At 36.0% G+C, this 113,395-nt stretch overlaps 1 protein-coding gene and 1 long non-coding RNA gene across 3 annotated transcripts; one reads left to right on the forward strand and one right to left on the reverse strand.

Moving 5' to 3' along the window:
* Positions 1 to 4,470: 4,470 nt before the first annotated feature.
* FAM20A (FAM20A golgi associated secretory pathway pseudokinase) lies at positions 4,471 to 75,611 on the reverse strand. Its single transcript, XM_074260606.1, has 11 exons — positions 74,548 to 75,611; positions 21,554 to 21,738; positions 20,645 to 20,695; positions 19,941 to 20,019; positions 14,929 to 15,021; positions 13,445 to 13,560; positions 11,108 to 11,288; positions 10,319 to 10,428; positions 8,357 to 8,438; positions 7,024 to 7,083; positions 4,471 to 5,268 (listed from the first exon to the last, which is right to left on the reverse strand). The coding sequence occupies exons 1-11, from the start codon at positions 74,976 to 74,978 to the stop codon at positions 5,004 to 5,006; spliced, it is 1,653 nt and encodes a 550-aa protein (XP_074116707.1). The 5' UTR covers positions 74,979 to 75,611; the 3' UTR covers positions 4,471 to 5,003.
* Positions 74,990 to 113,104, forward strand: LOC141538793 (uncharacterized). Of its 2 annotated transcripts, none has more exons than XR_012481129.1 (5): positions 74,990 to 75,073; positions 87,581 to 87,656; positions 89,157 to 89,229; positions 108,329 to 108,433; positions 112,749 to 113,104. It is a non-coding gene; the product is annotated as an uncharacterized LOC141538793 (long non-coding RNA). The 2 variants fall into 2 exon arrangements; XR_012481130.1 differs by lacking the exon at positions 74,990 to 75,073 and adding an exon at positions 85,114 to 85,238.
* The last annotated feature ends 291 nt before the right edge of the window (positions 113,105 to 113,395 follow it).

Genomic DNA, 113,395 nt, shown 5'->3' on the forward strand with positions numbered 1-113,395 from the left:
CCTAAAGTTCTAGGACAATTTTTACTTTAAGTAAAATGTCTCTGAATCTTTAATATATTTCAATATTTACTGGCTTTGTGTTATATTATTCTAAGTATGTCAGTGATTCTATTTTTTTTTTAAACAAAATTTCAGTTTCATAATGTAAACAATTTTGTTAGGTTTCATTTTCATTGTAATCTTATAGAGGAAAATTATACCTGGGAGTGAAAGACAAGCATTTTTGTGTTTGTTATGTAACAGACTTAATAATGCTTTCTGTTTTTTCCTGGGTATTTACATTGGTCATGGTGTATTTTATTCTGAGATTTAAATGGTTTTCAAATCCTAAGGCATGAATGCCTTGGGAAGGTTAAAAAAAAAAAAATCACCGTGTATAAATATTTGTTTTTGGAAAGAATATGTTGAGTGAAGTTTCTTGTACTTACTTTCATATATAAGTATCTTTTTTTTCCAATTTAAAAAATTATTTTTTTTTATCTAAGTCTATCTTCTTACATTAGTTACTGTAAAAACTGATCCTTATTAATGTCAGAAATGTACTTAAACGAGTTTAGAATGCCACAGAAATGCATACTTCCAGTATATATTTATATAGATCTATATACATGTAGCTATACCTATTTAGATAAATATAATAATGCTTGCATTCTAATTAAATTTCCTTGCTGAGTCTTTTAACTAGCGGTTTTTACTCCCTTTTGTAGCTTTACCTAAAAGATTTTAAGATAAGCTAAGTCTAGGTTAAACATTAATCAGTGCTAGCTTTACCATTGTATGAAGTTTAAAATATATGTGAGAAACCACAATTGGCATAGTTGCTGTAACTAACATACAGGACTTTAGAACTCATTTTTTCAAAAGCTCCATTTAGTTACATCCCTAGAAAATAACCAGTAGATGACCAGCGGACCATTTTTATATTGTTATCAGGCTGTATACTGTATATCCTAATATATTCTATTGCTTTTGTTAAAGATTGCCCTAATAGTAGATAAAGCAAATAAAAAATGATTTAAACCCCTTCAATAATAATCTATCTCAGCAAACAGAAATGATTATAATTAGGAATTAATTAGTGCAGAACTATGTTAATATACTAAAAAGACTTCCAGGAAGACCCATTTCAGTCTTTACCAACCAAAGAATGGATCAGAAATATATTTTGATGATAAATTTGCTGCAGGAGAGTACTGTGTCTGTCAGTCTTGGCAGACTACATTAATCATAGCATCTTAAAGCTGGAAGAGACCTCCAGAGCAAAAACTTTTTTTTTTCTACTCTGAAGACAGAAAGTTAATACCTTTGAGCTTTTTTCCTAGACTTTATAGAAGAACAAGAAAACCAAAACAGTAGTTTCTGAGTCAGCTTATTAATTTGGTATAAAGCTTGACATATTGCTTAGCTTTATATTTAATTCCACATTAGCTTTGCTTCCAGTTGGTCAGTCCTCAAGATGTTTGACCATAGGCAGAAAGAAGACTTCTAGCTTGTTAATACATACAGCAGTTTAGTTCATGTGAATATATTTATCCTCACATGTAATGAAACTTAAGTCTAGTATATTCAGATGTTGTCAAAAAACTTCCCCCCCCCCCATTTATGTTGCTTTCCAAGGCAAACAGCTTATACATGTTCAGTATTGTTTTGGGGGCCATGGACAAAATAGATACAGCCAAAAGAGAATCCAACTCAACAGCAGTTCCTTTGGGTGGATCCTTAGTTATTTGTGCCCTTTGCCAAAGCAGAGCACTAAAATAAATGATAGCTCAAATTGGAGGTTGTCTTCTCCAGGGCAGAGTCTGTGTCTTACTCCTTTTTGTATCCCCCATGGTGCCTTGCATATAATAAGAGCTCAGTAAATATTTATTGAATTTTCACCAATATCATGTTGCTACAATTTTTCTTGACATGACTTTGTGATTTTAAAATGAATTTTAAAAATACAACATTTTTACCCCAAAATGTAAATTCATAGCTAAAAGTGCTGTTTTCTTCCATTTATTCCCAGTATTGTGTCATATATAGAGTAACCTCAGAGTCTGAAAGGCCTGGATATGTCCCACCTCTGATAAATATTGCCTATGTGCCCCTCAGTAAGTCTCTAAGACTATAAATTATAGTGCAATTGCTTATTTGCATTGAGTTCCTTAATGAAATCACAGGTCTGGACCAAAATTTTTTTCCCCAGTATATTTCTAAATGAATAAAAGTGACATTGAGGAATGCATGTTTAGGTAGTTCTTTATTATGCCTCCCCAAACTCCCAAAACAAGTCATAAAAACTTGGAGTCTGTAGGCCTTGAGGGTAAGAAAGGTGACTTGGGCTTTTTTCCCCCTCCTAGTTCATGGGATATTTTCCATGATAGCTAGCTCTGATATGCATGCATTCTAATGTTGTTTTCTTGACTTCAGTTCTGTGACCTCATCCTCAGCCAACCCTAAAATTCAACCAAATGCAGCTCTGTTCATTTTATAAAACAGTTCCTGCCTGTGCAATTTTAATAGAAAGTATAAAACAGCTTTCAGAGTTAAGAAAGAAACAAAAAACTACCACTAGATGGAGAACCTTATTTTTGTTACTATTTTTGTTTCTAAAGCTCATTTGAACTTGTTTTATCCTTCAACCTGACATTTAGAGAAAGCTTCAACTAATTCTCATTCTCTCCCTCTACACAGTTCTATTTGGTATTCGGTTTTTTGGCAGTAAGACCATTATTTAGAGAAGTTTTGTTAATTCACTCAAAATGAGCATGTTGGCAGTTCTAAGAATAGCAGTTTGGGTTTTCTGGTATTTTTGATGAATGAAAACAAAGCCCACCTCTCCCTTTGAATTTTGGTCAGAAAGAATGAATATTGGAATACCAGGTTGAAGAAAAAGTGGTTTGGTATCCTGCACAGCCAAATTTAAATTCTTAGCTCAACTTATCATTTCTTGGACTAAGTTAGTAGTCAAATGTTTCCAGTTGAATTTTGTGAGTCAAAAAGGAGAAAGGGGGAAATTCAGGATAGGGGAAAAGAAGAATTTAAAAATGTTAGCTATTAAGATTATTGTCCTGCCTCAGTTCTGCCCCATTTCTCACCTTGTAGAGGCAACAAGCTTCCTTCTGGTGCTTCAAAACTAGCCAAATTTGTTTGTGACTGTTTGTGTATTTGTAGCAGTTAAGTGACTCATTTTAAGACTGGAATTGGGCTGTGCTAGTCTGAAGTTCTACCACTGTGACCCCTTCGTTGATTAATAGCTTTTGTCCTTTGAACCTGAACCTTTCCTAAGCCTACTTTGTAGCACTCTTTCTGATCGTCCCATTTCCTACAGGATATAGATGAGATAAATAGGAATAATGGCTAATGAACTAGGAAAGCTTGTGCAGAATAATAGTATCTCAAATTCTCAGAATCATGTTATTTTGTAATTAATGTGGCTAAAAAGCTAAAAGAAAGTTTGACAAATAGCGTGAAGCAGTATTGATTGACTTGTGACAGACTCCTAAGTTGTATGTGTAGGAGAAATACCCCCCCCACACACACACACACCTTATTTTGGCAATTGAAGTTAATGGTTCACCCTAGGAAAATTGTGACACTCCTCAAAAAGAATTCATCTTTAGAGTTTTCCCTCAGCTCCACTTCAGGACTCACATGGAAAAAACCCTTTGTGCTTCTGGAATCATCTCTATCCCACTTTCTTAATAGGCTGTCAAAACAGGAAAAGAATTTGTTAGTCTCATTTGTCAACTGATGAGGCTTTTAGGATAGATATCAATGTGGCATTTCAATTAAGCAATTGCATTTTAAGTCTTTATTTCTGGAATTAACTAACCTGTGTTAAAGAATTTCACTCTTCAGCAAGTGGGAAGAGAGGTATTTAGAAAATGACCCTATGCCTATTTGTGTAGTAGACTCTGAATATAAACCCAATTTAAACTATTAGGGTATGGGGCGGGGGAAGATTAGTCTCTCTGAGAAGGATTTTAGGGACTAACCCAGCCATGGTTAATGAAAGTCATCTGGGAGCTGCTAGGGGCATAGGAACACATCCATTGTTGTCTTCTAGCAGACTTAACCTTTCCTTGTTTGTTCCCAGGTTAGCTTTCTTCCTTTTCTGTCCCAAGGCCCTCATATATACATATTTTGTCTTATGGAATATTTGACATTAAATACTAGCTAAAAATAATGTGTTTTTCCCTTTTCTGATGTCCAGGAAGACTTAATGTATTTTAAACCTACCTCACAGGGTTGTTGTGAGGTTAAATGTATGTAATGCTATTTGCAAACTTTAAAGCTCTCTATAACTGTTGTTATCTCTGCCTCTGCTAACAAAGCTTCTGATAAAGTGTGTCTTTGGAATGCATTGAGAGGTATCACTGTATTTCAATTGAGTTCTAAAGGTGGGAAGGGGGGGGTAAGGTGGGGTTCAGTGGGGGTGGGGATGGTGATGGTAAAGAACCTCACTTATTACAGTTGGATGACTCCATTTTCCCAACTTTTTATTTTAGCCTGCATTAGGTATCCTAGGAATTATTAAAGTTGGGCAAAACATTTTTCATCATTCACAGAATCAAAACTAGAATCAGGGAGTAATTGTACACTTAATTTGTTGTCTTTTTATTCAAAGCCTCTTGTTTGCATTAATTCCTTTAACTAGGAGTCAAGTGTCAAAACTTGAAACCTCCATATGAGGATAACTAATTTAGACCCATTTCTCTACCGGGGTTCATGCTGGATGCCCAGGGATAATATTGTGAGCTTTGTGGAGTTTCCTGTTTTCTAGGGAAAATATGGCAGCAACTGCTATAAAAATATTGCTTCAAAGAATGAAGTTCAAGATCAGGAGATTTTTGTTGCTTATTGGAATCAATTGAGCTCCTGACATCTTTTCTGAGATTATGATATCTCAGCATAGACCAGCAATAGACACAATAGGTGAAATTGATGCTTCAGTCCACTGCCTATCTCCTGGGACCTTTTCTTAAATTTGATATTTCCACTTTAATCTCCAGATCCTAGCTTGCCAAATCTACTTGGTTAGAGTTTGGGTCTAAAAATTCTGATGATTCAGTGGCTACAACATTCTGTTCTCCATGAATCCCTATGCATCCTTCCACTGTCTTTAGGATGACTTGTAGCCTCCTGTCCAAGGCCAGAAGGTGGGGTTCTGTGAGGACAGGCGTTAGTTGGTCTTCTTGAAGTGATTCCCTCATCACATCACTCAATTTGTAGTCTGGATGGGCCAGCAGCCTCAGGTGCAGCAGTGTTTTCTTTTTTATCCTGAAATGACAAGGAATTATGGTGGGGGAGAGAGGGGTAAAGGGAGGGAAACAAACAAAAAAAACATTTTTAAACTATCTTCATTAGCTCATTTGCTTGGTAAATGTTCTCAGAGATACATTATGATGAAAACTAAACAAAAAACTAAGCAATTTAATAGGGACAAATGTAAAGGACCTTTGCCTGATTTGTCCTTGATCTAAAAGAACCTTTTGATCTTTTATATTGAATATTATAGATAAAAATACCAGCCAGGAGTTCTTAACTTTTTTGTTAATGTCATGGGCCTGCAGTCTGGTGAATCACACACTTATTTACTGTTTCTCAGAAAAAAGATTTTTAAATACACAAAATTAAAAAAAAAAAACAATTATATATGTGCATAAACAAATTATCAAAGCATTAAAAAAAATATGGATTTCCAAGTTAAGAATCTCAAGTGTATTTGCATGTGATAACTGCTTTATGTTAGTGACTACTAAACTCAAACCAAATTCAAAGTGGGTTTTGGTCCCCATGAACATTCCAGGATAGTTTAGTACTGACTTGGGAAGAGATGTAGAGAGGTAAAATATTGAATCCAGCTTTTACAACATTTTAATATATTATGATTGGCTCTCCCCACTTCACCAAGGCTAGGAATGTAAGGGCTGTTCACACTAACCACTAGTAGATATAGGAGCTCTGATGTCCATTTCCATTAAGGACTGCTTTGCCCTTCTTTAGTTGATAGCCCTCCATTTCTGGGGCTTCATAATATTAATAACCACCCACTGAACACAAGATACCAAATCAGCATGGTCCACCTGCTGTTTAGAACTCACAAGCTTAAGAGATATACCAGCTTCATTCATTATTCCCAGTATTTGGGATTACAGGTATGTAATCCCAATTTAAATTATTACTATTCCTATTCACAGGGTACTGAGCAGAGAGGGATCTGGGAATGGCATAGATTACTTGGTGTTCCTGGGCTTGCTTGTATTCCAGCTATCTGGCCCTGAGTTTCTCTCTTCCCTCTTGATTCACAAACAGGAACTGCTTATACTGATAAGATAGAGAGTAAAGTGAGGGTAGATGTAGTGGTATGAAGATGAAGATTGAATTTAGCAAGAAAACTTGATCAAGGATTTTGATTATTTTAAAAGTCTCAGCTGGAAATAAGGCAGTTTTGCTAGGTATATGAATAACTTAACTGAAAGGAGCTGAAGTAGCTGCATGCAGGAAGAACAATTTTATATGTGTAGTTCAAACAGAGGAAGTGTCATAGATGCAAAATAGATGTTACCTAGAGAGAAACTGGCCAGGCAAAATATGTAAAAATTTTTCTTTAATCTCACTTCAATCTTTTTGAAGAACTGAATTTAAGGGTGCTGTTTAGGACTAAAAGAAACCACACTTAGCACCTAATTTCCAAAGCTGGGAAAAGCAGTGGGCTTGTTGACATTACAAGTTTTCTTAGTGTCCTTAAACTAGGTGATTGAATTATTAAAGAGCTGCTAATAGTAAAAACAACCAAAAAAGAAACCCCACTTTATATAGTGCTCACTATGTGCCAGGCATTATACTAAGCACTATGTAAAAAGTGATGTTTCTGATCAATCACAGAAGGGAAGGGCAGGAAGGAACACTAAGTCCATTTGCTATATGCCCTGTCCAAATCTATAAGATTTGGAGGATTTCAGGTCATTTCACAATCTCATCTGGTCACCTGTTAATCGTGCTTAATTTCTTAGAGGATGAAAGAAAACTTACATGCAGCACTGGTTGAGAGGTGAAAGGATGGAGAGCTCATCATGGGAATGTCGCCCAAATCTAAGAGAAGATATTGATATGTGGGTGAATTCTGGTTTCCTTGAGAACATGATACTATGATTAAAAGTCTTTTCTCCCTCTTCCCCCACCTCCCTTCTCCATCAGCTTTTCTCCTTCCTTCCCTCTTTCCTGCCTTCCCTCTTCTCACCCTCCCCTGTTCTCTCTTCTCTTCTCCCTCTCCTTTCCTTTCTTCTTTCCCTTCCTTCTTTCCCTTCTCTTTTCTCCTTTCTCCTTTCCTTTCTCTTCCCCTTTCCTTTCTTTCTTCCCTCCCTCCATTTCTGCCTTTTCCCCTCCTTCCCTTTTCACTTCCTCCCCATTTCCTTCCCCTTCTCCTTCCCTCCCTCTCTTCTTTTGCAATCAGAGTTAAGTGAGTTGCCCAGTTTCACATAGCTAATAAGTATCTGAGGACAGATCACTTGAACTCAGATCCTAACTCAGGGCATTTTATTCACATTGCCAACTTTTCCCCAGATTTTCTAAATTGACAAGGGTAGAGGGTGAAGGGGAGCGACTAAGACATGTGACTTCTTGGTCCTTGTTTGTATTACTAATGAAAGATTGAAACATGGCTCAGGATATCCAAATGGTCAAACTGATAAGGAGACTAATCTTGAAAAGAAAGTCCCCACTGAAATTAAAAGGCAAATTTCTATTTGATTATTTATTAAAAACAACAAACCCAAGAGAATGAGAAATACAGAAATCTATGAGAGTTAAACTATAGATTTTTACAATTAAAATAGTAATTAGAAAACCATACCTATCTTTTGGGAAAATTAGATTTCATAGATTGGAGGGACAACTTGGTTCCTTTTCCAAAGAATTTGGAAGGAAAGAAGGGAATGAGGAAAGGGATAATGGGAGGAACAAGAGTTCTTTCTGAACCTGAGCTTAGGGATAGTCAAGAAACTGCCATACAGGAACTGAAATTGGATTCTAAAGTATTCTTATAAATACAATATTTTTAATATGTTTATGAGAGCATGGAATTGGTGCGAAGCTACAAAACCTTTAGTGAAGAGTAAGTAATCCTCAGGCCTTGGGCTTAGACTGCTAGGCTGCTGACTTGCAGAGGATTTTGAACAAGTCACCCAGAGGGTTGGGGTTGGAGGAAAAGCACACAAATGCTTTGTCCTTTCTTTGGTGGGACTTAACGGAATTCTCAGAATTGTTTGAAGATATACTTTGGTGTAGAAAAGGATTTTTTTTTTTTTTTTTTTTTTTTTTTTTTTTTTTTGGTGTGGGTAAGGAAGAAAACCTAGATGTCTCCTACCCTCTGGCATTATCCAGGTGAATGAGGAACCCATCATCCCCAAATTTGGTGAACATTTCATAATGATGACGGTCCATGTTTCCTATATAGAAAAGGAAAGAAATAGACCATAAGTCATTATGTCAGTTTCCTGACCTTTTATTCCTCTCATTAATGAAGAGGGGTAAATAACAGCTACAAGAACACATGGTTACAGAACTGAATCCAGCGCAATGAAATGAGACATCCTGAGACTGTTCATAAGGGCAGCAGTAGTGGCCACCCAGCTAGAATTGATCCAGAATGTAGACTATTTTTATTAAAAGCTCGAAACCTTTAGGTGCCATATAACTGACTCAATTGGACCATCTCTAGTCATCTTTATCTGTCTGGCCACTGGGCCCAGATGGCTCTGGAGGAGAAAGTGAGGCAGGTGACCTTGCCCAACCCTCTCTCACTTAAATCCAATTCACTTTCATGTCGTGGTATCACCTCCCTGATGTCATGGTCCTCTTAGAGAACAAAGAACAAACATCAACAAGGATATCCCTTCACTTGACTGAGTCATTCTATCTTTCCTAGTTTCTTCAGATAAATGAATACCAGAGTCTGCGTCAACTGACTCAAAAATCCTTGGAAAGTCAGTCTGTGGTATAGAATAAAATAAGATTCAGGTTTGTCTTATTTTTTGGCTCCTTGCCTGATGATTCTAGATCCCATGAAGGTTAACGGTATGTTTATCTTTACCATCATATACCTCTCATGTTCTTCCTTTGGAAAATGAAGGGGTCAAGCAGGCTGATGTTTATTAGCTTCAGATTTAATAATCCTACCCACTAATGTCTCCTATTTCCTCCTCTAACCCTTGAGCTTTGTGAAGAAATGGAGAAGCAACAGTAGGGAAGAAGCTTAATTTCTTTTGCTTGTAAACTTGGTTTTAAGCTACAGTTTTTAATATTTCCTATGGCTGTTGCCCTTTTTGCTTTTCAAAGTACCTTCACATTCTGTATCTCATGTTACCCTTTGAGGGTGTGGACTAAACATAATCCTGTCTCTTTCTCTCTCTAATGTATGACCCTGGACAAGTCATTTTATCCTTCTCAGCCTCAATTTCTTTCTTTCTTTTTTTATAATACTATTTTATTTTTCCAAATACATGCAAAGATAGTTTTTGACATTTACCTTTGCAAAATCTTGTGTTCTAAATTCTCCCTCTCTTCCCCACCTCTGCTCTCCAAGATAGCAAGCAATCAGGTTAAACATGTGCAATTCTTCTAAACCTATTTCTGTATTCATCATGCTGAGCAAGAAAAATCAGATCAAAAGTGAAAAAAAAACATGGGAAAGAAAAACAAAACAAAACAAAACAAAAAACAACAACAAAAGTGAAAATACAATGCTTTGATCCACATTCACTCTCCATAGTTTTCTCTCTACATGCAGGTGACTCTTTCCACCCCTAGTCTACTGGAATTGCCTTGAATCACCTCACTGTTGAAAAGAGCCAAGTCCATTACAGTTGATCACATATTCTTGCTGTTACTATGTGCAATGTTCTCTTGTTTCTGCTCACTTCATTCAGCATAAGTTAATATAAGTCTTTCCAGGCTTTTCTGAAATCAGCTTGCTCATCATTTCTTATAGAACACAAATATTCCATTAGCTTCATATAACATAACTCATTCAGTCATTCTCCAACTGATGGGCATCCACTTAATTACCAGTTCCTTGATACTACAAAAAAGTCAGCCTCAGTTGTTTTTTTTTTGAAAAAAGGGAATGATAATACCTGCCCTATCTACTTCATAGGGTTGTTGGGAACAGGTAGGACAATATTTTTAATACACTTTTAATTTGTAAACTATTATCTATACAAAACACTTTACATATTCACACATGTATATGCATATATATGCATAGAAGTGTTTCTATACTGTAAGATGCATGTTATTTGTGTTTGTATAATTGATCATTTTTTGTTACCTATTAAGAAGTCAAAGATGGCCATGTCGATGATGTTGAGGAGTCGGTTACTGCTATTATATGGATAAGTTTGCTTCACTGAGTCACAATACAGTGGATTCACCTCCCACCTAAGGAAAAGAAGAAGATCCAGGAGGCTAGGAACACAGAAATGATCCCAGAGTCCCTTCTATTTCCCCCACTTTCCATTAGATCCATTCATCCCCCTCTGAGTTTATGGGATTTCTCAGTGAAGCACAGGCTACTCAGACATAGCCAGAGTCAATCCCTAAAGACTTAGGATAAATTATTTAGGTCATTATGGATCTATTTCCTGAGAATGGATCTTGGTCTAAGATTAGAATACAGACCACATCAGTCAGAGCTAGGCTGTTAATGCAGAGACAGTAAATATGGGAGAGTGATACAAATTAAATGACCTCCTTTAGAAATAGCTGATATGGGAGGATTACAAATTGGGGAGGGAGAAGAAAGAGTCTGTAAGCACACAGATTGGCAGTAGGGATAGACACTTAACCAGGACAGGTGACTAACCAGTCTGGTCTTGAAGAATTGTCACAGTGCCTGGGACATAGTAGATATTTATTGATTGATTTGTTAAGGAGAGAAGGATGGCTCTTAGGGGTAGCTTTTGAAAGTAAGATACAATTCTAGTTATGATTCCTCCATTTGGTATCTATATATGATAAACAGGACATGGATTGTAGGATTATATGACAAGTATGTATTGAGGCCAATAGGCTAACTCTCTCCATCTACTCCAAATTCCCAACTCCTATAGCGACTTACTCCTCTTTTCTTGCCAGTGAATAAGATCGGATCCATGGGCTGGGCACAGATAGTCTTGGGGCCAGGTTGAGAGATGGCAGGAATGCTGAGAGGGAGCCCTCCAATAGGTGAGGGTTGCCACAGACAGCATATTCCGTCTTGCACATATATGGACACTTAGCAAAGAAGCACACATTGCTGGCTAGATGATGGGGGAGGAGAAAAGCAGGAACAAAAGGATGGATTTAATAGGACACTGTCCTTTTAGCTGAAAATCATTCAGTAAAGATACATATGTAGACCATTCTTGCTCTATGTAAATTTGCATTCAAAACTTTATGCAAAGAATTCTGAAAGAAATCCATATTCCAAAAAACTACCTATGTAATTTTACTGTCAGTATTGTGTGCTTTCTTTTTCTCCCTCCCTTCCCTCTTCCTCTCTCTCTCTCTTTCTCCCCCCCCCCCCCCAAGCTCTTGCTCCATTGTTTCCTCCCCAGCACTCCACCCTCCAAAAAATACCTTAAAAAACCCTTTATGTGAAAGCAGAATGCTGGATGGGAGCAAGGCTTGAAACCTTCAACACTGAGAGAGGAGACTTTTTGCATCACTCTGCCAATCTGTCTATGTGTCTGGCCCCTCTACATGTTTGTGTGTGTTCTCCCCCTGCAACTTTGTGTATGTTCTTCCTCTCAATCCTGGATAAGCCTCCCACATGTTCCTCCTCTTGCTCTCGATTCTTTGTCCCTGGCCCTCATGTGTCCATGCATCCCCTCTTTCTACAGGCCTATGGTCCCCTTCTTCCTTTTCTTCTCCATGTCTGTAGGCAAATTAGCAGAATATAAAAATTACTTTAGTAGAAGTCTGCAGAGAATCCACATATGTAAAGGGAAAACTATCTATTGTCAAATGAGATAACATGTAAAGTATTTAGCAAACTTTTCATAAAAATGCTAGCTCATATATAAACTATTAGAAAAGGGGAGAGCAGTTGGAAAAAATAATTCCATTCTCTAACTTGGGAAGATGTGCTATGTAAACAAATATTTTTTGTTGTTAAACAAATAAAAGAGAATACTTCAAATAACTTCAAAAAGTACTTCAAAAAACCCTGATTTGACTGTGGTGAGTACTTCTATCACCACGTAAATGTCTACCTCTTGTACCTTAGTACAACACGTAATCATAAATTTAGCACTGGAATGACTTTAGAGGTCATTTAGCACAAACTCTTTATTTTTCAGAGAAAGAAACAGATCTAGAGAAGTGAAGTGACTGACTTGTTCTAGGTCATATAGGTAGTTAAATGTTAGAGCTTAAATATGAATTCAGGTCATCTGACTTTTAATCAGTCCACTTTCTACTGTTTCATGAGTTCCTGTGGATCCCTCTTCCTCCCCCTGCAAAAAATTTTCAATCTTTTGGTGGTGAGCTTTTCTACTCAGTCTACAAGGAGTTAGCATGCTCTAACTAGATGGAATCTTTATGGCTGTATTGGTTGACACACCCCATTAAACAAAAATGGGATCTACATTCTCTTCAACCAATGGTGTATCTTTTCCATGGTAGGCAGAACTGTACTAAAGAGGGTTTCTTGTTGGGAGCTCCATATTGCAAAGAAATGGTTCTGCTTAAAGCATTTTTTTTCTATTGGCGCATTTGTTTATTTTTTTGGTGGGGGGAGGTCACATTTATACAGGAGATGAAGTAAGCATGGTATAGTAGGTAGAATACTATACTATCTGTCAGAGAGACCTGGGTTCAAATCCAGATTCAAAACTGAGACATGTCTGGCTAGTAGAGAAACCATGGACCAGTTACTTACTTGTTCTAATCCTTAGTTTCCTCATCAGTGAAAAGGAAGGGGTTGGACTAAATGATTTCTAAAGTCTCTTCCAACTTAAATCTAGTATCCTGTGAGCTTTTTCCTAACCAAAATAGTTTAAGATTTCTAGAATTACATCATTTATTTCTCACAACTTGTAATCAAACAGGAATTTGGGTGCTATTTCTGACAACAACTTCCACTAGGAAAAAAGACCCACTGATCTCAGTCTCATCTTTTGGTTTGATAATTGACAGCAGGACACAAATGTGCTTAAGGTGGTAGTTTCAATACCTATTCAAACCAGTTAATATCACATACCCAGAACAATTCTCTCTCCTAGCCACAGATGGCACCTATCAATCCCCAGTCAGTAGATGAAGGAGTAGGAGGATTGAATCTAAATCCTCCCCTTCACCCCTGGAAAAACAACTCAAAGTACCTGCACTAAAGACAGTGGGATGATAACTCCATTTCCACATTTATTCACTCTATAATTAGTCCCTAAAAAGTGTTGGTGCTGGTGTTCTATACCTGGGGAGACAAAGAAAACACTTTGCAGGATTTCGTTCTTGGTGACCTCCAAAATTTCCTTGGTGACATTCAACAGCCTCCCCACAGTTGGGGGGACACGACGGAAATCCAGAATCCTGAAAAAGAGAGTAGGGCATTAGTTCTAATCTCTGTATCCTTTACAAATCCCTTCCCCTTCCCCAACCTTTCTTATGGAATTTACCACTTTCTGCTTCCTCTAACAGTTGTTAGATAGAAGTCTTTCTGCCTTCGATATTTATTAGCAGTATGCTCAAAGGCAAGTCACTTAGCCCTGTGAGTCTCAATACCCAGTCCCATCTTTATATTGTGAGGATAAAATGAGGATATATATATAAGACTATAAAAAAGTCAGTCATTATTGTTGTTATTGTTATTGTTTTTATTAGCACTGATCTATTATTTCATTGGTACGTGGGACTCCAAATCAGAAGATTCCTCCTATATTATTATTGTTACTATGTCCATTACTGCTACTTCTTGAATACAACTGTGTCTATCTTTGTGTCCCCAGAGCCTAGAAAAATGGTTTTAGTCATAATTTGTGCTCAAGAAATGGCTGTTGAATCTCTTTTGTTATAATAGAGAAGGACCCTTTCCTCACAGTACTACTCCTCAGCTCTACTCCTTAGACACACACCATAGAGGCAGAGCTCATTTCACAGGCCAGTGCCAAATTTCATTGTCCCCTGGATGCCTGTTCAGGATTCTGAATAAGTTTAGCCAAGAGAAGTAAATGAGTAACCATGGGGTAAGAACTGATAGTATCCTCCATGGAATCTTCAATTTTAAGTTAAGTGGGGCAGTGGTCCTACTTCATCACTTCCCCGTAGCCATACCAGTCATCTTCTTGGCTGAGCCTTAAACTATTTATTCATCTCCAAAAGGAGCTAGGAAACTTGGGAAAGTGCTTTCAATTTACTGTATTTGGTTTCCCAAAAATCTAAGTAGCTTAGGGCAGAAATCATTCTCCCCAATTCTAAGATAGGAGATCTGTGCTGCAGAGAAGTTAAATTTTAAAAATTACCAATAATTACTAAACACTTATGTATCACCTTAAATTTTTCAAAGTACTTTATATACATTCAATTATTTGGTCCTCATAACTGTGAAATGAATGCTTTTATCCCCTCTTTACTAGAAATAGAACTAATAGGTATTTAAAGTTGGGTTTGAATCCAACTCTTCCTGATTCCAATTTGAGCATTTTATTTACTCCTACACACTGCCTCTGGAAGTAAGTTAATAGTAGCATGAAGATTCCTAGCCACTAACTGTAGTGTCATAATACTTCTATCTATAAGTAGTGAGATGGGGAGAGGAATCCAAAAGAAATAGATCAGTAGGAAGAAATGTCAGATAGTCAGATTGAGCCAGAAAGGCTGCCCAGATCCAGTCTCAGGAAGGTCATACCCCAGCCTCCCTCTCAATACCATCTACTTGGTCTTCAGGCTAATAGTACCCACCGGTCCAGATGGAAAGCTGCGATCTCAGCATTATGTCTTTGAAAGTCAATGAAGTAGAAGTAGTCTTCAGGTGTCTCTTCCTCCCGTTGCTGTCTGGAAAGAAGCAAGGAGTCATGATTTGATGATCTGAGCATATATACTGGCAATTTTTTTTTTCATTCCTTTTTTAAGCTACACAAGAATGATATGGCCAAAGTTAAAAAACAAACAAAAAAAAAAAAACCCTTTTTTTTTTTTTTCTTGATCTGGATGGTAGTCCAGAAAATCTCTCTAATTTCTAGGCTCAGTTTTTCATTTGATAAGCTAGCTTTGCTTTATGTGGTCCCTTTACCTCCTTATATTCTTCCCATGAATATATGAAATCATATTTGTTATAAACTTCTAGCTTCATTGGGAGGTAGGAGAGGAGAGGTTATTTCCCTATGACATCACATCCTATGACATAGGAAGTGTCCCTATGATACTTCTGAAGTGGGAAGCCAATCTAAGGCACTGACCCTTCTGGTAAAATGCTTAACAATGCTAAATATTATAAATGTAAAAATGCTACATTTATGGCCTTCCTTGATACCTGAAATGACAATGAGATCCATAAGATCCTACTCTTCAGACTGGGAGAAGGGATAAGAGTTTGGTGTAACCATGCTGCAAATCCAGGGAAAGGTTTCTCACAGTACCCTCATGAATTTCATCTTCCTTCTGCCATGGTCTAAAGGCTAAAAATATGCTAAATAAAGGCCCATTAATTTCAGCATTGAAGTTCTTATCTAATTTTTCTGGAAAGTCCTTTATAATTCCACTAAATCATGAATCAGTGTGTAGAGTATATGAGAGTAATAATAGATGTCTGTCTTTATAACAGCCAAGATACTGGGATCCTGCAGTATCAGAGCTGGAACTGACCTCAGCAATCCTGACTCCCCTTCCAATTCTACTTCCATTTTACAAATGGGAAACTAGGTCCCAGAGAGAGGTTCAGGTTTTTTCATCTGTAGGACCCTCCATAGTCTGATGCTAGACTATTTTTCTGGTTTTATCTCCTCCATGTTCTCCATACTTCAACCAGGGTTATTTGCTGTCGCCTTTATACAGCCTACACTTTCGGTCACTGTGCTTTTGCTTACTCTTTCCTGTGCAAGAAATAACCTCACAAACTCCTTTTCCTGTTGAATTCCAGCACATCCCTTCAAATCCTAACTCTTCTAAATATCCTTCTACATACTAACCTTAGTAATAATAATCTTTTCTTTCAAACAATGCTTTTTGGAGTATCTCTCTAATGCACGCATCCTAAAATGTTGTATATTATGATTTGATGGGTATGTACCTTATACCATATCCTAGACCAGTGTAGTCAAATTCAGAGAAATGGGAGCCACCAAATCATATTATTAATATTATCATTGTTCTGTTATATTTTTAGTTATCTCGATAAATATTTTCTAATTATATATTTTTTTCTGTTTCAAGCCAGTGTTTGTTGTAGGTCACAATGAAGCTGGCAGGGCATATGTTTGACACCTCTGTTCTTAAAATATAAACTCCACACAAAAGACTTTCCTCATTTTTTTCCACTGGTACTTCATACAACATTCTGCATACATTGATTGGTGCTTTATAAATGCTAGTTGAATTGAAAGGTCAGGTTCAACTCCTACACTGAATAGATAAAGGAACAATAGGAGTGTTATGATTTGGTCACAGAAGTAGTGAAACAGCAGAGATATATTCTGGAAAAAAGCAAGGAGTCATGATTTGATGATCTGAGCATATATACTGGCTACTTCATGTCCTTTTTTTTTTTTTTTTTTTTTTTTTTTTTAAATTTCCTTTTTAAACCACAGGAGAGCATAGTTATCTGTTTCAAGCCAGTGTTTGTTGTAGAATTACAACATTGTTTGTTGTAAAATTACAATTAGACCGAATTAGAACTCAGGTTCCTTCTTCTCCAGCACCAGGAAGTTGGCTACAGAGCCAGAACTGGAACCCAAGTTCAAGTTCAGTGTTTTTGTCCAGGATAATATTTAGAAGAATTAAATTTCATCATTAAGAGCTCTTGGATAGACAGAATCTGAATTAGTTGGAAGAATTAAACAACCCTCAATGGTTTTGAGAAATAGACTTCAGAGAATTGGTGGGAGCTCTGTTTAAGCAGAAGAGAACAAAGAAACAGAATGAGATTAATTCAGCAGAAAAAGACTTCCTTACTTTGATGAAAACTTAGCATGTCCCTGTTCCTAGTGCTATCCAAGTCTTAAAAGAAACTGATTATTTTGAAAGGAGTTATGTGGATTAGGGAAGGTTCATAGGACTATGAATTCAGAGTTGAGTTCTTCTGGTTCAAACTCTTCATTTTGTAGATGAAAGAAATGAGGCTCAGAAGTTAAGTGAACTTTAAAGTCGAACACCAAATTCAAAATTTTTTCCACTATATCAAGCAGTCCTTTGGAGAAGAGGAAGGAAATGTGAGCACCTATTCCTTTTTAAAATCTTTTCAGGGTTCTTCCTAGAATACAATCTTTCTATGAAAGAATCCTTTAAGGAGGCTGCAGGTCAGTCAACAATTTTTTATTAATATCTAGAAAGCACTCTGCCAAGTGCTAAGGATACAAAGAAAGGTGAAAACATGATTTCTGACCTCAAAGAGCTTACCTTCTAATGGGAGACACAACATGCAAACACCTGTGTTCCAACAGGACTTCTATTATTGGAATATGAAAATGATCATTAACAGATAAAGAAGATAATTAAATGTGGATATTAGTCTTAGTGTTCACTTTGCCAGAAACATGAAAGATAATGCCCTTGTAATAATTTCGTAAGCTAAGGAGGGGTACTTTTGTAGGGCTACAAAATATTTTAAATGTAAATAAATAGTACAAAAATTTAAACAATAATTTGCAAGCTGCAAATGAAAAGAAAAAAAAAAAAAGGAAAACAAAACAAAATCTCTCCTAACTTGCTATGCAGCCACACCAGATCCATATCAATACACAAAAGCAGGATCACTCATTTTTAAAAAATTATTGCACATTTTATTTCAACATTGATTCTCATTTTTTCCAATTTATAAGCATTCATTCTTTCCTTCCCCTTCCCCCATTGAATCAAAAAAGAAAAAAAAAGAAAGACAATTTCACAAGTATATAGACGCATAACATGAATTTCCACATTGACCATGAATAAAAATATTAATTTTATTTGCATTTTTGGTCCATATCAAGCCATATGTTTTGTCTCTGGTCCTTTGGAATACTGATTTTAACATTTAACATTGATCAGAGTTCTTTCAAAGTCTTTGAAAATTATTTTTTTCTTTATAATGCTGTCACTATATAAATTGTTCTGCTACTGCTTCACTCTAAATTAGTCAGGCTTCCCTATTTTAAAAGGGAAGGATGCCTATAGTCCCAATTCAGTAAACAGCCTTTGAGAACCATCATTCCCCAAATTCTCCATAGAATATAAGAACTGAAAAGGGCCTTAGAGATCATCTAGTCCATTTCTCTCCAATTTTACAGGTGAAAATTAAGTCTAGATTCCAAATCACTATTGATCAGAGAAATGCAAATTAAGACAACTCTGAGGTATCATTACACACCTGTCAGATTGGCTAAGATGACAGGAACAAATAACGATGAATGTTGGAGGGGCTGTGGGAAAACTGGGACACTGATGCATTGTTGGTGGAGTTGTGAAAGAATCCAACCATTCTGGAGAGCAATCTGGAATTATGCCCAAAAAGTTATCAAACTGTGCATACCCTTTGACCCAGCCATACTACTAATGGGCTTATACCCCAAGGAACTACTAAAGAAGGGAAAGGGACCTGTATGTGCCAAAATGTTTGTGGCAGCCCTTTTTGTAATGGCTAGAAATTGGAAAATGAATGGATGTCCATCAATTGGAGAATGGTTGGGTAAACTATGGTATATGAATGTTATGGAATATTATTGTTCTATAAGAAATGACCAACAGGAGAAATACAGAGAGGCTTGGAGAGACTTACATCAACTGATGCTGAGTGAAACGAGCAGAACCAGAAAATCATTATACACTTCAACAATGATACTGTACGAGGATGTATGCTGATGGAAGTGGATTTCTTCAACATAGAGAAGAGCTAATCCAATTCCAATTGATTAATGATGGATAGAATCAGTTACATCCAGAAAAGGAACACTGGGAAATGAATGTAAACTGTTATTTTTACCTTCTGAATCCAATTCTTCCTGTGCAACAAAAAATTCGGTTCTACACACATATATTGTATCTAGAATATACTGTAATATATTTAACATATATAAGACTGCTTGCCATCTGGGGGAGGGGGTTGGGGGAGGAAGGGAAAAAATCTGAATAGAAGTAAGTGCAAGGGATAATGTTGTAAAAAATTACCCATGCATATGTACTGTCAAAAAATGTTATAATTATAAAATAAAATAAAATTTAAAAAAAAGAAAAAAAAATAATTGATAATAAACATCAGATGAGACATTTAAAAAAAAAAAAAAAGAAAATTAAGTCTAGAAAACTTAAGTGATGTGTCCAAGATCACATAGTTGGCCAGTTGTAGATTGAGATCTTTTGATTCCTAGTCTTTGTCCCTGTACAACACTGTTTTTCTACTTTTCCTCTAAGTAAATATAGGTAAATACTAGGGATTCAGCTAAATCAGCATCTTTGGATTTTCTCAGAAGAAAGTACATTCTGAGTTGTAAAAAAAAGAAAGGACAAGTTGCATTTCCTCCAGGTCTCTCTAAGTGGGACATTAAAGTTTTCTTTGTCTTCCATCCCACAGACAGGAAGGATTGTGTTCATTTGTAGTAAAACATCTACTTCTTTTGATTAATAGATATTTGCTTAGGGGATATTACATGAAAGTTGCCAAACTCTAAATGACTGGCTTGGAATGTTTTTGCTGCTTTTCTCGAATATGAGGAGAAATTGTTGAGGAAAACACCCAATGGAGCATAAGATAGACAGTAGAAGTGGGGAAGGCTGGTGCTTACCTCATGGGCTTGAACATTGCCTTCCCGAAGTCTTGGAACCTCAGGACCAGTTTCAAGTGGACTCCACTGGGCTTCACAACTGGGACAATGGCATTGGATAGAAGGATGAGTTTAGAAGTTTCCTGGTTCTAAGATTCAGATCCTAATCTTGTTCATTGACCAGGTCTGGTTTATAGCTTGACTCCCTCCCAATGTTAGGATCTTAGCTTAAAACAATTCATTTCAGCAACCATTAATTAAGCTCCTGTTATATTCGAGGCACTGTAATGAGCAGATAGTTAAAATGTCTCTATTGGAAAGGATGCCTTTTATATTGCCCATAGGGAAAATCTCCAGGATACTGGTGGCTTCAAGGAATGTTTGTCTTTCCCCTACTGGCAAAGGAAACAACATAGCTGTCTCCATACTGTTCTGAAAAATCTATGGGACTTTCTTCTAAGAGTTGTAGGCAGAACCCCAGTATCCTTAGTATGCAATCTCTTTGATTTTATTCTTCCACTTCTGAGAGTGTTCAGTTTAGCTTTTATTGTTATTATTGAAACAGTCAAGCTTTTATATTTTTCATGTATTATGTGCCAGAACTCTTCCTGGTGCTTAATACGTCTGAATGGATGGCCAAGCCTTTCGGTGCTTCTATATAGATAGTAGGGTCCGTGACAAGACACTTAACAGGGGCCAGACAGAGGTGGGAGTGTGTCACTTACTCTGGGTGCAGTCACATACCCCCAGCAAAGCCTTCTCATCCTGACTGTAATCTGAAAAGGAGAGGAAACAGAGTGAAACCAATCTTGCCTACACAACAGACATTCCTACATAACACATTATGATCTGTCCCCTCTAATTCTCTAATTTCCTGTCTTGCTCCTAGTCTCAAGACTGTAATTCAGTGGAATATGTGACAGCATGAAAGCACTGAAGAAAACGTGAATTATTATCCCATCTTTGCTGATTTCTTGCTATGTGAACTCTGATAAGTTCCTTTATCTAGGGAAATACGGTGGCCAGATTGGGACATGTCAAAAGATCTGAATTTTAATCTTTTGTCTACCACATACTAGCTATATGCTCCTATGCAAGTAGTTTCTGAGCTGTGGTTTCCTCATTTATAAAACCAGGTGACTAGACTAGAAGGTCTTTCAGGTACCTCATGATTCTGACACTTTCTAAACTTGTGTCTTAGTGTCTTCATTTCCTTTTTTTCTAAAATGGAAAAAACTAAAACTCTTCCTTATACCTAGGAGGCAGTAGCTTGTCGTAGAAAGAACACTGGACTGAATTCCAGCTGTGTGATCAACCAGCTGTATGATAATGAGCTAAACACTTCCCTATTCTGGGATCCAGTTTCTTCAACAGCAAAATGAGTGGGTTTGAAAAGATGATCTCTAATCTCTTCCAGCTCTAACTCTGTGTATTCTATTTCATCAAATGGCTGTGGAAATATAAAATTTTAAAATGTGATAGCTCTTTTATAAGCTTAAAAACATTTTAATAATGTAATAGCTCACTGTTATTTTATAAAGTGTCTCAAATCATTCCCCTTCAGTGGTCAGGCTGTTGCTGGGCCCTATGGTGAAAAACTGATTAAAAACCTGGTAAATTCCAGGAAACCTCACCAGCACTGATGGTAGGGAAGTGCCTCATGTCATGAAGGAGTTTGTTGATGGTGGGACTTGATCTGGAGTACAATCCATGGCGATTGATACCAAGTTGGAACTGGACCCAGCTGGCGTCATGTTGGAACTGTAGTGGGGCCTCTGAGGAGGTCTGATTGAGTTTCTCTTTATATGCCTTGTGTCGTCTGAAAGAAGATACTAAGACTTTTCATTGAATGATGGAGAATCCAAATTCAAATACTTTATATTCTAAAGCTGGAATGAATCATAGCTGTGATATGGGACCTGGAAAGATCATATAAGAACCACAAGAAGACTATTGAAGAAAGCAGACCTAGATTAATCACTAAGAGTCAAGAACTATGTGGTCATCATTGTCTTGGACACTGTTGCAGAAGAGAAGGCAAAGGAGGGGAAGGAAAGGATGAGAGAGGAATGGAGGAAGGGAAGGGAGGAAAGGAGGATTTATATAGTTCTTCCTGTTCCAGGCACTGTGCTTGGAAGCCCTTGCAATATTATCTCATTTGATCTTCACAACAATACTGGAAGGTAAGTGTTATTATTTGTTCCTGTTTTACAGGCAAGGAAATTGAGCCTGAAAGAGATTAAGAGATTTGTTCAAGGTTACATAGCTAAGGATCTGAGGTTAGAGTCTGAATTTAGGTCTTCCTGACTAGGCCTAGCATTCCATCCACTGGGGCATCTGGATGCCCTCAATAAGGCTTCCAGTCAGGAGTGGGCTGAAGTCAGCTTGACAGCTCTAGAATCTGTCAAATTTTCAATGTGAACATTTATAACTTGGAAATCACCATAGGCTACAAAGCAGGATTTGATTTGTTGTTTTGTAAATTGTCTTTAAGTCAGTGATAAGAAATCGTTAATAATGTAGATTAAATATAGAAGTGTGTCCACAAGTAAATTTTTCTTTTCTTTTTGAAGAGCTAGTTGTTAAACATGTCCCAACACACGCCTGCTTATAATAATTTGAGGAGACAGGAAGTTACATACATGAAATAGAGAAAAATACAATATTATTTAAAATCAATTATAGCTTATGGTTCAGGCTGGGGCAAAGGAACACATATGGCACAGTAGAATGTGGACCTTGAGGTCCTCTGATATTTCCTAATTGTCGTGACCTTGGGCAAATTTTTAACCTTGTTTACCTTAGTTCCTCATCTGTAAAATGAGTTGGAAATGGCAAACTACTCTAGTTTCTTTGATAAGACAACCTAAAATGGGTCATAAAAAATTAGACACAATTGAAAACAATTAAACACCCCCACACCTAAACCCAAGGTAGTAAAGGATCACTATGGGCAGGCTTTATAATAGAAATCAGCTGATTTCTAAAGTATTGAACTTTTATTAGTAGAGAGATAAAATGAGAGAAGATATAGACACAGAATGTTTGAGAAATTCATACTGGTTTGAGTTGAGAACAAGTGGGAGATAATAGTTGAATACATGTAGAAAAATCTGTATTGATTAGCAGTGACACTTTGGGAAAGTTATTTTCCTTATTTGCTTTTTTTTTATTTTATTTTTTTTTAATTTTTTTTTTTTCACTGAGGCTGGGGTTAAGTGACTTGCCCAGGGTCACACAGTTAGGAAGTGTTAAGTGTCTGAGACTAGATTTGAACTCGGGTCCTCCTGAATTCAAGGCTGGCGCTCTATCCACTGCGCCACCTAGCTGCCCCCTATTTTCCTTATTTGCAAAATTAAAATTTCCTTATTTATAAAATGTTAAGGACAATTAAGGAGTTCTCTGAACTTGTCCTTTTGAATTGCTACATTTCCCAATAATATTGGACTCAGCATGCAAAAGGCCCTAATGTGCCAAGGACAAAGTTCTCCTACCCTGTGCAGCCAGGAGTCATAAATAAACAGACCATCCTATCTTCATAGTCTATCAGTTCTTAAGGGAAAGAAATATGGCTTTAATCATCACCTTATTTCTCCCTTTGAGAGGGATTTTGTCTTTTTCCTATCTTGTTTCTCTCTTTCCATTTCCCACTCCTTTAGGTGGAGATTTGATTTCCTCTTCCCTCTTTTGTCCTGTTGTCATAAATATGTAAACTTTTGTATGGATTGTGAACTCTTTGGTTTCCACATGCATGCTCACTTCTCTAACAATAAACCTAGGTTTCACATTTTTCATGAAATTGTGATTGTTGACAAAAATCATGGGATTTGATGAACTCTAAGATCCCTTTAACACAGGCGATATGACTTCCATCCATAGCTAAGTCAGGACTTTTCATATTTTTTTGGTCTTAGAACCTTTTATGCCCTTAAAAATTACTGAAGAACCTAAAGAACTTCAGCTTATTTGGATTATATCTACCAATATGCACCATAATAAAATAAAAACTGATACAATTTAAAAATATTTGTCAATTTAAAATAACAATGAAAAAGTATATATTAAAATGAAAAATAACTATACTTTCCAAATAAAATAAATTAATGAGAGTGACTTTTTTGTTTGTTTTGTTTTAGATATTATTGCAAATCTTTTCAATGTTCAATGGGTCATTTAATTTTTGGTGATATGTTGTTTTGGTCAAAGTATGTAAAGAAAATCTATTTTCATACAGATATATAATTGAAAAGGGTAAAAAAAATTTTTACAGTGAAATATTATTTTGGTATTATTATAAAAATACTTTTGATCTCAGAGATCACTTGAAATAGCCTCAGGATCCTCATGGATCACACTCTGAAAATTGTTGGCTAGACAAATTACTATAATGTTAGGCCACAGGCTGGAAGTATGAATAGATGGGTAGGATTTCTATTGCAGCAGGTAGAATATTTGATTACTCTCCTTACCTTCATGAGCTATATGACAACCAGATTTGAGTGCCTTCTGAGGTGATAATCATCTTTATAATTTCATAATTTTGTATTTTTGTATTTTTCAGATGTTACTCCAGCTGAACAGGCTTGGAGTAAGGGAACGTTAGATGGGCTTGGCAATAGCTTTTGTGACTCTAAAACTATACTCACAGAATTTGTGTGAGATTCTTTTCTGCTTGCCAGGGCTTATCCCTTTTTCTGCTAATGTTCATTCTTTTCTGAAGCTAAGAAAGCATAAGTAGTAAATAAATATAATCATTTTCTCTATTTTTACCCCATCTGTGGAGAAAACTATAGTGCTTAGCTGTCCAAAATATGACTGACATATGCTTGGGAGAGCAGTAGCTATGTTAACAGCAAGAAAGTAGGGCAAAGTTCACCAGTTTCACCTAATCTTTTTCAATCCAACTCCCAAAATGAGATTTTCATGGGTCAAAATGGGCATTGATGAGTGGAGAGGAGCTGAGAGGCATTTACCAACCCTAAATCAGATAGTAGCCAACCTGTTCTTACAGTGTTAGGCAGAAATAAAGGAATTTTAAAATGTCAATGTCTGAGGCCTTCTCTGAAAAGAAGTCAACTGATATTTTATTAGACACTTATTATGTACCACGTCCTGTGCTAAGCACAGGGGATATAAAGAAACACAATAGACAGTTTCCTACCCTCAAGTTGCTCACAATTTAATGGGAGAAACAACATGCAAATAGCTAGGTACAAACAAGCTAAATACAGGGCAAATTGGAAATAGTCTATAGAGGGAAGCACTATAATTTAAAAGGATCAGGTTTACCTCTCGGACCTGTGGAGGAGGAAGGAATTTGTGACCAAAGAAGAACTAGAGATCATTATTGATCACAAAATAGAAAATTTCGATTAAGTTAAAAAGGTTTTATACAAATAAAACTAATGCGGACAGAATTAGAAGGGAAGCAATAAACTGGGAAAACATTTTTACAGCTAAAGGTTATGTCTGATAAAGGCCTCATCTCCAAAATATATAGAGAATTGACTTAATTTATAAGAAATCAAGCCATTCTCCAATTGATAAATGGTCAAAGGATATGAACAATTTTCGGATGAAGAAATCGAAATTATTTCTAGTCATATGGAAAAGTGTTCCAAATCATTGTTGATCAGAGAAATGCAAATTAAGACCACTCTGAGATACCACTATACACCTTTCAGATTGGCTAAAATGACAGGAACAAATAATGATGAATGTTGGAGGGGATGTGGGGAAACTGGGACATTGATGCATTATTGGTGGAACTGTGAACAGATCCAACCATTCTGGAGAGCAGTTTGGAACTATACTCAAAAAATTATCAAACTGGGCATACCCTTTGATCCAGCAGTGCTACTACTGGGCTTATATGCCAAAGAAATACTAAAGAAGGGAAAGGGCAGCCCTTTTTGTAGTGGCCACAAGCTAGAAATTGGAGAATGACTGAATAAATTGTGGTATATGAATGTTATGGAATATTATTGTTCTGTAAGAAATGACAAGGATGAATTCAGAAAGGCCTGGAGAGAATTATATGAACTGATGCTGAATGAAATGAGCAGAACCAGGAGATCATTATACACTTCAACAACAATACTATATGATGATCAATTCTGATCATCTGCATCAATTCTGACGTGGCTCTCTTCAACAATGAGAGGATCCAAATCAGTTCCAATTGATCTGTGATAAACAGAACCAGCTACACCCAGAGAAAGAACACTGGGAAATGAGTATGAACCACAACATAACATTTCCACCCTGTTACTATTTGCTTGCATTTTTTTTTCTCCTCAGGTTATTTTTAATCTTTCTAAATCTCATCTTTCTTGTGCAACAAGATAATTATATAAATATATATACATATATTGTATTTAACATATACTTTAACATATTTAACAATGTATTGGTCTACCTGCCATCTAGAGGAGGGAGTGGAGGGAAGGAGGGGAAAAGTTGAAACAAGTTTTTGTAAGGGTCAATGTTGAAAAATTATATACAAAAAAAGCTGTAATAATTTTTTTTTAATTTAGAAGGATCAGGAAAGGCTTCTTGTAGAATGTATGATTTTAGCTGGAAGGAGGCTAGGAGGTAGAGATTAGGAAGGAGAGCTTTCCATGAGTGGAGGATCATCAGTGAAAATGATTAGTCTTGTTGGGGAACATCCAGTTTCTCAATTTAGTGACTGTGAGTGGGAGCAGTATAAGCTGTAAAAAGATTAGAAGGGTATGGAAGTGTATTAAGTAGGAGAGCCATATGGTCAAACCTGTGCTTTTTAGGAAGATCAAATTGACAACTGAATAGAGGATATTTTGGAGTTGGGAGAAAACTGAGACAGCTAGATCAACAATAGCACTGGTCCAGGTGTGAGGTGATGGTTTATACCAGGTGGCAGTGTTACAGAGAAAGAGAAATATGCAAGAAATATCATGAAGGTAAAAATGTATATATAGGCCTTCATAACAGATTGGGTGTAGAGGATGAGACAGTAAGGAGAGGATGACACTTAAGTTGTGAAAGTGGGGAGCCATATGTAGAGGGGCTGGAGTTGAAGAAGCACACAGAGTGGAGAGGGAGAGGGAAGAAAAAAAGGGAAAAAATGTTATATGATAACTTTATTATATATTAACTTGTACATAATATATTTGCAGTTTCACCTACAATTATCTTCTCCTTCCATTTATTATATTATGGAAATGCTTGTTTTACTTTTTAAGTTCAGAACAAATTTTTTTAAAAAGGAAATGGGTGACTAAGAGGATGAGTCTTAATTACAAAGAAAATTGAGAGTCCCTGGGGCTATGATAAAAAACAAAACAAAACAAAACCAAAAAACCCCAAAACACTATACTTTCCTCTGTAAAGAAGAGGCCAGTCAGAGGCAACCCTAACAGCAGGAAACAAGAGAGGATCTGCAGAATTCAGCTCTATTGTAGACTAGCATAGGATAGCTTGCATTTATATAGCACTTTCAGGTTTATAAAGCACTTTATGAATATTATTTCCTTGGCTCCTCTCAACAACCCTGAGAAGAAGGTGATATTATTATCCATTTTACAGTTGAGGAAATTGAAAGACATAGGTTAAGTGAATTGCTTAAGATAACACAAGTCTGGAGCTAGATTGGAATTTAGACTTTTCTGATTCATGGTCCAGTATGAAGGAGTTCTATATTAGCAAGTCATTAAAGGCATAAAATGTTTCCATCCTGGACACAGAGCCTTAGGAGTTCGAATATATCTGATAGTGATATATATATTTTTAAATTTCCCCCCCCATGTTTTCTGGGCATGTAAATAATTCCCTTTCCCACCAGTGATGTGGAAATATCTAAATGTACCTCTGTATATGACTAGGGAGGGAGAGTGCAGCTTATGCACTATCTTTTGCTTTAAAGTAATAACACTTTGTTAGTGTAGTAACATTGGTGGATGCTTAGGAGTAGTGGTATTGAAGTGGTATTGTATACTTTGAGATTGGGAAACCTTGAGAGTTGGGGGTGCACTGGTCATATCAATTTGCATAAATTTAGGGTTTGAGAAACTGATTAAGTTTCTCTTTCTAGAAAATCACAGTTGGATTTTCTGTCAGCAAACTATTCCTAAGAGTTTTCATAGAAACAGAAGTAAAATAGAAGCATAATTAAAAATGGAAAAGGAGGAAGCTAGATGGCTGAGTGGATAAGAGGTCAAAAAGACCTCAGGTCAAATTTAGTCTCAGACATTTTACTAGTTGTGACATCCTGGGCAAGTCATTTTAATACTATTTGCCTCAATTTCTCACTGGTTAAATGAGCGGAGGAAGAAATGGCAACATTTCAGTATCTTTGCCAAGAAAACTCCAAAAGGGGTCACAGAGTCAGACATGACTAAAGAGGACTGAACAACAAAAATGGAAAAACAACACAACACTCTGGACTTGGGGTCAGAAGAGGTAATTAGAATCCTGATTCAAATGCTGACTAGCTGTGAGTCAACTTCTCTGAGGTTAAGTGAAGTTGTGAAAGTTGGTTTGGCTATTCTAAACTTTGTTACTCCTCAACCCTCCCACATCTTCCTCTCTGAGTCCCTCCCACCCCCCCCACCCCCAGCTGAGTATCTTTGCTCATACTTTACTGAAAAATCAAGGCCATCTGCCATGAACATTTTTTCTTCTCTTCTAAACATCTCAGGATCACTGACACTGTTTCCCATGTTTTTCCTCTTTAGTTAAGACCAACCCCTTAATATTTATCCTTCAAATCTTCTCCAGAAGATTGTTCCTATAACCATGACCTCTTTCTTCTAGTCATTCATGCAGCACCTTCCTAGCTCTGCCCCTCATTAATATTCATGTGAACTATGGTTTCCTAATCTCCTTGACTCAAGTTTCTCCGAAGCTTAATCTGTCTTCCACGTGCCAAAGTGACATTCCTAAAACATAAGTTAGATAATTTTTTCTTTAACCCCTCTTAAAAAAAAAAAATCCCCATTACTTCTAGGACAGGGAGTTTTGTTCTTTTTTGTCATGTACCTCTTCTGCAGGTACATGGAAAATCCTTTCTTGGAATAATGTTTTTAAGAACATAAAACAAAATATATAAAATTACAAAGGAAACCAATATACTGAAAGGCAGTTATCAAATCTTCAAAAAAAGAAAAGAAAAAAGAATAGTTCATGGACTCCAGATTAAGTAGCACTGATCTAGAACCAAATATAAATTCCTTTGACATTTAAAGCTCTTCACACACTGGCTTCATCCTCTTATCACACATTACTCCCACTATGGTCCAGTCAAATTAGACTTCTTACCATTCCTCACACATGGCACTTCATCCCTTCTCCCTCTTAGAATCCATAGTTCTCTTCAAGACTTAACTCAAATGACACTTTCTACATGAAGTTTTTCCTAAATTCCCCCTCCCCCAACAAACTCTGGTGTCTTCCTCTCTATTTTTGTATTTCTTTGAATTTAGAATACACACACATATGGGATGTAGAGGGTGCTCACTAGGACTAGCATCTCTGTGTGAAAACTTGCTGAGTCCTTTTCAGGGCTATTTATTCACTTTTGGTGTTCACATGCATCCACCTGTCACCTGTGGCTCCAAAAAGCTGTAATATGCAAAGTGGCCACATCTGGTAAACCTTCTCAACAGATGGGTTAAACCAAGTTGAGGCTAACTGTTGAGGATGTGTTTATTCCAAGCATATGGGAAGATTACTCCCCGCTAATGGGTGGATGAGAACAATTTGTTCCAGTGGTTTGGAAGGCAGTTGTAGCAGGTGTTGTGGAGTGCTTAGAGCTTGGGCAGCCATTGAAGACACCAAAGTTCTCCACTGCATCACCAATCCTCTTGGAATTTTGTCTACTATTGCACTTCAATGACAACTTTGTGCAACTCTGCCTCTCTTAAATCCAATTTATTTGCATGTCAAAACATTAACCATGATATCATTGGTCCTCTTTGAAACTGAAGGATGAACAGCAACATTTCTTTGTATTTTTTCACTTCATATTTATTCCACTTCATTTATGGGGAAGGAGTTTCATTCTGGATATACTTTATACTTAGAGCCTAGCATAGTGTGCAGATTAGGTACTTAAAAAATAATTGTACAAATACTATATGATGATCAATTCTGATGGATGTGGCCCTCTTCAACAATGAGATGAACCAAATCAGTTCCAATTGAGCAGTAATGAACTGAACCATCTACACTCAGTGAAAGAACTCTGGGAGATGACTATGAACCACTACATAGAATTCCCAATCCCTCTATTTTTGTCCAGCTGCATTTTTTATTTCCTTCACAGGCTAATTATACATTATTTCAAAGTCTGATTCTTTTTGTACAGCAAAATAACTGTTTGGACATGTATATATATATATTGTATTTAACTTATATTTTAACATATTTAACATGTATTGGTCATACATGTCATCTGGGGGAAGGGGTGAGGGGAAGGAGAAAAGTTGGAACAAAAGGTTTGGCAATTGTCAATGTTGTAAAATTACCCATGCATATATCTGGTAAATAAAAACTATTAAAAATAAATAAAAATAAAAATGTTTATATCTTTAAAAAATTGTTCATTGAATTGAAATAACATGGGAAGGGTCTCTTTTTGGTGACAGTGAATTTCACTATCCTTAAAATCTAATATTTTAAAGAATGAGGTAACTGTGGTATAGAATTTGAACATTTTAGATCACACTGAATAGAGCAAGAACCAATTAGGAGTGGTTGTCATGGAGACTACAGACCAAGAAGCTGATGACATCTCAAAAAAGACTGCTTTTCTGAGTAATAACAAAGTACTGTGCTTTTAGGGAAAAGCCTTTAGAGCATCCTATATTTGAAAGTAACATTTTTGTGGGCCATATTTTAAACCATTAAATATGGTCATTAGTGCCTCATGAAGCAAACAAAGGACCTTAGCATCCAAAAGACCTTGCAATCTGACTTCTGACTACATTACCCACCTGAAACTACTGTCTCCAAAGTTACTAATGATTGTCTTAATTGCCAAGTCCAGTGACCTTTCCTCAGTCCTCATCATTTCTAATTTTTCAGTAGCTTGAAAATTTTGACCCTCCTCTCTTCTGGGAGAGCAATGATGATCTTCATTTCTGCCTGTTGAAAGACCACTTTTCCTTTAAGAGTCAATTCAAATGCCATTGCCTCTGAGACTTGTCCCAATCTTCTCACTTTCTACCCCCTACAAAAATGCTACCTTGTATATTTTTCATATCTACTAAGATGTGTACATGCTCATTTTCCCTGATAGAATGTAAACTCCGTCTGGGCAGGGATTATTTAATTTTTTTCTTTGTATTTTCAGTACCTAACACAGTAACAAACATAGTAGTAAGCAATAATTGCTATTTGATTAATTAGGATCTAGCTGAACCTTCCCTGAGTTCACTTAGGACAGACAATAAAGCAGTAGCCAAATTAACGAGGTTCTTTAGACCTGTTTAGACAGGACTAAGCATGGCAGGAGAGTGAATGTGAGGGTGGGGTAGAAGTAGAAGTTTTGGGCAATTTGGCAACTATATGCTCCTCCTTTTCTCTTTAGATGTGGGAAAATGAGAACATCTGGAAGGTGCTAAAAGAAATATTTTTTTTTCTTCTTGAATGAGGGGAAGTCAGAAACAGTTTGGGAGTAGGTAGTGTTAATTAGCCAGGTGCTGGGAGTGCTTCAAGAAGAGAAGGTGAACAGAGTGATTCAGAGGATTGAAAGAAGATTAGGAAACAGAGGGATTTAAAGAATCCTCCTGGTCCTCTTTTTCATTTACCACATCATTTTCTACAAGGACCTGAAAAATATCATTTTGCTCAGCTATAAAGTTGGAACAACAGGATTAATATATATTCAAAGACAGGAATAAAGAGAAAGGACACTGTAAAGTGGAAAAAAAAATGTATTGAAATGCCAAATTTATTTCTAGGCCAGTATCTCTAGGGCACAGAAATCCTTTTTAAATTTTTTTTCTATTGGTTAATCCATATTAAATGCTATTTATACAATATTGTAAAGAAATTATGTGTAAAGAATGAATTATTTTGCTTTTTTGGAAAAAAATCAATGTTTTAATATTCAGTAACTTTAAGATAAATATGAGCCTAGGCAAAAGATATAGATTGAGAAATGAGAGAGGCCAAAGGTTTGTAGACTATTTAGAATACATACTCATATGTGAGTGTGTATTTCTTTTTTTACCAACTTCCAATCATAGAACCATTCCTTTTGGTAAAAACACGGACAAAAAAGTTAATGAAAAACAGATTGATAGACTATGTCTAATGGCATAGGCAACATTTTGTACCTATAATGTTTTATGTCTCCTTTGAAAGAAGGAAAATCTTAAAATCAAGATTGGCCACTAAATTAACCACATTTCTTATGTCTTTTAGGGCTGCTTTCCTTTAAATTACTATGGGTATTGTGTGAATAACATGAAGAAAGGCCAATGAGGACCCAGTCCTTAAAGGATGAACAATATGATCAACCTGCCACAATATTTATGTGAAGGTTTTGTAAGCTTGATTCCAGAAATGCACAATGAAGGGGACTTTTCCTTCCCCACTTAATATTCTCTCTCTCTGTCTCTCTCTGTATCTCTCTCTCTCTGTCTCTGTCTCTCTGTCTCTGTCTCTCTCTCTCTCTGTCTCTCTCTCTCTCTGTCTCTCTCTCTCTCTCTCTGTCTCTCTTTCTCTCTCTCTCTCTCTCTCTCTCTCTCTCTCTCTCTCTCTCTCTCTCTCTCAATCTCTCTCTTTTTGTCTGATTACTGCATGGTGAAGAAAAGCTGCTAAATTGGAACAGGGTACGTTTAAGAAATCTAGAATGGATGAATTCTCTCTTCCTTGGTCATGATCAAAGGAAAAATTATTGTAACAGAAAAATGGTAACAGCAATAGTGTTAGTTTTATCTCTCCAACTTGGTAGCCATGTGGCTATGAACACATGTACTGTCATTTCAATGTATCTTTGTTCTTTCTTGATCTTAGATGCATGAGTATTTGAGATGGAGCAAATCAGGTTATGAATTTTGAAAAATCAGAAGAATTACCAGAAGCTTAATACCTGGAGATCACAGTGGAGTCTGTTAGTACCTAAAACATCCAAGTTTACTGAGAATCCAACCCTGCGGAACAACATGCTGGATTTAGCCAAGAAGTAAACTTGGTGAGAGCAAATGTTTGTAGCAATTACTTTGAGTTCACTTTCTTCATTTGGTTGCCTTAAATGGATCTGATTTTGATAGGATTGAGGAAGTAGCCCAAATTTCTATGATACATATATGTTGTACTCTTAGTTACAGTTTTTTTTGTCTGAATCAGTTTATTAAAGTATTTGTAATTTTTCTGACTTCCTCAAATTATTTTTTTAAACTAGCAAAACAATATTTTGCTATATTTATATAGGAGTTTAGCTATTCCCCAGTTTTTGCTTAACTACTTTAGTTCTATTTTTTTGCTATCCCCCAAAATACTGCTATTAATATTTTGGTCTATTTGGGACTTTTCCTTTGTCATTTGGTTCCTTGGAGATATAGACTTAACAGAGAAACCACCAAGTCAAAGAACTTAAAAATTTATCTTTCTTTTTTTTATTATTAAAGTTTTTTTATTTTCAAAATATATGCATGGATAATTTTTCAATAATGATCCTTGCATAGTCTTGTGTTCCAAATTTTTCCCTCCATCTCCCCATCCCTTTTCCTAGATAGTAAGTAATCCATTAAGAACATAAATAATTTAACTCCTTTTTTAAAGTTGTGTTTTTCTATAATAGTGGAACCAATTCACAATTTCATCTGCAATGTATTAGTGTGTCTACTTTTCCATATCTCTTTCAACAAGTACTGTTTAGATCTATTATCATCTTTGACAATTTGGTGGATGTAAGGTTAAACCTTAGAATTCTTTAATTTTGCATTTCTCATTGGAATATTATTCATAGAGTTTTTGATAGTTTGCATTTATTCTTTTGAAAACTGTTCATATCTTCTGATTGCTTATCTCTTGGATAAGGCAATTATTCTTCTGGAAGAATTCTATTATAACACTATTATTGCAATGGAAAGAACACTAACTTGTCATGATTGTGAGTAAATCACTATACTTCCCTGCGTCTTAGTTTCCTGCCCTGTAAAATGAGGGGTTGATCTGTAAGTTCTTTCCTATTCTAGTCTAAAGTTCTAAAATTATTTGCATTAAAATTTTTTTTAAATGTTACTTGACAGGCTTCACAATTAGTGAATGTGAAAACATCTGAAGGACAAATAGAGAAACAGTTAAATCTTGAGTTAGATCATTGAGTTTGATCTTTATAGACTTTGCTACAAAATTTTGTAGCTGCTAAGTCATTGGTATTAGTGAGAAAGAAAACTTTAGATATTCGACTCCCTATACTTCAAGACACATGTGGTAGAGTTTCAAGCCTGAACTTGCTTCAACTACTTGAGTCTAACAGGAAAAAACTAACAAATGTCAAATATCTTTATAAAGAGGAAATAATAAGAGAATCCTAGAAGGTTGTCATAGAATATGTATAGTATAAAGGGCAATGGAGAGCCATTTTCCTTGAATTTGGGTTGTGAGTAAAATTTAATAGTGACCAAGACGTGGCCTAGATATATAGGCATTTCCAACTACTTCCTTGGGGAATCTAGAGTCAAAGTGAGATGAAATTCTAGGATTTCAGACATTGATGATAATCTAATCTAATGATTTCATGTTGTTGTTTTTTCAGTCATTTTTCAGTAGTGGTTGACTCTTCTTGACCTTATTTGGGGTTTTCTTGGCAGAGACATGGAGTGGTTTGTCATTTCCTTGTCTAATTCATTTTTCATATGAGGAAACTGCGGCAACGAAAGTTAAGTGACTTGTGCAGTGACTTATGCAGCTAGTCACCTAGCTAGTAAGTATCTGAGGTCAGATTTAAACTCATAAACTTGAGTCTTCCTAACTCCAGACCCAGTGCTTTATTCCCTATGCCACCCTTTATAAAATCATAGAATCAGAAGTGAAATACCTCATAAGTCAGATAGTCCAACCTATCATGGAGTACAAATACTCTATAATAATTATGGCAATCCTTGTAAACCACATATTGACTTATAAAAATTACAAACTAACATTTACCTATGTTCATTGTATTTTTATTTATTTTGTTAAACATTTCTCAATTTTTAAAGGAGCATTTCTATTCTACAATCACTTGAGTTTTCTTCCAACTTCCACTTAACTTTGAGCAATGGGCAGCCTACTACCTCCCAATAAAGTTCATTACATATTTGGGCAGTTTTAATATAGACATATTCAAGGAGACATACTCAAGAGGAAATATAGGAAAGAGATTGAGAAAGCACAGTGAAAAATACTTTGATTATAATCACTTGAGATAGAAACAAAAACAATGTCATTGAAGCATACTCTAGACAACTTAGATTGAAAGAGGAAAAAAAAGGAAGAGTTCCTGGAAAATATCTTAGGCTTGAAATAATGATATGCAAATGATGGGAAGTTTCAATTATATGGACATTTGAAATGGAATCTTTGCCAAAGGATCAATCAAAGAAAGCACAAGACCACTTCTCAGGATTAACAGGATAATAAACAATGAAAAGAAGGCTTGGTAGTTAATGATTATTTTGCTTCTGTTTTCTCTTCCAGGATGATCATTGGACTGGAAAGGACATAACACAAATGACTAATAAGAGCTTGATGCTCAAGATAATTAGGAAGATATTGAGAGAACACTTATATATTACTGATGAGTTTAATTACCAGGCCCAGAGGAATACATCCTGGGGTACTGGGGATAAAAATGGTTATGATTGAATGACTGGCAGTTTTCTTTGAATGTTAGAAAACAGAAGAGATGCCATAGGACTAGAGAAAGATAAAAATTCCCATGTTCAAAAATAGAATGGCCTATTCAAATTCAAAGGTCAATGACCTTGGCTTCAATTCCTTGCAACTTTCTTAAATATATTATTAAAAGGATAGTTAGTGAACATCAAGAACAGGTGAACTCCTGAACTGATATAAAGGGAAGTGAATAGTACCTGAAGAACTTTGTGCACAATAACAGCAATGTTGTATGATGAACTGCTGTGAATGACTTAGCTATTCTCTGAAATCCAATGATCCAAGGCAATTCCAAAGAACTCATGATGAAAAATGCTATCTACCTCTAGAGAAAGAACTAATGTTATCTGAACATAGACTGAAGCATATTCCCTCCCTTCCTCCCTCCCCCCTGCCTTCCTCTTTCCTCTCTCTTTCTCTTTCTTCTTCCTTCCCTCCCTTTCTTTTTTCTTGCACAAAATAACTAATATGGAAATGTTTTATGTGATTGCACATGTATAAGTTAGATTGTTTACCATCTCGAGGAGAGGGGGAATTTGAGAGAGGGTGGGATAAAATTTGGAACTCAAACCTTAAACACAACCAATGATAAAAATTATTTTTACATATAATTGGGGGAAATAAAATATTTTAAAAAGAATGTTAAAAAATAAAGAACAGGTCATGACAAAGTAACCTGTTTTCTTTTTTGTTACAGATAGATCTACTAGATTCAATTAGACTGATAGATGGGGGAAATAATATGGATACAGTTTTTCTAGATTTTAGTGTAGTTCATGTAATCACAGAAAATAAGGGGCATATAACAAAGGTATTATTCTAATAAGGCACAGAGAAGTGTCTTACTACTGTCATTCTTTTTTAACAAGTGAAACATTTCTTTGATTAGGTTAAAGGCAGATGGCTATTGGTTACAAAAAAGTCAGCCATACCCCACTAGAGATCCTTTAAAAAGCTAAAGCTACTAGGTACTAAGGACAATTTGAATTTGTCAGAGAGTTTAAGGTGCTCAAGACTGGGGAATACTCTGTGGAATGTAATCTCCATACCTTTACCAAAGGGCAGGAAGTGAAATAGAGGGGAGGGGATTTTCTCTTCTCTCATAGCCCATTGAGGTTTGTTTTTTTTTAAATTAATTTTATAATTATAACATTTTTTGACAGTACATATGCATAGGTAATTTTTTACAATATTATCCCTCATACTCCCTTCTGTTCCGAATTTTCCCCTCCTTCCCTCTAACCCTCCCCTAGATGGAAGGCATTCCCATACATATTAAATATGTTATAGTATATCCTAGGTACAATATATGTGTGCAGAACCAAATTTTGTTGTTGTTACTGCAAAGGAAGAATAGCCCATTGAGTTTTGCTCAAGCTTCTTGCCCACATATAGCAGAGAAACTTTTGCAGAATTGAATAGATTCAATTGTCAAATAATCCAGACAATTTAAGATGTCCATGGGAAGGAATATAGTGACAATATTCAAGATAAGAAGCATCTTAAAGGAATTTGACAATAAAAGGCAGAGAATGGAGACAATGTGGATTCATAAGGGAAATATCTTAACAGTTGAGAGCTAATATGCAAGGAACTAGACCCAGGCAGCCCAAGTGAATGGCCTCAGCAGAGATGCTTGTGTCCATAGGGAGAAGCATGGTGAAGATTCCATGAAAAGAAGGAGGAATTGGGGGTCCTATAATATTAGAGGGTGAGTTGCCTTAGCCAAATGTGGTCACTATGCCTGTTCGTTGTTCCTAGCATACTATAAAACTGTAACTGATACTGCGTGTTTCAATGAGAAAGCATGCCTTAACTTTATAATGGAAAAGGATAACTTTACCTCAGTAAAGTCTTTTCTTTGAACTAATTATAACTATTGAATAACTATTATGGTCAAACTTCAATTATGTAAGCTCATGAGCTATAGGATGAGTAGTATAGATTCAGAGAATACATTGACCCTGGGCTTCTTACCCTTCCTGGAAATTCAAAATACAATTCTGAGCACTGAGTTGGGAAGGTAAACTAGCAGGGGCATTATATTAGTGAAGTATTTGACAAATTCTTTAATATTATTTTCTTGGAAAAGATAGAAGGATGTGGAATAATCTGCTAGATGGATTCAGAACTAGTTAAATAGCCAGATCCAGACTAAAATTATAAATGATTTGATATCGCCTTGGAGAATGATTTCTAGTGGATTCTGTAGGCATCTGCACTTAGTCTCATCCAGTTTCACATTTTTATCTATGACTTAGATAAAGAGATGAAAGATAAATTTATCACATTTTAAAACAACATATATCTGTTAGTAAACGTACTGAATGGGATGCAATGAGATCTTGACGGGTTGAATTAAAATGAAATTTAAATAGAGATAAAAGTCATACACATGAGTTTGAAAAATGAAATCCACAAATACAGGATGGTAGAAGTATGTCTAGATAGGAGTTCATCTGAAAAAAATTTGAAGATTTTAGTGGAATGCAAGCTCAATAGAGACTGGCATTTTAATATAGTAATATTTAATTACATTTTACCTCTGAATTGAGAGAGGCATAACATTCAGAATTAGTGAGGTAATAGTCCTGCCATACTTAGATCTGGTCATGAAACATCTGGAGTACTATGTACAATTCTAGGCATCTAATTTAGGAGGGGCATTGATAAATTAAGATCCAGAACATCTGGAAAAGATAGCAAAGGACTTTTAAGACTATTTCACATGAGAAAAGTTCAGTGAAACTGGGTATATGTAGCCTGGAGAAGAGATATAGTTGAATATGAGAGCTGTCTTTCAATATCCGAATAACTGTCTTGTGGAAGATGGATTAAGTATATTATTCTTAGTCTCGGAAGGCAGAAACAAGTGAAATGGATTGAAGTCATGAATAAGTATATTTAGGTCCAATTTTTTTTAAAGTAGAAATGGTTACTTCAGGACATAGTGGGTTCCTCCTCACTGGTGGTCTTCAGGAAGAAGCTTAATGATCTCTAATTGTGTGAGTTGTAGAGGGAATTCTTGTTCAGATACCAGTTGGCTTATAAAGTTTCAGTAGCCCTTTCTAACACTAATATTTTTGTTTGTCTATAACTGTTAGGAAAATTTTCCTTCATTAAGCATACATTTACTAGTCTTTCTGATGTCTTTCCAATCCTATATTCTGGGAACAGCAGCACAAATTTCCTTCTTCAACATGAGATTCCTTTACATTTCAAGATAAGCATCATATCTTATGTAAAGCTTTTCTTTTCTAGGTTTAAAATTTCTATTTGCTTCTAATCATCCTTATAACATGTAGTCTGATGGCTGGGTATAGAAATTTTTTCCTAAAGAATTGTGACCAGAACTAAAGAGAAAACTCTAGGAATGCTCTGGCCATAGTAGGGCACAATGGGACCAATATCTGTCTTATTCTTATGAGCATGCTTTTCATATACATAGCTTATAATCATAATGTTTTCAGCTTTTATATCACACACATTATTAACTCATGCTATATCCACACTCACTAAAATCCTTAGAACTTCTAATCACACTTCTCCCAATTATGTACTTGCAAAATTATTTTTCATTAAGCATACCAATTTTATATTTAATAAAACATAAAGATTTTCTTTACATATAGATTCATGCCTTATTGGAATTTAAGCAAACTCTGAAAACAGAAAACAAATTTCAGCTTTCTGCCTGAGGAGTAGGCAGTGGAGACAAAACATTGCACTGTACATGAAATGATAAGTCAGTAGAGTATTTTGCTGACTGTTCAGTGCTTTCCACTTTGCATACTAAGGGGTCCTTTATGTAAAATATTGCATACTCTCAGACATCAGTTGATGTCTTCAGCAGTTTTGCTGACCTGCTTTCTTCCCCTTCCTCTACCCCCCTTCTTCTCTCCTGCCTTTTTTTAATCTTTGTCAAATGGGATGGCTCACTGAGTAAGGGAAGGAAAAAGAGATATATTTGGAAATGAATATGATATTAAAATGAAAGGTATTTTAAAAAAGAATACAAGACACACACGCATATACACATTTCCCTCCCTTCACTGCAGAGGTGGAGGACTATAGGTGTGAAAGGCTGCATATACTGTCAGATATATTCAATGTGTTTATTGGTCTTGATGATACTATTTTTTTCTCTCTTTCTTTTAAAGTCTTTGTTATAAGGTTTGACTCACTGCATAAAGGAGTGAGAAGGAATATATTTGGAACAAGATGATATTTTTAAGAAGGTAGCACTAAAAAAATGAGAAGAGACTGCAAACTCTGAATTTTTTTTTCTTGTGTTTAACCTATACTTTAATATTTCAAGAAACTGTAATTTCATAGGTAGGGCCACTCCCTTTACCAATGCAAATGTATGTGTGGTGTCAGGGAACTTGACTAATCTTGTATAGTGTCTGGTTCAGCCCAAACTTATTATTATCATCTACAAGACTGAGTTAAAAACACTGTATCCCTTGCAGATATACCTTCAAGTGAAGGATGGAGTCAGCTTGTAAAAAATATTATTAGATGCAGTCATAAACAGGGATTTGGGCTATGGAGTAAATTTAAGGAAAGTTAGTCATGACATTCAGTGTTCACTCCTGATGGGGGAACCCCGAAACTGTCCTCTGAATTTTGGGGGAGAAACTCTTTGAACTCTTGAGAAACTCTCCTCTGGCAGAGGCCCGCCTCAGGGAATCATGGTGGGACTAGCTGCACCCTCTATTGAGTTGAGTCCAGGACCATTCCTACTTAGCTTAAGTGGTCTCATTCAATTGTAAATCTAGGCCTGGAGGCAGTGACAACATTGAAGGACTTTCATTCAATTGATCTCTTATAAAAAAAGGCAATTTTAAACTCATAATTTGCAGAGGTCCAAAGTAGCACAACTGCCTACCAGAATCCCTGCCCTATGTGAAGAGACACCCTCTTCTCAGTGTTTATTTCTCTGCCAGAATTCCTCTGCTAGGACCTTTCTCTCTCACTTTGAGGACTGACTTCTCAGAGTCAATAAAGCTTCTTTTTGCCAGTCAAACTTTTCAGGTTCGTGAATTCTTTCATGTTGAACTTGTGCAGACCAGAAGGGGATTCTCACACCTCAACTTCTTGTACTGCTACTAACTGCATCATTTTGGTTCCCTGACTGGGAATTGAATCATTTCCGTTCCCTGCCTGTATCATTTGGTTCCCTGACTGACCAGGAACCAAGAAAACTTGGATGAGGTAAAGTTTTTTCTTGTTGTTTTATTCTGTAGCTAGACACTCAAATATCTGGGAAGGTTTGAGTCTTCAGAGCCCCAGGCTCAAGCAGAATTCTCTCAGGGACGCCTGGTATAAGAACACCTGCATTCTCTGACAAAAAGGCCCCCTTACTCAGGGAGCATTTTGTCATCTCTCCATCTCTAGAAACATCTAGAGATGGATGAGGGGCTATAGAGTCCGGGAAACTAAGGCTTTTTGGCAACAATGGGACAAAATATCTGTTTCTAAAAATCCTTCCTTAGGTAAAAACAAATTCGGCTTGAAAGATCTCAAACCTAAAAAACTTAAATTAAAACAGCATTGTAGGGTGCTGCTTAAATTTGGTGGAAGGAAATCAAACTCCCTCCTTCCAGCCCCTTTAAGGACTCAGGAACTCTCTGCATCCCTATGCAGTTATAAATCCCTTTCAGAATAGGACCGTATGTCTGGCAATATTTCGTTAACTATGTCTCTCTCACCTGAACTAAATCCTGGGACCCCCAGCACATTTTCTTCTCAGGGCAACTTCTGCCTCCTGGGGAAAAACAGTCAGAGCAGAGGTACTTCTTTCAGTGTCAAATCTCTCCCAGACTCCCAGAGAAACCTGGGCATTGCTCTGGGGACCACATCCATCCTTTTGAGGGGTCCAAGGCTAATGCCCTCCTTGATCTGTCCTGGGCAGATGTTAATGAATCTGCCCCAGATATACAGAGGAAGCTGCAGAAGTCAGATTTGGTCTCTCAAAATTGTCCCTTAAAAACAACTGTTGAAGTATTTAATGATAGGAATAAGGTTAGCTGAGGAGAGAGGCTACGGAATTAAAGCAAAATTTGGAGAAATGTCCTTACTTTTGGCTGCTATTTCCAGGAACCCCAAAGATTCATGCTCTAGGTATCATGGAAACTGTCTAAGGAGACTCCTCAGTCCTTGTCCTGAGTTCAAGCAATAGGAGCACTGGAGGGACTACCTACAGGGGTTGAGCTGCTCCCCCCAATGCCCTGCCCTCTGGCAGGAATTTGGGGCTTGGTTAACTTCCCCCTCACTCCACCACAACAGTCCAACACCTGGCAGCCAGTAAGATGGGAGGGTCTTCTTGACTCTCTGGCCCTCTGGTCTCTCCTATCCCTCCCCTATAAAATGGGGATAACAGGGGGGCTCAGGACCTAGCTTGAGCCCTCTCCTCTGCCTCGACAGCTTGGTGATTTAATGGTTAGATTGGGGACCCAATTTTCTCTTTTCAGACCTCCTGAGAAAATTTTCACACACAAACTTTTAGTTAGAAAGTTAGGAGATTTTGAGAAGCTTATTATGGCTGTCATATCTTGATTTGCAGTCTTGACAGGCAGGGATACGCCCATCCCAGACAGGTTGTTTATCTCTTAAAACTGGACTCGGTTTCCCTGGGATGCCCATCCTGTCTCAGAGCAGTGGCTGCCAGGGCCCTTTTAATTGAAGAGGCCTCAAAACTAACTTTGGAACAGCCATTAGAGGTTTTAACCCCCAGGGTCCAGAGCATTTTAGAAGCCAAAGGACACGAGAAAGGAGATTTGTTTCAGGCCAAGGGAAACAGGCTTGCAGATTCAGCTGCTAAAGCTGTTGCCCATTTATCCATTATGCTAGACTATGGCACCTTTAATCCCTCAACTTCCTGATTCTTATACCCCTTTCATTCAATTGATTTCTTATAAAAGAGGCAACTTTAAAGTCATAATTTGCAGAGGCCCAAAGCAGGACCATGCCTTGTCAAGGAACCTCTCTCCTTGGCATAGCTGCTTGTCAGGATCTTTGCCCACTGTGAAGATATTCTCTTCTCAGTGTTAACACCTCTGTTTACTTCTCTTCTAGGACCTTGCCACTGAGGAAGTCAGTCTCCTAGCAAAGCTGACTTCTGCAGTGCCAATAAAACTCCCTTTTGCCAGTCAGACCAGAAGGGGATTCTCACACCTCAACTCTCTGAACTGTCACTAACTGCATCATTTTGGTTCCCTGACCCTTTCACTCCTATTAGTAGATTAGAGAAGTCAGTCATGGGAACTGAAAAGGGTTGAGGAATTAAAAGGTCAAGATATATGAAAGAGGCAGGGATTCATGCCTCTGGAGTAAATTTAGGGAAGGCTGGTCATGATATTCAATGTTCACTCCTATTAGTAGATTAATCGATATGGGAATAGAATAGGGTTGAGAGCTAGAAGGCCAGGTTGTATGAAAGAGGCAGGGATTAGGGTGAAAAAGACTAATGCTGAATTTATTAAAGAGAAAGGAAGTCCAGGGATAACAAAAGTAAAGAACTGTAAGAACTGAAGTAAACTTTAGAAAAGGAGAGGTGGTTGTGGAGGAATGGCAGAAAAAAGATCAAAGTGGTAACAGGAGGCAAAGAGGATATAATTGTCAGTGTCTTCTGTAGCACTAGTGTGAGATAAATGGCAGCCATCTTTGGAGAGTATACCAAGATATGTGGTGTTTTTAGGAGAAAGCTAGGTTTGATGAACATCAGAAAGTAAAAGAAATATGAAAGGAAGAGTTCTAGGATGTAGGGAAAAATTTGTCAACAATAGAGAACACTACAAAAGGAACGATGGAAAAATTTGGGGAAGTGGAAGAGGGGAATGAATGAAGTCTAGGGCTTAATTTTCTATGGTGGAGGGATGGTAAAAGCACAATTCTTTCTCTCTTGATCAACCTGGGTATACAAGTGCCAGTCTAAGCAGTACATTTTGCTGTCCACTGAAGTAGGGCAGGTAGGTGGTGCAATGAAATATAGCTGTTTGTTCTTCAATTTCCAAAGATGACCAATATAGCAGAGGAAGATATCAAAAGGGTGATGTCTTGACTTAAAAGTAAATTGGATTAAAGTGAACCATTGCTGTGTAAAATCATTAGTCTTACTCTCTCCTCCAGTCATAGGAGTCTAGTCGTAAGACACAGGTCAAGATGACTGGCAGTGGCCCTTGATATAGCAGTACACCTTGGCTGTAGGTGACTTAAGCTAAGGCCTTTCCCAGGTTTCAGTGTGTCTGAGGCAACACTTATTCAGTGATTAAAGAATATTTAACAAGTGAGGGAAAAGATGGCCTACTTTGCCTTCAGAAAAGATTCCAGTACGATGTATAGAGTGCTGGGCCTGGAGTAAGGAAAACCTGAGTTCAAATCCAGCCTTAAACACTTACTACCTGTGTGCCCGTGGGCAAATCATTTACCCCTGTTTACCTCAGTTTCCTCATTTCCAAAATGAGATGGAGAAGGAAATGGCAAATCCAGTGTCCTTGCCATGAAAACTGCAGAAGGAAACATGAAAAGTTGGACAAGACTGAAAAATGACTCAATAACAATAAGAGCAACAACAAGAAGGGACCATGTTTGGGAGCTTGGGAAGGTAGGGCTGGGCAGTACTAGGAGGGGGAGAGGGGTTGGGGAAGAAGAGGAAGCAAGCCTTTTTCCAACCTTCTAAACTTGTTTGCTGTGCTAGTTCTGGCTTTAATTACATGAAAGTGATATAAGAGAGTGCATATGTGTTTATAGGAAATGGTTGACATCCAATCTATAATTGGCTAGACTGAGAGGCAGAGATCAAAGGAAGTGATGATGTGTATGTATACTTTGTAAACTTTAAAGCAGCATTCAGGAGTTCCTAACTTTAGTGTGTATATGTGTCACAGATTCAGAATAATATTTTTAAAAAATGAATGAAAGAAAATATATAGAGGAAATCAATTACACTGAAATAATTATCCTACTTCTAAAAAACAACTTCATAGACCCAAGGTTAAGAATTCCTGAAATATATAAATGTGAGCACTCTTACTATCGTCATGTTCTGTATTGACACAAACCCTGACAAATGTGCTCTCTAGTGAGAGAGATTGAACCAGAATGACAAATTGCACAACAAACTGTACCTTCAGCAGATAGGGACAAACCTATGTGAAATTTGCCAGTGTCATCACAACTAGGAGGTCACAGAATGCTGACAAGGCACCTCCCTGTCTGCTTCTACCCAAGGACCTTAACAACACATTTCTAATTTCAGTTATTTCAATCCCTCCTACCATTTGGCCTTTTCTCTTTGTGTCCTTGAGAACTGAGGCTCAAATGACCATAGGAGAAAAGGGAATCATCTTCCTGGGTTTAGCGCGTGATTCTGCTCTCATGGTGATTGAGCTGCCCTCTTACCTGGATTTCCTTGTTTATTGTCAAGGCTGAGAGGCAACATGGTCTAATAGTGACTTAGACAGCTTTCTTAAAAGTGGGAAGACCTAAAGTCAAGTCCTGCCTGACACATACTGAATGTAGGATCCCGGGCAACCCCCTTCAACTCTCAATGCCCCCAGGTAATTCTCTTCAGTCATATCGAACTGTGACCCCAGTTAGGGTTTTCTTGGCAAGGATACTTGAGTAATGTGCCATTTCCTTCTCCAACTCATTTTTATACTTGAGGAAACGGAGGCAAACAGGGTTAAACTATTTACCAGGATCAGAGACCTAGTAAGTGTCTGAGGTCAGATTTGAATTCAGCAAGAGGAGTCACACTGTCCACTGCACCAGGTATTCTCTTAGGTAGTTACCCTCCAGTGCTAGAGCAAGATTCTCAGATAAATCACCCTAAAGTCTCACCCACTCTCAGTGGAATACTTCATCCTTTCCATTTTGCCCTTCGACTCAGAAGATTATTTGGATTAGTAGTTTAAAAATCCATTCTACCTCTTTAGGTGATAAACTGTAAGTTTATTGAATAGATGAGACCTTAGGTAGAATTAGATAGGATATAAGTCCTAGAAGGAAATTTAAAGGTTATTTAATAAGCCTGAACCCCAGAGACAACAAATGACTATCCAAAGTCAAACAGATAATTACTAATAAATCTCTTAATTTTCAGATATAATGTCCTTTTTCCAATCTCTTCATTCTTCCTGGGCTTTTGACTTTACCTTCATTTCCTAGATATATTCTCTTCTCTCAGGGTTTTTGTGACACTGCTGTCTTTTGGGTTTCCTCCTACCTATCTCAGCATTTTTTTTTCTCCCTCCTTTGCTGTTTCATTATCCATATATTACCCATGACTGAGGGTATTCTTCCTTCTCCTCCTATTTTCTCTATTTCACATAACTATCAGTTCCCATGAGTTCCATGCAAATGACTCCCAGACTTATATATCCAGCTGTACACAGGCTTTCTTCTGAGTTCTAATCTCATCTCATATATTGGCTATTGGACATCTACATCTCAAGCTCAACAAAACAAAGACATAACTCATTTTCTTTCCCTCTCAAATTTATATTTTTTCTTCAAACATCCCTATTTCTGTTAAGAACACCACTACTGGTCAGTTACCCATGTTAACAATCTCCATGGCAACCTCAGCTCCTCGTTCTTAGATATCCAATCACGAGATCTCATCATTTATATATCTACAGTGTCTACATTATCTCAAACCCATCTTTCTCTCTACTAACACACCTACTATTCTAGTTTAGAACCTTATCACCTCCCATCAGAATAATGGATATCCTAATTCTATTCAAGTCTCTCTTTATTCCAAAGCATGCTCCACAAAGCTGCCAAAGTGATGTTCCTACAGTGTAGGACTATCTCAACCCCTTAATTTGGCAAATTTCAGAACTCCACATTATTTTTTGGATCAAAATAAATTTCTTTGAGTTTTAAAATTCTTTACAATTTGGCCTCATTCTACCTTTCCGATTTCATTTTATATATATATAAAACTCCTCATCCCACACAATGTATACTTGTTGACCAATGGATTCTATGATACAAGCATACTAGTCTTTTTGCTCTTCTTAACATAGCATTCAATCTCCCATCTCAGTGCCTTTGTACTACTATTCCCCTGCCCCTCATCTCTGGAATGCTCTATTTCCAACCTTCCAATTTATATGTTGTCTCCCCTATTAGAATGTATGTTTCTTGAGGGGAAGGACTGTTTCACTTTTTTCTAGTATTAGGATACTATTTCTAGTATTTAGGACAATGCTTGGCACTTGGTAGGTACCAATAAATGCTTGTCATTTCACTGATAATGATTTAGGCAGAACTGGAACCAAGGTATTCTGTCTACAATCCAGTATTTTTTGTGTTTTTACTGGTGAGCTAGTATGTCTCCTAAATTGACTTCAATAAAATACATTATTAGGATGAGAAGATCCTTTTTTTTTTTTTCTACTATATCATCTAGTATAACCCCCTCAATTTACAAATGAGTAAATTGAGGTTAAGAGGAAGAGATTAAAAAAAAAGTCCTAATGATTATCGGCATTAGATAATCAAGGGTTACCTCTCTATATATTTTAAAAACCTAAGAAATATGAATTCCTGTTAGGATTCTTACAAGGTGCTAAGTTGGTTGTTTAATTTAGCGTGGTACTTAACAGTTCTCTAGTTCAGAGTTCACACCTTTCACACCTTTAAAAGAGTATATAAAAGGACAAGCCCACTGGATTCAGAGTCAAGATTCTTTTCCACTTCCACCTTTGTGCTGGCTGGAGACATTGGGAAGATGAGAGGCTGAATCTGGGAAAGACAAAGGACGAGCAGCAAAAGCTCTCAGGAACCAAGGAGAGAGGAAGGCTTCCAGAAAACTAGCCTAGCCCCAAGTGAAGGAGATAAGATTTTGGAAGAGCCAAAAGGACTTTAACTCCTGGCTGCATTTGAGGTGATTATTGAAACTGAACTGAAACTAAGGCTGCCGCCAGAAGCTCCCCAAGAAATCTGTTCCCAGAGATTGATTATAATTTAGAGAAGAGAACGTTAAAAATTCTTTTCATAATTAAAAGCTAATTTAGTAGTCAATACTATTTAAAAGCAGTTAGTTTGCCACTTTAAGAGAAGGATAGTATTCAAAGTAAGGGAGGTGATCATCTCAGTGGACTTTATCCTAGTCAGACTATACCTGGAATATTGTGTTCCCTGAGACAGTAAGCAATCTGATTTAGATTATTTTGTAATACATAGGAAACATTTTCTAACAATTATAGCAGTCCAGCTTGGCTCTTGTCAACAATAATGTAATTCAGAACAATTCCAATAAATTTGTGGTGGAAAGAGCCATTTCCATCCAGAAAGAGTACTATGGAGATTAAATGTATATCAAAGTATCTTCACCTTTTTGTTGTTGTTGTTGGTTTGATTTTTTTTTCCTTTCTTATGTATTTTCCCCCTTTGAATTTGATTTTTCTTGCTCATGATGAACATGGAAACATATTTAGAAGAATTGCACATGTTTAACCTATCTTGTATTGCTTGCTCTGTAGAAGTGGAGCAGGAAGAGAGAGAGATTTGGAACACAAAGTTTTGCAAAGGTGAATTTTGAAAACTATGTTACATATATTTGGAAAAATAAAATACTACTTAAAATTATAGAATGCAAAGTAGTGGATTCCTCATCAATGGAGGTATTCTAGCTGAAACTGGATGACTACTTGCCAAATATATTGTAGAGGGGATTCCTACAAACATCTATATAACTTCTGAAGCTACTTTCACTGAATTCTTATAAATATATATCTATATATGCACATATATCTTGCCTAAATTCACACAATCAGAAAATGTCAGACAATAAAAAATTACAGAAATCAATAGTACGATATCTAGAATATGCAGAAAATTGCCTTAAATTATAAGAATAAGAGCCATTCCCTAATAAATAATGATGGTCAAAATATATAGATAACAGTTTTCTGAGGAATAGATCCAAGTTATTAAGAGCCATATGAAAAAAATGCTTGAAATCTCTAATATTTAAATAAGTGCAAATTAAAACAACTCTGAGGTACCATGATTGAATAAGATAACAAAAAAGGAAAATGACCATTGCTGGAGGGACTGTGGGAAAACAAGTCATACTTTAATATGAAGTTGGTGAAACTGTGAACTAGTCCAAACATTTTGGAAAGTAATTTGGAAGTATGTCCTAAGAGCTACTAAATTGTACAATCCAGCAATACTGCTATTAGGTCTGTATCACAAAAAGATCAAAGAAAGAGGAAAAGAACCCATATGTATAAAAATATAGTAACTCTTATTGTGTTAGCAAAGACTCAGAAACTGAAAATGCTCATCAATTGGGGAATGACTTAACAAGTTATGATATGTGAATTGAAACTATTTTTCTGTAAGAGTGATGCAGGGGATAATTTCACAAAAACCTGTAAAGATGTATATAAACTGATGTAAAGTGAAGTAACTTTATATTAACAATAATATAAAGATAATTAACTTTGAAAGGCAATATATCTGATTAACACAAGGAGCAACCGTGATTCCAAAGGACTTATGAGGGACTATGCTCTTCACCTCCAAATAGAAAACTGATGGATTCAAAGTTTAGACTGAAGGATCCTTTCTTTTTTTGTCTTTCTTTTATTTTCTTCCTTCCTTTTCCCTTTTTTTTTGAAGACATGGCAGAATTTTATTTTGTAAGACTATATATACATTTGTAATAATTTTGTTTTTCTTGCCTTTTTAATAGAGAGGAAGGGAAAGAAGGAGAGAATTTGGAAATAAAAATAAAATGAAATATGACTAAAATATTAAATAGTGGAACTGGAAAGGCCAAGTCTCATAGAATTTGACTCTTTAACCAGAAAATGATAATTTATTAATTGTCTGGTTAAGTTGCCTAAAATTCCTCCCTCACTTTTTTTTTTGCCACACCATATCAGATTTTAATGACTGTACTAGGTAGGTAGGTGTTCTAAGTAAAGTTCTGGGATCTTGAGAGATATGGCTATATCTGCAAATAAAAGTGCTTACTGCTGACTGATTATGAAGATAATAAAAACACCCATAATTATTTCTTAATTCAGATTAGTTGAATATTTGTAGTAAATATCATGGAAGTCTCTTTGGATAGGCAAATAGTTGGTACAGTAAATAACCACTAAGTCTTTTGGGGTCAAATTTGAACTCAATTCTCCATGACTCCAAATTCAGCACTTTATACCCTCACTTAGCCTCTGTTTCTTTATCTTTAAAGTAAAGATGATGATAATTGCTATCTTTAAATGTTGTTGTGGAAGTTCATTCAAATAAAATATGTAAAATGCTTTGCAAAGACTAAAATGCTATATCATCATCATCATTATATTTATAGCTTCTTTCTAGATCTTCTGCACAGTAAACAAAACTGTGATCTAGTAATTTTTGAAGAAGACAAATTTGGCTTGATTGATTGTTAGATTTATACCACCCTAGTAGATATATGATGACAAAACCCAACAAAGGTTTGATTTGACAAAACACACACACACACACACACACACACACACACACACACACACACACAAACACACACAAATCAGTCTTGATTTGCAAATATAACAATATTTACATATTAATCTAATGTCCTTGTTTGGATTCTCTTCACTAGCAAACTTACTGTATAAAGCCAGAACACAGCAAATATATGAAGAGTAGCCTTATAAAGTATTTTTTTTTACCCTGGAGCAGGTAGAATAAAAATATCTGATAATTTTAAAAAGTAAAATAAAAGTACCATTTAAAAAAATTGCAGCAGGGAAAAAAAAAAGAGTAGTTATAAGTCTGAGCTTCCTCTTAGCTTTTGTTAGTAAAGTTAATACCAGAAAGGTTTGATTATCCTATGACCTTTGTCCCACCCTACAAATCAATGAGTTCCTAAATTTTCCCCATCTTATCATTCTTATCTTTTCCATTCACATTATCACCATTCTAATTCAAATCCACATTACTTCTGGTCTGGATAATTGTAATAATCTCTTAACTGGCAGTATTTATTCAGCACTTACTGAATCTAAAGCTGTGTGCTGAAAACTGGGAGAGCTACAAAGTGACAGGTCCTGTCTTTGAGAAGCTGACAGTAAAACAGGGAAGATAAAACTTGTATAAATGAATATAACAAAATTGGAATGTGACAAGCATACATGAGGAATATAAAGACTATAAAATTAGAAGAGATGTTAAGAAATAGCAGTTCTTCTTTAATTCACAATTGGATAATCTGCCCCTTACTTACCTATCTCCCTTCCTCTTAATCCTAATTTAACTCTCCTCAATTTTTCTGTTTTTATTGGTAATATTACTGCCCCCATTCTTTAAATCACTCAACCCTAAAATCACTGACCCACCTTTGACTCTTCCTTACCACCTCTCTTCCCAAGACATCTAATCAGTTTCCTAGCTCTACTGATTTTATTTTTATAGTCTGTCTCTTTCTGTCCCCACCTCCAGTTTATAATTTTATTACTGGTTTTCCCCACCTCCAGTTTAGGCTGTCATTAATAATCTCATAAATGATTTTTCTTTTTCTAGTCTTTCTTCCCCACCAATCCTTTCTGTATATAGCTTCCAAATCATCTTTCTAATGCACACATTTGATCATGTTATTTCCCTGCTAATAAATCTTCAATGGCTCTCCTTTGCACATAGGATAAATAATAAATCAATTATGTGATCTCTTTAGTTCGATGTAGGATCCTCTGCTGTTTGGTTCCAACCTTCCTTTAAGGTTTGATTTCCTATTTTTTTTTCCCTTTTAAATCCTAGCTGGTGAGGTATACCAGTTCCATAATGCACACCATTATGGATAGTTTGGACAGAGACACTGGGGAAGGCTGTATAAAGGAGACTGGGATTGAGCTGGGGGAGGAATGTCAAAAGGAGGAAGCCATAACCCAGATTGAAGGGTAGAGCTGTCTTAATTTTAAGGCTAGGTGTAGACTTTGCAGGATCAAACACTTAACATGAAATTCTTGCTTCTTTGCTCCCCTAAGAGTCTGAGAAAAATAGATGTTCTGATAATAGTGGCTCAGACTAAGGGAGGTAAGTGTAGAGCTTAAAGTCAATCAGTTTGTGGCTTAGTCAATACATATTCATTAAGTCCCCATTATTTTTCAGGCACTATTCTAAGCACTGGGAGTACAAAAAAAGGCAAAAGACAGGGTCTGCTCTCTGTGCTTACAAACTCATGGAGAAGACAAAGTACAAACAATTATGTATAAAAAGTTATATAGAAAAAAAATTAGAAATAACTATCAGAGGAAGGCACTAGAATTATGGGTATGGACAAACTTCCTGCAGAATATGATAGTTCTAGCTTCGATGTGAAAGAATCCAGGAAGTAGAAATGAGATGGCATTGAAGACTAACTAAAAATGACTGGGCTCAGGAAATGAATTATTTGGATTGAAATCCAGTGTTACTAGATTTCAGAGTATGGTGGGGATGGGGGAAGAGAAAAGAGAGGCATTAAATTTAAGAAGATTGGAAAGGTGGGGGAAGGCTTTGAACACCAAAAAGGATTTTGTATTTGGTCCTGAAAGTGATTGGGAGGCATTAAAGTTTGAGGTGGTGGTGGTGGGGCATAGTCCATCTTGAAATTTTAGGAAAATCAGTGATAGCTAGTATGTGATATATGGGAGTGGAGAGAGATTTATGAGAGGCAAATCAGAATGGTGGAAGTGTCATTGAAGTGGATATATATATATATGAGATATTATGAAGGTAAACTCCACAAGCTTAGAAGACTAAGGTGGGTGACATGCCCTTTAGGACATGAGTATGAGCAGGGAAAGAGGTAGCTATCTTACTTAACTCACTCCTTTAGAGTTTGTTCTTTATTTCTTCCCTGAGAGATAGCACAGGTAGCCTGGTTACTGAGGTTGTGCAATGTATATCATCATCACAATTCTACTTTTCACCTGTCATTTCTATCCGTTTCTTTTTTGCTATTGAATTATACCACTGCTAAGAATCTGGAAACTGAGGGGATGCCCATCAGTTGGAGAATGGCTGAATAAGTTATGGTATGTGAATGCCATGGAATATTGTTGTTTTATAAGAAACTATCAGCAGGATGATTTCAGAAAGGCCTGGGTACACTTATATGAACTGATGCTGAGTGAAATGAGCAGAACCAGGAGATCATTGTATATGATAATATTATATAATGATCAATTATGATGTACATGGCTCTATTCAACAATGAGATGATTCAGACCAGTTCCAATGATCTTGTGATCAAAAGAGCCATCTATACCTAACGAGAATTGGGAACCTATTGGGATATTGAACCTATGGGAATTGAACCTATGGGAATTGAGTGTGGTTCACAACATAGCATTCTCACTCTTTTTGTTGCCCTTTGCTTGCATTTTATTTTCTTCATCATTTTCTTTTCTGGTTTGATTTGATTTTCCTTGTATAGCAAGATAATTTTATAAATATGTATGTGTATGTTGGATTTAACATATATTTCTACCATGTTTAACATATATTGGATTACTTACCATCTAGAAGAGGAGGGTGGGAGAAGGGAGGGAAAACCGGAACACAAGGTTTTGCAAGGGCTAATGTTGCAGAATTATCTATGGATATGTTTTGAAAAACGTAAAGCTTTAATAAAAAAAAAAGAATTATATCACTGCTAGATAAAAGAAAACTGAGGATGTATTAATTTGTATTTACCTTGTTATTTGGGAGTGATGAGGAAGAGGAAGATTTACTAGAGTCCTGAATATAAAAAACAAACCTGTTGACTTATCCAGCAGCTGATGTTAGGCTGGAAAATAGGAAGATGTTCTTCAAATGAGTCTGGTCCTGGATGATACCAGTGTCCCACAGTGTTGATCCCCAACACATAAACCTCAAGACATTCCAAAGTAAAAAAGAGAAATAAGAACACTCCAGTGTGCACATGCACACACACATGTAATCTTCTTTAAGGAACCCAAAAGGAGGATGAAAAGATTGTATTATGTGAACTCTTTGTCATTTCTCTACCATTGACCATTGATCCTGGGCTATAAGTGGGGACTTCATCTACTTTATTGGAAATTTTTGCAAAAACTTATACCAGTAATTTAATAAATTATACCTTTATAAATGTGAAATTTCAAACTAAATTGAGCTAGAGAGATAATAGGTCATGGGATTTAGAACCAGAAGGGAACTTATATACCTTCTAATTCAATTGTAATATTTGTTATTCCCTAACATGGTCCTTCCTATCCTGTTTCTGTGCATTTGTATAGGCTATTTCTCATGTGTTGTGTAAACTTCCTTTACATCCATGTTGCTATGGTTGTTTAGTTGTGTCCAACTCTTCATGACCCATTTGGCGTTTTCTTGGCAAAGGAAACTGGAGTGATTTGCCATTTCATTTTCTAACTCATTTGATAGATGAGAAAACTAAAACAAACAGGATCACACCATTAGTAAGTGTCCAAGGCCAGGTTCTCCTGACTCTGAAACCTGTACTCCTCACTGTATCACCTAGCTACCCACACTTAAGTCTGGTGAAATTCTTCCTTTCCTTCAAGTTCTCACTCAATGTTATCTCTTCCCTAAAACCTTCTCTTCTTCCTCAAGTTTCTAGTAATATTTTGTCTGGATTTTTCCATCATTTCTACAACATACTTGGTAGAAGACTTATAGGGCTCCATATTGAGAGACTATCCAAGATCTTTCTCAATAATTAGAAACCTTTTCTTATTTCTTCTTTAGGGCTAAGCTTTCATTATAATCAGACAACATTCAGGTTTTGCTTTATTTCCTTTTAGTTTACATTTTGGAAGTCACATGTACAATGTTTTCTTGGTCCTACTTAGAGCTGGGAGGGCTTTTAGAGATTATCTGCTCCAAACTACTCATTTTACAGATGAAAAAACTTAAGTCCAGTAACTTGTCCAAGATCATACCACAACTAGTTAGTAGCAGAAATTGGACTCAAACCCTGAATTTCTGATTGAAAGTTTGGGGCTCTTTCTACTACTCCACATAACTCTGTTTATTCTTCTGGCAATATCACATTTGCCTAACATCTATATATTTATATCTAATCCACATTAATATCTAATATATCTATTCACACCTATATATACATATGTGTACATGTACATATATATAATTCCCTTTATTTTTATTGTAATAGGGTTATAGAGCATGTTCAAATTTCTTCTTCCTGGTTATATAAATTAAGAGCAGATGCTCTCTGTCTTTTCCTATATGACCTTGCAGATGTTTGATGAAATCTAATATTTGGTAAGTACTGTACAACTCAACACTCAGGGGCTTACAAAAGAAATGTTGAAAAGCTCTTATTTGGTTGCTAAGCCAAAATTCAATGGATATTCCAAAGATGTGACCCATTGGTATGCCTCTCACATTTCCTTTTGAAATGTAAGGACTGCTTTGAGCTACCTTCTGAGAGCCAATGGAGGAGGGAAGGGAGTGGAACCTGTTTCTCTACCTGGCCTCCATGTGGTTATCAATCCATGTCCTGACCAGGTGTAACTGGGTCTAAGTTTGGGCTCCCTCTTTTGTTTTTTTTCTTTATGAGTAGAAGATCAACTACCAACTTAAGATGAAAGTGTCTAGGTACTTTATGAGTTTTCAGAAAGAAAGCATGAAGGCAGCAACAGTACCCACTGGCATAAGAGAAACAGATATTCACTTGTGTGGGACTGATTGATAGCAAGGAAAGCTGTCACTGAATAATCTGGCCCATTTTACCAGCAGACAAGTGCTAAGAGTTATTGAATGGCCTGCCTAGTGCTGAGGTGAAATGTAAAATGACTAATTAGCAGCCTTTCAAATAATTTAACTATTGATGAGACTTAACTACTAGCATCACAACAAATATTAACTATGACTAAATTATGGAATTATTTAAACTGTTCTGTTATTGCACACAAAGATTCTTCTAAAGTTCATATAATTTTTTATTTAAGAATAAATGGCCTATTTGTTAGTGAACCAAGGAAGCCTATTTCCCCTAAGTTAAGGAGTTAAGAAGATAAAAGACGGTAATATCTCATAATTACATGCGTTTGCAAAGTATGCATTAGCTTACTTTGTCAAAAATTACACAAGACATTACATGAGATTCCTCAAGAAGTTTCCAATAGCCTAGGGAAGGACAAAGATCACTGCAAATAGAGCAATTTCATCAGTTAATTAATCAACAAATATTTAAGCACTTACCCTACCCTGTGCTAGGTGCTAGTAATAAAAAATCAATGGTGAAATAGTGTTTGCCATCAAGGAACTTACAATCAGATTTATTCAAAGCTCTAAGTTTTCATTCTGAGGAAGGAGTAATTCTTAAATGGGCAGGCTAACAGGTTGATCAAATTTTCTGAATGTTTATGTTTATATATATATAAAAATACACACACATATATATATACACACACACACACATATATAAATGTTAAAATGACTGAGCAGAGAGCAATAAATATTTTCCATCTTCTCAAAGATTAGACATAGATAAATCAAACAAGGCAAATGAATAATCCGGGGAGCCATGACTTTCTTCTAGCAATAAATAATAAAGACAACAAAATGCAGAGATGGCAAATATTCTTTCAGCAGCATGAGCTCAAATAGAAAGCATAAATGAATGAAGCTGGATATTAATGGATTAGCAAATAGCAACTCCTGTCTTCCAGGTATAACACATAAAAGAATAATGGATTTGTGGTGGCAACCACTCACCCTTAGTGTTATGTCTATGCTAAGGATTGCATGAAAGGCATGGGTCTATGGGGGCCATCCCTTAGAGCATGCACTGATTTACCCTGGCCATTTCTGGATGCTCACCTGTTAAGAATTTAGGACTTATGTAGCAAACCCAAGCTGCTCCTTGGATCCCCACATTGTGATGGCCAAAAGCAAAAGGTGGGGAGAAGAAACATTAAGCTAGGAAGTGTGGGCCTATTTAATAAGTGATTTTTTTTCCCCTGTAGCCTCTCTTCCTTTTATTTTCCTGGTGGAATTATGTAATTCTAATAATTTCCATGAGGGTAGAGGGTAGGTTTTCCCCCTCCCTCTCCACTCCAGCAGCAAGGTGACATGGTGACCACTTCTATAAAATAATTATAGTGGGACTCAGGTGAACTTGAATTGGGCCTCTGTTTCCCTCTTTTATTTTGTGTTTTGTTTTTTGCCTGATCGCAAGTAAATGAGCAGCAATCTTGAGATGATAACCCTTGGAACATATTTCATGAGTTTTATAAATACATAAATCTTGAGTCATTAGTATGAGAAGTACACACTCTATATCTTCTGTAACACTTTCTGATGAATAAGACAACAATGAATAAAAGTTGAGCCCAGACCTTGGTTTGGCTTTCCAGAAGCATAGACTTGGAAGAGTCGTTTGGATGGTGGTAAGCCAAGATGAAATGTAAAATGTCTAATCAGCAGTCCTGAAAATGCATCTTAAAAGATCAATCTTCAGAGAGAATGTAACAATAGTTATGTTACCTGTTTCTAGTTTTGAATCTTTCAGTCAAATTTTATTTATGAGTTTTTTGTATTTAACATTTCTTTTGTATATGCATGTAAAGAGTTATTCTACACCTCATTTCCGTTATATTCTGAGTAGCTTCTTATTTTCCTCATCTCTCTTTAGGGACATCTTAGAGCCACACTGAAGCTTTGAATAATTTCCCCTGCATCAGAGATAATAAAAAACCAGTCTGACCCTTTTCTTAAGATGTCAGGCCTCCCTTTCCTCCAAAGATAAGAGGGATTCTTTAGAGAAAAGGGAGAGGATGAATCAACTTAGATAGACCTGGCCCTAACAGAATGTATTATTACCCTGGGAATGATAATTCTCTTTTCAACCTCCTAAGTATATTTGCTCAGCAAATGCTCTGATTTTCTAAGAGCTAATGGTTCCAGCACCTGTTGTCCAGATGACTAGAAGTGTAAATAATCATGTCCTTTTCTTTTTCCACAGAGATATTTTGGTGCAGGTGCTCTCTCTTTGGGATCCCATGCTTCCCATGAAAAGCAGTTTACCAGGATAGAACAAAAAACTTTTTGCTTCTCTAACTTTTAAAATAGCCATATTATTTAGGGACTAAGTTGAGTGAGCAACCGAAACAAATTGTTCATCATTTGGTATGAGCGATACCAGTTTTGAGAAAATTGCTTTATGTTTTTGTTCAGGGAAAACTCTGGGCCTACTATTTTTTCTCATAGTAAATACTGAAATAAGATCTATTCCTGAATTCTCTCTAGTTATTTGTAAATCTTTGTCTTTAGGAACAATTTTGTCAAATTCTCCATTTCAGTTCTGATTCAATAGACATTGATTATATTCTAATAAGGTGTTATTCTTGATATGGGGGCTACCAAAAATCCCCCAAAAAACAGAACAATAATTTCCCTCAAATTTATATTCAACTGGAAGCATACATATGATTCCTTATGTAAAAAGAAATTTAGTTTAGTAAATATAAGGTAATTTGAAAAAAGAGAGCATTAGCAACTTTGGTGATTTAAGGAAGTCAATATCTGAAATATGCAAAGGGTTCCTTTACTTAGAAGGGAACCCTAAGAACATCTAGTTCAACCTATAGTTGAACAATAATTCTTCTACAATGACAGAAGTCATTGAGCCTTTCTTTGCAAACCTCCAGGAGGAGGATCTTGTTTCTTCTATAAGTAGTCTATTTCATGGATGGGTAGATGAAATAACTTAAGGAAGTTTTTCTGTATTGGAATCTTAATCTACCTGTTTTCAACTTCCATTTCTTTTGTCTTATTCTATACCCTAAGGCAGAAGTGTCAAATATCCTACAGCATTGCTGGCCACCAAATTAAAATATAACTGGAAAATATTTAACAAAATTAGTAAAGAAAGTGTTTGCTTCTTTCCTTCCTCTTAGTAAAAATATGATCACAGTACACAACATGTCATTCCTTGCATTCTTATTATTTATTTACATTTAATATTTCTTTTTGTGGAATTTAAAGTTTCCTGAGATCAAGGAGTTATAAATAATTGATTCTATTATTCCTTGTATCCCATTGCCAAATGTATGCCTTCAAATCTAGCTTTGTGAAAATCAGAGAATCAATAAATGTTAAATGAATACATGAAAAAGTCTCTGTTAGATTATTGACTAATAATTCTTGGGTTTATATTGGATAAAGTTACTAACATTAACACTAGCAACTTAGATTGGTTGAATGCCCTTTGTTGGCATTAAACTGGTCTCACTCATGATGAACAATTTGCTTTGGGTTGCTCAGTCAATTTAATCACTAGATAATATGGCTAGTTTGAAAGTCAGAGAAGCAAAAGGTTCTCTGTTCTGATCAGGTAAAGTGCTACCACTGTACTGCTTTAACCATTTCAAGCATTTAATAACATTTATAATAGATTTGGGATAATCATGAAGGATAAAAACAGCACTCTGGAAACTCACACATGAATTATAGAACTTGCATAGACCTGATATAAGGGGAGAAATAAATCCCACCATGTAATTTCATTTATGTTATTACATCATTTTCAGTCATATTTAACTCTTTGTGATCCTAGTTGGGATTTTTATTTATTTATTGCAAAATACTGGAATGGTTTGCCATTTCTTTCCCTAGCTCATTTTACAGATGAGGAAATTAAAACAAAATGAAGTGACTTGTCTAGGATCATACAGCTAGTATCTGAGGTCAGATCTGAACTCAGAAAGATAAGTCTTCCTGACTCCAGCTCCTGTACCCTATGCACTTTCACTAGTTAATAATAAAGAACATTCAGCCATTTAAAAAGAACAAAATGTAAAGATGACTTGTCAAAAGCTGTAACTAATGAATAGTTCTTGATTGTTAAGAGACTAATTGGATAGTATCTGATAGAGCAGAATGAGAGTAGACATATTAGGACAGCAGGAGCCATCCCATACTCCCAATGTTTTTCTCTCCCTAATTGGGAGCCATTCTGACCAGACAGTCATAGGGAGTCAGGAAGTGTGCTAGTATTACTGACAGATTTTGGTCTTACCAGTGGGAATAGCACAGATCCTGCTAAGAGACTGTGTGCTTAGTGAATAATAACAAAGGGGCCTTAAAAGTAGGAAGATTTCCGTTCAGTCCTGCCTGAGGTATGTATTATCTGACTTTGGTGAAATCAATTATCTTCTTTGTGACTCAGTTACTTTTTCCAAAACACGATGGGGTTGGACTCAATAGCTTCTAAGGTTCATTCCATCTTTTGGTTCTATGTTCCTGGAAATGTTTGAAAGTTCTTTCACTTTAGGTAAATTCTTGCTTGTCAACCTAGAAAGTGTTAAGTGATTAGAATACAGCAGGAATACTGATTGAAAATGTGCTAAGCTCTGACATACTGTCAAAGTGTTGCACTTGACATTATTAATCAGAGAAATGCAAATTAAGACAACTCTGAGATACTACTACACACCTGTCAGATTGGCTAGAATGACAGGGAAAGATAATGCAGAATGTTGGAGGGGATGTGGGAAAATTGGGACATTAATACATTGTTGGTGGAACTGTGAATACATCCAGCCATTCTGGAGAGCAATACGGAACTATGCTCAAAGAGTTATCAAACTGTGCATATCCTTTGGCCCAGCAGTGTTACTACTGAACTTATATCCCAAAGAGATTTTAAAGAAGGGAAAGGGGCCTGGGTGTGCAAGAATATTTGTGGCAGCCCTCTTTGTAGTGGCCAGAAACTGGAAACTAATTGGATGCCCATCAGTTGGAGATTGGCTGAATAAATTGTGGTATATGAATGTTATGGAATATTATTGTTCTATAAGAAATGACCAACAAGATGATTTCAGAAAGGCCTGGAGAGACTTACATGACCTGATGCTGAGTGAAATGAGCAGGACCAGAAGATCATTATATACTTCAACAACAATACTATATGATGATCAATTCTGATGGACGTGGCCCTCTTCAACAATGAGATGAACCAAATCAGTTCCAATAGAGCAGTAATGAATTGAACCAGCTACACCCAGTGAAAGAACTCTGGGAGATGACTATGAACCACTACATAGAATTCCCAATCCCTCTATTTTTGACTGCCTACATTTTTTATTTCCTTCACAGGCTAATTGTACACTATTTCAAAGTCAGATTCTTTTTGTACAGCAAAATTACTGTTTGAACATGTATACGTATATTGTATTTAACTTATACTTTCACATATTTAACATGTATTGGTCAACCTGCCATCTGGGGGAAGAGGTGAGGGGAAGGAGGAGAAAAGTTGAAACAAAAGGTTTTGCAATTGTCAATGCTGGAAAATTACCTATGCATAAAATTTTTGTAAAAATAAAAATTAAATTAAATTAAAAAAGAAAAAGTGTTGCACTTGGAGTCAAGAGAGGTCTGAGTTCAAATCTTGCTAAGAAATCTGGAGAAAGTCATTTACTAACCACTCAGCCAATTTCCTTTTTTATCAATTGGGGATAGAAAAGAATACCCATAGTTCCTACTTTCCAGGGTTGGAAGATTAAATTCATTTTAATTCAATGGGCATTTATTAAGGGTTTATAATTATGTAAATAATCTTCCAGACCATAAAGTGTTATGTAAATGTCAACTATTGTTACTGAATTTCAAAGAAGCTTTGAAGATGACTGGAAGTTACGCCAGGGCTTATCAGACAGGTGGATGCCTACATATAGAATTTTGTTTTCTCTGTGAAGGATTGTTTAAAAAAAAAAAAAAAAGAGTTCTTTATAACATCTCTTTTTCATTAAAAGCTTATTAAACATATTGCTTAAAAAGTCATGCTTTGTAAAAATAGCTTGTCCAATTATGGAAATGTTATCACTGTGAAGACTTTGTAGCTTGTTACAGTGTAAAGAGTGCTAGTTTTAGTATCAGAGAACTTAAGTTTAAAATCCAGGCTCTGACACTTACTATCTTTGTGACTTGTCACTTAACCTCCTAATTCCTCATCTGTAAAATGAGGGATTTGGACTTACTGACCTTTCAGGTTTCTTCCGGCTCTAAATTTATGATTTTATGATACTACTTTAATAACTGGTATTTCATGGAACATGCACAGATGTTCTTTGTTGCATTTTAGCAAATTTTGTAGGAACTTTGAAGCTGCTTCTGGCCTAATGGTGACCCATTGCTAAAAAGACTTGGTGTTTAAATATGATACCACAGATTTTGCGTAGCCCCTTAGTGTGCAATGTTCTTGGAATTTACTATCCTTTTGACTGTGATTTCCAGGTGGCAAGATATGACCATAGTGAGCCGGGGAAAGAAAAGAGCTTTTCTTTAACTTGGTGTCATGGTACTCAAGTGATCTCTAGTATCAGGGTACCACAAGTAAGCCATCTTATTCTTAGATTCTTGGTAGCAGCTTTGCCTTTTTATTTTCCCTTTCCTTGAATTGATGAACCTTGTTTGTGGGAAAACTGTGGAGATCTTCAATTATGGGGAGTAGGCAGAGTCCAATGGAGCAGTTAGATGCAATTGTTGCATTGGCAGAAGGGAAGTTTCTGTAGTGGTAGAATTAACTATCGATAAAATGTTTGGCCAATCCTGGTCATTTTGCCAGCAGATAAACCCTGGGAATAGTTAAGACAATACCAGAAAGAAGTAGTTTATAAGATGTCTAATTAGTGGTATTGCAAAATTGTGTTCTTATAAGACATACCAACCTTATAGTTACTGAATTCTGTTTTATGCATCCTGATTCTATACTTTTTTCTTTACTCTTCTATTCATGATGTATAGTGGTTCCTTTTTTTATACTTTCCCTTTTTGGTGAAGCTCTAGGTGTAAGTCACAAATAAAGCTGTCTAGGTATAGATAGGGTAGGGGATGTTAATAAGTCAATCTGTATAAAAAGCCTAGTCTCTCCTAATTAGGAGTGAACTTCTTTAGTCTTAGCCTCTGTGGACCCATCTGAGTTTTCTCATTGCTAGACTACCATTTTCTTATAATGATAGTTTTCCTTAGGGAGCCATCTTGTTATGTAAAGAGAGCATTTGAAGAATATAGAAAGTAGATTATAGTAACTTTTCATGTAGGATTTGTGATATATTAATTCAATGACTGTAGAACATGAAAATAAGAAGCACGTTAAAAGTGACTGCCAGTTATCCCATCCAGTTAACTGAGAAATTAAGGCCCAGTAGCCATATAAGGCTGTACCTCATAAGTACTGACCAATTATCAACCAAGAAAAGACAGATATTCCTTCTTTCAGTGATTCCATCTTCAGTAGCATTACCTCCAGTATCATTAAAAAGCAATTACTAAGCATCCAGTTCCAAATGATACAATGTAGTTCAGCGTTCAATAATCAGCACCAGCATCCTTCCTTTTTGTGACAAGCCTACGTCCTGCTCTTCTACAGGAAAAAGCCAGGAGGAAAAGCTTTGGGGAAGGCTATCAGGGAGTTTGATCTTATAGAAAGATCATGTTAGAGTATAGATCCAGAATGGGGATTTGGATATGATTCAAGAGGCACTTTACTGGGCAAGATAATAATCAAATTGAGAAAGGTCATCTAAAAAGATTATTGTAATGGAAAAGAGCACTGAATATGGAGCCAGAAGACATAGGCTTGAATCTTAGTTTCTATAATATCTTGGTGGGCAAATAACTTCTTTTGCCAAAACCATGAGGGATTAGAACTAGATGACTTCTAAATTCTCATCCATCTCTAAATCCTATGAATTATAACAAAAGGACTATTTGCATGCTGGCAAACTCATCTTCTCTTCCTGTCATTCAGTTCCTGAATAACACCATTTATTACCCATTTCCTCATTGGTTATATATTGCAGTCTGCTCACATTTACCACTTGCCTTTTCATTGCCTTCTGTGATACTTATTTTTAATTCTTCAAAGGAAGTTATAATCCATGTCTTCCTGCAGTAGGATATATCATCAGTAGGATAATATTAAAAAGAAGATGGGAAGCTAGGGGTCAATAAAGGAGCTTTACAACTTTCCAAAGACTATGCATACCACGTCCCTCCTATTAAACTCTGGATTCATTTTGTTGTCTACCATATTGTCAGTCCCAGTTAGAGGTACTGATAAACAATCTCCATAAAGTATTATTCTGATGTCTCATTGTTCATCTAGTGATGAATTCATTTGGTCATAAAATTATCCATAAAACAAAGGAAAATTTAAAAGTGGCTTTATCTTCTTCTACAGTGACAACAGCAGAGTAGCAGAAAAAAAGGGAAAGACTGCTCAAAACTCACATAATTTTTAAACCACCTATTAGCTTGAATTTGACCATTGGTGTTTTAATGCAAGATTCTTGTCTAATATCCAGCAAATGGAAATCTTAGAAGAGAAGGTGAATAGTAACAGCCTTGACATTCTTGCTATAAATAAATACAGAAGAAAGAAGGTCAGCTAATGGAAGAATTAGCTCATTGAACAAAAAAGGAGTTGTTAGAGCAAGTATTATGATAAGCAACAAAAAACATTTGGGGAGATATTTGATTATCATGTATTATAGTACTGATGATAAACTTGTGTACTCCAAGATACTACTAATGATGATAAACATTTGTGAAAATAATTTCAGGTTATCCACCAGCATTACTTGCTGAAGATGAAGTGGTAGAGAAATTCTATGGAGAATTTTATAAGATCCTCCAAATTAAATCAACATATATTCATATACTTGGTGACTTTGATGAAAAGGTTGAAAAAAGTGATGAAGGGGAGAAGTATATGGGAAAGCATAGCTCAGGAACAAAACATGAGAGAAGCCAAAGACTTGATCATTACACAGAAGCCGAATGCTTTGATATCATGAATAATTTGTGGGAAAAAAAATAGTGAGGTACAGAACATAGCAAACATCAAAGAGAACTATAAAGAAAGAGATTATATTTTGAACAGATGGAAGAAACTTTTTATTAATATGGGAGCTATCCCTGAATCAGTGATTGGTGTCCATTGATCATTAAATTCAAGCTGAGATAATCAAGGCAGTAAAGCTAAGATCAAAAAAAGTAAAAACTAAGAATATCAATGAGAAAAAAAGACACATCAGTACTGGAACAACATTTAACTATTTGAACTGAAAAAATTCAAAAATGTTAGGATACGATGACAGAAATGACATCAATACCAACTATAACTTCATCTAGAAATGTAACTGAAGAAAATTATTTTCTATATAAAGATCAAAAGTATCCAGAAAGTCGTCAGCAGATATCTGACTTACTTGCCAAATGGGTAGAGTTGGCTGCCAAAAGCAGCACTGAAGTAGAATATGAATAGATATCTAGGCAACTAGATAGAACATTTATTAAGCACTTATCACATGCACTAAACTAAGTGCTTAGGGATACTAATATCAAACAAACAAAGTAGCTCCTAGCATCTAATGGGGAAAGACAATACAATGTGTAGCTGAAAGATGGTAAGGAGGAGATAGGGGAAAGTTTCTGTTGAAAGAAGTCTAGGGAGTAAAGTATGACACACTGGGGCCTGTCATGAAATAGTCTACCAAAGCCCTTTCTGTAGAAGGGGGTCCCACAGGATGTACAGTTTGCCTTTCTTATCCTCTAACTTGGTAAGTGACTCATGTATGTTTCCTCCCCAGAACTCCACAAATTATTAGGGTCTTCCCACTGTGTTTGTTCTCATCCTCTCCTTCATTGCTTTTCCAGTGGCTGAGAAGTATTCCTCTGGTTTGGAAGAAGGCTAACTGGAAGGAATAGTCATATCTTTCAAATGACTTTGATTTGCTTTTTCCGATTCTTACCTCTAGAATTCCCAATGTTACTTTTGAATTACCCCTCTCTCACAAAAGATAAATGTAAATATATTTCAACTGAATCATTTAAAAAAAAGTTTTAAGAATTTACCCAATTAGTAGAGCAGGCCTCAGAGCAGAGGTATTTTCATGGTGGTAAGGCTACTGGTGAAGATCTGGAGAAGTCCAGAGAATGAGTCAAATTGGGAGTGAATACAAACTCATTTGTTAAATCTTATGAAGAAGGATGGCCTATGAACATAACTCATGAAGGAGCAAGAAACAATGCACACAAAAAAATCAGCTTTTTGTGGCAGGAAATTCAACTAATCAAAATTATCCATCAAAGTGAATAAGGAATAAAAAGGAAAAATAAGGGGAAATTTGCATGAATCCTTGTAACAAACTGTTTACTACATCAAAGACAATGAAATCATCACATTTGAGACCTAATACCACAGTCCTACATGTGTTCATAAAGGAAATAGAAATAACACTAAAGAGAATAAAGATAGGTAATGCATGATATGGTCTTTCAGATGCTATTTATGTATGAAATTGTGCTAATTGCATCAACTGCCAGTACATTGATGAGCCTCCAGGGGGGCTATAATGACCCAAAGACATTTGACTTGTCCATCTACACAGGTAGCACTAAGTAGATGAAGAATGTTTATTGTTTCAACATGCATTGAGAAGGTTTAGATTTTAAAATTTAATCATGAGCTAATTTCAAATTGTAATTATAGGACATATAGGCAGCTAGGTGGCGCAGTGGATAGAGCACCAGCCCTGAATTCAGGAGGACCCGAGTTCAAATCTGGTCTCAGACACTTAACACTTCCTAGCTGTGTGACCCTGGGCAAGTCACTTAACCCCAGCCTCAAAGGAAAAAAAAAATTATAGGACATACAGCAAGCTTCAGGCCATTTTAAAAAAAAGAGCTTTTGGAAATTCTGAAACCTTCTATACTATGGCTTGTTTTTGGAGTGTGTGGAAATTTCTTAATATGGACTTAATCATGGACTTCTGGTCATTATAAGTTTTTGTAGCTTAGAAAAAGGCTAAACTATTAAATATATGGTCTGTAGAAGGGAGTTCACAAATTTTAAAAAATGGTACATAAAAGGGCATTAAGAGTAGTGACAGATGCCAAAGCAGTGATGGAGGATGCTACAGTGAGAAACATGATCTAGAGTCACCTAGGAACTAACTACAAGGAGAGATTCTCTGCTTGATGTTCTGCATATGGAAGAATACATTTGGGAAGTGACTGTGTGTACCCCAAGATACTAATAAGACCCTGTGATTTTCTTCACTGTTTTCTCCTTTGCTTGATTAATACATATATTCCCAAGAGTTTCCTATTATTTAAAGTTGCTTTCTTACTTGTGAGATGGTATTTTAATATTTGTTTGCTTTAGATAAAAACTAAGATACTATTTTAATTGTATTTTGAGAGAGTGGATAGAGAAGAAACTAGTAAACTATTTGAATATATAGAATACTTCTAGTTTAGGGATTCCAAGCTTTTATGATCCATAAAATGGGAATAAGTACACATGTACATATCACACAAGGTTGTTGTAAGGTTCAAATGAGATCATATCCACACACCATAGGTATCCTATAATGTATACCAAATGCTCTGTGAGTTTTAAAATCTCTGAAGTCCTTGACTTTTGGGGTAAGCCCTGAAACTCTCCTGACAGGGACCCACCTTTCGGGACAGTTAAGTGGTTTCATTAAGATGGGCTCAGGACCACTCCCCACTTAGCTTAAACTTAAAACATTTAGCTGGAGATCTGGACCTGATATTTCTATTGAGTAGCTGGCTGCACACTCTGTTGAGCTGAAAATTAGTCTAGGACCACTCCTACTTAGCCTCAACTTAAGTGATCTTATTCGATTGGCCTAGGGACAGTGACAACATTGAAGTAATTTCATTCAATTGAAACTTCAGTTTCAGATTTCCTATTAAAGGGCAATTTTGGGCTCATTTCTTTGCAGAATGTCCAAAGCAGGATTGTCTTGTCAAGCAACCCCCCCCCCCCCATCTCCCTCTCCTTGGCATAGCTACCTGTCAGGACTTCTCTGTGAAGACTTTTTCTTCTTAGTGTTAACACCTCTGTTTATCTCTCTGCCAGGATTTCTCTGCTAGGACCTTTATTTCTCTGCCAGGACTTTTGTCACTCAGAAGTCAGTCTTCCTAGCAAAAGCTGGCTTCTGTAGTGCCAGCAATAAACTTCCTTTTTTGCCAGACTAATATTTCAGGTTTGTGAATTCTTTGGACCTATGCCGACCAAAGAGGGATTCCCACAACTGACTGCATCATTTGGTTCCCTAACCGCATCATATACATACATTGAGGATAATGGACTATGTCACGCCTGTATTTCTTTTGGTAAAAGGAACTATTAACTGATAACATCCTTTTATCCTCTATATATATGTGTATATATATCCTCTCTATATATGTGTATATATATATATATATATAGATATAGATATAGATATAGATATAGATATGTTAGCTGTGACATTTACATATATATCTTTGACTGAAAAGGCAGAACTTCTCTCAAAAACACCTAGAGATTTATTTTCTGATAAACTTTTCCCTTTTTCTTTTTGTCCCCCTTCATGTTTCAGCTCCCCTGAAAGCCTCTATCTTTTCTTACCCTGTACCTGAAGCTTCTCAAAGAATGACTCCCCTCAAGAAAAAAACAACAACTTTAACCAATTTGCCTCTCATTTTATCTTTAAATAACTGTAACTTTTGAATATCTTCTAATATGGTTTTCTGAAATTGTCATAGCAGGATTCAGGACCAGGCTTTTTTTTTTTTTTTCTTTTTTCTGTGACAGCAAAGATGTGGAAAGATTGAAAAAGACATCTTCTGACTGTGTAATGCAAATATAATACTATAAACATACATAGAAGCTATAGTATGTACTTAGAAATCTGAAAAATAGGGAAATCTTGAGTTATAGGAAAACACTATCTACAGATATACATGTATATATTCAGATATAATGTTTGCTATAAAAAAAGAAAGAAAACAAAAGGAAGACAGTATGATATAGGAGAAAGAACACTAATTTTGGATGAGTGATTGGTCACCATTTTATCTAGTTTCCAATTCTAGGTCTAAAGCATAAATGATAAATTTAAGGATATATTATTTGCTAGGAAGTATGTTTAGAACTGGCGATATAAAGATTAAAAACTAATGGACTTTGCATTCTATCTTCCTTTTCTCTTTATCTCCTAAACCAGGTCTTAAATTTTCACTAGGTTTTGCCTCTCATTATGACAACTTTCACCTATAACCTTATTAACTTGGGCTAATTGTGGTTCAACTCTCAGAGAACAAAGTAGAAGAAAAGAAAAAAAAGAACATTGGGGAAAAAAGGGAAGAAATGGGAGAAGCACTGAATATCAAATAGAATTTTAAATCTTAAACTACTAGTGATAAGAAGTATTTTTCTTCTGATTGATTTCAGTTTTTCATTGGGGGGAAATGGGAAAGGAGTACAAAGGCAAAGGCATAGATTATATCTGTCTTCTTGAGATAAGATATTTAAACTGGATAAAAATATTTTCTGTTATCACTCTGCTGTCTGTTAGCCTAGCAAAGCCTCCATCCCCAACCAAGTGACTAATTTTATTTGCTAATCAGGTTGTAAAGAATGCTGACAAAAGTTTGATGGACTATGTTACACTTTAATGTTTATCTTACGATAAAGGCAATCATTAGCTTATAAAACCCTTTTGCTAATGGCTTAATTTTATAGCATTATTTTTAGAATGACATGCTCACATTTATAATATGTTACAAGTTATATTTTGACCATGTATTCAAGATTTAAAAAAACCAAAGTGTATCAATGTTTATAAAAGGGGGAAAAACTAGAAAAAAAAGTCAAATTAAGGTATGATTTATATTTCTGTTAACTCTAACATTTTGAATTAGATACTTTATCCTTAATCTATATCAATATCTACCTTGAATTTTGCAGAAGGAACCCATGTTTCAACAATGAACATATTGGATCTAATAATCAAGGCACAGCCATTTAAAAATTATTATGCCTCACAATAGAACTACAAACAAATTAGAATTCATGAATCTTTTAAATTCCAAAGGAAAAGGGAAAGAGGAAAAGGGTTTTCCAAAATGAACGATACTGAATATATTCCTGTAATGGGGGGAACCCTGAAGCTATCCTCTGACTTTGGGGGGAACGCTTGAGAAACTCTCCTCTGGATCAGGCAGACATCAGGAAATCAAGATAAAGTGGTTATCTTGGTAGGATTAGTTGAGACCAGGACTTCTCCTACTTAGCCTGGGCTTAAGTGGTCTCATTTAGCTGGAGATCTAGATTTGATAATTCCTTCCACCTCTATTGAGCTAAAAATTGGCTCAGGACCACTCCCAGGAGATGGTCTCATTCAATATGAAATCTAGGCCTGGTGCAATGGCAACATTGAAGGAATCTCATTCAATTGAAACTTCAGTCTCAGATCTTTTTTAAAGGGCAATTTGGGGCTCATTTCTTTGCAGAGGCCCAAAGCAGGACCATGCCATGCCCATGGAACCTCTCTTTCTCTCTCTCCTTGATGTAGCTGCCTATCAGGACCCTGCCTTTTGTGAAGACATTCTTTTCTCAGCATTAACTCCTCTTCATCTCTCTGTGAGGATTTTTCTGCTAGGATCTTTATCTCTCTGCCAGGACCTTGCCACTGAGGATGTCAGCCTCCTAGCAAAAGCTGAGTTCTCAGTGTCAATAAACTTCTTTTTGCCAGCCTAACTTTTCAGATTTGTGAATTCTTTCACATTGGACCTGCACCGACCAAAGAGGAGTTCCCACAACTCTGCACGGCCATTAACCTTATCACCTGGGTCCTATTCTGTCTATGGTATGTATGATTTTATTATAGCTTCTGGTCTTAGACTTCCACAATTTGAAAATGGGAAGGAAACGTGACGGAGGAAAGATTTGACTATTACCTACTTTACAATGATAATGATAGATTAACCTGGTGAAAAAAATATTTTTTGATGAGGGATATTCCCTATACTGATATTAGTCTCTGTTCCATCTTAAATATTATACACATGTGTTGTATGTGTATATTTATACACACTTAATACATGATCATCAGCATTATTATATGACAATTAACAAAAGGGTAAACTGAGGCAAATCTCTGTACAAGATAACATTTGTTAGCAGGGACATGCTATCTGTCAATAAATTGCCTCTATTAATGCCAAAGACTCTAAGCAAAAAGACAATTCCTGTTTTATAGATTTTTGAAGAGTACAGAAAAAAGCACAGAACAGGGCTGATGATTTCACGGGATTCCCGGCATCATGATTGGTTATAGAGCTGAGGTGGAGGCCCCAACATAATTAGTTGGAAGACTGGTAATGGGGGCCCCTTTTCTTCTCTCATGAGACTAAGCCACACCGGCTTTTGGACCAAAAACCAGACATCCTTGAAAGATAGTGTGGTATAGTAAAGATATCAGGCTCAACTTCCTTTCTTCTTTGCACATTCCTCAAGGTTAGCCCTTGAGGCAAGAAGAGCCCTGATTAGCAGAACTGGATTTCTAGAATTAACTCATTACAGGACTGCTGAATTCTGAACTTTGTTCAGAGACAAAGAATCATGAGTTAAGTAGGACAAAATTACTGGTAACCAGGATGGAAAAGAAAATGATACAGACTCAATTTTAACCTCAATTATACTTCTAGTAAGGATTGAGTTGAGGGAATTGACATTTTTATATTTTTATCAGTTCTAATTCCAATATCTGATTCAATCCAGTATCTAATTCCCATCTATTCTTATAGCATATGTACTTTATCCATGAATATATGCATAGTCATCAAAACCAACAATACCAACTGCTGACGGTCATTAACTTTCACTTAATCCCAAGAGCATCAGTAATGACAGTGCCTTCAATCCCTAAAACCATTATCCTGAATAACCACTCTGCAGGTAATGCAGCTCTTGCCTCCTCAGCAGGCCCAGCTACTGAAAATCCAGAGGAGAAATTCGTATTACAGAAATACTTGGCACTGTCAAATAATCCAATGTCAGAAATGTTTATGATTTTATCAATTAAAATGACATGAAAGAAGATGTATTACCATCTGCTTTGCCCCTATAATTTAAGGGCAATGGGATCTTTTCATTTGACTTGAAGTTAAAATGTCTATGTGTTGTCTCTCCCGAGTAAATGAGCAACTTGAGAACAGGCACTTTCTCTCTTTTTATTTGTTAGCTATTAGCAAAATGCTTTGCACTTAGTGTTTAAAATATGCTTTTTGATTCATTCATTTATCAGAGAGTAGCAGGATTACTAATTTCCACTGTCAGTTTCCCCAATCACACAGAAACACAGTTTTACCACTGAATATAGCAAGGTTGCTCAATTCCATTTATCTTCTATTATATTACAGATGGTTTCTTGTTGCTAATTTTTCTTTGTATTTTTTTTCTTTCTTTTCCTCCTCTCTTCCTTCTTCTTCCCTCTTTTCCTTCCTCTTTTCCTTCCTCTTTCCTTTCATCTTCCTTCATCTCTCCTTCCTTCCTTCCTTCCTTCCTTCCTTCCTTCCTTCCTTCCTTCCTTCCTTCCTTCCTTCCTTCCTTCCTTCCTTCCTTCCTTCCTTCCTTCCTTCCTTCCTTCCTTCCTTCCTTCCTTCCTTCCTTCCTTCCTTCCTTCCTTCCTTCCATATTATATAAGCTGTACAAACCAGACAACTCTAAATAGACACCTGGCCAGGTTGTAATTATGTTTCTGCTAAAATTTGCATTCCAACTATGACTTTTTACTGCATCAAAAGTGCATTGAGCACACTAGAGATCATAGCTATTAAAACAATATGGTGCCCACACTTTCAAAAATAAGTTTCAAATGACTCTCCATATAAACTATATCTTCAAATCCAAAGGGGTTTGCCTTTCAAAAAAATGACTTTTGGATATCCTAGAGGAAAAAATTTTGGTTTATAGGATTATAGATTTAGAACTAGAAAATGTTTTACGGATTAGAATTCAGTCACTTTGTACAGGTCTAAAAACTGGTTAAATAAATGTTAATTGAATTAAATTCCTAATTTTACCAGGGAGGAAATAAGGCCCCAAATCGTGAGACTTGCACAAAGTCCTCTAGGCATTAAGTGGCAGAACTAGGATTTGAGTCCAAACTTCCCCCAATTTAGCACTTTTGTCATTGTTCCACTTGTATTCTAGCTTGACTTAAGAAGCCTTGCCAAGCTTTCCTTCTTTTGATATGCTCTACAATGGATGAAAACAAGAAAATATTGAAAATTATATTAATCCCAAGCTACCTTTGTGTTGCATATAATTAGAAATGAAATCCATCGATGCCCACTTCCTTCTCTAATGTAAAACTCCTGGTAACAATGGCAATTGGACTTTTACTTCATTGATTTCAATCAAGAATACTTTCTTTGGAAATAATGATGATGATTTCCTAATCTCTTATTTCCTTGACAGTTACTGAAAAATCCTTATGGTTCTACAAAGTGACATCAAACATTCAGTCTGTGACTCCTGGGAAAGGAGTAGTATATTGCTTTAACAAATTTATTGGTAAAGCCCTCCTTCCTTGCAGAGAAAGAACACAATTTCATGACATCTCATTTTGAAATCTTTTGCATTTAAAAAAGGAAGAAAAGTGAATTTTGAGGAAGTGATGAAATTTCTATTTTAGAGAGAAGTGGCATGGGACAATGGATAGGGAACTAGTCTGGAGGGAGGGAGGCGTGAGTTCAAGTTTAGTCTCTGTTCTATAATGGCTGGGTGACCATAGATAAAGTACTTGACCTTCCAGTTACTTGAGGAATCTGTCTAAATTGCAGAACTGTTGCTCCTCAGCTTTAGTAGATGGAATTATGGACAGGATAGCAAAAAAAAAAAAAAAAAAAAAAAAAAAAAAAAAATCACAGAAGTACAGGATTCAAAGTAGAGCTTTTAGCACTCACATTTTTTTTTTTTTTTTTTTTTTTTTTGCCATTAACTGGAACTACAAGAAGAGTACACAATTTCTCCTATACTCTCTTCTTCTTTTCTTTTCCTCCCTCCCTCTTTCTCCCTTTCTTCCTTCCTTCCTCTTTACATTACTTGATATGTTTTGTCCCTTTTTACTTTGAGTTTTAAAAACTCCCAAGCAGATAACTATCTGCTTTATGTTAAAAACAGAAATTTTCAAATGTGTAGGGGGGTAAAATTTCTATAAATAAATCAGCATAGAAAGACATCCTCTTTACAGCCACCTTCAAATTACCTTCTGTAACCCCAACAACAAAACAATTTTTGACTACTATATGCTCCTGCCTTCACTAATGTCCTATTTCCTCCCTCCAACAGTGGACAGGAAGAAGAAAAACAAGAAGAAAAAGGGGTGGGTGTAAGTCAGACTGGATCTCGAACTAATTTCAGAGCCACTCGAGTTTGCCCCAAGGCCAAAAATGCCTTCACGTGATTACTTTCATTGGAAAGTACATGTGGGCAAAATCTGCAACAGGGCAGAGGATTCAGAACCGGGAAAAGAGAAAGAGAAAGTGGGTCAAGATCCAAACCAAAGGAGTGAGGCAGAAAAACAAAAAAGGAAGAGAGAGAGATCTGGGGATAGGGAAGTGAAACAGCTTTTAAAATGTGTCTGATATGTAAACTTTTCCTATGCCTTCTCTCAGACTGACCTCTGGGAGTCATTAGTATCTACGGGGTCCGGGTCTCAGGGATGTGAGGTGTGTAGGATGGGTGCTGGTGGTCATCAGTACTAGACAGCACCGGGCGTGTGCGCAAGCTGGGAATTCGGGCACAGGGCCCAAAGAGGTAGTCTGGCTGTGGTCAGTTACCAGCTTGAGCGGGCGGACAGGTAGCAGGGGCCAGCAAGCTGGCAGCAGGGGAGCTGGTAGTGACGCCGCCTGGTGGAGCAGCCGGGGCCCATCTCACCTGTTCCAACGGGCTACTTTTCTGAGGTAATAGCGCAGCGCTTCCCGGCTGGACAGCAGAGTGTCCTCGGGTCCTTGCAGAGGCGGCTCCTCGAGAGCGCGATATAGCGGGTGGGCAAAGAGGCTTTGCAGCTTAGAGGGGACGTCCCGGCGGTCAGCGCTGCGGCCGCCCGGCTCAGTGTTCCGGTCGCCGGGGGGGACTTGGGAAAAGTTGTGTGCAGCTTCGCCCGGGCGGGAGGTGGTCGCGGCTGCGGAGTCCGGGGGCGGAGCGGAGGGGTGGCTAGCTGAGTCTGGGCAGGAACAGCTCCTGCGACCTGTCCGTGGCCGCAGCTGGAGCCGCACCTGGGGCCAGAGGTGGAAGTAGAGGTCAGCGGAAAGCAGCGCCCCGAGCAGCATCAGGGTCAGCAGCCGGTCCCGGCGGAGTCCCAGCATGGCGGAGGCTGGGCAGGGCCGAAGGGGCCACACTGGGGCCGGGGAGCCTGACTGACCCGATCTTCGGAAGAGTGGGAGCCTCCGGGCTACTAAGGGTAAGAGCAAGGGGACGTAAAGGCTGGGAGAGCCTGGAAGCGGGCTCGGGGCTGGCTAAGGCGACAAGCTGCTGGTCAGTGCCGGTGACAGCCACCCATCCACTCTTCGGGGGTCGCGACCCAACTCCACCAAACCAAATGTGGAGGCGGGGGGAGCGGCGCGAGTGAATGTCCGACCTGAGCCCTCTCTCCTCTGCAGCCAGGACACCCGCTAGAGCAGGTGAAACCCCCCAGCAAAGTGCAGACCACCGTGCCCCGAAGCCCGGGCTAGCAGTGGCCTCGAAGTGGGCTGGGGTGGGGGGCGTCGAGGTGAAGGAGGAAAGTGGGCCAGTCACTCCGGGGAAGAAGCAGCGGCTGCGTGCCCGAGGCTCGTCTACAGAGGATGCTGCAGCTTCTGCGGCTCCTTCAGCGGGCGGCGGGGACGTCCGTGGCCCAGGCTGGCAGAGCCAGGGGAAGCACGAGGGTGTGGGACAGTGGTAGGGTCGGCGGGCGCGATGGGCTTCTCCCCGCTAGTTCTGCCAGCCCGCTTGCACTCCCAGAGGCAGAGGTAACGCACTGCCTTCCCCTAGGCTCTGGCTCGGAGCCCAGCCCTCCACCCACTCCTAGCTGGCACCTGCCCTCACCGCAGTTTTCCAGCCAGCTCCTGATTTCGCTGACCAGTTCAGTCCTTCCACTTTCTGGCTGTCCATGTCGTTAAACTTTCACCCACTCTTTGGCCCTTCACTCTTTCTCTGAACTTTACAACTGGGGCTCAGCCGTGGTATGTTGGAGGAGATCCCTTGGCCGGGAGGAGGCTTCTTATTTTTATTTGTTAAAGTTATAAGAACAAGAATAAAAATCCACAGCTCAGGTTATGACCTATCTCCAGGAAACTCTTTCAGGAGAGGGATCTTTTTATTTTTTCACAATGTGAAACACCTAGGCTATGGAATCTTTATGTATAGATCTCGATATGTTCATCTTTCTTCAAGGCATCCGTTTTAACTGTAATCTTAATATTTTCCAGTTTGTTTTTAGTTTGATCCCATCTGTGCCAAGCACTGGCTGGAAGTTTTTTTTCCTGGAAGTGGGGGTGGGGTGGGGTGGGGCTCCTCTCAGAAAATCTTCGTAAATTTAGAGCTGGAATGGGTTTTTTTTTTGGGGGGGGGGGGTAGGGAAGGGAGATGTGATGATGGTGAGCTACCTTGGGAGAAAAAAAAAAGGATCAAAGTGGAGTAGAAATTCATTATCTTTCCTCCTAAGCTTTCTCCTCATCTGAACTTTCTTATTAACAAACTCATCATCATCCTTCCAGTCACCCAGGCTTGAATTCTTGGTTGTCATTCTTTAATCTTCTTCTCTACTCACCTCATCTGTCCAATCTGCTGCCAAGTCTCCGTTTAAGTTCTCCCTCTCCTCTCCCACAGACTCTGCCCTGGTGCAGACCCTCATCCTTTCACTCCTGGACTTTTGCAATTGCCTTCTGGGTGGTCTCCTCTCCTCAAGTCTCTCCCTACTCCAATCCATCCTCTGTTCAGCTGCCAAAGCGATTTTCCTAAAGCACAGGTTTGACCATGTCATCTCACCACTGCAAAAAGAAAAAAAAAAAAAAAAAGAAAAAATTCCACTGGCTTCCTATTACAGGATCAAATATAAAATGCTGTTTGGCTTTTATGACCCTTCACAACTTGGCTCTTTCCTGCCTTTCCAGTCTTCTTACACTTACTTTCTTGCACTTACTCTACAATCCAGCAACACCAAGTTTCTTACTGTTACTTGGAAACTATATTCCCTCATACTAATTTGTGGCTTTTCACTGGAAATGTAAATTCCATTCCTGGAATGCTCTTTTTGGTTACCCTGGCCTCCTTCAAGACTCAGATCAAATCCTATTTTCCACAGACAGCCTTCAGGTGGCCTTTCCTGGTCATTCCCTCTTCACCTTTACAGATTACCTTCCATTTGCACTGTACATATCCTGTGGATACACTTTTTTGGGGAATGTTGTTTCCTCTACTAGAAAGTGAGTTTATTTTATTTTATTTCTTTTTGAAAGGGACTTTATCGAGAGCAAGAATGGTCAGCCTTTAATTTTCTTTGTGTCTTCAGAACTTAAAACAGTGCTTGACATATAACATGTAAGTTTTGTTGATATTTCTTGAGACAGATGACATGATGGTAACTGGCAGCAGAAAGATGGAAGAGCTGCTATATTCCTTATTTGGTTTTTATTATCTTTACAAAGGAGAGGACCAAAAATGACTAACAAGGAGTCAATACCCAAGATGAGAAAGAAGACAATAAGAGAATAAGAGAGGATCTAAATAAATTTGAATCATTTGGTCCAGGTGAACTATATCCTTAGGTCCTGAAATAATTGGCAGATATGATTAATGAGCTACTGTTAGAGATATTTGAAAGATCATGGAAAATAAGGGAGTTATATAAGATTGGAAAGGGGCAAATGTCTCATTTTTCTTTTAAAAGAAAAGGATGGAGTTGTAAACTTAAGACCAGTGAGCATGACTCAGAAAATTTCTGGAAAATTCCAGAATGGATTATTAGGATTGACAAGTTATATAGAAACAGAAGTGACAGTTACAGAGTGTCTGGATGACAAGAATTGATGAAAAAATATTTTAATAGCTTTTTGTTTTTTAAAATATATGCAAAGATAGTTTTCAAAATCACTTTTGCAAAACTTTGTGTTCCATATTTTTCTCCCTTTCCTTCTCCCCCCTTCCCTACTCAGCAAGTAATCCAATATAGGTTATAGAAGAATGTGCATTTCTTTTAAACATATTTCCACATTTATGCTACTTAAGAACAATCAGAATGAAATATCTTTATTTATTGTACTGAATTGGTGGATGAGGAGAATGTTGTGAATATAGTTTATGTATATTTAGCAAAGCATTTGATAAAAAAAATCTTGTACTTATGAAGAAGATGGAGTGATATGGGTTAGACAATAAGGCAATAGTTGAATTTAGAACTAGTTAGTTGACCAGACTCTAAAAGTAGTTGCTAATGGCTCAATGTCCATGTGACGGGAGGTGTCTTGTCAATGAGAACCTCAGATCTATGGCAAATCTTGTGCTGTTTAACATTTTGATTAAGGCCATAGCATATACCAAATTTGCAGATGACATCAAGTTGGAAATAGCTAACACCTAGAACCTCAACAATCTAAACCAGAGGTGTCAAACTCAGAAATGGATGCAGAAAACCACAAATCAACATTTTCTATGTTGCATTGTATTTTTACTTATTTTTATTAAACCTTCCCAATTACAATTCTAGTTCAAGCTGCATTGGGGAGTTTTGTGAAGCCAGGCTGAATTTAATAAGATGAAATTTAATAGATATAATTGTAAAGTCTTATACTAAAATACAAAAATCAACTTCACAAAGATAAAATGAGGAAGACATGGATGGACAGAAGTCATTATGAAAACAAAATCTAGAGGTAGAATGGTAGACCTTAAGCTCAGTTTGAGATGCCACTGTGATATAGTATTCAAAAAAGTCATCGAGATCTTAGGCTGCATTAAGAGAGGGTAGAGTTTATAGGAATAGAAAGGTGATAGTCTCTTTGTACTCTATCCTCATTTGAACTCATGCGGAGCACTGTATTGCATTCTGAGCACCACAGTTTAAGAATCTGGAAATTGTGTCTAGAAGAAAATAACTGAGATGATAGATCTTGAGTAATGTCTTATGCAAAGTGGTTGCATGGAATTCATTATCTCTTTGCTGATGATTCTTAATTGTACTTATCCAGCTTTAACCTCTCTCCTGACTTCTTACATCTCCCCCTGCTTATTATATGTTTCAAATTGGTTGTCCTATAGACATTTTAAATCCAGCATGTTCAAAACAGGACTCTTTTTTTTTTCTTTCCCCTTTCAAATTTCCCAATTACTGTTAATGGTACTGCCATCTTTTGAGAGCTCTAGGCTTATAACCTAGATGTTATCTACTTGCCACTATCTAATCTGTTGCTAAGATCTGTTAATTTTTACATTTGCAACATATGTCAAATACTCTCCTTTCTCTCCCCTGATACTGCTACCAAGCTCTCAACTCTTCATTCCTGGACTATTTCAATTGCCTGCTAGCCTGTCACAAGTCTCTCTTCACTTCTGTCAAGTGCAGGTCCAACTATATCATGCCCTCTACTCCATCAGCTTCATTAACTCTCCATCATCTTTAGGAACAAATATGAAATTTCCTGTTTGGTGTTCAAGGGCCTTCATAATCTATTGCATTGATATTATGGCTTATATATGGCTTCCTTCATATTCCTCAAATAAGATATTCAATCTCTTGTCATTGGACATTTTCTGGAATTGCTTCTTCCTCATTTCTGTCTCCTGGTTTTTCTGGCTTCCTTGAATTCTCATTTCACCTGCTCTAAGAAGCATTTCCCAACCTCTCTTAATTCAAGGGCCTTCCCTCCATTAATGATTTCCATTTGTTCTATATGAAGCTTGTTTGTACATGGATGTTTATACATTGTCTCTCTTATTATCTTGTGAACTTGAAGAAAAAAGTTTTTGCCTTTCTTTGTATATCTAACACTTAGCTCAGTGCCTGTCACATGATAGGTGCTTTAAAAAATTGCTTATTAGCTTACTGAAGAAACCAAACATATTTGGCTTGGAGAAAAAAAAAAGATTTGGGCAGGGGGAGGGAGGATGCCATGGTAGTTTTCAAATATTTGAAGAGCTATCATGTTCTTGCCTCTGGAGGGATAGAATCAAGAGCATTAGGTAAAAGTAGCAAAGAAACCAATTTAGGCTTGACATCAAAAATGATTTTTAAACAAATAGAGTTGTTCAAAAGTAGAATGAGCTTCCCTGAGTGGCCATTGGATCTTCTCCTTAGAAGTCTTAGGACAAGGCTAAGTGATTATTTGTGGGATATCTTATAGTTGGAATTTTTTTTTTTTTCATATACAAGTTGGACTCGATGTTGCTGAGGTCCTTTCTGGCTCTCAGATCATGACATTCTCTGATCTAGTTCAAGTGGTTTACTTTACATATGAGAAAAGAGAATTTGATTTACCAAAGTTCACAGGTAGCAAGGGGAAGAGCCATGTCCTTTAACTCCAAATCCAAGGCTGTTTCCATTGTACTTGTCTGCTTCCAGTTCAATTTCTTCCAGGCAATTGCTTAAGAACTTGGTGCCTGACCAATCACAAAGTGTTGAAGAAGTTGAAGAGAGTAGAGCAAATACCACTGGTAGGCTATTGTACCCAAGATTTGATAGAAACTTGGATAATTTTGTGTTCCTCCTTAAGAAAGATTTATATAGGTATTCATCAACTTATAAACTCCTGATTTAATAATTTATGATTTCATACTATTACTATGGAAATGACCTGAACCCTTAAGTTCCAAACTGTATACTTGTTACCTTGAAGAGGTTACTGTATTTAGACTTAGGGGATCTGAATTTGGATTCCAGCTTTGTTTCTGGGTCCTGAATATTTTGGTCAAGTCACTTAACTTGTACTGGTTTCTGCTTTCTCACTACAAAATTTGAAGTTGGTTTTATATATATATGTATATATATATATATATATGTATATACATATATATATACACACATATATATAAAATAAATTTATATTATATTAATTATTTTATATTTAATTAATATATTACATATATTTATATGATATATAAAATAGTTAATAATTATATTAATTAAAATATTAAAATAATATTTATACATATATAAAATGAGAGATGGTTTTAAAAAAATAAATAATAGGCAGCTACTGCTTTTGTTTGCAGTTTGTTGTTATTATTTCTTATTTGATCTTGACAATAATCTAAATTCTATAATGTGATTTTAAAAAAATACCTGTTTTACAAAATAACTTTGGTAGCTACATAGAGGGATGGATTTTTAATAATATCATTTAATAATTATCTGGCGACATAGGACTGGAGTTCAGGAGAGACTAGAGCTATATGTATATATGAATGTACACATATCACATGAGTACCTGTCTATATACACACATGTGTATATGTATATGCATATATATATATTATATAATCTGATAATAAATTATGTAAAAATAATAGTCAGATCCAGGGAAATTGGAAATAGTGACCAGCAGAGTGTAGAGAAAGATGATAAAGGGGCTGGGGACAGAGCCTTGGGAGATAATCACAATTAAAGGGCTAGACATAGATGATGATACCAGCAAAGGAAAATAAGGAGCAATCAGTAAATAAGAAATGAACCAAGAGATAGCAGTATCACAAAAACCTAAAGAGGACAATGTGTAGTAAAAGAAGGTGGTCAGCAGTGGCAGTTTTATGTGGTGCAGAGAAGTCAAGAATCATCCAATCAATCAACAAACATTGATATCTAATTATGTACCAGGTGCTGTGCTAGGTGAAACAGTATCTTCTCCTGCATTTTATAGTGCAACAATTATACATATAAATATAAAGCAAATCTTTTTGCAAAGGAAGACACTTGTAATAGGGGTTGGATAGATAGGAAAAGCTTCCTGTAGAACTTGTTTCTTAAAAGAAGAGAAGCCCTCTGTGAGATGGAGGAGGTCAGGAATGTCTCCTAGGCATGTGGGAAGACAAAGCACAGAAATGGGAGATGGAGTGTTGTGGGTGAGGAACAAAAGGAAGAAAAGTTTGGCTAGATTACAGAATGCATGAGAGGGAAAGTGATATTCAATTAAGTTGGAAGGATAGATTGGGATTTTAAAAATTATATAGAGTTTATATTTAATCCTAAAAATAATGATACCTGGAGATGATTGAGTAGAGGAGACACATAATCAGGTGTTTAAGTGAAATTATTTTGTTGGTTGGAGTTGAGAAAGATGAGTCAGGGAGACCAATTAGGAGGTTGCTGCAATAATCTAAATAAAAGGTGAAGAGAGTCTGAACTAAGTCAGTAGCTGTATAAATGCTGAAGGAGAGAAATAGGTAGGATAAAAGAGATGTGAAGACAAAGACTACAAAATTTTGCAACTTATTGGATGTGTGGGGTGAGGAAGAGTGAGGAATCTGAGATAATGCTAAAGTTATGAACTGAGGAGATTGGAAGGATAGTGGTACCTTCCCCAGAAATTTGGAAGAGGAATGACTTTGGGATGAGCAAAATATAATGAGTTCAGTTTGGGATATTTCAAGTTTAAGATGTTTTTGGAAAATGCAGTTTGAAATATCTGATAGGGAATTGGTAAGAGGGCGTTAAAGCTCAGAGGAGAGACTGGGGCCTTCAGAGTCACATAAATAGGAATTAGGTTCCTGTATCTTGTTTTGCCCTATATATAAAATATATACATATTTTTGTGCATATATATATATATATATATATATATATATATATATATATATATATATATATATATATATATATATATATAAAACATATAAATATCCATATAAAATTATATACCTATATGGTTATATAAACATATACACATACAATATTAAAACATATATACAAATTTAATATCTAAATATAAATATGTAACTATATGTATATAGTCATATATGTTATATTTACACAATATTATATATGTGTAATTTGCATATAGTATATGCAACCATGAACATAATAATATATTCATATATTATTATATATACACATATAACATCTTTATATACATATATAACTATATATATGTATGTATATATATACATACATATATATATATATAGTTACATTTTTATATCTATGAATTATCTGCATAGAGATGATATGGAGCAAAATGTGTGGGGAGAAGGGCTAGCCTAGGACTGAACCCTGAGGAACACCCCTAGGTAGGAAGTATGATATAGATGATAAAGCAAAAAAGGATATGGAAAAGGAGTAGTCAGGAAAAGTGGAGGCAAACCAGGAGAGAGTAGTTTCATGAAAACTTAGTAGAGGGTTTCCAAGACAATGGTCATCAGTGTCAAATGTAGCAGAGAGGTAAAGGATGAGACCTGAGAAAGAATTTCAGGTTTTGCAATGAAAAGATCATCATTAACATTGAAGAAACTTTAGTTTCAGTTGAATGATGAGGTCAGAAATTATGGTGAAAGGGTTTACAAGTGGTTGAGAGGAGAAGTAAAGATTACATGAGTAGACAGCTTCATCTTGAGGTATGGTATGGCTGAGAAGGAGAGGAATGACTTAGAACAATAAAGTTACTAGACTAGTTAATTGGATTTCAGCTGGATATGAGGAAAGCAGTGTTGAACAGTGAAAAGAGCTCTGGATTTAGGCCCAAGAGACCTGGATTTTCTCCAGCTCTAGCACTTTTAGCAATATAATTGTGATTAGGGCATATCAATTCTCTGATCTTGTTTTGTTATTGAAAAATAGAAGTAATATTATATGCATTAGCTATTATATGCATTAGCTACCTTACAGGATAATTCTGGGGAAAATGCTTTCTAAATCTTAAAACCCTATAGAAAAGGGCGTTATTATTATTATCAAAAGGGAGGGTAGGGCACTAATGGCCTTGGAGGGATTGGAAACTGGTGGTACTACTCATACTAATAGGAATTTTTGTAGTGACTGTTACATTCTTTTTGTTTTGAAACCTAAGGAAAATTTTTTTTTAAATGTCAATTAAAATTTTTTTTGGGGGGGACTGGCTCATTGTTTAAGAAGGACCACCAGGTTAGGTCCCATTTTTAATTAAGCATCTCTTTTGATGCCTTTTCTGTGATTAAGTACTTGATCCTCAGGGATCAACTCCTAATGTACATTTTTCTGTATCTATATCTACATTCCTACAATTTGTATGCATATATACATATATGCATATTGTTGAATCATTTTAATTATATCTTACTCTTTATGATCCCGTTTTGGATTTTCTTGATAAAGGTATGGAATGATTTACCATTTCCTTCTCCAGCTCAATTAAAGGTAAAGAAATGAGCAATCAGGGTTAAGTGACTTGTTTAGTAAGGGTCTGAGTTGGATTCAAACATCATGCTCCACTATGCTACCCCTTGTCCACATACATAAATATGTTCACATACACATATAATCTGTATTTTGTGTGTGTGTGTGTGTGTGTGTGTGCATACTAGGTCTAATACAGGGCTATTTATTCCTAGAGATTCCTGAATCTTTAGCACTGAAGTATTTTTATGGCCTTTCTCTCAAACTTCACTATTTGTCTTCCTTTCTACAAACTTGTACATTTCAATTACTGAAACTCAGCACTTTTACATTTTAAGTATAATGGGGGTTAACCCATATATACAGTGAATCACATGGTCTCTGTCTCACTGTGCTGCAGGACTTTTTGTTTTGAGTTGATGAAGCAATCCCCTTATTGATGTAATAGGACTCTGATCCCCAGATCTTTGTGGGGGGAATCTGAGTCTTTTGGCTTTGGACCACCCAACCCTTCCACCCTTAATTCACCTAGAGATTACTCTTCAGGCCACCACCTTCCATCCTTAATTCATCAGGAGATCAATTCCCTGGCTACAGAAGACTAAATAAAATTAAACTCTGTCTCTCAGTTCCTTGCTATCTTCTTAATCAGGATCCTAGCCGACTGAGAGCCTTTCAGTATCAATAAACTCTCCTTTGCCAACCTTTAACTTGGAGACTGGGACTGTGAATTCTTTCACATAACCTGTGACACTGGCCTGGGGACTGCCAAAAGCTGTTAGGATGACTCATCCCTCAACATTATGATTCTGGAAGAACTAGCTTCCCACTAAATAGAATTTTAAAAGAGAGGCAAATTTTGCTTTTCTATCCTTCCTCTCTCCTTCCCTTCCTCTCCCAAACTCTTCCCATGAGATTTCCTTTGAGTGAGGGAAGAACAGCTCTTTCTCCACAACCAGGAACTCATGGTAGCTACTCACACAAGAAGGAATGTACACATGCTGCCTCTCTAAGTCGGCATTTGGGTCTCAGGGTTCTGTTTGCCTCTCCTGTTTGTGTTTCTTTCCCTGAACACAGGTGACCAAACGCTAATCTGGAGATGGGTGTTTTCAACTTTGGAGGCAACTTCAGGAGTTCCCAGGGTCTTCAGCTAGAGCTTTTTGATGTCAGGAAGAGATTTCTATATCCTACCAGGGGAAAATGATCATAAAGAGATGATGAACCCAATATATACCTTGGCTGGCAGAAGACATGAACCTTCAGGGAGTTGTTCAGACAGGACAAAGTTAAGGTGAAGGTGAAATGTCTATTCATAGTCCTACTAAGTATTCTATGATTAGTGTTTTAAGTATTGGCATCCTAGGAATATAAAATAGGAGCTGTAGTCAATGTATATTTATGGGTCTTTAGAGCTGTAAACATTTCTTTCATAGTAAAAAAAACAAAAACAAAAAACTCCTACACTTGATCTACAGTGCACATTGAGCATCTTCATATTCTCTTATGAGAACACTATAGACATGAGCTTAAGTGTTTTTATTTCTCCTGGGGATCTGGAGAGGGGGCTGGAAGGATCATAATTTAAACCTGATACATGTATGGATCCAGAGCTTAGGGTCTCTTTAGTGGCCTTGTGAATTATTACATAAATATTAAAAATTATTTTCTTTTTAAGCTCAGAAGAAATTATTATTATTATTTTTAAAGTTCCAACTCATAAGACTGTTTCCTATTATCTCTGATGAGTCCTGTCTTCCCTTCTATCTCCACTGTTTACCACAATGCACATAGCCTGTGGCTGTTGCCACACTACCACACCCTTGGCCTGCCCTTGCACAAGGACTACCACATCAACTGAATCTTGGATCAAGGTCTGGATACTGCACTGCATTTCCTTTTAGCTAATTTTAACACTCAGAAAATACTGCATCATTCAAGTTTGGCCATAAAGGAGAACAAGTATCAGAGTCTTTGTTATAGCCAAATAATAGGGCATCTGCAGGTTTTTCCCTGTGGCAGTTATTCAGATGACTAAACAGATTCCTAGACACTAGTCAATATTGGAAATTGGTACATCATAACAAGTTGTAAAATAAGTCTTAAAGAAACCTGGTGGTATAATAGAATTAAGAGATCTGGGTTTGAATCATGACTTTGACTATAGTAATAGCTAGCATTTATATAATGTTTTCTGATTTGAAAAATTATACAGAACTTTGAGAGAGGTCCTATTATTATTCATTTTGCTCATTTGTTATTATTACTTTTCTTCCTGAGAGAGTCATTCTAGCTAAGATTATACATTATTTTATAGGAGTCCCCAGATCAATTTGGTGAGCTTCTAGGGAAGAGAACATTTATTTAGGACTTTGATTTTTTTTTTTTTTCCTTTTGCACAATGCGGATATTCTCTTTTGACTCAGTCAGATTTATCAGATATTGATTGGGGGATGAATCAGTTGACTCAGACAAAATGTACAGGAGAAGCCATAACTTTCCTCGCCCATAAAAGGAGGCTTTTGTTTTATTTGAATAAGACCTAGATCTTGCTTGAGTTTGAATCTCTTCTGCCACTTAATACCTATGTGACTTATGCAATTGTACATTGTAGACATCAGTATTCATTATAATATTTTTCTATAATCATGAGTAATCACCTCTTGGTATTATATACATAAATTTATGCTAATATAATAGGCAAGGTTGCATCAGACTGAATATATTAATTGTACATCAGACATATTACATACATACATCATAATAGTACATGTAAATTCATACACAAGCAAATAATCACAAATAGCAAGAAAAACCCACTAACATAACTCATAATAACAATATCAATAGACTTATATAATACCAAAACTTATCTAATTACTAGCATATTCATAAGTAGCAACTTTATACATATCTAATAGACAAATATAGTTATTTACATTCAAGAAGCTAACACTAACACATCCATCAACATATGCAGTTATGTGCAAGGAATACATTAAAATGGGCAAGCATTTGAACTGTTTAGCTATATGGGTATATACTTTTCTTGCTTCTCTCACAACACTGTAAGTTAATTTGATGACAAGTTAAATAGTTCTGAATCTTTTGTGATATACTGACCTTCTGCTTCTCTTCCTGAGTTAGCTGATTATTATTCTCATCAGATCTATAAGCTCTTGGTGCTAAACTTGACTTTTTTGTACTTAAGCAAACAGGAAACTATTTCAATGATTCAAGCTGACACCAAAAACTTTTTAAGGAAACTTCAGTGTCACTCATATATCCTAAGTATGGGTGGTCTTTGTCAAGTGGTCTACCAAATCCTAGCCAATTCATAAATTGTAGTGGAATAATTTTCAAATATTTCTCATAGTACGATTAAAGTATGATAGTTGCTATGATTCACTGTCTGGTATAGCATTGCATTCCACATTCTCATTTTTTAACTTCACTTCTGTGGAAGATTCTAGGAGTCTAAATGATGGATCTATAAGAAATTGTCATATTTCTCTCAAGTGCATTTGACATATGACCATACGTATATTTGTAACAGAAAATAAACAGTTTGATCTTTCTGGGTTTTCTTGTTTCAAATTGTTGTGACTTCTCTACCCTTGTTTCTTGTCTTTCCAGGTAAAAAAATTATGCTAATAGTTCCATTTCTCAACATGCTTCTGTGCCTACATCCAGGTTCTGGAGATATTAGAAGGTGAGTTTTCCTGAGTTGGTCTACTTTGTATATTCAGCTCATTGGTGAAATACTTTCCCTTTCTTTAGCAACTACTCACAAGTCAAATGTTTTCTTGTTGATATGACATTTGTTAACTATACCTTTAGCTTAGGATATCCTTCTAGTATTCTGCTAAATTAGGCAATTTTGGTAATGCTTGATTTCTTGCAATGTATCACTGCTTTTTTTTCCCCCCAGTCTCAATAATAGGGTATTTACCTGCATTCACAACTTCTGGTGGAACATTCTCCTTCATGCTGAATGGTTTTGCTGAATTAATACAAATGTCACCTCAGAATTTAATGAAGACCCCAAATGAAAGATATCTCCTCAATTTCCAATATCTTGTTGCCATGAAAAAATCTATCAATATTTTTTGCACATGCAGTTCCTTTTCCCTTTTAGATGGGACATAGTGGTGTTGTTGGGTCAAAAGGGATGCACAGTTTAGTTACCCTTTGAATATAATTCCAAACTGCTCTCCAGAATGGCTAGGTCAGTTCAGAACTCCACCAACAGTGCATTAATGTCCCAATTTTCTCATAACTCTTCCAACATTTATCATTTTCCTTTTTTGTCATATTGGCCAATCTGGTAGGTATGAAGTGGTATTTCAAAGTTGTTTTAATTTGCATTTCTATAATCAAAAGTGATTTATAGCACTTCTTTATGCACTTATAAATAGTTTTGATTTCTTCATCTGAAAATTGATTGTTCATATCCTTTGGCTATTTCTCAACTGGAGAATGTCTTTTATTCTTATAAGTTTTACTCAATTTTCGATATATTGGAGAAATGAGGCATTCATCAGGGATACTTGCTCTAAAAATTGTTTCCCAGCTTTCTGCTTTCCTTCTAATCTTGGTTGCATTAGTTTTGCTTGTACCAAAGCTTTTAAGTCTGATAAAATCAAAGTTATCTATTTTACATTTTTAATGCTCTCTATTTCTTATTTAATAATCAATTTTCCTCCTTCCTGTTTGACAGGTATTCCTTGCTCTTCTAATTTGCTTTTAGTATCTGTTTTATGTATAATATCATGCATCCATTTTGAACTTATCTTGCTATATAGTGTGAGATGTTGATCTATACATAGTTCATGTCCTATTTTCCAGTTTTCCCAGGAGTTTTTTTTTTTTTACCAAATAGTGAATTCTTATCCCTAAAACTGGGGTCTTTGTGTTTATATATTAGGTTATTTTTATCATTGACTATTGTGTCTTGTATACCACATCTATTTTACTGATCCACTACTCTGTTTCTTAGCCAGTATCAGATAATTTTAATGATTATTGCTTTATAATATAGGTTGACTTTTTGTTCTTCCTGATGAATTTTGTTATTTTTTCTAACTCTACCACATTGTTTTTTGGTAGTTTGATTGATATGACATTGAGTAAGTAAGTTAGTTGAGGCAGAATTGTCATTTTCATTATATTGGCTTGACCTATCCATGGTAATTGATTTTTTTTTTTTCAGTTGCTTACATCTGACTTTATTCATGTGAAAAGTGTTTTGTAATTGTGTTCATATAGTACTTGGGTTTGCTTTGGTAAGTAGATTCCTAAGTATTTTATATCATTTATAGTTTTTTTTTTAAAGTTCTTTTTATTTATTTATTTATTTTTATAGCTTTTTATTTACAAGATATATGCATGGGTAATTTTTCATCATTGACAGTTGCAAAACCTTTTGTTCCAATTTTTCCCCTCCTTCCCCATCCCCTTCTCCCCCAGATGGCAAGTAGACCAATACATGTTAAATATGTTAAAGTATATGTTAAATACAATATATGTATACATGTCCATACAGTTATTTTGCAGCACAAGAAGAATCGGACTTTGAAATAGTGTACAATTAACCTGTGAAAGAAATAAAAAATGCAGGCGGACAAAAATAGAGGGATTGAGAATTCTACGTAGTGATTCACACTCATTTCCCTGAGTTCTTTTGCTGGTATAGCTGGTTTAATTCATTACTGTTCTATTGGAACTGATTTGTTTCATCTCATTGTTGAAGAGGGCCATGTCCATCAGATTGATCATCATATAATATTTTTGTAGAAGTGTACAGTGATCTCCTGGTTCTTCTCATTTCTCTCAGCATCAGTTCATGTAAGTCTCTCCAGGCCTTTCTGAATTCATTCTGCTGGTCATTTCTTACAGAACAATAATATTCCATAACATTCATATACCACAATTTATTCAGCCAGTCTCCAATAGAAAGGCATCCACTCATTTTCCAGTTTCTGGCCACTACAAAAAGGGCTGCCACAAACATTTTGGCACATACAGGTAGGTCCCTTTCCCTTCTTTAAGATCTTTTTGGATTATAAGCCCCGTAGCAACACTGCTGGGTCAAAAGGTATGCACAGTTTGATAGCTTTTTGGGCATAATTCCAAATCGCTCTCCAGAATGGCTGGATGTATTCACAATTCCACCAACAATATATCAGTGTCCCAATTTTCCCACATCCCCTCCAACATTCCGCATTATCTTTCCCTATCATTCTAGCCAATCTGACAGGTGTGTAGTGATATCTCAGAGTTGTCTTAATTTGCATTTCTCTGATTAATAATGACTTGGAGCATCTTTTCTTATGGCTAGAAATAGTTTTAATTTCTTTGTCTGAGAATTGTCTATTCATATCCTTTGACCACTTATCGATTGGAGAATGGCTAGATTTCTTATAAATTAGAGTCAATTCTCTATATATTTTGGAAATGAGGCCTTTATCAGTACCTTTGAGTTTACAGTTATTTTAAATGCAGTTTTTCTTTCTATCTCTTGCAGGCTTAGTCATATAAAGAAATGCTGATGATTTATGTGGGTTTATCCTATATTCTGCAACTTTGCTAAAGTTGTTAATTATTTCAAGTAATTTTTTTAGCTGATTACCTAAGGTTCTCTAGGTATACCATCAAGCCATCTGCAGTAAGTGATAGTGTGGTTTTCTCATCGCCTATTCTAATTCCTTTTTCTTCTTTAATTGCTAACACTAATATTTTTAGTGCTGTATTAAATAGTGGACATCCTTGATTCACTCTGAGCTTATCAGGATGGCTTCTAGCTTATACCCATTACAGATTGCATTTAAAATTTTGAATGCACCTATAATTAAAATAAACCAAAACAAAACTGATGTGCAATTATTCTCTCCATAATTCTCAGATTGAATGCTCCAAACATCTGGATCTTCTCATGTTGTCACAAGCAATTGAAAATACATAGAGAAACATCACATTATAATCATACAATAAGTATTATTAAGCATCTTATCAAATGCATGTGACTCTGACCTTGGTCATACTATTTGCCATTTCTAGGACTTTGCTTCCATGTTTCTAAAACACAATCTTTAAAACACAAGGCAATCTCAAAGGCCCATTCCAATTATATAAGTGATTCTACAACTAGTATTATAACCAAATGATGCTCTTGGGGATTCTTCAGGCTAGGAGGAAATCAATCTATATCCACAATGGGAGTGACATTTTATACATCTATACATTTTGCTCTGGAGTTACACTGAGTCATCCTATTCATAGTCTGGATTTGGAATAACTGAATTTGAATGCTCATCATCAAAACAATAATGCATAATCAGATCAATAATTGAATCAGTCAATAAAATTTGTTCATTATTATCAGGGATTAGTTAGCTCAATTAGCTAAGTTATAACAGAGTTATAAAAGTCAGGCTTCATTATTAACTGAGGTGCAAATCTTTAATTACTATTGAAGTAAAAAACAATTCAGAGTATATTATCTACTGGTGGGAAACAAGATTTTTCTTTTCTTTTTTTATAGCTTTTTATTTACAAGACATATACATGGGTAATTTTTCAACACTGACCCTTCCAAAACCTTCTGTTCCAAATTTTCCCCTTCTTCCCCCCACCTCCTCCCCAGATGGCAGGTATTCTAATACTAATATATATGTATGCATACACACATATACATAAAGTTATCTTGCTGCACAAGAAAAATTGGATCTAGAAAGAAAAAAAAAATCTGAGAAGGAAAACAAAAATGCAAGCAAACAACAACAGAAAGAGTGAAAATGCTATGTTGTGGTGCACACTCAGTTTCCATAGTCCTCTCCCTGGGTGTAGATGGCACTTTTCATTCCTGAACAATTGGAACTGGTCTGAATGAATTCATGGAAACAAGATTTTTCATAGAAAGGAAGGAAATGAAAATGTTTAGTCTGGTGAAGTTAAGCTTGAGGGAGGGCCAATGTTAGCAATATTCAAGTGTTTGAAGAAAGGGTTATTATGTCAAAAAAGGGTTAAACTTATTTTTCTGGACTCCAAAGGGCAGAACTAGAAGGTCTGGGTGGAGACTGAAAAGAAGCAGATTTAAGCTGCATGTAAGAAGATATTTTTCCCCTTTTTAAAAATAGTACTTTATTTTCCCTCAATTATCTATTAAAACAATTCTTAATTTTTAAACAAATTTTAAGTTCCAAATTCTATTCTTCCTTCCCTTCTCCCTTCTCTGAGATGGAAAGCACTCTGATATAGGTTATATTTGTGCAGTCATATAAATGAGTAAATACAGATAAATTCAATATTATTTAGTATTTTGCTTATTTTGTATAAGAAAACTCAAAAAAAAAAAAGAAAGAAAAAAGGGAGGGAGGAAGAAAGAAAGAAAATAGCATATCTCTGTATTCAGATAGTATTGGACAGATAACATGTTTCATCATGAGTCCTTTGGGATTATCTAAGAGTAAGAATTGTATAAAAGTGGAATGGAATGAGTTGGAAGGTTCTCTTTCCCTAAAATTTTTTCAATTAAAGGCTTGACCCCATGGATATATGGAGGGGGTCCTTGTCCAGATTTCCTCACTGCTATAAGAGAAGAATTTTGAGTAGCTGACCTATAACATTTTTTCTAGCTATCAAAATATTATTTAATCCTATTTTTCTTATAGTCCACTTTCCTCCAAAATATACTAATTTTTTTGATACAGTTAATTCTAGAAACTGAATTTTGATCTTATAGACCCTAACTTAAGGTACCAGTTCAAAAATGTGTGAATGTCTTCCTCCCTCCCTCTTTCCTTCCCTCCCTCCTTTCTCCCTCTCTCTTCTTCCTTTCCTCCCTCTCCCTCCCTCCTTCCTTCCCTTTCCTTCCTTCCTTCCTTCCCTCCCTCCTTCCTTCCTTCCCTTCCTTCCTTCCCTCCCTCCCTCCTTCCTTCCTTCCCTTCCTTCCTTCCCTTCCTCCCTCCTTCCCTTTCCTTCCTTCCTTCCTTCCTTCCTTCCTTCCTTCCCTTTCCTTCCTTCCTTCCTTCCTTCCTTCCTTCCTTCCTTCCTTCCTTCCTTCCTTCCTTCCTTCCTTCCTTCCTTCCTTCCTTCCTTCCTTCCTTCTTTCCTTCCTTCCTTCCTTCCTTCCTCCCTCCTTCCTTCTCTTTCCTTCCTTCCTTCCTTCCTTCCTTCCTTCCTTCCTTCCTTCCTTCCTTCCTTCCTTCCTTCCTTCCTTCCTTCCTTCCTTCCTTTCTTCCTTCCTTCCTTCCTTCCTTCCTTCTTTTCTATCCAACTCAGTAGTACAAATTGTTGATATCTGAGGAAACAGAAGATTACTAGAATCAGGAAGTGAACTAAGCAAGATGCCTTCTCTTCTTTATTAGCCTGAGTGCAACTTCTTCTGTATGGCATTTCAGAAACTCTGGATGCTTCTATTTTTATGTAATAATGCCTCCTCATATCTATAATAGCACTTTCATGATAACAAAGTGTTTTCTTCACAATAACCTTATTAGGTAGGTTGTACAGTAGTACTAAGTAATATTAGCACCATTTTGATCTGCTGCTGCGAATTTTGTTCAGACCACAAGTTTGCTCAATTTGCAAGGCTGAAAGCAAAGGTAGATTCTATGTTCCCTCCAGTGCCTATTTCCAGCTGTGATTTTGATTTCCCTTGTGACTGGGAGAACCCAAAACTGTCTCCCCTTCTCCTTCCTGATTGCTGATTTATTGGGGCAGATTGTTCACTATATTACCATTATGTACTATCAAAATAAAAGGGAGGCTCTGACATATGTGTATTAAAAGGAGATCAGCAGTTAGTTGGCTCTTTTTTAATGACAGCAGCAACCCAATAACCATCTCTCAGAATAAAAGTGGAAAGTGGATCAGATTTAGAATTAGAAGACCTGGCTTTGAATCCTAGCTCTGCCCATTCCTGCACTGGAGGGAACATAGAATCTACCTTTGCTGTCAGCCTTGCAAGTTGAGCAAACTTGTGGTCTGAACAAAATCCACTGAAGCAGACCAAGTTATATTCTCTTGCATTGTTTCCCATTGACATGTCTCCCAGCACATCCATGGGTGATTCATTCCAAGAAGAAGTTTCACAACTCAACTTGGAAAAGCATGTGTAATCTGGAGAGTCTGGAGAAGGAGGGACATTCTTAAAAGGCAGTTAGCTGGCTCTTTTGTAATGAGAGCAGCAATGGATAACCATTTAATTATCAGAGTTAGAATGTAATAACTTTTAATGCTGCTAAAAACCAGTGCAGCAGTATGGCAAAGCAGGGGAGAAAGTTAGCCTTAGAGCATCCTTAATCTGTGGTTTGTGAACTTGTTTTTTGAAATATTTTGACAACTATATAATTTGTTTCTTTTGGAATTGTATGTATTTTATCATTCTATATAATTATGTATATATATTTATCACTCTATGTGTTACATAATTCTGAGTCCATAGGTATCACTGAACTACCAGAAGGGTTCATAGCATTAAAAATTTTAAGAAACTCTGATCTCCTATTAGTGAGACTTGTCATAATGCATAATGACTATGTGTAACATTGGGCAAGTAATTAACTATGAAGCCCCCAACAATTTGCTATAAGACTGTAAACTCCTGATTTGTATTGGGAATTTTCCACACTCATGAAATTATATAAACTCTCTCTCTGCAAAAACTGCCTCTGTTGGTCTATCATAAATACTTGTCAGGAATAAGCTTCAGGAAAAACAAATGGAAAACATTCTCCAACACAGACATCAATATAAGTGTCTTTTTAGGAGAAAATAATTTTTAAATTAGGTTAATTATAAAAACTTCCTATTAATCAAAGACTGAGAGAACAAGGCAATATGTTCTTTTCAAGATTGTCTTGTAAGATGTGTAAAATTAGGAAAATTGTACTCAATTGAATGTCCTCTATATAGCAGCCAAATGGATAACCCTAGAACATATATGTCTATGTCACTTGCCTATTAAAAATCTTCAGTGATTCTCTAATTCTTCTTGGATGAAATAGAGAATTCGCAGCCTGACATTTATAGCCTTGAACAATATGGTTTCTATCTTTCATATTTTATATTACTCTTTTTCAGACAATTTCCATTCTAGATGAACTGACCTCTGATATTCTTCATATAATACATTCCAACTTTCTTTACAATTTTGCAAAGCCTGTCTCTTCTATCTGGAATACCCTCTTTCTCTCCCCACTTTAGCTCTTTAGAATTTCTAGCTTTCTTTTAAAGCCTGACTTATGCCATATCCTGCAAGAGGACTTTCTTGATGTCTCTGTCTTGAAATTATTTTGCATATATTTTTAATTTACTTGTTTGTCTCCCTCCCCCCCCCTCTAGAATGCAAGCTTTTTGAGGAAATGGCATGTATCATAGTTTCCTTTCTATTCTCCATGCTTAGAATAAGTGCCTTTCATATAATTGGCCCTTAGAAATACTTGTTAAACAGAATTTAATTCAGTATGTAAAGCACTATTTTAGTAATGGGGAGAGAAAGCAGTGGTTGGAGTTTCTATTATTATTTTCCTGGTAAGAAGGAAATGCCAGAACTTTTGCAGGTAAATTTGTATTTTAGTTGGCAAATAAATAATAAGACAAAGAATGTCTTATATAATAGATCCAAAGAGAAAATAGATTTTTTAACCCGGGGCATAAAATGATTGAATGCTCAGAAACAAGGATCCTCTCAAGTTAATTCTATGGAGTATATTTCTTTGAGGCATTTGCTTCTAGGCAGGTTTGTTCCAAATTCTGTGTGAATCTGTATCTTAATATAGTAGTCTACTCACTTATATTAAAGTTCTATTGTATTAATTTCTTTCAATAAAGGCTTGCTATCATTGGCATAAACTTTACCAAAGTAGATCCCAGCCCTATGCGATTCTTGTTCATGTGTTTCCATAAATCTTTTATAGTCTGTTCAGGCCTCCTCCACTGGATACCTCAAAGGCACCAACGTACAGCTTGGCCCATCCATTTCCTAGCTATCATCCTTCTTGACTAGATACTTTATTTTCCAATCACATATACCAGTGTCAGTGTCTAAATTGAAGTCATCATTGGTAACATACTGTAGCCCATTTACAATCACTTTCTATTTTTCTTTTGCTCTTTGTATTATATATTTAAATTCAATTATTTGGAGGTCACGGTGTACCCTGAGTCATAGACAGACTATTATCAATAGGCCAACACTGGTGTTAGAGAATGGGCTTCAAAAAGCTACAAAACTATGCATACCCTTTGATCCAGAAATTTTATTACTAGATTTAAATGCCAAAGAGATAAAAGAAAACGGAAAAGGATCCATGCAAAAATATTTATAGCTACTCTTTGTGAGGTGGCAAAGAATTGAAGACTGAGAGCTTGTCCATTAATTGGGGAATTACTGAACAAATTAGGGTATGTTAATGTAAAAGAATACTATTGTGCTATAAGAAATAAAGGAGATGGTTTCAAGAGAAACTGGGAGAACTTGCAGAGTGAAAAAAGCAGAACGAGGAGAACAATTTACATAGCAACAGCAGTATTGTAAAAGTAATCAACTGTGAAAAACTTAGTAACACTAATCAATGTATATTGCTCCATGATAATTCCAAAAAACTCATGTTGAAAAATGCTGTCTATCTCCAGATGGAGAACTGATGGACTCAGAAATGCAGATTAACCCATATGTTTTTTCTCTTTTAGAATGTGACTAGTGTTTAAATATGTTTTGCATGAATTCATATAAATGTATTATTTACATTACATACATATACATATATGATATTGTAGTTCTTGTCTTCTGAATGAGTTGGGGAGGGAGAAAATTTGGAACTGAAAATAAAAAAATAAAATTTAATAAAAAAGGAAAAAAGAGAATGGGCTTTCCTGAATTCTGGGCCTAGATTGTTGTCCCTCTGCAGATCCTAAGATCCTAAATTGAAGTCATCATTGGTAACATGCTGTAGCCTCGATTGTAAATCAATGGATTAATTCAGCAGACTTCTTGTCTAGTTGCATGATACAGTCTAGTTGTGACAATTTAAATTTTCTTCTTTGGATGGTAAGACAGTCTCTTCTGCCTCATTGTGTTTTTCATGAAGAAGGAACCCTTTCAATTGATTATGTTAAAGATATATATTACATTCTGGGGGACTGAAAGTTAACTTCCTTAAATTCTATTTGATTCCAAAATCTATTCCTCTCTGGAGTGTCCCTATGAGAGCTAGTATCAGATGGGACTACTCTTCCCTTTCCTAGAGCCCAATCTCATTTCTGACCCAACAATGCCCCTTTTACTTTTCCTCTTCTGGCTAGACAATGACTTCTGCTTGAAGGAACCTAGAATCTTCTCTTTACTCTGACTCTTGGCCTGTGGCCCTTTCATAATGATGGCAGAATGCTTTTGTAGGGTTGACAGTCCTGATGCTTGCTGAAACCTATGAGTTCCTTCTTGGAATAATGTCTGCTGCCTACATTTGTAATTGAAGGAAAGTCTGGAGGCAGCATCAATATGGCTGAACACCAAAGTAAGGACTTGCCTGAGCTCTCCCCAAATCCCTCCAAATATCTTTAAGTAAATTTTAGACAAACTCTAGAGTGAAAGAACCTGCTGGAAATATAGAGTGAAAAATTTTTCAGTCCAAGACAACTTAGAAAGGTTGACAGGAAAGGATTGTTGTACCAAAGTGTGAGAGGAACACAATCTAGTCCAGGCTGGTCAGTATAGACAGGGCCCACAAACCAGGAACAGGCCTTGAGGAAACTGACAGTTCTAGTGTTAAAAAGAATATTTATGGTTGCTTATAAGTCAGTGCATTGTACAGAAGAGTAGTAAATCCACCTTTCCTTAGATCATACCACCTTGAAAAAGCTAAAAACTTGCAGGTCCCCAGAATTATCTCTGAAAACAGATGCAGAAAAATCCTGAAGCTTGGGACAGTGCACTTATCATTATGGAAGCAGAGCTCTACTTTAGCATAGAGTTAAAAATAAAGAAATGGGTTGGAAAAAGGGCAAACAACAGAAAAAAGTTCTGGCCATAGAAAGTTATCATGGTGACAAGGAAGATCAAAGCACACACTCAGAAGACAACGATGTCAAAATTACTGCCTCCAAAGCATTGAAAAAAAATTTGTCTTGGGTCATGAAAGAGCTCAAAAAGGATTTTTAAAAACAGGTAAGAGAGGTAGAATAAAAATTGAGAAAAGAAATAAACATGATGGGGGCAGCTAGGTGGCACAGTGGATAGAGCACCAGCCTTGAATTCAGGAGGACCCGAGTTCAAATCTGGTCTCAGACACTTAACACTTCCTAGCTGTGTGATCCTGGGCAAGTCACTTAACCCTAGCCTCAAAAAAAAAAAAAAAAAAAAAAAAAAAGAAAAGAAATAAACATGATGCAAGAAAATAATGAAAAAGGATAGGATAAAGGAGGTATCAGCTTAGTGAAGGAGATAAAAAAATACTGAAGAAAACAACACCTTAAAAAAAACAGAATAGGCCAAATGGTAAAAAGAGCACAAAAATCCAAAGCTTTGGATGCCTTGAAAAGCAGAATTAGCCAAATGGAAAAAGATATTTAAAAAAACATAGAAGAAAAAAACTTAAAAAGTTGAATCAATTTTATGGAAAGAGGTACAACAGCTCATTGAAGAAAATAATTCCTTAAAATCTAGAATTGGACCAGTGAAAGCTAACGATTTTATGAGACATCAAGAAAAATCAAACAATGGGCAGCTAGGTGGCACAGTGAATAGAGCACCAGCCCTGAATTCAGGAGGAACTGAGTTCAAATCTGGTCTCAGACACTTAACACTTCCTAGCTGTGTGACTCTGGGCAAGTCACTTAATCCCAATTACCTCAGCAAAAAAGAAAAAAGAAAAATAAAAAAAAAATTAAAAATGAAGAAAAGTCTAAATTCCAATTATAAGTTAATGAAAATAAAGATCCTTTTTTAAAAATCCAAGTTTATGAACCTCTGTCAGGGAGGGGTCTGTGGAGTTCACAGTTTTGAATAATAGTTTTAAAAACTATTAAAAAATTTTAGACACAAATACAAAATAAGAAAAGTGTGGGGGGGAACATTGCTATGCACATAGCAGAACATAAGAGAGAACTCAATATAAACCAACAAATTTCTATTTCAAGAAAACCTATATAATAACTATTACACATTGTTTTTATAGCCACCCAGCTTGTCTTTGTTTCCTTGTTGGTTTTCTTTTCTCTGCTGTGCACTTTTTACTCCCCCCATAAAGAAAGCTCTAATTAAGTATGGGCATATATCTCTATAGATATAGATTATATAAATATAGAAATACATATATGTGGATATATATATGTATATATATATAGATAGATAGATAGATATAGATAGATATAGATATCTATAAATACACACACACACACAAGATTGCACTATATTTATTTCCTCCCATCATCTATTTCTTTGAAGGTGGATAGCATCTTACTTTATAAATCTAAATCTTTCTTTGTTTTTCTAAATCAGTTCATCATTCCCTATACTACAGAAATACTCCCTTCTGCATTCAAATATCATCTTCCTTCATAAGATCTTTGAAATTATTTGGGGTATTTATGTTGCTTAAAGTTGTTCTTAAAACAATACTGCTGTTACTGTATAAGATGTTTTCTTGGTTCTGCTTATTTCACTCTTCATTATTTTGTGGAGATCTTTTTATGCTTTTCTAAAAATCATTGAGGTCATTATTTTGTATAGCAGAATAATATTCTATCATGAACATATCTTGCAATTTATTTAGCCATTCCCCAATTTATGGGTACTCCTTTAGATTCCCACTCTTTTTCACTTCAAAAAGCTATAAATATTTTTGTTCCTTAGAACTAATCCCTTTCTTAACCTGCCTTCCCTCTTCTTCTCCTTTTTCCCTCCTATTTCCCTATTGAGTGAAATATATTTTTATATCCAACTGTGTGTGTAAATATGCTTGTGTGAATGTATATGTGTGTGTGTTTGTATTCTTTCTTCTTTAGAAAAGTTCAGATGAAAATGAAGTTCATGTCAGTTTCTAACCTCTACTTCTCCTTCTTGTAAAACATCATTATGTGAGATAATTTTCCCCAACTTCCTTTCACTCCCTCTACCCTTAAAGGGTATCCCCTTTCCTTTCTCTCTCCATTCTTTTCTTAAGATCATCAAGGCATAAAAGAACTACTTCCAATGTCATATATTTGGATTCCTTCTATAAACCCTGGTGATAGGGATCTGAAGGAACACATTTATCATTTCCCAATGTTTGAATGTAAATAGTTTATCCCTGTTACGTCCTTTATTATGGTTAGTTAATGTTCATTTTTTTACACTTCTCCTCATTTCAGTGTTTGTATTTTGAAATTTCTCTGTAGTTCTGAGCTTTTCACCAGGAATGCTTGGAAGTCCTCTATTTCATTAAAAATCCATTTTCCCTTGTAACCTCATTCTCAGTTTTTCTGGATAAGTTATTCTTGGCTGGAAGTGCCTATCCTTTGCCTTCTGGAATATCATATTCCAAGTTTTCTGCTTCTTTAGAATGGTGGTTGCTAAGTCATGTGAGTATGTTCATTTTAGGCTTTTGTTTTAGATATTGAAAAGATTCTTTTTTCACTTTCTCTTCTGGTTCTGAGAGTTTGTTCTAAGACATTTTTCTTTTAAGATTTCTTGAAATTTCAGGCCCCCTTTTTAGTCATAGTATCCAGATAATCTAATAATTCTTAAAATTCTCTTCCCTGATCTGTTTTCCAAACATCTTTGCTATGAAAAACCTTAAATTCTCTCTGTCTTCCCCCCACTCCCTGCATTTTTTTTTTACTTTGTTTTAATATTTTTTATTTCTTCTTGGAGTCATTGGATTTTATTTGGTTAGTTCATATTTTCAGGGGAGTTGTTGCTTGGGAAAAATTTTTGTACCTCTTGTGCCAATCTGTTTAATTTCTTTTCTAATGCTTTCCTTCATAGCTGTCATTTATTTTTTAATTTTTCTCTTAAACACTCCCATTCTCTTCTAGGAATTTTAGTTAAGTTTGTACCTAAACTATATCTTTCTCTGGTGCAATTCTTGTAGATATTTTAGAACCATTCTCCTTTTTGTTTGTGTTTTGTGTATTTTTTTCCACCAGAATAGCTGATTACAGTAAGAGTTCTTTTTCCTCTCCTTTCTTCCCACCTATTTCCTGACTTTTTTTTAGGCTGTACTCTGCGAAACATCAAGAGAAGGTCTGGGCTAGACTTATTGTTACTTTCTTAGAGTACTAAGTATTCAGTTATTCCAGGATCTCAGAGACAGGTGCTTTTCTCAATCTGTCTTGGATCTTTAAGTAAAGCCTAAGGAGTGGGTGACAAAGCTACCTATTGATGCATCTGCTCTCATCTCAGGTTCCCAGAGTGGGATTAGTGGTCCCCAATCTGAGATTGTCTTTTGCCCTGGTATACAAGAGGGCTCCTTGAATTGCTTATTCCTGGCTTGACCCATCTATTTCCTTATGCCAAGCTGGGCTGGACAAAAGATTCATTGTGACTTTTTCTGAATGTTCTCAGGATTTGGTCTCATGCATTTTCTAGAATTGTTAGGAGGAGTTTGGAGAGGAGCTTTTTATCAACTCTACCATTATGGCCCTTCTTCATCTCATTCTAATATAGCCTATCCTTTTCTAATATAGTCCTTCCCTAGCTCTGGGTCTCATTACTTCTTACACAAACTATTGTAATAGTTTTTGGTTGGTCTTCCAAGTCACTTCAATCCATTCTCTGCATAACTGTCAAAATTATTTTCCTAAAGTTATCTGATCATTTTACCCTATTATTCAATAAACTCCACTTTCTCCCTATTACCTTTAGTAGCCAATAGAAATGCTGTCTTGCTAGAAGAAATACAGCTTGAGGGAAATAGTGCATAAAGTCAAAGGTAGAATATTAATTAAGTCAATCCTGCAAAATGCTTCATGCTTTGATGTTTTAAGTTTTAATCTCTCAGGAGAAAATAGTTATAAGTTATTGCTTTAAGTTTAAGTCATTGTCCATGCATACTTGTCAGTTTTGTGTTTTAAACATTTCTTTTGCTTCTTAGAAATAAACAGTTTTCCCACAACTGATTTTCATTTTACAGTGAGTCCCTTTCTATTACTCTATTTGGGGGCAACATGAACCAAACTTAAATTTTCACTGATTATATATATATATATATGTATATATATATACATATATATACACATATACATGAATGCATACATATGTATATACACACATATATGTAAATGCATATATATATATATATATGGTTTCAGGGTCAAACAATAAGAGCTAGAAAAGTCAAGATTAAAAAATAAAAAAAGATGCACTTGATCCACTCTTTAGGAGCTAGGAGGATCCAAAGCTTGAGCTCCTATCAGGGGAAAGAAAAGTGCCACAGTTCTTTACTGTTTTGTTACAATTGCTTCTTGAAGGAGTTTTGCATCATATTTTTGTTGCTTTCAATTACTTTTCACTCATACCTGTGTCCCAATTTGGGGTTTTCTTGGCAGAGATACTGGTCTGGTTTGCCATTTTCTTCTCCAGCTCATTTTATAGATGAGGAAACTGAGGCAAATAGGGATAAGTGACTTGCCCAAAGTCACACAGCTAGTGTCTGAGGCTGATTTTGAACCTAGGTAGATGAGTCTTCTTTACTCTAGGCCCAAAGCTCTAACCACTATGCCACCTAGCTGCTCTATGAGTTACACATAGTAGGTGTTTAATAAACATTTTAAATGAATGAGAGGATAGGATTAGATTTAAGTTCACTAAAATGGAAAGAAAACTCATAAGTGTAATGAAATCTTTGAAATATAGTACATTTCTCTTAAAGCCATAGAACCAGTATTTTAGAGTTTGAAGAAACCTTAAAAGTTATTTATTCTCCAATTTACTCTCAATATTGTTGCCCCTAGCTCTGTAACCTTGGAGAATTTACTTAACCTTTCTGAATTCCAGTGCCCTCATTTTTAAAATGAGGGAGTTAGAATAGATCATGTACAAAGTCCTTTTTTTAGCTCTAACATTCCATAATTTATTAATTATGTAGAAATATCAACAAAGCAGCTAAGTCTGTCTGTAGGGTTCTGTGGATTGAGTTGCCAAGTCAAAGGACCACATTGACAAGTCTGACTGAAAGTCAATATGGGTATGGAACTTGGATCAGCTTTACTGTGGTGCATGTTGTATGTATAATTTTGATCGTCAATTTTGGTTCCAAGTTTTAGCTTTAAGGAAGTCACTAGATGGGTGGTTAAATTTGGTGTGGGCCTATGAGTTCATCTACATAAGGAATTTATGAAAACTTGCTCCATCTATGCATATTTGCAACTCATTTGTAACTTAGAGTCTTGGAGAGTTTGTTGGGACACTGAAAGCCTAAGTGACTTGCTATATTTACACAGCCAACGTGTGATAATGGCAGGATTTGAATTCAGGTCTTTCTAACTCCAAGGATAGTCATCCATTATGTCATTTTATGAGGTATGATTTAATTAAAAACCAGACGGAAAAAAATCTCTCTGGGTTTCCTTTATGAAGTAATGAAATGAGCCCCACCTTTGGTGACTTATGTTGATTTTTTGTCAAAGAATATTAGCATGCTTGTCAGAAAGTAGAATGTGTACATAGCACTAATTTGATTAACACTCTCATCTGTTAATTTATATTATAATTAATCCATAGGATATCACTACATAATTCACAAAAAAATGAAATCACTGAGCCAGAGGCTGCCTTTCTACCCTAATTAAAACTTGATCTACTATTCTTTTTGTAGTTACTTTACATATGCAAAGAGTATGGAATCTGGCCCATAAATATCATCTATGGAAAATGATTTATGACAGTTTGATGGCAGGATCACTCTGGTTTTGTTTTTTGTTGGGAGAGGGAAGCTTGTTAGCTTTGGAACAAATTCTCTCTACCCTGACAGGAGAAGAGCCCGAATGTGAAGCAGACATATTCAGAAACCAGGACTCCAAATAAGCTCAAGATTTACTTGGTGCCTGTCACAGGGATAAGGTGTTATGTTAACACCCCAGTTGCCATGTCAGCTGTAGAGAAGAGCTGTAGAGAGACCTTGGGTTACCTTCTTTATTTTGGGTGCTGCCTCATTCTCTGAAATAGCACATCACACTTTTAGACAATATAAATCAAGTTCTGATGTGAAGTAGCTTTTGCTGAAATTTTAACAATTGGCTCAGACTGGTAGGAGCTGGTTATAGTTTTCTTTAAGTGATAATTGTCTCTATTACTAATGCTACAGGCATTGCATGAGTTATACTTCTTGTAGAGAAAGGAACCACAGTCAGAGTCTTACTGGGTGAGAATGAGTCAGAACATTGTAAGGGTCCCTAGTGGCTCAAGTCTAAAATGAGCAGATCAAATAGGGTATTGGAATAAAAAGGTTATGGCTCAAAAGAAGCCTGATTTTTTGCCTGTAAAGGCTAGTAATGTCTTCCTCTGTACTAATCCTTTTACATTACATTTTACATTGGGGCCTTAGAATGCTCCATCAGACAGGATGGGGGAATAAATGAATGAAGAAGCTTTAAGTGCTTACTCAGTTCTTGGTCCATAGCTGGGGTACAAAGAGCAAAACTAAATGTACATAAAGGGCAGCTAGAGTGGGGCAGTGGGTAGAGTGGTAAGGATCTTTGGGTTGCATTTGCTGGTGATTTGACACTGACCAGGATCAGGATCTGGAAGGCAAGAGGGCAAAAATAAAGACTTGGTGAATTTTAAGACACAGTAATAGGGTAGATGGTAAGATTTAATGTTTTACCATCTAACTGGAAAGTTTGAACTTGATGATGTGAGGGGAAGAGCCAAGGGAAGATCTGCTCTTGGTTGAATGCTAGATGTGTGGCCAAAAGCAAATGCTTTGGAGACAGTATGAAATAGTTTATTGACAATGCTATAACTAGAGCAAGAGGTGACCAGGATCTTATCTTACGGTGTCAATATCTGGGGATGAAGGAGTGTTTTTTTTCCTCATAGCGATTCTCCAGTGTGTCATCTCAATGGCTCATTGTTCTCTATCTCCTCTTCCCTTCCTCCCTGATACTGTTTAGTTTTTTTTTGTTTTTTGTTTTTTATCATTGTGTCCTTAGCCCATTGCCTGGCACATAGTAGGTGCTTAATAAATGCTCATTGAATTAAATTAAATCAAATCAATGAAGTGACTACTTGAGGTGGGGGAAACCTGTGCATTCTCTGAGTCCTTGAGACTCATCCCCTGAGTCATGCAATTTATTTTGAGAAAAAAGAAGGGAGAAAGGTCCTAGCATCAGCAACATATGGAGGTCAATCTATATTCTGCTTGCATAGGTGATTTTTGCCTTCTGACAGAAGAGGTACTTTTCTTGCTGTCTCTGAAATGGTTGAGTATAAGAAGAAAGCAGTCCTGTGGTGAGAGAAAGAGCAGGATCAAAACTATCCTGGAATAAATATAATCAGTCTCACAGCCAGTGGTTTTTCAGTGATGTGGGGAAGAAGATTATCAAGTTAATGCAAATAAATGAATTTTTCATATGATTCTTTTTAAAGAGGGTGTTATGGGTAAGGGACTGCATCTCTGATTTTGTTAGTATAAGAAACTTCTGATGAAGAACTTTCTCTACTGATATAGATTATTAGTAAACTATATTTTTAGAAGATTAGTTAGGTGACTCAGTGAAAAAGCTCTGGCTCTGTAGTCAGGAAGACCTGCGTTCTGGCCTCAGACACTTATCAGCTGTGTAACCCTGGGCAGGTCACTGAACTCTATTTGCCTCAGTTTCCCCATCTGTAAAATGAGCTGGAGAAGGAAATGGCAGACCACAGCAGTATCTCTGCCAAGAAAACCCCAAATAGGTCATGAAAAGTCAGACACAATTGAATGACAGAAGGTTATGCTTCTACTCTTTTATCCTTCAATGATATGCACTCATGAGAGACACTGCTGTAAAAGGAGATGCAATGGGCTCTATCCATTCTAGGCCAACATTTGATCTCCATTCTTGTTTTACCTTAGTGATTTGTTCTTTCATTTAAGTAAAGGAGATTTATCCAGAGGTTCCATCCTGGAATCTGGTGAGTTTCAAAAGATCAGGAGAATTTATCTGTAAGAATCTCAGAGTTGATTGACTCCATGCTGAATTTTATGGGAAGTCCAACATAAATTCTCCATGTAGAAAGAATAATCCTTCAGGAGCTAGTCTGATAATAACTAAGAAAATAACATGTCCAGGACACTTCTTTAGGATATGAACTTCTTGGGACCAATCCTGTGTACAAATTGTGCGCGAATTTGAGTCTACTCTTCTTAAAAATGGCATAGGAAAGAGTTACGCCTGCTGTATGGAGCAGAAATAGGGCAATGGGGGCTTGTACTTCTTGCTACAGTTTTGACACAAATATTCTTTTGTAAAAACAAATTGATGTTACCTGGTATTATAGAACTGAGGAGCTAGTCTCTGAGGTCTACCAGTAGGGAGAATATAATTGGTGGGGCATTAAGCTAATAGCATTAGAGAGAGACAGACAGACAGACACAGACAGACAGACAGCAATTTCCCTAGAAACCTAACAGAAAGAGGTATCCAATCACGCTCTGGGAGAGTAAGCCTAGGGATACTTATTAAAATAGTTTGCCTTTTTAAAAAATCCTTTAACCAGTTATTTGCATGAGTTCTCTTTATATTTTAGATAAGAAATGTTATTTATTTGTTTGTTTTTATTGAAGCTTTTTATTTTCAAAACATATACAAGCATAATTTTTTTTTACCATTGACCCTTGCAAAACCTATTTTTTATGATGACATCTATTCCTTTTTGGTTATGAATTCTTCCCCTAGCCATGCCTATGAAAGGTACCTTATTTGATTTACTTAGCATCTATCTATCTAATAGTGTGACAGTCAGTATTTGAATTGCATATCCATTTTGAGTATGTTGTGGTATTTGATATATGTGGCTCTATCCATTATTTTTGTTATACTTCTTTCCAGTTTTCTCAGCAATTCTTTTACAATAAGAAGTTATAATGAGATTATATGATGATCATTTCTGATGGATGCGGCTCTTTTTCAATGAGATGATTGAGGCCAGTTCCAATGATTTTGTGATGAAAAGAGCCATTTACATCCAGAGAGAGGATGGCGGGAACTGAATGTGGATGACTACATAGTATTTTCACCCTTTTTGTTGTTGTTTGTTTGCATCTTGTTTTCTTTCCTTCTTTTTTCTTTTAATCTGATTTTTCTTGTGCAGCATGATAACTGTAGAAATATGTATAGAAGAATTGGACATGTTTAACATATTTTGGATTATTTGCCATCTAGGGGAGAGAGTGGGGAGAAGGGTGGAGAAATTTGGAGCATAAGGTTTTGCAAGGGTCAATGTTAAAAAATTATCCATGCATATGTTTTGAAAATAAAAAGCTTTAATAGAAAAATAAGGCATTACTTCCCAAGTAATTTATGTTCTTGGGTTTTTTGAACACTGGGATATTAACTTGAATTATTTCTGATTCTTTTATTTGCTGTATTCCACTGTTCTGTCTTTTTTAAAGCCAGCACCTAATAACTGTGATTATTACTACTTTATGCTATAATTTGAAGCCTGAACTGTCTGTTCTTTGGAGATATACTTATTATTGACTTACTGAAAAAACTAATTAAGAAACTACCCCTGATTTTTCCTAAGCTTTAGATTTATACTTTAAATTAGCTGCTAGATTTCTTAGTCTGGATGGGTTACTAATATTTAAACCTTTACATGTCTCAAATTAATACTTTTTTCTCATTTTTTTGCTCAAAAACTTTTTCTTCTCATGACATTTTTAATAATATCAACATACTACCAATTGTATATCAAAATCTCAAAATCATTTTTGATTTTTTCTTTATCCCATTTTTTTTTTTTTTTTGTGGATGGCCAGAAATCTTATCACTGATCAATGGCTTAAGAGTGAAAGTAAATTTTTTAATAAATTTTTTTCATATCCAGATGCCATTGATTGTTTTAAAAAGGGACTATAAGAAGAGGAAGTAAACGAAAGTAAAAGTCAATAAAAGTAAAATAAAAGGAAGTAAAGAGAGTAAATGCAGGGAAGTCATCTTTTGTCTAGAGAAGAAAGGGTAGAGGAGAAAATTACAATCTCATCCTCCTGGCTCACTTATTAGTAAGTTATCATTTTCTTGTACAGTTAATATTTGGTCATCTCTTGGTGCTACACTCAAATAACCTTACTAGCTTCAGTGGCCCAATTAAAGTTATTTTACTTCTTTACTGTTCCTTCTTCAGCAGCCATTTGAATCAGTGTCACCATATCTCTTTTTGGATAAATTTGCAATTACTTTCCTTTGTCTTCTTTTTAGGATCTTGTTCAACCTCAAATCCACAAGAAGAATGGCAATACAGGGTGAATTGCCTGACCAGCAAAGATGTTCCCTTCTCTGTAAAGTTTTCCTGGTAGATAAGAGGTTTGTATTAAAAATGGGTTCCCTCACTCCCACATACCAAGGACTGTTTTTTCTTTTTTGTGATTATGAATTTGACAAATAGAGACATTTCTGTAAACAAAAAATAGAACACAAGAATTTTAAAATAAAACTGTCTCCATTTCATACAATTTGAGATGTATGTGTTTTTTTTTTAATTTCAACTTTAACATGATAGTTGCAACACTAACATGCTTGTCTGTGAATGCATCTAAGCGTCTATCTACTCTCTTCTGTGTTTTTAGAAAAAAAATTCACTGATGCTTTTTTCTTTTTTTAAAATTTTTAATATCATTAACCTTGATTCCTTTCTCTAATTCTCCCTATCCTCTCCAAAAATACAGTTCCTCCTTTATAACAAATAAATATCATTGCACAAAACAAGTTCACACATTGATCATATGTGAAACATGTCTATTTTCATTTATATCTCTAGTCCTCTGCCAAAAGCATAATGCATCATTTGTCTTCTTTACTTTGTTACTGCATTGATCCTAATTCTTAAGAATTCCATAGTTGTAGCCCTTTAAAATGCTCAACCAAGCTGGATTAAGGAAGGGATTGTGATTGTGGAATAGTAAAAAGAACATTTGATGCAACCCTGCAGACTTTGAAATGGGCAGATTTTGTCAGAAAGCTTTGAGGATTAGAGACATTTTTCATTTTGTTTTGAGAAAGGACATGTGGTTTTTCAGACTAACATGGGGACTGATTGCAGACATGTAAGGAGATAGAAACAGACTTTAGAAGGCAGACATGTACGCAAAACCATCTCCTTAACATGTCCCTTTATTTTCAGCTTGTTTCTCATAAGAAACTTCAGGAAATTTCTCCTTCAGTGAGATTGGGATCAATCTTTTCATTATGCTATGATTTTATTTCACTTATATCTAAAAAAGTTTATTCATTCTTGTGTGTTTTCTAGTATAATTTAATTTGCACTTTGATTTCTGTTTGCTATTTTCTTGACCAAATGAGTTTATTTACTTTTGTAGATGTCTTTCGTGAAGCAAATAGCAGCAATCCCTTAATCTCTCTCCCATATGCTCCCATATTTCCATGCTATGTAGGCTAGTTTTTCTTTAAAAGATATTGACATCTCTCCAAACCTGTCTGGTTTGGGAGACTAAGGGCTCAAACAATTGACATCACTTCCCATTACCTGAATAAAAAGCAGCCATGAAAAGCAAAAAGATCTCTCAGATGCTTGACTGGTGAATCTCAATTGGAGCTTTGCTAAGCTAAAACAATTTATGTGGTCCTCAGTGCTTATTATTTTTTTTAATATCCTTCTCCAGCTATGGCTAAGTAAGTTTCCTTTTAACTATTAAATGACCTAAGAATGTCCCATTTTGTTCCAATATAGAATCTAAACTACTAGGAGACTGGTCTGAGTCAGGCCCAGCCCAGAACAATTGGTGTAATCTTGTAGGATTGTAACACGATGAACTACAGTTATCCTTTCTACATTGCAGGGTTTAAAGACCATTCAACAGGAATGTGAGCATACTTGGTGTCTTTAAAAATGCCATGAAGATTATTATGCTGAAAATACCTTGAAGATAATCACATTAGTCTGTTTTAGATATTCTAGTTTTCTTAAGCCTTCCAACCTAGACGTTTAAGTCTCTTCCTAGACTTTGAGAGGATTCTGTGAAAAGTTTCCCTTCAAAACAACCTGAGAGAATTGAATTTTTGAGGATGGAAAAAGAAATTTTCCTTTAATAGAAAAAGACAAATTGATAAGAGCTAGTTGTGCTTAGTCCTAGCTGAGAGAGAAGCTTCAATCAAATTAATTCAAATTCAAATTCAATCAATTTTCAGGTCTGAAAAAAAGCCCCCTCCCAGCTTTAAGGGAATCATCTTTACATAAATTATTTAGTTTTGAATGACTTTTTGGAAATGATGATGCAGCTGAACCAGGAATCCTCAGTCCTGTAATTGTATAAAGACATAGTCAGGCTTTGAGGGGAAGGATACCCCAGCAATGAGAGAATGCGAAGGCAGATCCTTAAAATTTCAGGATTGCCTAACAACCATGCTGAATAAACTGAGTTTTGTTTGTCTTTAAATTTGGAATTTGAGAAACCAACCACAATTTTGCCACAAGGATTTTGTTGTTACTCTTTGGTGCAAGCCATTGAGGGGAAGTATTTGATAGGAGAATATTAAATTTTTTCCAGAATCCCAGAGACAGAGAATGGACACGAACAAATGTTCTAATTGTACCTCTTTTATTTTATTTTTTAAGATAAAAAATTATAAATTTATTTATAACTTAAAATATAAATTTATGTTATTTGTTTTTAAACATATTTAATTTTTATTTTAAAGTATTAAAAAAAAATTATGCCATATTCTAGGAACAGTAAGAAAGGTCCATACAAGAAAGAAACAGATTTTTCAAATAAGATGGGAGCCAGATTATTTCTTTTCTGAAGAAAAAATAAAATTTTAATGTATAGATATCATATTAATGTCCCCAAAGAATATAATTTAAAATTCAGTTATGAAATATATCATTCTTCCTCTCCCTGTCCCCTTCTCCCTGTGCATACCTTTTTCTCACTCCTTCATTTTTTTCAGGGGGGGAGGTTTCCTAACATAATTAATTTATATTGATGCCCTCTATGTAGATTTATTCTAACTGCTTTAATAATATAAAATTAATTACATGTATCATCTTTCCATATAGTAATGTAAACAATTTGATTTTGTTATTTTTTCATGTTTACCTTTTTATACTTCCTTGAGTCTTGTGTTTGAATGTCAAATTTTCTATTCAGCTCTTGTGTTTTTTTTTAGGAATGGTTGAAAGTCCTTTATTTTATTAAATATCCATTTTCCCCTGAAGGATTATACTCAGTTTTTCTTTGTTGTAATCATAACTCTTTTGCCTTTTGTAATGTCATATTCCAAGCCCTCTGTTCCTTTAAGGTGGAAGCCACTAATTCTTGTGTGATCGTGACTGTGGCTTTACGATATTTGAATTGTTTCTGTCTGTTTGAAGAATTTTCTCCTTGATGGCACTTAATAGCCATGTGATCTTGGCTAAGTCATTTAACCTTTGTCTATCTCAGTTTCCTTATTTATATAATGGGAATAACACTTGTGCCTATTTCCCCAGGGTTATTATGAAGCTCAAATAAGAAAGTTTTTATAAAGAGATTTGTAGACCTTAAAATGATACATAAATGCTACCTATTGTCATCATACAAGAGCAATATACACCATATATATATATATATATATATATATATATAATCATACAAATAAATATTATACATGCATGGAATATGTATAGGTATACATTTATTATCTTATATGGACAGCAAATTTACATCTATATATACAACATACATATATAAATGTATGTAATCATACAAATAAATATTATACATTCATGGAATGTGTATAGCTATACATATATTATCTTATATGGATAGCACAATTTACATATATACACAATATACATATATATGTATATTTATACAAATAAATTATGCATAGTAATTTCTTAGGCCTCATCATTAAGCAGATTTGATCAGTTGCAATTAATACGTCTAATAACTTACTCCCATGACCAAATTAATTACTATAGCCATAAATAGATCATGGGCCAGGCTCATACACCTTGGGGTATATGCCCATTTATCCTTTCTCTGAATTTATATTCTATATATGCATATGTTAATAGCATATCCTTAAGGCCAGTGGGTAACAATATCTCCACCTTGACTAAAATGAAATTTTTGGAACTAGGAAGGAAATACCAGTGTGGAATCCTATAGGGGACCTTTGATAGTATAAAATATCTGGAGTCTATAACAAATGCTCTCTGAAGCAACACCCAGCACAATGCCATTTCCTAGAAAATTACCTATTTTGTGTTTGCTCTTTTTATTTATTTTGGTCTGATCTTTTAAATTTCCCATATCTAGCAATCTCTTCCTTGACATCAATACTAACTGTCATCCTCTCAAAAAGCTACATGATTTCAAATTGAATTAGTGAATCACCCTGATTTTTAAGTATTTGTTAGAGTAGCTAGGTGATGCCATAATGCATAGACTGTTGGACCTGGAGTCAAAAGCCTCAGACACTAGCTTATGTGACTCTGGATAGATTATAATCTCTATTTGCCTCAATTTTTTAGACTGTAAAGTGAAGATAATAATAGCATTATCTCACAGTGTTATGAATGAAATAATATTTTTAAAAGCATTTAGCACGGTGTTTGATTACATAATTGGTACTTAATATATGATTGCTTCTTTCTTTTCTCCTTGTGACACAGGAATCTCATACCAATCCAGAGAAAGAATGGAGAACTTGGGAAAGCTGGATATGCTGAATCCGAGAGTGGTCACTCAACTTGACCTTGAGACCATTATACATGAAGTCTTACTGTCCACCCTGATTTTGTCCTTTCCTAGTTGTCTTTGATTCTTTCCCCTAAGTTTTCCATTTTAAATCTTAAGCTTCATCTTCTGTGAAAACATACTGTAATAAAGTTCCACTGCTTTATACCTGACTATTTTATTCTTTTGTTTAAAAAATTATCATAATTATGGTAAAAAAAGAAAACTAGATTGAAAACTAATTCTATGAATTGGATGGAACTTATGAAAAATAAATTATCTTAAAATTCTACTTTTAGTTTCATTATTTTTCCTCTTTATGAAACAGTATGACCATAACTGAACTTGACTTTAAGAGGATGACTGTAAACCTTATAGAACAGGACCCAATGTCTGTCTAGTTACTCCTGGATCCTATGTAAGTTTCGCCAAAATAGGACTGATGCAATGTGATCACAAAAATCCATAGTTGGAATACTGGGTTCAGATTGGAATATGCCTCAGTTGGACAATTATTAATTTTTGGGATCAGACACCAAGGATTTAGGCCAATGTTAGTGTCCACTAAGGATCCATATCCATT

Source organism: Sminthopsis crassicaudata, chromosome 4 (genome assembly GCF_048593235.1).
Source record: "Sminthopsis crassicaudata isolate SCR6 chromosome 4, ASM4859323v1, whole genome shotgun sequence".
NCBI lineage: Eukaryota > Metazoa > Chordata > Mammalia > Dasyuromorphia > Dasyuridae > Sminthopsis > Sminthopsis crassicaudata.

What these genes read in the sequence shown, in the direction of transcription:
- FAM20A (XM_074260606.1), bottom strand. Translation starts at nt 74,978, where the DNA reads ATGCTGGGACTCCGCCGGGACCGGCTGCTGACCCTGATGCTGCTCGGG. An exon ending in GCAATGTTCAAGCCCATGAG is followed by an intron (nt 15,022 to 19,940) that starts GTAAGCACCAGC and finishes GCTTCTTTCCAG; the next exon opens with ACAGCAACGGGAGGAAGAGA. An exon ending in CACCTGGATAATGCCAGAGG is followed by an intron (nt 7,084 to 8,356) that starts GTAGGAGACATC and finishes ATCTTCTCTTAG; the next exon opens with ATTTGGGCGACATTCCCATG.